Below are 144,179 nucleotides of genomic sequence, written 5' to 3' on the forward strand. Positions count from 1 at the left end.
GTTAGTCAGAAATATTTTGTCACCAATAAACATCGGGTTGCCTGTAATTATCTCTAAGTAGGTAGTTGGTAATCCAGAACAACTAGTACTTATGATCCTTACATAGTCTTATCACAAGATTTTTGTCCAAAAGTACCTATTAACCAATAAAGGTAAAAAATTTTGTTTAATTTTAATTCCAAAAATCTCTTCTCAACAAATACGATTGTAGGTTTTTCCATTTAGTAAGGGGGTCCAAGTTTAGTATTCTTAACAGTATAGTTCACTTACAACTTACTAGGTGCAGTTTATTATGAATTTTAGTATGATTATTTACAGACAAACATTTATGTTAAAGTGTTGATGACACAGTGGAATTAGTTAGTAGTACGCTTGGTGTTGGGAAATCTACGATGTACATAGTTATTGAATGGAAAACCAAAATTTCCAATAGAAAATCATTTAAAAAAACTCTTGCCATGGTTTGAAATGATATGGATTACTCTGAAAGGAGGAGTTGAAGAAACTTTTAAAAGAAATTGTTTTTTGCTGGAAAGTGCATTCCAAAAAGTCTATTTCAATACAAAGAAAGGATATTTTAGTATGGAGAAGAAAGTATCTAAACCAAATGAATGTGCTACTACATAAGCGTGTCCAGAAGTAAACAGTCGAAAACCTAGATTAACAACTTGATCAACCGTACAGTCTTGCGGGCGGATGTAATTTGGGCGCTAAAGGATTAATGTACTTTTTACAACATTTAAACTAGGCGCCAAGACCGAAGGACCATTGTAATCCTATGTGTATTTTGGGCGCTAACCGACTGAAGTACATGATTTATGAAATACAGTTATTTATTAAATCACCGACATTTATAATAAGATATATTTTTGTATTTTTTGATTTTCCTATAAGAGAAATGACCTATTATCACTTAAGGTCTGAAAAAATTTACCGTTAGAGGGGGCTACTTTGCACTTTTTTTAAATGAAAAATCTGCCCTTAATAAAGTTTCCTCACAACATTTTTGTAAAACTCTACAGAATAAAGTAAATTTTATATTTATTTACATTTTTATTTAGTACTTAATTACATATTACATATAAAATAAGAGATTTACATAACCTAACCTAACCTAACCTAACCTAATCTAATCTAATCTAATCTAACCTAACCTAACCTAACCTAACCTAACCTAATCTAATCTAATCTAATCTAACCTAACCTAACCTAACCGGTTTTTTTTTCGGGTTGGCTAGATGTCAATGCCGACCGACTAAAAACCCCTCCGCTTTGGGTCAGATGTTCGTTTCTTTCACCAGGAATCGGTCCGATATTGACCATACCTCTGCCGTTTCTTACCCATCCCTTATCCTGTCCTCTCTCTATTTTTCTTTCAGGATCTCAACTATATAGCTTTCAAAAGCCCTCCACTTCTCTTTGCTCTCAACGATATGTTCAATAACATTGTCAGGATCAGGAATTGGGCCATATCTTCTGGTGTATTCTTCTCTCATTTGATCCCACCTGCTGCAGTCCAAATAGGCGTGTGATGGGCTGTCAGGCACATTGCATGTCTCGCACAAGTCGGTATTCATCTTCCCGATACGGTGAGTATAAGTTCGAAAAGATCCATGTCCTGTCAGAAATTGTGTCATAAAATAGTTCGACGACCTGTGTGGACAGTCAACCCATGCGGCGAGGTTTTTTATTAGCTTTTTTGTCCATTATGATTTGTTCGTGTCTTTTTTCCATCGATCCGACCACTTTGAGATTGTTCTTCTCCTAGCCATGCGTCGATTTCCTGGCAATTTGCCGCCTATGGTGTATAAAAAACACGACTCACCAACCATCAGATCAATGGGGGGGTAACCCGCAATAACTTGTGCCGCGCTCGCCGAAACTGTGCGATACCCCGCAATCACCCGGAGAAGACCCTTTCGTTGGAGTGAGGTAAGTAGGTTCTTATATTTTTCAATTTTCAGGACATCACTCCATGCCGGGGATGCATATAGGACCACGCTGTGAAGGACCCCCGCGAGTAGTCGCCGTTTCATGTATCCAGGGCCTCCTATGTTTGGCATAATTCTGGCCAATGCGTTTATTTTTGCCGTACCTTTATCAATTATTTTCTTTATGTGCCCTGAAAATTCCGGCCCTCTTTTCAAGACTACACCAAGGTAAGTTACTTCCTTTTTCGCCGTAATTTCTTTATTTTGTAGCTTAAACTTGACATCTTTCTTAGCATTTCTAGGGCTTTTAATTACCAGGACTTCTGTCTTGTCTATGGCCAGTGTGAGGCCCTTTCGTGCCATCCATTTCCTGACCTTTTTTACGGCATCTTCCGTTTTTCTCACCATGTTCGCCGCGTCCTCGCCAGTTACCAGGAGCGCCAAATCGTCGGCGTATGCGACCGCCTTTACCCCCGTTTCGTGTTCGATCTCCAGTACCCCGTCATACATAACATTCCACAGGGTCGGCCCAAGGACCGATCCCTGTGGAACCCCCATAGTGCATTTTAGTTTCAGCCTGCCCGACACGATGTACCTTTCCCGAAAGTAAGCCTCCACACAATTTATCAAGTACACGCTAACACCTTTTTCCCTTAGGGCACTCACAATGTGGTTCCAGCTGGCGGTGTTAAAAGCATTCCGGACATCAAGAAGTATCAGGGCACACCATCTCTCGTTCGAGTTCTTCACGGAACAGATGACCTCCTTTATGGCAGTAACTGTCGATTTCTCTGGCTGGAAGCCATGTTGCTGCGGTGACAATTCGATCTCCTCGGAGATTCGATCAACTAACAGTCTCTCAAACAGTTTTGCCATGGTATTGATCAGACATATGGGTCGATATGACGTATCTAGTTCCGGATCTTTTCCTGGTTTGTATATTAAAGCGACTCGGGCTGTTTGCCATTTCACAGGGAATGTTTGCTCACTTAATAGACCGTTATACATTTTTAGAAACGCCTCCGGGATAGCATTGAAAAAAACCGTCATCGTCTCCACATCCAGATCATCAGGGCCCGGAGCTTTTTTTTCTTCATTCTTTTAATAGCTTCCTCCATTTCTTTCATGGTGAAAGGTCGGTCAACTTCTTGGACGGTCCCGGGTCCACTGTAGATTTCCCTACTTGTTGGGAAGAGTGTCTGCAGCACCTTCTTTTTTCGTCTGTAGGTAAGTTCGTAAGGAGGTCCTTCCACGCCGAAACGCTTAGCAACAATCCGGTACCCCTGACCCCAGATGTCTTCCTCTAGTTCTCCGATGACCTGTCTCCAACACTCTTTTTTAGCTTTAGAAATTAGTTTTTTTAATCTATTTGTTTTAGTTTTCAGGTCACGCACGAGTTCCAGGATTACATCTTCGTGAGGATTATTTAAAGCCCTCGCCCTTGTGGTTTTCCTTCGAGCTATATTTGCGCTTTTCCATGTCTCATCGATTTCTGGCGACCACCAATATGGCTGTTTTCGCTGTCTGCTTTCCAGGTCTTTCTGCAGTACTTCCCGGTACGTATTAGACATTTCTTCAAAAATATCCTCCCCAGTCATTTTCTCAAATTTAGTTTTTTTGTTTTCCAGCGTTTTTTTCAGTTTTATTTAATCAATATAGGTCCTAACCGGTTCCCTCGAGTGCATCTTTGCTCTGCTGTGCAGGTGGAAACTGATCTGCGCGTGATTGGTAAAAGGGTTGTCATAATTTGCTTTCCAATCTTTAACCTTTTTTATCATTGTAGGTGAACCCAGGGTAACATCAATGTGGCTTTTAGAGTTATCCCTTACGAAAGTGGGCGTGTTATCATTTGCTGAAGTCCAGTTCAACTGAGCAACGTATTCCTCGATATATTCCCCGCGGGCATCAGTAAAAGGTGATCCCCATATTGGGGATTTCGAATTAACATCCCCAATCAAAAGGGTCTTGCTTGGATGTTTGTTTATTTCGTTGAAGATTTCATCAACTGATTCCCGGAACTCGACCATCTTCTTGTTTGGTGATAGATACGCCGCAATGATATAGCAGTCCGGTAAGTTTATACAAATGAAATTGTCTTTCTTTTTAATGGACTCAATTTCCAGCTTTTTATTCAAGATCACCACCGCCACGGATTCGTTCGCGTTAGTTATCCAGCCACTACTTTTTGCGATTTTTTTGTTAGGCTCACTTACAATTACCAGATCTGAAGCGAGTTTATGTGAAGTTATCTTCATAGTGTCGTGCGCAGCTCGCGCACGTCCTAGGTTCACCTGGAGTATCTTTATCGTCCCAGTCATGTTGATCGACATATTTGGTAAGTATTAGTTTTAGATTATTTATTTACAAGAATTTAGTTATCAGTTTTAGATTGTTTATTTACTAGAACTTAGTTATTAGTTTTGGATTGTTTATTAACTAGGATTTAGTTATTAGTTTTAGTTTATTTATTTACTAGGTTTCAGTTGTTAGTTTTACTATTTGAATAAGTTAATTTATTTGAATGAGCTTCTTTTTTTCTCACCTCTGCCCTGTACTTTGAGCATGCTAATGTACTTGCTCTGTGTCCCTCTTTGTCGCAAAGTGGGCATCGAGGTTCCTCCTTACAGTCTTTCGCGATGTGGCCCTCTCGAGCACATTTTCGGCAGCAATTTCTACTATCGGGGCCAGAGCATCTTGTGGCAACGTGCCCAATATCCCAGCAGCGGTAACAGGTTGTGATTTCCACGCGTTCTCTAATATTACAACTTGCCAAGCCAACTTTCAAACTTCTGGTTTCGATTAATTTCTCCGCAGTCTTTGAGTCCGTGATCAGTGTAGCCGCCTGTATGCTCCCATAATTCATTGGTCTAAGATTTCTGATCTCTACAACCCCGCCGCCAAAACCTGCTCTTTCCATGGCCTCTGATATTTCGCTAATAGTAGTTATCGCGTCCATACCGATCATGTGTAGAGTTTTCTTTTTGTTTCCCGCGACCCTGATTTTGTTTCTTGCCATATTTTGTTTCAGAAAATCCATAATCGGGGCAGCGCGTCCGTTCCCGGCCAAAACCAGTTTCACCGCTCCTGTCCTGGTTTTTTCAGCGGATTTGATGTTGTTTATCATTTCGGTTCCATTAATGTTATCGCGAACTTCCCGCAAAGTTTCAGCAAACGTGCGTTCCCCCGTATCCACCAGCACCACTTCGTTTCTCGGCCGTTGTTGTTTTCCTTCTCCTCTAGCAAATTTTCCAGACACATGCCAGAAGACTGGCGTTGGGTGACTGTGGAAAATACACTCCATGATCTTTCTAGTCTTTTCTATATCTGGTCCGAATCATGCGAGGTGTAGGTCTCCTCTACCATTTTCTTTGTGCGATTTCGCTAGTTTCCTAGCGGTGTTGGCAATAGATTCCACATCACCGATTTTTGCGCCAGCGAAGAAGAAACATCTGTTCTCTCTGACAGTTTCTCTTCCGAGATTAACGGAACCCCCGCCTTCGAAATAGATGATTTGCTCTTCCTTAAGCCTACCCGCCTTGATGTAATTTTGGATTGTCTCTGACTTGCCCGCGATTTTACTAACCAATCTATTGTCTTTGTATTTGATGAAGTTGCCGACAATCGCAATATCGCCATCTCCCTTACAACTTGTTATAAACCTAACCTAACCTAACCTAACCTAACCTACTTAAAAATCTATCAACTTTACCTCTATTGGGTTATTTTATGACTTGACCTACCTGCACTTCTTAGCGCCGAAAATACATGTCGGATTATCTACCCTTCTTGGTCAGACAAGTAAAGAAGGATGGTTAGCGCCCAAATTACACCCGCCGAGTCTTGTATCTTGTAGACGGTCGGTTCACCATTTAGAATGATGATAACGGGAAGGAAATCTGATAGGGTTAAAATTATTTAATTACTACTATGGTACTGTTTACTTCAAACTTTACAATTCGAGGTTATTAGGTATCAATCTAGGTCGTAAGTCAAGAAGTAAAATATTGGAACGAATATTACAAACTTTCATATAGCACGTAACAAATTTTCATGGGATTATAGACACGTAGAGACAAATAAATTCTGTGATTTATGTGGTGGTGAAAAACTTGAAAAAAGTTGAGTTGATACTTATAAGAAATACCATATAGGTATTAACTGTGGAATTTTTATGAAAAAATATATAGTAATACAATGTACCTTCTCTCAATTGTATGCTGGAAATTTATGCTTCAATTTGTTAGAGAGTATTTATAAAAAAGGCTCAGCAGCACTGTTTTTCATTCCATTGGATATCCATATAATAAAAATAAATCACTGCGACGCAACGGCTGCCTACATACTGATATCTAATTTAAAAGTAATCTAAATAGTTGGCATCATCGAGATAGTTTCAGTCAATTAGGTTGACATGGTGGAAATTGTCCTTTATGCGTACAGTTAGAGGGGTTGGAGTATCATCCATTCATCTACCTCCACCCCTCTTGCTAAAAGCCTTTTGGATATTACATGTTAAAATGAGGGTAAGTAATTCGATTTGTCAACTAAACTACAACTACGAATAACTGGAATTTTTACGGGGTTAGTTCAGATTCTTATTTATCTCAGGCTAAATATTCTTAAAGTCTCCACCAGAGATAAAATAGCAGTGGAAAATACTCAATTTGAACATATCCTAGTAGAAACTGGAAGCTACAACCTCTTACAAATAAACAAAAAGGTTTCTTATTATCATTTATAACAATTAGTTATATAATTTTGAAAAACGAAAAAGGATAAATTGTGATGGAAGGTAAAGAACTCAAGGAAAGAGTTAAAATTTTGAGCAATTAATGGAAGGAGAAAAAATAACATGAGAATAAGAAAGGAAATAATACTAGTTAACCCAAAAGGACAAGAAATGAGATAACATATAATAGAGCAAGAGATTATAGGATCGATTCAAAAAATGAAGGCAGGAAGGTAATGAAAGAAGACAGAATCAAGAGAAATGTACCATCGTTTCATAAACCTTGTATCTATGACATACAGCAACGACATATGAAGAATCTTAAAAAATAGCGGAGTGAATAAAACAACGATAAACGGAATATAAAAATACCACGATTGCTATAAGAACAAGACCCGAAATGTCAACAACATTCAGGACAACATGTATACAAAAGGCCACTCCTCGTCCCTGTTCCTCTGCTCTTTTTAATGAAAGTATAAAAGAGGGAAAAATGAAGTATTGGAGACAGCCTATGCGTATGATTTGGTACTAGAACGAAAGAGCCATTATAAAAAAATCAGAAACGCTTTCAACATTGGGATAAAATTCTAGAATATCAATTTAAATTTTGTTACCTAAATTTGTGTTTTGTCTTGAATGTTATCACCCACCATATTTTTGATCCGGTACGTACACTGATATTGTAACTGCTTTCTTGGTTCTTATTAATTGGCATAATCAAATATCCTGTTATTTCAAATTGGAAATTAAGTGGATTACAAAATTGAGCATTAAACAAAATGAGTTACGAATTAAAAATAAAAAATTAATGGAATATCCTAATTTTTCGGAAGACTTTTTATGACTACTTTTCGAACGGATCCGGTAAATTACAGCTACGAAAGAGACATGCTTATTCGAGAATAAGACTGCAGAAGCAGAGGTTATTTTGTGTCGCATTATGGAACATTTAATTAACTTGAAAAGAGACATCAGAGATATATACAGAATTCATTGCATTCGGTGTGCACTGAGTATGTTATTTGATTAAACAATTGCTTTTATTGTAACTTGTTTTCTCATAGGCGGAGTGAATAGATTCTGTTTTATTAAATTAGATTAACTAAGTGCCAAACAGTATGATATCACTTGTTCTTATATGAAAATTTTGAGAATTTTTATGTTAATAGCAAAATTTGATTCATACGTCATTTTCAAAACTCCCTAACTAAAACTAATCATATGAACAGATCCATGGATTTCAGCTTCAACTTCTGGCAGAGATATTTATTTGAGAAAGGTCGCATTATAGATTCTATTCAAGTTTTTGAATTCAATTTTCGGGATCTCGAAGTGCACATGGTATTGGTCAGTCGCATTTGGGATTCAATTGTTTATCCTGAAAGATAGATATATCGGCATGGCCACAGGGGTATATGGAAATGGCAAGCCTGTTTAGATATTCTGAAATCAAATCTTATTGTTGCACCTGTGACCAACTTCTATTCGGCATTTCATACCAAATATTAACACTTTGGATAAAAAATGTACACTTGAAAATTCGTTATATTTTATATAGGGTGTTTGGTGAATCGATGTAAGCCATTTTCGAAAAAATATTATTAAAGAATCATATGGTGAATCATATGGTGACTACATACATGGGACTTTTTGTGTAATTATGTAATTATGGTGTGTAATGATATCTCAAAATAATATTACGCGCAACGTTAATGAAATACTAAATTGTCAAATGATATATGAGGTTTGTCAGGAAAATACGTATAAATTTGAATAATAACTTTTTAACATTTTTATTTATACAGATATCACAATACAGCCTCGTTTAAAGTAATTACTCTCCATGAGACAAGATGCATTTCTGCCGACGACGTTTCCACTGTTGATAACATTGCTGGAAGTCTTCAGTGGTGATGGTGTTCTGTTGCCGTGTAGTTTTTGCCTTGATGGCCTCCACAACTGCCAAGTGCTGCCCCCTAAGCGCCATTCTGCATTTCAGGAACAAAACGAAGTCACAAGTGGCTAAGCCGGGTGATCTGTCACGGTGATTAAGCTTCAGGTCAAAAACTCTGAGCAGTACATTATCGTGACGAAGAATCGACCTGCCCCCTTGTAGCAAATTTGGTAGGACTCGGGCCACACTATCACGTATCAATACTTCAACGTGAAAATTTCCGTTCACTCTTTGGCCAGAAGGGACAAATTCCTTCTGAGCAATGAATTTAGACTCAAAGAAAACGATCAACATTGTCTTCACATTAGACCTTGATTTTCGCGACTTTCTTGTCGTCAGTTCTCCTGCTAGCTTCCATTCCTTGCTTTGAAATTTGAGCTCCACATCGAATTCGTGAAATCAGGGCTCGGTTGAGAAATTTCCCTTTGTCCTGTGCTTTCAACCAATCCTCATAGCACTTAACCCTCTTTGCTTTCTGTTCTGTAGTCAAGAGCTTCCGTACGATTTTCGCACACAATTTTATGAACGATTGTTTTGGGGATTGTCAATATACAGTCTTTAAGAACACAAGTCCGAATTCGTTTATCATTTTCATTAGAACTCAATTTCTACTGGCATCTTGGGTGAAAGACTCTTTTCACTTCTTCTCTGCTTTCCTGGAGACTTTTTAACCACTTGCTCGCGGTTGGTTTCTCCAGAGAATTGTCTCCGTAAACTTGTTTCAAGTACTCAAAAATCTCACGGTCATTCTTGCCTAGCTTTGCAAGACACTTGATGTTGATGCGCTGTTCTTCAATCAGAGAGAGCACCATGCCGACTGCAGGTGAAAAAGAGTAACTTTCATCAAGCAGCCTACTTACATGCAGAGCGCTCTGACTCGAACTGAGCGTTGATGGAGTTGGCTACAGTAGCAGTGCAACCTGGCGGCACCTGCAACCTGTATAATAAAGTTATTTTTTAACCTTTATATGTATTTTCCTGGCAAACCTCGTATATGACGTGCTGAAATTCTAAAATTATATAAAAATTACTCAAGTATTCGTAATAATCCAAAATACTAACGCCTACATTGTGTGAAGATATTTCCTTCTAATTTAACTGTAATGAGGAAAAGAATCGGCATTCAAAAAAACAAATTATCTCTGGTAAGCAATTTAATTATCCTCTTAACATTGAGAGCAATTTTGTAAGGCACCTTATCTTCGAAATGGCTTTCATCCGCCATTTCGCGGTCTTCTTATTGTAGCACTTTTCTAATTTTTGGGATAAACCAGAAGTTGTCTTCAAACAAACGTTTCAGTACCATTCGTAAAATTCCTACAGAACGAGCTCTGATTGCTCACATAAAAAAAACAAAAGAGTTCTACTTTGATTTTCGACTCTAATTGAGAGGTCGTCTAGGAGCAAGGTGAGCAACTCATTTTCTATTGAGAGCTCTGAATTTTTGTGTCAGAATCATAGTCATAGACTATCTTGTAACTACAAGCTTGGTTCATTAGTCAATAGTTTTGGAAAGAAATTAGTACTCATTGCAATTCATCTGTTAAAATACTCTCCACTAAGCTTCAGAATAGTTTTTGCGTATTTTGCACTTTTTTGAGGTTGAAAGACGTCAAAGATCGAAGCTGCTACATTGACACTACAGACATGTTTCAAGATTTCCTAAACTTCTTTGGCACTTTTTTTAACTTATTGTATCCTTGTTCAAGATCCATGTTTCTCAACCGATTCTACCCTAAAGCGTCTGTAGTAGCAGACTGACACTTGAAATTGATGCAACGTATTCCGTGTTCCGTCTCTGAAAATGATATACTTGGTTATCGAAACGCGCTTTAGGCAGTGCTATTGTGAGCTTTGGTGAAGTAGTAGAACATACTCGGAAATCCAGTACGTCTCGGAATATTTCTTAGTAGCTAATAAGTGTCAGTTACTAATATAATAGCTAATAAAAACTGAAATAATACTAATAATATTAAAATTAGCATTTGATTCCTTTTATAGGCGGTTTCTACCACCCTTACAGCACCAGTAATAAAATGAAAATATGACATAAATTTCTGGAAAAATAAAATCTTTCCATGATTTCTGATAATAATAAATTTGCTAAAGTGGTTCAATATAAAGACATTCAGCGTGGGGAGTATTCGTTCAGGTAGGTTCAACGCGGGCTGCTTCTGTCGTAAATCCTCCCCAATATACTGGAATCCATCTATTTCTAGACCACATATGTATTTAGATTAAATCTCAAAATATTAACATCCATCTGTTCCTTGGATACCGACATAAAAATGCGGAGGGTTATACGTATTAAAAAAACCGTTCGATATTAATAATATAAAACTTTTCATCATTTGATAGATGTTCTCATGCATACTTGAATAGAACATCGCCAAAGTATATCGCTAATATCGTCTTTGATGGAATGTCATTCTGTTAGTTTCAATAACAAATCCTAGACCAGTGCAAATCTAATTTAGGATTTTGCAGCGATCATGTGCCAATTCATTATGTATTTCTATAGTATCGGATTCCTGACAGATTAATCATTATTTGTCTATTTTAACACAAATCGTAAACGAAAATGCGAATAAAACATTTAGCGTAAGCAAACTACGTTAAAATTTAAACTAAAACAAATTCATAAACTTTTCCAATGATCCAAGAATAATCTCAAACATGGTTAAATGCTTGTTGGAACATTGGGGCATTGTCGAGGATCTCGTGCTATTGATGACGCATTTGAAGATATCAGATCTAATGTGCAAATTAATGAATTTTCATATGTTATAAGTTGTGACAACCTTTCTACAAATGTGCCCCCGTTATTTAAAAATTAAAGTAGAGTGGCACAGTGTTAATTTGTTCGTTTTCATACTGGATAATTGCCGCATTTGATATTGAGGTGTCAAGGAAAGCAGTAAAAATCAATCTAGTACATGCACTCACCATTTATCGGACTCCCTTGGATCTTCTGAAGATACTATACATCGCCATTAAAAATGATTAGGTAAGATATATAAATGTTGTCGGATAGCGCCACACGAATTAACCGATATTCAAGCGGAAAGTCGAGTTGAGTTGTGTAAACAGCTCATTGTCCTGCTGAAAGATGATAGTTTTATCGAACGCATTGCTACTTGCGAGGGAAAATGGATTCATCTTAACAATTCGAACATAAAAAATCAGTGGTTGGACAAAGACAATCACCACAACCCGTCGCAAAGAGAGGTTGAATTGAGCGGAAAGTCTTTTTGTTTGTTTAGTGGAATTATGAAGGTTTAGTGTACTTCTAAATTATTCCAGATGGTCTAGCTATCAACACCAAGGTATATAGTGGACAGCTGATGTGAATGTCTCTTACTATACAATGATGTGCTATATACTGCGAAAGTTACGCGGAATAAGAACTTAGTGATATGAGCTTCTATCACATCCAGCATATAGTTCGCACCCTGCATCGTCAGAATATTATTTATAAGGATCCATTCCGAAAATCATGCATTGGAAAAAATTTTAATAGAAATGTGATGTTGGAACTGCAGTACTACAATTTGTTGCATTTAAGCCCAAAGAATAGTTTTAGCAAGAACTGCTAAACGTTGGATTAAAACTACATATTACGAACATTACGAACGAACGAAAATATGATGGTTATTAACAAAAAATCAAAGAAAAACCAATTTGATGTATAAGTAACATGGTAATAATTCACCCTTTCAAGATTTATAAGTTATCGACATAATCATTTAATTAGGTTTATTTAAAAATTCAATTATGCCGAGCTCCGAACATAAAAATGAAAAGTTTCTGTCCGAAGTACTAAAAAATGACTGTGAAGTTGAAAAGACCAGTGTCGATAGATTCTGAGAAAATGCACTCGGCGAAAAATTTAATTAGAAAAATATTCTCATGGAAACATAAAAATTGATTAATGGCCATAGTAATTGGATCACAAAGGCGCGAACCAAAAAAATATCCCAAGAATAAATGGCGAAATTTATTTCTCCTATGAAGTTTAAAAAGTTTGTAGTGACAGTTTCTAAAAGGGAGGACGCTTATTGGAATTAATGACTCCAAGAGTGTAAGTGCGAGAACCGCACTTCGTTTTGAAGGGAAGTTGTTTAATATCGACAAGGGTCTTAATTCAATATGAGAGCCCTTCACGTTATTAGTTACACACACAAAATGCTATTAATATGATGAACAGCTTATAACTTGATTATTTTTCTTGATATGATATGCGCGATTTAATGAATGTGTTAAAATTTTATAAACAAACCCTAATCTTCATATAATACGAATTATTTTGCAAATCTACTAGATTTAAAAGTTTTTTCCACTGTTTTTAATATGCCATAAACACTAACACCTAAAATATATTACTGGTTGTCTCACGTTAACAATTTAAAACTTCAAAATTCTATCGTTAAATATATCACCTTCTGTTTCTGAAGACGATAACGCACGAAAGACAATGTGATTGTGTTGGTGTAGTTGTAATAAACAGTTTGTTCAATATTAATATCACTAACAGATTCAGAAAAACGTTACATTTTTGCTCAACAGAAGAGAACAAGTTAAAATACAACAATGGAGAGTACCCAATAAAAAATAAGGAACGAAGAGAAGAATATAACCAATACATATTAGATTATGTAGAACAAAGAGACAAAAACATACAAGAACATAGTAGAAAGGAACAAAAAGGAATCACTGATCCCATGGTATTTTATTACCAATGAATTAATTGAGCCAATTATTGCAGAGGTCAAATTTTTAGATTCTTTCACAATACTGTAAAATTTTCTCATTTAGCTTGAGGTTCAAGAAGTCTCATTGTTTTAGTGAAAATTACGAGGATGTATTGATATCTAATTAGCCTTGACCAGTTCCATGCTTAAATAAAATATTGCGTTACTATAGCAACGAACAATAACTTGAGAAGAAGTGTCAGTGTAAAGTTTGACGTTAAAAAAGTAAACCAGAGTTACGCAAGGAATCAAAAGAAAAAAGATGTCCATCTAAATTGTGAAAATCGAAAAATTGGAGTATCAAGCAGATTTACGAAGATATGCTTAATACCCTTGGTGATCAATGTCCTTCGTATGCGACCGTGAAAAATTGGATTGCAAGCTGAAAAAGAGGAAAATTTTCCATTGAAGATGATGACCGATCGGGAAGGTCAGTTTCTGTGTCAGTGTCCGACAATATCGATGCAGTTCATGACATGATTTTATCAGACCGTCGAATTGGGCTAAACCGGATATCTGAAGCACTGAATATTTCATACGAACGCGTTCATCATATAGTTCACGTCAATTTGGACATGAGAAAAATTGCTGCAAAATGGATCCCCAAATGTTTGAATGTTGACCACAAGCGTGCAAGGGTAGAAGTATCGCGATCGATCTGTGCTCGATTTGAAAACGATGTAGACTTCTTAAACCGAATTGTTACTATGGATGGGACTTTGGTACATTTATACGATCCAGAAACAAAGCAACAATCGATGGAATTCACCAGATTTGTCTCCGTCCGACTATCATCTCTTTCCTTAACTGAAAAAATGTTTAAAAGGTCGTAAATTCTCTTCCAACGAGGAGGTAATAAAAGCTGGAGGTCTGGTTTGCAGGGTAAGAAGAAACATTTTTTTAAAGATCTAGAGACGTTGCAGGTTCGCTGTAATTGTAAATATTTTGACATTGAAATTTTGTTTGGTTATATAGTAGGCCAAGAATTTTTCGATATATCCTTGTATAATGCACTGCAGGGCAGTAGTTCTACCAAAAGCTAAATCTAAACCTTGATCTTCTTTAGAACACTTTATAGTAAACTTTGTACCTGCTTTGCTTATTGGTCGACTTTCAATTTGTGGCTCTTCACTTCAAAAAATATTAAATAGAGCAAGCGAATTTGAGTATAATTAAAAAAATACATGAATACGAAATAGAATTACTAAATCAGGAAATGGTTGAATGGGAAGCAATAAAAAAGAAATAGAGTGATACAGCTAGTACGGACACTAGGGCAATAACCAAAAGAAAACACACACACAAAATGAATGCGTAAATGGGCAATAAATGAGGAAGAAGATATGTGAGAATTATTTAGAAAAAAAAAAAAAAATGAAAAACAGTGGGATATCCAATTCCGAGAAATGGGAAGATAGGTATACACACTATTTTCTATAACTAATAAATAGTTGAAAGAAGCAATCCCAATATTAAGTATACTATGTTTTCAACATCTGACTACTGGATAAGATCCATGTGGGTCGAAACACAATCTAGATCACGCAAAATGTTCCTAGAATCTATTCTAGTGAGTAAAAGCTATTTTCCGTTAAATCAGACGTCTACAAACAACTTTTATTCTTAAAAGAAAATTCTCCGTGTCGTCTATACTGCGTTACAATACAGCTGCAAATTTCGCGTTTGCATTTATTAACATTCGTACCAATCGTTCTACAATGTTTTCATGTTTAACTCGGCTGTATCTTCAATTATTTGACTAGCCAGGTTTTCACAGTACGAGTTCGCTCTGACCGAGTACACTGTGACGATTATTCGGACGTGAATCGTATTGTGTAAAAACATAACCCGAGCGTACTCGAACGTCGGCAACGAATCCGTACTAGACCGTCTCCTGTTTTTCAAGTCCACTTGGACTGATAAGTAAAAACAAAATGTCGGTGAACAAAAGAGCGGAGGAAGTTTTATAGAATGTCAAATTAAAAGACTATGAAAACAAAGATGCGCGAAATGGAGCAAATCAACGCATTATACATAACTTCAACCTGGGGTGTACGATCCAAGATGTCACAAATAGAACTAATAACATCCGTAGCACATACATAAAAGATAAAACCAAAATTAAAAATTGAACCGGGAATGTATCTGGCTCTGATGATGTTTATGTACCATCATTGACGTGGTTTGAAATTGCAGACAGGTTTCTATCAGGAGTTATCAAGAACAGGAAAACCTTTCAGAGAAGTTTATCAAATTATAGAAAAAGAATAGTATTTTAATAAGTAGTTTCTATTATTCAAATATAAAAAAGAAGATAATGGGTAGGTATTTTAAAATATTTTGCTTCTTTGCCGACAAAGTAGTTTTCAAAGTTGCTTCTTTTTTGCTATGCCAACCGAGATGGATGATTACTACCCTGTTGCACGAGATCTGCAATTTAAATTGAAGAAGGTTCCTGTCTCCACGAATCAGGTCGGTCATCTGAATCTGTTGTTCCGACCGGTGCATAAAAGTGCAAGGCTGTTTACATGAGTCAGTGCTCAGCTTAGTCATCATTATGTAGTCACAAATATATTGGAGCTTGACATATTCTAAATTTCAACATCATTGTACCGAGGTATTTTTCACTATCTTTCTGGTCCGAGAAAGGCGGTAGTTGCAAATTGTTTCTTCAACTGTTAGTTGTAATCTTGGAGAATATGGTTTTATTAAATTTTGTTTTAATGAAAAAACTTCATCCCCTAAAATCACAGCATAAAAAAAGTTCTGGGTTCCATCTTCCAATTTCTGAATGACTAAATATTGGTTCATCGTTTAATCTACTCTGGCTGCCTACATCAATGTATGTTAAACAGTATTTAGCATCTACCAGTACTAACAGTAGTGTAGTAAAAAAGTCACCTCCATTGTCAGGTAGCTGTTGTATATCTAAAGTACCACAACAACCAGGAAAGTTCCAACGGTATTATATCCTCTTGAAATATTTATCAATTCGTCATCTGTATTTTGAATCTAAAAAAAAACAAGAGTGTGATATTAATTTACTTCAACTATTCATTTATTTATATATTTTACTATTATTATTTTTATATTTATTCTATATTTTACTATTATTTATATATATTTACTATTAATTTATTTTCTTGTTACAGGAAAATTCTACTGAATGCTATTCAGATTCATGCCCTTCACCAGACATACCAGTTCCATTTTCATCAGACATACCAATTACCTCTTCATCATACCAGACTGGTCTCAATTTATTGCGTCGTCAAGCAAAAAAATAATGAAAAAAACACTGTCTCAACATATCACTAAAACAATCGAGATACTTGAATCAATTAAAGATTGGGCATTAAATAGTCGAGAAAGAGAAGATGAGCTCTTTCATTTTTGAAGAAATATAGTCAACTATGGCAAATGCCCCTTCTAGATGTTCTCGATGTGGGATAAGACATATTAAATTTAATTAAAAATAATAGACACACCTTTCTCCGAACCGAGTAAGCTAGCTGTTTATCATCATATTTTATTTGCTACAGAAACAAACTTTAGGAGTTTAGAAGTTTTATTTAAACAAAAGTAATCATAATCATATAAAAATATTGAGAATTACTTAAATATTAAGAATTGAGAAAGATAAGAAAGCATACTTGATTGGTTAGAGAATTTTTTTTCGAAATACAACTATTAACTAAGAATGACTTTCATTGTACTCACCTGTACAAATTTTTTTAATGCATCATAAATAGTATCTAATACCGATGGTAAAAACAGGGATATAGAACATTTGAGCACTCTAAAGTGACTTTCTAAGTTGCTAAAACAGTCAGCTAAATATCTCAATGCTATTAGAAATTTATCGCTAGCCAGTATTGCTTCTCTCTTATGGTTATCAGTTTTCTATATTTTTGGAGCTACTTTTTCTAGTAAATACTCAAATTGTGCAACGTTTAAACTCAAGTGATTTGTGCAGATTTTTGGATCTTTCTCTTCTATTCAGTTGAAGCACCTTGTTGGTTACATCATAAAACCCATTGCCGGATCCAAATTTTTCCCTTCCGTAATTTTGAACTTCATCTAATAACATATCTGCCACAACCTCTATACCTCACAGCAGCTGATCATTCAACATCATTTCGTGCTAGGAGACGAATGTTACTTGGACCCCAGAGAACTCGCAATGTGAAAACTAATATACGAGTGTACTCCTATACGTCAATCTTATAAAACGGTGATTATAGACATAATAAACATTCATGTATGTGGTAGCGTGGTGTGTTTTCAACTTGCAGGTTAGAACAAGATGACGACACCATTGTAGGTACGCTTCAATATACAAGAGTATCTAAAGTTGTCCGTTTCTATACATAATAGGTTACAATATCGCATGATGGTAAATAATATTGTGGTATTTAAATGGGTCAAGGGTGGATCAAGCAAAGGTAACTTAAGCAGTAGTTTTTACGTAAATATAAGTGTCAATTTTACAGAACCAGGTTTCTACAATTGATATATTAGCAGAAATTTTACAAACATTTTGAGATAAGATTGGAAATCTTCTGTTTCATGTTTTCATTGTTTCGATCACAATCAATCTGATAAATTCGTTTCCCTACTACCCTTTTATGCTCTACTAAAAGTAATTGTATTATGAACCCCCGAAGATACTATGATATAACTGTGGACGACTGACGTTTAATCAGAGTCAACCACTTCAATCAAATCATGAAAGTATTAGATTGAAAGTCGAGGGCTTTTTTCTGTACTATCCTTATTAAGAGAGCTGAAAGTCGCAGTTATAACAGAAAATTTATGGTGAAAAGTTTGTTATATAATTAACAAATATATCTATCAAGCTATATTACAACGATAGTATTTTTGGATAATTCATTCTTTTACCAGATTTAAGCCATAAAATGGATAATTTATCCAATGATGTATGTACAATTCATTTATTGTCTAAATTAAATTGAAAAAAGTTTTTTTTTACTTCAATAAACCAAAACTATTATTTGATCAAATTACAAAAAAGACATTTTTTGTCCAAATTGATTTTGCAAATAATATTTTTCCGAAATTAAATTCGGAAATGCCATTTTGTGACTAAAATAGAACCAAGATAGCCTTATTATTTTTAATTGAACTAGAAAAGGTACTTTTGGCAAAATTGAAATAATAAAAACCCCTTTTTACCAAACTTAGAAAGAGTATTTTCATGACAAAACTATACTTTTAAATGATATTTTTGAACAAATAGGATAAGGAAAGATTATTTTTCGAATAACTTAAATAAAATAAGCTATTATTAGAATTAATAAAACCAAGATAAGCAACTCTTTAATAGAACTAAACATGGAAAGGTCATTTTTATGACAAAACTATACTCATAGTTAACATGTTTGTCCAACTAGAAGTACGAACTGTAATTTTTTGAGCAACATAAACCAAAAAAGCCGTTATTTGACATATAGAAACCAAGTAAAGCCAGTACATAAAAAAATTAAACTTGAAAATAGCATTTTTATGACAAAACTATACTCATGAATCACGTTTATAGATAAAGAGTGAAAAGGACAACATGGGGCATACTGCTCTTACTTGATACACTTTGAGAAAGAAATTGTAACTAGTTACTATTTACTAAGAAAAAGTACCCTAGAATGAAACTAACATGTAACATCCAGACAATGTTTTTTGAGTTTTCAGAAGGACATAAAGAAGTAACATATTTAAAAGATTGTATCATTTCATAGATCCCTACCAGTGTTCTGTTGACAATCTGCGATGAGTAGTGTGTAGAATATAATGAATTAAGTAAATGGCAAATCACTGTTCATCCAAATATTACAGATACTTATGTAGTATTTTATGTGCATACCGATCTGAGGTGTCTAGAAACAGAGTACTGCGGCTCTCCACAGTGAGATACTATCTTTGGTGCATAGAAAGGTCATAGTTCGGGCTTCTTCATGACTAAGGTGGTTGAGGGACTAAGTATCTTCCGCTTCAAGAGGTGATAATTATGAAGTGATAAAATTTTGGTTATGTGGAAACAGTACTGAGTACATCTTTGTATGATTATAGTTGTTTTTTCTATTCCGTGGTCTAATATGAAAACAGTAAATATATATTGTTATGTTGATAGTGATTGGAAAGAAAGCATTGTGAAACAGTAATATATAGTTGGAAACCAAAAAATCTCTTTTGAATGTAGGTATGTATTAGAATCGATTAGCTTTTTATCCTGAAACAGTTATTGGTTTCTGAGAGTAAAATCTACGATGTTTGAGAATTAAGGAATTAAGGTATAAATCAAGGGTGGAAAATTGCGACTAACTTTTAAGAAAGAACTTAATCGCCAAATTCAGAGCCAACTTAAAAGTGCTGGTATTAATTCCATCTAGTGACAAACTTATAAAATATGTAATACACTTGAACCAAACGCTTGTATAACCAGGGGTGAAAAATCAAATTACATAAATGAAACACATTGTGAACTTTTAATTTATAGCCTTTCAGAAAGTGGACCAATTGTATCGAATGTCCTGTTCGTTTCACATTTTATATTCTTCGCAAAGTTGAGCGAATAGGTTGGAATCAACTTAAAAATTTGTAGCTTCGAATGAAAGAGTTTTGTTACTCTACTAAAAATTAACGGTAACGGTCGAACAGAAATTGAAAACTTTGAATAATAGCCTCAGATGAAATAAACTCTTACCAAGTTAAATATTAGTATGAAACTTGCAAATTTCATCAATCGGCTACAATATTCCTGATAAATAAAATCCTTTAAATGCCACCCAACCACCATATACAGGGTGACTGGGTCAGAAAAGGTGAATATACTTACTGTTAATTACACCCAAATTTCATTGTTGATCAATGTATCGGGTGGGAATGTAAGAACGGCCATCGGCGATATAGTTCAGTCATTATAGGGGGTTAACCTTGGAAAATCAACATATCCAGTATATTACCACGTAAAAAATTGTATTCTGGAATCCTAAAATTATTCTCAAAATTCACATTAATTGGATGGTCGATATTTTTTTTATTTTTTGCAAATATCTCGTTTTTTATGGGTTTTCCACTATTTGTATTTAGTGTCAGTATTGTAGAAAATTCAATTCTCTATAACTTTTGTATTTAACATTTTTTTATACTTTGAACTGTTTTCCTGATAGACGGCGCAAAGCGCGCGGTCAGAAAACTATCTGAAGTCAACTAGTAGTCCTGATCAAAAACTCGTAATATTAAAGTTATCATTTATAGCTAAATATATAATTATCATTTTTCATCAACTCTTAGATTAAATTCAATCTTTTTTTCTAATAATTCTAATAGCAGCAGTTATAATTGGTGAAGATATAGATTTACTTGTGATTCTAATTGGGCGTACATTATTTCATAAACAAGATATTTTCTTTTAAAAAGTTGGCAAAGCAAATGTAGCAAATTGAGTGGCTATGGCACAACTTCTGCGCTCTTTAATTAAGAACATTTGAGAAACTGCTTAATTTGGATGAACTTGCTGCAGCATTTGAAGAAGAAAACTGTTCGGTTCAGAGATTATTTGAGAGTAGAAAGCAAACCTTATTGGCAGTTTATAATGCTCCGAAATTTGTGGATAGTATCGATCATCTCCGTTATGCACTATACGTCAAGTCAACAAGTCGAATAAACCTGTGTAATTATAAAATATTCCATCAACGAGTGGAGCAGCTCGCCAACATTTTAATCGCGTTTATCAATGAATTCAAACTTGGTTAGGGCATGATTTAGAGCCCCATTAATGGCGTTAGACAATGCGTAATGGAGCCTATCATGACTATTTGACGATCTGTACCAGATGAATTACTCAATACGATATTCTGTAGCTACAAAAGTGGCTGTGGCCCAAGATGTGGATGCTGGAAAGCGGGGTTACCGTTCTCTTTAGCTTGAGGCCAGTTTCATGAACAAGCTTGTCTCAATGTTGTACCATATCAGACCGATATTAATGATGATAGAACCTTTGACACAGAAATCATGAATGACTTGGCAACAAATGTCGTTGAAGACGGTAATGAAGAGGAACTTGAAATTCTGTAGGAGAGGGACGACGACGACGACTATGATGAAGAAGAAGAAAAATAAGATCAAGAAGAGAATTGAAATTAGAACTTTTTCTCGAATTTTTTATCAATTTTGACAATAATAAATCTACAAAATGACACGTTTACTGAAAATATTAATTGAAAATTTATTTCTTTTTTTTTTATTTATATAGAAAGTCATGAGTATATATTGGATTAGAATTAAAATACAATTTATGTATTATTCTCAACAATTTCTTAATTACATGGCCAGGTAAGTGTTATTCAATAAAATGGCACTTAATTAAAAATAGATAAGTAACCAAAAAAATCATGATAATTATTCATTTAGGAATAAATTATAACCTTGTTATTACAAGTTTTTTATCAGGACTACTGGTTGACCTCAGATAATTCTCTAGCTGCACTTTGCGCCCTCTATATCGATAACAGTTGGTATAAAAAGGTATAAAAAATAGTTTTAGGATACCAAAATAAAATTTTTTACGTGGTAATATACTGGGTATATCGATTTTCCCATATATTCACCAAATTTGGCCTAAAATGACTAGACTACATATCATAGAGAAAAAAAAAATATATTCCGGGACAGAAAAAAGACATAGACATGCGGTTTTTTTGCTATTGCTATGGTATATCAGTTTATTTTTGAAATACCTACTTAAATTATTATGCTTCTATTCAAATTTGTTGAATTTAATGAGAAATCCTATTATCTAAAATATATGAAACAATGCCCTCAAGCATACACGTTGCTTATTGAACTACTTGGACTCTACGAGCCCGGACGAAATTGTTTCGTTTTGAGTACTTTATATTTTCTATAAACATTTTAGAGACTTTTACAGGAGTTACAAGTTTTAACATATGTTATAATTACAAACCAAACAAAAACAAAAACCAAATGTAATCAGAAAAGCTTAAATATTAAACATACTTTTAAAATCATTCCAAATTTCTTGTAGTCTTTTTTTTAATTCCATGACAGTTCTAGCTGGATTTGCACGCAACTGCTTTTTCAGTTCATTGTATCAAAGTGTTTCTATTGGTGATAAATCTGGACTACTTGAAACCTATTCTAAAAGTGGAATATTGTTGTCTGAGAACCATTTTAAGGCCTTTTTTGACTTATGGGATGCTGCTCCATCTTGCTGAAAAATAAAGGCTTTCCCAACGGTTAAAGTTACTTCTTTTGTTGGCAACAATGATTCTTCTAAAATATCCAGATACTTTTCAGTATTGACAATTCCGTTTATGGAATGCAGCTTTCCCACTCCACTTGCAGATATCGAGCCCCACACCATCACAGATGCCGGAAATTGTATTTGCCGCTCCAAACAATCTGGATGAAAAGCTTCATTTTCGTCACCCACGCAAGCTTCAAAACGAGACTCATCACTCCAATGTATACAGCTTCACTGTTCAAAATTCCAATTTTTATGCTCTTTGACCCATTTAAGTCTATTTTTCATTTGAGTTAATAATGTCTTTTCCTTAACCTATGTAAAGAAAATTTAAATTTAGAAAAATATGCATTAAACTAAGGTGTTTCAAAATTCACCTTGTATGTCCGAAAGCCTAATTTTTGAGCCTCTATGTGACATGTGGATCTTAAAACCTGCCCACTGCATTACTCCAAAGTACACTTAGTTGACCATAGTTAGCAAGTCTGTTTTGTTGAATTATTCTTTTTAACGCTCGTTCATCTATCTGCCACTTAAAAAAACATTTTGTGAAAATATGACTTACACAGCCTACTTTATTATTTGTGTATTTTAGACCTAATGAAACTTTGAACACAATTTTAGAAACAATGAACCCTTGTATATGCATAAAAAATTATCATCAAAAAGACCTATCTATTTCCATCATATTAAGTATCATTAAAAATATTTGACAATATTCATCCAAAACCTATTTAGATGTAAAACTAAAAGTTTAAAACATTTTACTAACAGCTACTTTTTGGCATTTTAAAATAAAGTTTAATAATTTCGAATTTTTCTAAGTGGGCCAACTAAAATGGGACAGGGCTCGTATATATTATGTATTGTTGAACAAAAGCTCTTTTAAACAATATCAAATTTATAAAAATCGGCAAAGTAGAACCGGACTTACCCGCATTTTGTCATAACAAGTTTCCCACTCTCCCCCACCACTTATTTGGAAAGACAGACTAAACCTTGTGATGTTTTTCAATATTTTATTATCAAATACGCCCTCTAGTAGTGGTCTTAAAATTTTGAAAATAATTTCTACGTGTTTCTCGGGGTCACTTTTCACGTAATATTTTTTCATGAGATATGACAGATGGCCGTTCTTAATTGCCCACCCGGTACAACAGTGTGTATACTTGAAAGAAAATAGTGTATAAATCATTTAAGCCCAATTAAAATATAATTGTATCTCAAGCAAATATCAAATATTTCATCTTTCACTCTTATCTGCGGTTAATTCAATACAAATGAAATTCTGTATGTCTATCTAAAAAGAACTTTATTCACCACTTAGTAGAAATGCATATTATCCTGGAACGTCCTTAAAATAGGCACGATAACTAAATTCAACTTTAATTAAGATTAATGATATGCAGAATAGTCGTATCTTGAGACTAGAGGACGCTATTAACGCCTTCCTCCATTAACATCATTTACAGTTTTTACCTCGAATCTCATCAAATGCTGCCATTTGCACCACACAAAAACGTATTATATGAAGTTGTATCAAGTAGGCTGGAGACCGAATGGGATTTATATGTTACTCCTGACGAGCAGTTTGGATTTAGAATGGGTCGTCCTAATGAATACGTGCTGTAGATCGTATCAAGATTTATGAGAATAAGTCCTTCTTGTGAAATAATATTTAAATTAGTACAGGCCAGTAGCTTAAGCTATTTAAGTCCTTGAACCCATTTGTAACTATTAGATAGATAGTTGAAAATGTTGGTCTTTTATTTCAAGCGGTACAAGCGTATAAACTTACTGAGAAAATGAACATGGAAAAATTACCTGCCCCATGGTACCCACAAATGTTAACAAATGGACACAAGCAAGCTCAAAAATTGCAGTCGTCTTTTAACGCAGTATAGACATAAGACAAAGAAAATTTTCTTACAAGTTTAGTATCAGTGGATGAGTCATGTATCCATCATTTTAATTTAGGGATCAAAAGGTAGATTATGGACTGGTTCACCACCAGCTGAAGATCACACTAATTATGGTGGATTACCTGTAAAATAGAGCTACAATCACAGGTCTTCATTATGACAATCGGTGTAAGTTATATCACTATAACGCACCCAGTCACAAGTATGCCATCGCAACAGCTACAGTAGCTCATACAGGATTAGAATTAGTTGAGCATCTGCCATATTCTCCGGATTTGGCACCCAGAGATTATCGGCTGTTTCAAAACTTAAACAGTCTGAACCTTTGTTCTTTCCAGGCACATTAAAAACGCTAGATTATCAGTGGGAAGGATGTAATGAAAAATAAGAAAAATTTCTTTGCCAATTAGCAATATGGTTATAATATCATGAAGAAATTTCATTTCAAAGGTAGGTAATCCGCCAATGATATGGTAAAATACGGAGGTAAATCAACAAATCTGTTGTTAATAACACATGAAAAATTGATAATTCCAAATTTTTATTTTATAAAATGTTGAGTTGCTAGAATTGGTTATTGAATCTTGGTTACCTATTGTTGTTTGCTTATTCCATACAAGGATATTGTATTACTATGGACGCTAGTTTTGGGGTCGAGAATGGTGAAGAGGTAGCACAATAATCAAAGTTTGATAAATACTTACTATACAAAACAACCTACCTACAAAACAATATACACAAAAACAATAAGAAAACGTGAAAGTCGCGCGTACCGAATTCCTCGTTTCGCTGTTTTTAACTATTTCGATCCAATGTGTCTTGCCCAGGAGTGATGTAAGTAAGAAATAGGAGCACACAATAGATTTTTGGGTAACAGTTTATCTGATACTCTAATATCTACGTACACATCATACAAGGAATGGGAGGGGGTGTCATGAAAGAGAGTGGAAAGTATAAGGACGTAGTTATCTTGGTGTTTCTAAAACGTGCCATCAAGTATATCGCAAAATTAAGAAGGTTATAAAATAGAAGTAACTTGGAACTCCCAAAAGAATACAACTTGGAATTTCCGGGGTCAAATGATTATTGTTTTATTAAGGAAATTGTTAGTGGAAACGGTCGAACGATGAAAAATGTCATGAATGAATGTGTATCTGAGTAATGTATTTTTAAATACGAGGACACATTGTGTGGTCGCCTCATTACTTGATCCAAAACAGTCCATTTCATAAGTAAACACATAATCAGTGAAATGCAAGTGCAAGAATTAAAAAAAATGCAAGGCTGTACAGTAAGACAAGCATAATTAATAAAATAAAATAACAAGGGCCGAAATAGGTTTCTGGAATATGTTCAGAGGGCCCCGACGACTGCCCCATCCATTATGGAAAGAGTACATGGCTGACAAGAGGCTACTAAAGAGACATTGATCTGAGAGGCCTAAATGCTCGTGGCGATGAGATGGATCGAAATAGATGGCAGCAAGTCGTACTTACAGAACAAATCTACTTGTTTGTGAAACTACAAAGAAAGATAGATGGAGAAAGATTGGGATAATAGTCCAGTATTGTAGACAATGATTGCAAAAGAGTGCAACTAAGCTTTTTATTTTGAATAATATTTGATTGTCTGTTTCAGAAAAATTTTACTCTTTATATCGATTTGTTCATTTTTTTCCTTTAGCGTGAACGTCTGTTAGCTATAAATTTTCACGTAGCTTTCACCTTTGGCTATAAACTTGATTTTTATCGAACGACAGTACATCACGTCTTACGTCTGAAAAGACAAAAAAAATATATTGGTGCAAATGGTCACCACCGATTTTATCGTTGCCGGGTATTCAAACGATTGGAATAAGGGTATAGATAGATGACGGAGTTTTTCACTGGCGTTTCTTTGGGTAAAGATTAGGTGGAAGAAAAAAAATATGTAAAAATTGTGAAAACATTGGGAAGTGTAACTTTACACAAAACTTTTAATCAAAAAATTTTTTGATAAAGCAGTGGTTAGGTTAGGTTAGGTTAGGCTGGTGGTTGAACCTGAACGATTCTGAGTGTTATCAGCAACGAGAAGTCTAATTAGGCACCAATATATTCCATTCTTCTATTGAAGAAAGATATGAAAGATAACTTATTAATGGTTTCCACGCAGAGAAATAAATGAAAATGGAATTCAGTAAAAGAAAACGAGAAATAATCAGGACCTGTCTAAAGATAATAGAAACATGAAGCCTGCTCAATGAAAGACTGCTCAATCAAGGAGAGACATTACCAACAGTTCAATCAAGAAGTCAAAAAGATAAATTTGCAGACATTTGAAACTTCGAGAGAGAAGATGCTAGGCATCAGTATTTTTAGTATATTCCAAGGTCAGTTTAAAAATTGAAAATAGATTAAATTATTTCATTAATGAATAGGCAACACTAATACCGATACTGTAAAATAAGTAATTTATCTAAAAGGATAGATTATTAATTACAATTTGTAATGCCTCTAGAGTCAAATGTTTATTGTTTACTTGTTACTGATACTAATTAATTAATGTTGCTCTATTGAATACACTTACAAAATGGGATTAGGATTCGGAAGCGAATACTGGCATGGATCTTAGCAAAAGTCATGATTATTTAGCGTGGTATACTATTATTTGTTTGCTAGATCACCAACTCACACACGTTGCATGATACAAAGTAAGAGTATTTGGATAAACAAAATATCGAATTGAAGAATCATCATATCTCGATTTGTTATCCAATGATTTGTCACCAGTTAAAAAACGTTTGTTGCTTTGAAAACATGTTTCATACTCGTACCTACTATTTTCGATCTGCTCTATGGAAGGTTGGGGAGCCCTTAAATATTTGGATTTATGTTGAAAATTATTAACTATTATTAGAGTTTTATTTGAGAGAAGTTATGGAAATTCTCCAAGTTAGTGAAAGTGTCATTTCGTGTTTTCTCGTTGATAGAGCAACAGAGCAACTTAAAACGAGAAATAAATGTCCAAAAATAGACTATCCACGGTTACTACCTACTACTTGACGTGTTGGATAAAGGTCTGTATCATTCACATCACAACAGATTTGTTTATTGGCTGTCTCTTCGTCGAATACCCAGAAGTCGATGAGTAGTTTAGGTTTATCACAGCTGCTGTTTGGTTCCATTAGGTATACAGAACAATTTGTTTTTAATTTTTGTGTTACTATTGGAGAAACCTTTCTCGTTATATACGATAATGGTCGTAGTTCGGCCAAATAGTACAACTATGAGGCCGAACTACGGTATCTCGTAATAAGTACTGCTCCCTGTATCTTAAAACCTCAATCCCGTATAAAAACCTTAGAATTCCCATCAATCAAATTCAGAGAAATTCAAAGAAAATGAATTTTTATTTTGCAAAAGGGCACACAAATACTTTTAAAAAAATGTTGAAATAGAGTCTGACTTTATTTTTGTTGAGTAGATTATATAAACACTACCGGTGCCTAATAAATAGCAGCACATACAAAATAAGATGAAATTTTTCTATTTAGGAAGGGAAAATATTTTTTTATGATATTTTTTACTTTGACACGTCTATGATTTCGATTTTCAATGCCAATTTAATCTTCAAGATTCGATCTCCATGTGCTGCAATATATATTGAATAAGTATTTGAATATCAATTTCAGATGACAAAAATCGACTTTAGGTAACTGTTATTCGTTCGACTTGACATTTGAATAATTTTAAACAAAAATAGAAAAATAACTAGAGGTATTAAAAAACTTTGTAGGTAATAAGACTTGACAATTAACTTCTGATGCTCTATGCTGGATTCGAGAGCTGAATGTAGCCACGTGGTACGAATTCGACAAGAACACCATCTGAAATAAATGTAGCGTCAAATGTGAAGAGCTTTAATTGTCACAGCTAAATATGCTATAGCTTTTTACCGGGTATCATGAAAATAAAGCAGTTTAAATAATCGAATAAAAAATAATCGATACATGTAGTGAAAAAGATTATGTCTGCAGTTGTTGGCTCGTATTTCTAAAAGTGTAATAATGAATGAATTATTTATAATTGCATTGAAATTTATAAAATGGAATCATTATCTAAAGAGAGAAAGAGTTCAATTATTCAGGAGAATATATTGATACTTTGATTACCGAGACTTGACGTTTGACACTCTAAAAATTTGACGTCAGGAGTTGAGTGGCACTATTGCTTTATGTTTCCTAAATGTATCTGAGGTGATACCAGTTTTCGATCTTTTATTGGTCTTTTATAACCATAAGCTGTACAGAACAATAGAAAAAAAAATTGGAGATGCGAAAAGCCCTGTGTACTACTAAAGTAGGTATATGTGCTACTCTTAAAGACCGAAAACGGTCAGTGGCCGTTTAAAACGGCCACAACGAGTTCTGTACGCTTTGTGTTTGCCAGAACGCGTTGTGGCTGTTCTGATGTAGCCAGAACCCGAGTGAAATTATTTTAGATTTAGAAGACGTCAGCTCACGTAATATAATGCTGCTTATTAATAATCATTTGGTAATAATACAACACTCATTATTTGAATAGATGTTTGATGACAACGTTTTTATATATGTTTTATATCAATATAGTCAATAGTTAATATAACTAACCTAACCTAACCTAACCTAATCTAACTGCGTCAAACATAAAATTCAATGCAATTCAAAATGCTACAACAGTTCCTAATGCAAAAACAAATAGGTGGATATGCTGCGAAGATTGATTTTAGTTATATACTTTTTTACATTAAAACGACTGTTAATAATTTATATTAGGTGAAGGCCGGGCAAAGTGAATACTCCCCACTACTCCTAAATTATTAGTTTGTCATTCAACACGCCACTACTGTTATGTTCGGCCATCTTGATTGAGTACGCGGCAAACATCGAAGCGAGGGACCGCGTCGCGTCCCGTCCGCGGAACTAAGGTTTGTGTATTCGTAAATAAAAGATTGATTTTACGCGGTAAGTTCATTGATCATTTCTCCTGTATTACTAGTTCTTGATTTTTATGAATGTCTTTATTCAGTAGCATATCAAAGTAGGTTTTTATGGTATATTTAACAGAGAGTCAGAATTATTAGTTTTTGTTTGAAATGTGTTAACCTCAAAACTTACCTAGTCGGGCAAAGTAAATAGGGCAAAGTGGATATGGTATCCACTTTGCCCGGTATTTCTCATTGCTGACTTATTATCTAAAAATGTCTTTTATTTGTTTCAGATGGTAAATAAATATAAAAAAAACTAAGCAAGGGACGTGGGAGGAAAATGCTATGCAAACGGCTATTAATTTGTGCAAAGCTGGAGAATCAATAAAAAGCACAGCTAAAAAGTATGGTTTGGCTTATGCAACCTAGTATAGGCATGTAAAAACCGGCATCGCTGCTTCAAAACTTGGTAGATTCCGTCCTGTTTTCACTGAAGATCAGGAAATAGAGTTGGTGACATATCTCAAAGATATGGATTCTGTATTTTTTGGCTTGACTCGAGATGAATTTAAGCATTTAGCGTTCATCTACGCCAAGAAAAATAATTTGAACTACCCGAAAAACTGGGACAAGTACGAAAAAGCTGGAGATGATTGGTTATCGTGATTTTTGTCTCGTCACGATCAAATATCCCTCAGGACTGCAGAGGCAACATCGATTGCAAGGGCAAAAGGATTTAACAGACGTGAAGTTGGACGTTTTTATGAAAACCTTGAAGCTTTAACAGTAAAACATGATATTGATGCATCCAGATTATATAACATGGATGAAACTGGTATATCTACAACCACAAATAAGCCGCCTAAAGTGCTATCAACGAAAGGAAAAAAAAACAAGTGGGCATAATCGCCAGTGCAGAACGTGGTCAACTAACGACAGTCATAGGTTGTTGTAATGCAGCTGGTTCATTTCTCCCACCATTCTTAATTTTTGCCAGAAAAAAGATGCAACCTAGACTACTTGATGGTGCGCCTCCCGGCACTCAAGGAACCTGTACTCCAAATGGCTGGACTTCAGGTGAGGTGTTCTTTGATTGGATGCATTTTTTTGTGGAACATGTTCGACCTACCCCTGAGAAAAAAATACTTCTATTATTGGATAACCACGAGAGCCACAAGTATTACCCAGCTTTAGATTACGCCAGCAAGAACAATGTCATAATTTTATCCTTGGCCCCACACACAACTCATAAAATGCAGCCCATGAATGTAGCGGTCTACGACCCACTGAAAACTTACTTTGAAAGGGAGGTAAATTTCTTCCAAAAATCGCACCCAGGACGCATTATAAATCAATACGATGTAGCCAGACTGTTATCACCAGCTTTTCTAAAAAGTGCAGTAGCTCAAAATGCAGTTCATGGATTTGAAAGACCTGGTATTTGGTCAGTGAATAAATATGCTTTTGGTGACGATTACGAACCAGCCGCTGTGATTGCAGGCACGTCTAATATGAATATTGGCACAGAAAGTACAAACTCAATAGAAACGATCGATATTCCCAGACCTTTTGCAGACACTTCTTCATCTCCATCGCCTTCACTTCTTCAAGAACTGATTCCATCAAATTCAGTAGATCCTTTATCAGAAATATTTCCATCTCGAAACAGAACTGCCTCTTGTGAGTTTCAAGACTTTGTTGCGCTCATTGTTAACACGCCTGAAAAGATTCGTAGCGCCGGGTGTACACCTGAACCAGAACCTGGATGTTCGCGAATTGTCTCCGCTTTTGGGCCAGATATAGCTACTCAGAAAGGTGACGCAGTGCTACCGGAAACTGAAGTAAATTTCGACTAAATACTAGCCGTGACAACTCACCTGATCCGAAACCGGGATGCTCAGCCTCTAACTGCAGTCCCTTGATGTTAAGACCTATTCCAAATCCTGCCAAACCAATGACCACGCGTAAACGGAAATTACAAAAATCGGAAATATTAACCAGTACCCCGATCAAGGAAGATAAAAAGCAGAAATATGACAAAAATAAAGTTAAGAATATTACTAAAAGACTGAATGATAAGTCAAAAAATGTTCCTAAGAAGACTAATACAGAGAAGACAAAAGAACTGCTAAAAAGGTTAAGCAGCCAAAGAAAATGAAAGAATTTAAGGATATTTTATGTTTTTTTTGCGGTCAAATATATATTGAAGAAGACGGTAAACCAATTGAAAACTGGATTCAATGTGACATTTGTCAACAATGGTGTCACGAAGATTGTTCTGCTTTTGATGGCACTCAAGGGTATACCTGTGATAATTGCCAATCGTAATTTTCTAATTTTATGGTCAAGTTATGGTTTTTTTTCAGTTTATCAAAGTTATTTCAGAGATTGAATATGGGTATTCACTTTGCCCAAGTACTGTGTTCACTTTACCCGAGGTACCGGGCAAAGCGAATACTTCGTACTTTTTTAAATTTTAATTGCAGTTGATTATTGTTTAAATATTAATGTTAACTGGTGTACGTATTCGCAAGAGCAATAAATAAAGACTGATTTGTGATAATTATTTTGTTTTTGTATTGTATACCTTTTCTGCTATAACCTTAAATACCTTAAGGTATCCACTTTGCCCGACCTTCCCCTAACTATTAACTATATGGATATAAAACATATATAAAAACGTTGTCATTAAACATTTATTCAAATAATGAGTGTTTTGTTACCAAATGATTATTAATAAGCAGTATTATATTACTTCTTCTAAATATAAAATAATTTCATTCGGGTTCTGACTATATCAGATCAGTCACAACGCGTTCTGGCAAACACAAAGCGTACTGAACGCGTTGTGGCTGTTTTAAACGGCCATTGGCCGTTTTCGGTCTTTGATCGTGACATATGTACCTATTCGCTTAAAAAGGCTGGAAATTTTGTTTTAATATTATTCCAAGAACCTCTTCCCAATAAATTTCACTGAAAATACGATTTTAAATTCTTCCATTTAGTAAGGAGACCAAGTAAGTTGTGAATTTTTAACAGTTTAGATGCAGTTTGCAAGATGCACTGTGCAGTCTACTTTGAATTCTTGTGTTATTATGGAAAATTTGGAAAACGCCGAAAAATTGATCTTTTAATAGTTACTTAATTAAAAATCATTAATGTAGCAAGTTTTGAACAACACGTAAAGCTCCAGGAAAACCAAAATCTCTAACAGAAACATGGATCAATGAGAGACATAAACCAAATAAGTTTTGGTAAGAGAAAACTATTAAAAGTCCAAGATAGGTTTGTGTAAATAATTTATCTACTGGTTTAAATCCAGGGGCGCAGACTAATAACAGTACCTACACATCGGCAGTTCAAATGGTTTATTATTCGAATCTGCTCGAACCGATGACTACCATGAGAATATGAATGTTGATGACTTTTAAAAATGTCTTTCCAAAATGTTTGCCCGTCAGGTATTCTCGCAATACCAAGAGTTGAACGAAATCTATTGAGGAAAACTGTTGTACTATCTTCAACCTCTTATAAAAATGAGTTACAGGAACGAGAACTACTTAAGTAAATTGAATGGAGCCAAAGCCAAAGCTTGTCTGTGAATGATACAATGAGAACCTATAATCTTGGGATTTTTTTTCTTGGCCAACTCAATAAATCCTGATTGGTATTCTGTCATAGCTTGTGCCCTATCAGTGCAGATTCCAATAACTGTCTCCCATGGAAGGTTATTCGCCACTAAAAAATTGTCAAGTGCAGAAAATATATCAATTGCCTTGGTGGTTGTTTCCAGTGATTTTGCAAACAATATTTCCTCAATAAATTCTCACTAAAACAATAACTGGGCATGTTTTGAAATATCAGTCGTTTCATAACATTGCAATGAACAGAAAGGAGAGTACTTTAACTTTTGAACTACTTGAGATATCAAATCGACGGACATTCCATTAATTCGACATTTAATTGTATCTTTTGAAAATGGAATTTTTGATATCTTACGAAAGCTGTCTTCTCCGAGTAGGTAAATCACTACAAGCAGTAATGAAACAAGGTTTTAGGAGTGACTCACCGATGGCATGAGGCTTTTTATCTTTTGGCGCAACAATCTTGTAAGAAGCCTCAACAGCTTTATCATTGTTTAATCGATGGAGATTTTACAAGGGTATATAACGAAATAAGAACGTTATTTTTTTACTTACTTCGCCAAAATGTATGCTAAATGATAATTTAATGTATAACCAAGGGTTCTGTTTAGCGTTAATAAATAAATATAAAATATTTTTTTATTGTTAACATCAATTCCGACAAGCTCCATTCCACAGTTGACGAGTAGAACAATTGAACATTCTTGAACAATCAACAAATAGATAGAGGCCAAGGCCGCAGATTGGCTCACAAGAAAAATAAAATTATCGATAATGAAAATCTAAATAATAAACTTTCATGAATATAAATATATGAAATATGTAGTGGATGAAATTGCGTGAGAATTAGGCGTATCTAATTATTGCAACCCTCCCATTATGAGTTGAGCGCAATAGAACTTGTATGCGCTCAACTGAAAAATTAAAAAACAATCAACAATGTTGCTTCCAAATTAAATGACGTAACCTGCATAATACTACCCGTAAAAATTTTTTACAATAACCGCACGCCTATGACTCCTCGATTTTCTGTCCCTCAGACCCACAATGTTCTATGTTGAAAGTATGAATTAGTATTAGCAATTGTCGTATTTGTTTAAAAGTACCTACCTATTTACGTACCATTTCTCTAGTTTAGAGGACTCCCTGTATAATATTATCTGTGTAAAAAAGGGATATGTTAAAAATCGATGCACACCGAGAAAATTATTTTTAAGAAACTAACATCCTGTAAAATTAAAATATGATTTTGTTTTGATTCCCCCATACCTATGTGAATACATGAATAACTCCACGTTTTTTCGTGAACGGGAATAGACGAGACAAACCCAAGGTAAGCAGTTAACTAGTCAAAGCTTTCTTCCACTGACAACATGTTTATGTTAGTAAAATACCTCCTTACAGATTGAGTTCTATGTATATTGCGATAATACGTATTCGACTGGGGGTAGGGCGGTCTGACAACCAATAGCGGGCGTTGCCAGGGAAGTAGAATCTCACCAATAGCGCGCCTCTTTCTATCACAACGTCCCTCCTTCCCGCCAATGAAAAAAGCATTAATCTCTTTTAAAAATAGAGCAGATAGCAACCACGCAGCCAGGCGACACGCACCGAATCGCTAACTGCCATAGAGGCCCCTGTAATGAGCTTACCAGTAGCACATATTTAACATGTAGTTCAGTTTATAGACATCCCCACTAGCTATCACCTTATTTCTGGCCACCGCCCTCTAAACTCACCTCACTCAGCAAGTCTTTTCTACATACGAGTTCAGTTCATTGTCAACCTAATAGTGACCAATACACGGGAAGGACTATATTATAAATTGAAAAAGACTAGGCGCTCGCTATACGATAACAGTGTTTATGTGATGTGTAGTGAGGGCACGTGTAATTCGTGAAAAAATTTTCGTTCTGAGCCCTGAGACATTCCTCGGCGACGCGGCTTGATCGCGTCTTCAAGTTGCAACCACGGCGTCTCCAGTAGCAATGACGCAACACAGCGACGCGTCCAGCGACCGGTCTGAAGTATCAGTAACTCCACCACCACCAGTTTCCAAAATGCTTGAATTCGCCAGTCACCAGAATCTCAGTTTTCTCAACCTGGAGCACCGTAATATGTTAGCAGCTCCGTTGGCGGCCCTTCATTCTATGACAGAAATGAAAAATCATCAAACACATCTCAACTCCGAACATCTTCATGGCCAAGAAAAAAGTGATGCCGACGTCTTGCTAGAACGTACAAGTTTACACGTAGAACGGTCAGGCTTGACGTCGAGAAGTCCCTTAGGTGCCACAAGCAATAGCAACAGTTCTCAAGGGGCTAATCCTCATGGCATTGACCATATATTGTCAAGGCCTTCTCAAATTACAACTGGCCCCTTGCATTTCCCACATAATCTCGGTTTTACGCAGAATACACTAAGTATGGCCTCTAACAGCGCTCAGAGTGCTTCTAATTCTGGATTGCGTGGATTTAACATTGCCGCCGCTGCCTTTTTCCACCATCATGCCGCTAATTCTGTCAACAAACCTCCTGTAGAGCTGGCAAGAGGTGCTGGAGGCCTTTACTGGCCTGGTGGAATACAAGGTCTGAATCCTATGTCATGGAGGGATCGTCTTAGTAGCAGTAAGTAATTTTGAAAACTGTACAAAAATTCTAATTCTACTGTATGTTTGGGATATGTATCAGGACTATTCTTGGAACAATATTAAATGTATTAATATAATTCATAGTCCTTTATTTTATGTTATAAATTTAGTATGAATAAAGTCTGAATTATCTCAAATTTGTTTTAACGTTGAGCTGCAGGTCCGTAACAGCACAATGCAGTTTATTCGGAAGTTCCACGACCCGATAAAATGCACATAAATGTGTTTTACAGTTGTGCTAGACCGACCTTGAAGCTTTAACCGTTTAATTTCCTTACCATGGCATCTACATCATAGTAAAAAACTCACTTTTCATATTTTCTTAGTTTTCTGCGACTAAATTCAATGATTATGAACTATAATTTCAAATTTGTGCTACTTACGTTTACATTTCCTGTTTTCAGTAAAAAGCTTCCCAAACATGTAGAAATAAAACGAAATACAGAATTTTATATTTATGAAATAAACACTACAAAATGTTAAAACATTTTCAGTTATTTTTTCTCATCTATTTCTTCTTTAGACAACGAATTCTTTTTGATTTTGGTATTACAAACGCTTGATTAGTAGCTTCCATATACTGATTATTCTACTAGTAATTTTTTTTGCAGAATAAATTAACATTCAGTTGACCTTTTTATGACAATTTAAAATAAAAACATTTAGTCTGATAGATGTACTAGATTTCCTTCACGATAGCTCCCGATCAATTGTCAATGTTTGCTGTTTCATCAGCATGTTTGGTTGAAACCCATCAGGCTTGTCTTTCCACTTAAGTAGCTATTTCTCTTTTGTTTTCTTTTGTAATCATTTAATTTTCCTCTAGTTTTTTCTACTCATCATCTATGGGTAATCGTTTCATACTATTTTTTCTCAATATCTACAATAAATAAGTTAGATTTTATGAAAGTTTTATTGCTAACTAATAAAGCTCAAAAAATAAAGAGAAATTTTCGTATCAAATTCTAATAAGAAGTCTAAAAAATTACCAAAACCCTACTCAGGAGCAAAAGTTATATCGAGAAACTTTCACTTTGGTCCGGAGCTCACAAAAAATATGATTATTATGCACTTCTTATTTAAAATTGATTTTTTCATTATTTTCTCTGGAAATATGAAAAAAAATTGAAAAAAATTATTGGATATGGAGAATTTTATCAATTTTTTTTAGATGAGGTATGTATTTAGCGAGCTTTCATTCTAGAAGTAATTCACTATGATTATTAATATTATTATCTTCAGAACATGCATTTTTTCAAACAACTTGTTTCATTAATTAATTTAAGTGTTCTGTTCTGATTCTCCTGCAAGAACGAAAAGTATTTAATACAAAGAAGTTGACAAAATTTTAAAAAATGTCATAAAATGTAGAGCTGTTTTCGTTCGTCACAGTTTGTAGACTTGTAGACATCTAAGATTGTATTAAAACGCTAATAATAACCTCGTTATCATTTAAATGCAATTGAAGTGAAATGTTCATTAGCGGCTTTAAAATAAAGGGACATTCTTTCAACTAGTGCAAGCGAAACTAATAGACTCTGATTTAAAATAAAAAAGCGGCAGCATATCAAAATTAAAATTATTCATTAAACGCTATTCATAGCTAATTTAAATTTATTTTCAAAAGTTTACAGCTATTTCAGTAAAAGCAAATGTTAACATTTCTAGTTTTTTTGGCAAAATATATTGAAGTAAGCTATGAGATTCATGCCGTTATAAAACATACTAATTTATTATGGCTATTGATCATGTATAGAGCATCATTTCTAATTTCGGTTTTTTTTTTAAATTTTTGCTTATTTTGGCGAAGGTATAGCTGTGTTCCGGGTGTTCCCAAATTAATAATTTATCACAGAATGTTGGACGATCATCGTTAAATATGAAATCGCAAATAATGCTAATATTTGTTTTTTGCGAATCCCTGCATATAAAGTTAAATGCAGTCACTTTTGTACAAGACAATATATTAAATTCTTTTTGTTTGTATAATTCACAAAGTATTGATTCAATTTTGATTGAATTTGTTTAAATTTTTTCAAATATCAACTTGGCGGATCAAGTTGGATAGCTACTTGTCACATGTCAATAAAAATTTATTAGGTAGGTTTGTAAAACTGAACAAATATATTTTTTACGAATTCAAAAAACTCAATATAGCTGAACCAAGTGTTTTAATAAATTTGCTACGATTAGTGTATATTTGTTATATAATTATCTAGGTAAGAGGAAAATCGATTAAACAAAATGATTGATTTTCTTATTTCTAGGCCGCTTGACAATAGCTAGGAAATAACCCCATTCAAAAATTATCTCACGAAAAAAATTATAGGTGGAATGAAACAATACTCATGCTACCTAAAGCTACAAATCTTTAATAGATAGTGATGAAAGGAGTTTATCTCAACTTTTTACTCATTAGACCATTTTATATGATTTTCGTGGGGATTTATCTTGATTTTAGATCTCTTTCCATGGCAAAGCAGTTTAATTACAAATTACAAGTATTTGATGTTTCAATCTACCTCGGTCTTTATCGAAGTTTCCACATTTTAAGTTAATTATCAACTGGACCTATATTTCCAGGACATCAGAACCCATTCCAAATTAACTCTCAACCTATTTTAAAAATGAATTTTGTTCCTTAATGGTGTCCAAAAACCCCAGCGTCCAAAATAAAGTACGTGATTTGATATTTTTTTAGGCTCCAAAGGGACTTTCACTGATTCAGTAGAACAAAATCTATCTAATTGTTTCTGTGTGTAGGATGTGTAAGACATGATCCTTGATTATGTGTGAATTGGAGTGAATTGTGTTATGGGTATTAATAATAATGCGTGCATAGAGAGATGGTGACTAGCATGTTGATCATTTAACGTCCTCATAGGGTTTACCTATACGACCATAATTCCTATCGTAAACAGCAATATCTGCACGTTTCCCATAACACTCCACAGACCAAATTGTTGATTCTCATTGTTTACTCTGTCACATCGTACAAACAATACGAAGGTTGACTTAATATGTTTACTAGGCCCTGATAATAATCATTATATTGACACCTGAGAGAATTTTCTCCTCAGATGAGAATCAGATTAAATCTTTCGTTCAAATAAACACAATACCCGATCTAATTTGATTCTAATGTTTCCAATTGATTCGTTTTAGTTTTATACAGTATATTCCAAAAGGTAATTATGCTGCAACATGAGCAAAAATTATATATATATATATATATATATATATATATATATATATATATATTAATAGTAAGATGGTGGGCGGCCAAGATTTTAGTACAAAGGCCCGTCGTGCTCTACTCGAAATTACCTATGCCGAGCAAGCGCTTTGCTTAGAGCCTTTTGACGTCACTGGACAAGCTGAGAGGTGTTCCCTTGTGAGTGCTGAGCTCTCACAGATGACGTAGTCTGCAGTTTCTTCCTACTCCATGCACCAGCGGCATTTCGAATCGACCGTGAGGTCTATAATGTGGAGGTGGCGTCTTAGTTGACCGTATCCGATTAAAAGTCCAATAACCTGTCGACTTTCGAGCCTGCTTAAGTGGAGCGGTTGGTTGGTAAGAGAAGCAGTGCCTCAGCTTGCCTCATGCCAAGTTTCTATATCCATCTCTGCAGAGCCTGCCTTGTAAGCAGACCGTTGAGAGACGTAATAGTAACAGTTTTGGCTATTTCAAGAATGGGTTGTGGACCCATTAGTGGATTTGCGGATGTCAATCTGGCGGGTGAGCTCGCTTCTTCGTTGCCTTTGATGTTAGAGTAATCAGGCAACCGAACGAGCTGGATTTTATATCCAACATAGGACTTTCTTACACTCCAGTACAAGACTAGAGTACGCCAATTCGGCCCTTATGGCTTTATGAAGGCTCTGCTGTCTAAGCAGATTAAGATTACTGTGCTTCTATCACGTTGATCGAGTATCGCACTCTTGCCTTTGCTTTCTCAATACAAGGCCCCAGGTAATTGATGACATGTGAAAAATTGTCAATATTGCACTTAAATTCAGCTTTGTTTATAAACCTTTTTGCTTGTGGTTCGAATTTTAAAGATTGATATTTCTCCATTATGTGTTGGAAACCACGAAAAACTATCGTTTTCAGATAAAAAATTAATAATGAATAAGTAACATGTGCCGATATCTGTTTATTAACTCTTAAAGTAAACACGTTATTGAAACGAAACATGTTTATGGACTCTTAAACCTAAACAAATCAATGAATGGAATTGGATATTGTAGTTCGATTTCATTTCGCTTTCTTCAACAAAAGTTTAAATTTGTAACGTGTAAGAAACGAATAGTTGAAACTCAATAGGATTGCCAGTATCCGATTCAACAAACGTTGAGCGAAGCGAGGTTAACGACGAAAAGGAAGTATTCATCAACGATGCGAGCTCTAGCCTAATCTTTATGTTGTTATGTAGTAATAATAATGGGTTCGGTAAGAATTTCTACATTCCAGATTTTATTTTCTTCTTTGTGCGAATCTTCTGCGTACTTGCTAATTAAAAGCTATAATTGGTATTTCTTATAAATAATGGTTTTGGTAGAGGGATGACGTAAACGAATTCAAACCAATCTTTGAGCACCCTGAAGCACTTTCTATGTGGGTAATAATGAGACGTCTTCCTTTTTCTTTCTTCCTATTTATACGATTTTCTTATAAAACTTCGCGGTATTCATTCAAAAGAAATCCCAATTTCATACATCAAATAAAGATACTAGCCGAATATCCAATCTTCCATGAAACATTGTAAACGCCTTGTATATTATCTGTATCGTTTAAAAAATGCTGATTAGTATACGCAAATCCTGTCCAAACCTACCAAAATACCTTCCTACCCAAAAGAAAGATACATTGCAGGAAGACTTCTCTACATCATCTCATCCAATGAGATCGTCATCGTTGTCGTCAGTCTTCTTTGTAGCTCGCTCTCTTCAGTGGGTTTAGGAGCAGTATCTAGCTATCCTCTATTTTTCTCCATGAACATTCGTCTTTTTTTCTCTTAACGCTCCCGTAGGTGTGTTTTTCGCAGTCTCTTAGATAGATCCATTTACTACTTGAGGTTCTGCCAATTTTCATGTACTTACTAACAGATTTGCAGACACCCTAATAGGTGGACTCTTCTCGTTCTGTATTTTGCTTGTACTGCTGCCCTTGGATTCCTAACGTATGTTGAGATGGGTTGAAGCACTTGTAATTTCTTTTTTCTATTCATCCCTTGGTAAATCTTCTGGGCCCTGAGGTACCAAAGGTCATTTACTGTTTAGCTAAGAATAATGCTCTGGTGGGTTTGGAGCTTTTTGACAGTGTATACCTGCGATGTAGATGCATACAGAATGAAGGAGATAAGGATGGTATCGACTCACCCTATATACTAAGGTATCTCTCCCTATTAATTCCGTTATCGACTGTCGGGTAGTTTTCATAGCTGCTGTTGCCACATTTCGACACTATTAATTAGAAAATGCTTGTATGTAGACAACAAAATCCATCACTTAAGTTTCAAATGTTTAATAATGGTCGTAATATTACATCAAATATTTTTTGATACCACTTCGTAAGATGATTTAATTTGTGTATATTTGCTGTCGAATTTAATGAATAATATCAATCATTGTATATGTGTGAATATCATATTATTCAGAAATGATTACATTTCAGAATTATCCAAGCCACATTGTAATTGTCTCGTTGATATGCTGAACATATGTCAGTTTGATAATATCGTATTTAATTTCATTACAACATGCTCGTTCATTATGAAAAAGATATAACATTTGATAACGAAGAACACATTTACACCTTATAATTAGCTCCATGGCAAATATAGTGTTTAATATCAAAACCTACATGGATTTATCATGATAAAAAATATTGATAGAATTTATAGTTGGTTCAAGTCAATTATGGTATGTTTTATCTCTCCTTAAGGTTTAGAACATTGTGTTATGATAATAGATCAAATTTGAGTTTTAAACAACGTTACTTTCCTAAATCCATAGTATACTTCGACTCCTTATCCTTTCATCTCTAACTATGACAAGAACTTTGGCCATTGTCGGAAATTCCTGTCTAAAGAAGAACGCATGCACTTTCCTTCCAAGTCTTTCTTTTAAATGATTTTCTGTTTGAAATTTTGTTTTCCTGGAGCTTCTAGTGCTGTTCGAAACTCGTTACATTTCTCTTCTTTAATAACTGTGTAAATCGTAGTTTTACCAACAACAAGCGTACCACTAACTAATTCCTCTGTGTCATTAACATTTTTACTGTTTGTCTGTAAATTATTTGAAAGAATTAAATATTAATGTTTTTTCATTAACTGTTAAACGACGGATTTTTCGGCATTTTTCCATAATTATACTAGACTGCACATTGCACTTTGCAAGTTGCAACTACACGAAACTGTTAAGACTTGGACGTTTTTACTAAATGGTAAAACTTAAAATCGTTTTTTTTTCGGTTAAATATGTTGATAAGAGATTCATGAAATTGAAATAAAACAAAATTTCCAGCATTTAATGAGAAAAATCTTATGATAAGCTATCTAATTTTCAATAAATAAGGCTTTTGGCCTGCCCGAACCTTTTTATATTGCTCTGTACAGCTTATGGTTAAAAAGAACCGAAATTTTGTATTAGCGCAGGTACATTTATGAAAATTTTAGGATATATTCACATTATTCTGTAATAATATTTAAAATGACCTAATAAATAAAAGTTTGGCATTAAAAATAAAGTTTCATTACTCTCTCTTACATAAAAATAGACTATAGTATAGTATATAGTAAATTTTAATTTCAAATTATCCTTAAAAATTAACAACTGAAATTTTAAAGAGATTTTAACTATAGTGAGGCGTACGTGAAGCATATTATGTATGATATAAATACATTTACTTATATTGCATATTTTGAACAAGTTCATCAAAACTCATAAAACGGTAATTGAACACTGGCATGCTTTAAAATTTTAGTGCTTTTTGATGGCCACGTTGGTGTTACCTTTAAGGTTATTAATATGTAGACACAACATTTCGTGAACTTGACAAGTCGTTCGTACATAAATTATGGTTAGTCGTTTGAAAATATCTTGAGGCATTGTTATTAAAAATGAATCATTCAAGTAGAAGTGTCAGAAAAAAAATCCAAATTTTCTACATATTCCTCAGGATACATTCATGTTTACAGTTCTTCCTATATTCATGCGGTTTATTTGGTACACCACAGGAATAGCCATAACAGACGTAGGGTTGAATAGCAGGTAACATTGGACAAATAAGTACGAGGTGCGATCAAAAATACTACCAATTATTTATGCTGTATTTGTTTCAACTAGTGTGTGTCATACTACTATGACGGCAAGTCATATTTTACTTTTGACGTGAAACAGCGAATAATAAGACTAATTATTGTCAGAAAGGCGATGAAGTGAATTTAGAAGTGTATTTCAACAGACAAAAAAGTTCAACTCGAAAGTATTGATATGGTTGGCGATAGCTACTCGTGGTTGTAACCGCTAAGATATATGAAAAAGAGCCGACTGGATGCTGATTCAGTTGTATAAAATACGTGTAGTTATAGTGAAGTAACCATTGTTTCATACAAAAAAGTGCAAATAATTGAATTAAAACAAACAGTTTTTGAGTAGCATGTTATTTTGTACTTATTATCTAACCTCTTTGTTTCAACAAACTATAACGTTTCAGATACTGTATACTTCATTTTAAGAAACAAAACATACCAAAAGCATAAGTCGTTCAATTCTGTTAAGTTGAAGGATTTAATAAATTACTTAAAATATAAACTTCATTTATTCCCATTACTTATTTTACAAACAATGACGAAACTTATAGTGGTTTATTAGATTCGAATAGAAGTAGGTAGCATATGCGTTTCTTCATTAGTTAGTTGATTAGAAGATATCAATACTAATTCCCTTATCGCACAAAGAGGCACATATGTTTGTAACATTATTACATCATATATCGTACAGATGATTGCGGGCAGTTGACTTCAAGCGAGAACCTCTCCTACGGCCAATCAGGGAACGGCTTTAGAGCGCGGGTATGTAATGACCGGTGACGTATGTGTTATTTGTTTGGCGCCATCTGGCAGTAGCGATATTAACTTGGCAAATCAAACATGCCTGAGACATTAATTACCGAGATCTGATAGCTGACGTGCGAATCAAACTTTGTTATCAAACAAGTCATATTTTATTTCTATGATTTCTATACGTACAAAGTAAAAGAAATCAACACTACGTATTTCAAGTCTGTTCATACATAACGTTCTTTGATTTTAGTACAAATTAATACATACGTAATTATTATGAGAATGTGAAATGAATTGATTCGAGATTGCGATTTTTCTTGTCATACAATTTCGAGGCACCAGGCAAACAGCACGAAAGCCTAGAATTTAGTATTTTTCACTCTTACTCGGAGAGTAATAGTTTTTCGATAAATTGATAGTCACTATAGTTTATTCTTAAAACTTTGGAGTAATAAATCAAACAATTTATCAAGTTATCTTTTCATTGATTTGTCATTTCTTGTGATACTCAGTAGCGCAGTCATCTACAGTCCACAGATCAATCTGTGATGTGAAATTTGTAGAGATTATTGGCCAGCGTAATTGTTTTAGAGTATCTGAGAATACTGATAGATGTCTTTATGAATAAGTACGTATAGTAAATCGTTAAAAAAATTAAACAACCAAATAGATATTTAACAATTAGGAATCATATTAGTTGAAAAAACTATATACTTAGGATCTAGTGAAAAACACTGTTAGCAATTATGTTATAAATTACATACTATTTGCTATTCCATACTGGCAATATACCGGGTGGGCAACCAAGAACAGCCGTCGGGTATATCTTAGGAGCCTATTATATTGCAGCATTAGGGAAAAAATTAAATGGCCCCAGAAACACGTATAAATTATTATCAGAATTATTATAGGAAGGCGTATTTGAAAATATGAAGATATATAAGATAATTGAAATCTTTAACAAAGTCTGCGCATTTTTCATTTCACTACTTTTAGTCTATCTCTTCTAATAAGAGGTGGGGTAGCGTGGGAACCTTATTATGAAAAAATGTCTGTAAGTCCGGTTCTGCTGCCGATTTTCATATATATGTATATATATGGTGTATGGTGTAAATGTATGGTGCAAATGAAAGGAATAAATTTGTTATTTCGTAAACCGGCGACTTTAAGGAAAAATCCTGAAACCCTATTTTTATTTTAAAACGGGATACTTTTTTATTTTTGACGTCATCTATGCGAGCGTGATGCCGTCATCGCTAAAATTTTTAAATGGAAATGTGAGTGTTGACATTATTTGAAAGGTTTTTTAAATACCTATTCAGCCAAATCAATATGTACAGTAATTGAATTGCGTATTTGTTTAAAAAATTAATAAAATCTTATTATTACAATAAATATTTAATATATTTACTCATTAAATACAACAAAAACTAAATTAAGTGCTCAAATTGTTCACCTTCAGCTGAAATACAATGAGAAAGACGTGCCGCCAACTATTCTCGAACCTACTCTATAACTTTACTTTTTAAGTATCCCCATAAAAAGAAATCAAGAGGAATCAAATCAGGTGACCTAGGTGGCCATTCTATTGTTCCTCATCGACCTATCCACCGATTTGGAAATACGTTGTTCAAACAGTTGCGTACCAATACAGCATAGTGTCGAAGCGCACCATCTTGCTGCAACCATAAAACATTTCTGTTTGGAAATAGCCTGTTCAATTCAGGTAGCAAGAAGTTTTGAAGAAATTCTAAATATCGAGAACCTGTTTCTCCGAAAAAGTATGGCCCAATAATCCTATTATCTATTATTCCTGCCCAAACATTAACTTTATCTGGTTATTGAGTACGGTACTCTTGCATCCAGTGTGAATTTTCTGTAGCCCAGTACCGACGAAGTTTGACGATTGACATGACCGTTTAGTAGAAATATAGCTTCATCCGAGAAAAGAACCTTTTTTAAAAACATCGGATCTCTGTTATTTTGTTCCATCAAAATTTCACAAAACTCAATTCGTCTATCAAAATTATTTTCCATAAGCTCTTGTACCAAACTTACTTTGTAGGGATGCCACTTTTCCTTCTTCAGCTTTCTAAGAACTGTTGAATGGTCCATGTCATTATCTAATGCTACTTGCCGTGAACTGGTATGGGGATTATCTTGAAAGACTAACAGAACATCTAGTTGTTTGTTTTCTGATATTGGTTTTCTACTACTTTTAGGGAGGTCTTTGACATGACTCATTTCTCTGAATTTCTTCTCAATTTTGCTTATAGTGGATTTTGAAATTGGTTGTCGGTTGGTGTATTTATTAACAAAAATAACGTAGATACTTCTTTCTGTGTACGTGCTTATCTCCACAACCAATCATTATTAGAATTTCAATTCTTTGCGTTTCAGTCAGCTTCATGTTGATAGATAGAAAGACTTTTTGAATTCGTCTAATACAATAATACTATCAATCATTTGACAGAAAGTTAATTATGTCCAAGTGTTAATGTTGATGTTGATAAGTCAACTAGATTTTGAAAAAAGGTAAAAAGTTGATAGATAAGACATTTCATTTCCAGTAACGGCCTTTACAAAATTTATTTTTGTTTGTCAAAAAATACATCATACCAATACTTAATACATTTTATTAAGAAATCTGTTGAAATTTCATAAATAATATTTGTGACAATACGCAAATCAATTACTGTACATATTGATATGGCTGAATAGCTATTTAAAAGACCTTCCAAATAATGTACTACAACACCCACATTTCCATTTAAAAATTTTAGCGATAACGTCATCACGCTCGCATAGATGACATCAAAAATAAAAAGGTATCATTACGAATAGCCCGTTTTAAAATAAAAATCGACGGGTTTCAGGATTTTTCTTTAGAGTCGTCGGTTTACGAAATAACGAAATTATTCCTTTCATTTGTACCATACTGTATATATATATATATATATATATATATATATATATATATATATATATATATATATATATATACATATATATCCATAATATAAATGTGTAAATGAGGAAAATCTTTCTTCAAACGTCTATTAGGCTGGCTCGCCCAAAATTAAAATTTATTTTGGATGGATGATGACAACAAATAAATAAAACATGATTGACTGTTTAATCTATCATATAATTGTCCACCCTAAACATTCTCGATGAATGTAGGTATAAATTGGTATGTTCTATAAATACCGAATTGATTTAAGAAAGGAATTCCCTATACCAAAAATAGGAAGAATTACTACTCAATAAAACTGGAAATGAATGTTTTAATAGCTGCAGGTCTATAAAGGTATATTTAGGTAGATTGTAATAAAATCTTTGAAAAGATTGCAAATCGTATTTCGTTAAATCCATTCAGTGCGATTTAAATTTTTGTATCAAAAGGAAATAAATCAATCTAGATATAGCTTTTGAAGTGACATACTCATAAACATAACAAAAATAATATTACCTACCTACCTTCGAAAGCTAATGGCCTCGTTAAAGATGCCTTTGGGTTAACTAAACAATGAAAATAACTACTTCATTATTTTACAATTATTAATAGGTAAATTAGTTTAATAATTTTAATTATTTCGAGCTGAAGATTACCCTCACTTTCACAACGTTAGTAAATTTACCATCCTACATTCAGCCTCCAGCACTTACACAGTGCTGCCTATAAAAATCAATTTCCAATCGCTTTGGGGTTAATATGATAGCTCAGCATTAAGCATAAATGGAAAACTATATTTACAAATTTCAAATTCAACTTTGAAAGTACATTTTTATATTAACATGGCAATCAATTTCTAAGATTGATGTTTTTCACTCTAATATTTCTATTTCTTCTTGTTTTATAATTACGCAATAATATATATAGTTTGTTGCTTTTATAAAGTATAAGCGCACACCCCAACTTCTTTCCCCTCAAAATATTTTTCGTTTACGGGCTTTTTCTGTATAATGGAAAAATAAACAATGAAGTAGTAGAAATCTGTGAAAACACTAAATCCCAACTTTGATCACTGATGTCGAAAAATGCTTATATAAATATTGACAAAAAGTAACATCTACGTACAAACGAACTAATAAAGAAAACAGTGATGGATTTAGGCTTGTTACCGCCTAAGGCCCAGTTCGATGCGCCGCCCTTTTTGATAAAATGGATTTCATTCATTTTGATTCTTGATAAATTTACTTTGTTGAAGTCTATTTTTTAATTATTACTAATAAACATGAATATTTTTTTCAATATTATTTAGTTTGGAAATTTCTTTTTCTGTCTTTGGAATGACGATTATATCATCAGAAATAATTTCTTGGACTATTTGAGATTCAACAACCTGCAAGAGTATCAAGTATATATATATATTGGCCCATGTTTGCGCCTAATAGGTTTTTACTCTTTTTAGAGTGAAAAAGATCTTTCTTCTGAACGATTTGTGGCCAGACTCCGTGAATGCAATAGATGTAAATTATTTTTTCTCTTGAGTCGAGTAACTTATTTAACTGTATATTCCATAGAAAATTTTCTATAAGAACTAATCTGAAACAATTTTCATTTCGTTTTATGCCTGGGCCTCACGGGCCTTGGCGGAACTTCATCACTGAAAGAGAAACGACATTTTCCACAGCTGTATTCGTTACATAATAAAGAATTAGAAAATTGGAGAAATTTTTCTGATTATAAAATATCTGTCCAGTCCAACAGAATGATAGAAAAAAGTCTAATGGACAGAAAAGCTGGAAACGGAACAGGTGGCTGGAAATCTACATGTGAGATATCAGAAGGCCATCTGAGTCGTAAGAAATAATCTAAAGGTAGATTATTGCCATTATGCACATCGAAATGAAGTAGGCTTCTTCGTTACCGCATGAGTAGGTTCTCATATTCTGTACTCCAAGTCATGAGTTTCCTATCCTTATGCCCTGGCACAATGACTGAGTAGCTGAGAATCATATTTCAATACCTACATACCATACATTAGCTTGAACCATAATTATATAACCAGCATCAATTTTAAACCAGTTGTCTTACTCAACTTCACCATTTCGATGTGGTTGGTGTTATTGAGAAGTAGACTTGCAGTCGAAGACCAGCTTTTAGTGAAAAATAGTAATCCACTTATTAACATTATCTAATTATTCACAAACTGAATTTACTTCGTAATGCTCAAATATCTCTTAAGATGATTCGGATCTGCATACTTTTACTGATGTTCAGCTACAATGCTTGTTCAACCGTAGTTGATCATTTCCCCAGTTGCAACTACTAAACTTCTGAATCCTTCACGAATATTTGCTAATTTCCTATACATTTCTATTTGTTTAACAAAATGTTTTATTAACTCTCTCTATATTTTGTTAGAATATATTGGAGAATAATGATTATAGAGGGGAATTCTGGCCTTATTAAATTGACTGAATAAATATTCTATCGGGAGTTAAATGGTGTGTGTATAATTGGACGTCCCATTAGTCTACGTCGCCTTAATTAAATTTTAACGTTACGTCCTCACTTAAAAAACAATGTCAAACTGAAATACTGTTTCCCTGGAGTGTAATATACTGGGTTATGGTTGATTTCGTTCAGAGAAATTAATGATATTGGTGTATAAAATGAACATTAAGTTGAAAAATATACATAAATATAATTACAAGGTCGGGTCAATAAGTATTTGACTTCAACTGACAGGACAATACTGCTCCTGTGACAGAAACCTATCATTTAAGCAAACTGCGTCAGATTTCCGGATGATTAGGAGTGAATGGTAGTGAGCGGTATAAAGTAAAGTACTATTTTTCACTCAAAACAAGGTTAAGTTTGATGAATATTATTAAAAATTTGTACCATCAATTTTGATAGTATACATAAAAGTGGTTTACTCAATTTCGTTGTGGGTGTGCACACACCGAAGCTGCTGAAACTTCTCAACGCCTATTAGAGATATCTGATCTAGAAACAATTATCAAAATTTAGAATATAGCGTTAATTGATTGAATATGGAAAGTATAGGAGATTGTAGAAGTTAAATAAATCTGACACGGATTAGCGGCTTCAATTTTAAATGATTACCTGGCTATGAGATAAGGTGGATGTCACGTTTGTAAAATCAACCATAAACACAATCATGTGGGAGCTTCCTAGTAGTTTCTACGCCGTTTTGTAGCCGTATATAAGACGAATATCTGCCACAACATATCAGACACCAGGCTAAGTTTCTTAGCCGATAAAGTCATGTTTAAGCTTTTTTTGGCAATAACGACCACATTTGGTGAAGACAAAAGCTCTTTTGCAATGCAAGATTTGACACTCTACTCCCTGTATTCAAGTGACAATTTTTTGTTTATTGTTTTGAGACCAGCAAAGTGAAGAAACGTCAGACAAAGTGGCAATGATTGGATGGAAATGATTTTATATCATGTAATTATCGACATGCCCTAGCATATATATATATATATATATATATATATATATATATATATATATATATATATATATATATATATGAGATTGAGCTATTCATTTAGTAAAACGGCGTAGAAGTAACACCATTCTAGTCACCAATAAATCATGTTATTAGCTTTACTATACCGAATAAATGTATGATCCATTAGAGAATGCATAGAGGAGCAACGTAGGGGCCAGCCTTAAGTGGTTGATACAATTTTAGCGAATGACAGAAGCAGTAAAAGCACTAAAATTGGGGTACAGTAAGATGACATACTGTTAAATGCTGCTATGAACTAGAAATTTACTAACGGTCTGCAATTAGAGCATTTGGGTCTAGTACAGGATGATTTCGCTCGATTTTATGTATTATGAGCAAGAAATTTATTAGATCACAAACTCGTCATAACAAGTTTTATTGTTTAATTTATATAATTAATGTAAACTAATTAAAAATTGGAAACAGTGTATAAAATCAAAAAGAAAATATTAAGAAGACATTTATATCCAAATAAAAATATTTGGTGGAAAAATGGAACGGTTATATTTATTTGATGAGGAGGAAATATACTGTTATTATGGGTTATTCTTTTTATCCGTAACTTGGCCTTTGTACATATGACCACGTACCTAAAGAATGCTCTGAGACTGGTCCAAAGCATTCAAAAGTAAAAGGTTAAGACGTTTGTATCCAAATATGAATACAATTACGAATTACGAACCAATATGATCCCATTAGTAAGAATGACTTATGCTTATGTCACTTGAATCAATGGAAAAATAACCCTCGCACAAAAATGATTTTCCGGCTAACCTATTCTGCTTTGGATTAATAAATATACGTTGAGGGATCATCCTGTAGAGGTCATCATATCTTCCCTGTTTCCATAAAGCTAGAAATATTCTGGATGAGTGTTTATTATAGACATAAGGTACTGAATGTTCTTAGCTCGGTTTTGTTGTCATGTGATATTTCTCTTCGGTTTATTTACAAATTATTTCATAGCTTTGTCATTTTCGTGTTTCCCCTTTCTGTCGTTTATATTTCATCGTGTTAATTGCTTTGTTATACTATTATTAGCTCTTAACCTCTTTGTTTGTATACACTGAGAAAAATATTAAATATTGGGATTAATGATTGTTTTTCATATAAAATTGAAATATCATATATGAACTATCCTGACATGGAAATGGGTGATATGATTAATCCATTACTGTCATTTGATAATATGTAAATATATTTTGAGTCATGGAACTATTTAAAAACAGCGCTTAATGCACCTCTTGTTTTACACGTACAAATAAGTATGTACAGTGCAAATGACATTTTTCAAACACAAATAAATTGATGCCTGGTAAATTTTTCAAGTGCGCAGAGAGCATGTGTGTGCTTATTATATTTCAGAACCAAGAGTGGAATGATTAATAGCAGTTATTAAATGTGTTAAAATGAATAAAAATTGCAACATACATTATTCTTAAATGAATATCGTATTAGTAAACAGTTTACTAGCCATAAATAACTTTAATAGTATTTCGCTTGTGTACGTTTACGGTTAACTTCGAGCGATTAAAACATTTAAGAAGTACTCGCATGTATATATACGAGGAGCTTGAAACATTTTGCATCAACTTGATTCTGCGCAAATAAAGTTTAGATTGTTCAATTACAGTCACAATACATTTGTTTGTTCTATAATTAAATAATTATCCTGAGAAAACGAACTATGAAATTGCAACATAGGCTTAAAATACTTCTTTCCAGTATATATCATTATATCATGCATTTTAGTTCATGAAAATATTAGATTTTAATTTTTCCTAGAGGACAAGATTATGCGATTCGTAATTCGTATAGAAAAAATTAATAAGAAAAATTTGAGTCACGTCATATTTTTGTGAGAAATAAATTTATTGTTTTGGAAAATCTCAAGTAATAATGAAATTTTAGTTTTATGTTTTCTTAGACCGTTTCACATGTCTCTTATATTTGGAGTCCAGAATGTCTAACTAAGGACCAACAGTAGTGTGCAAGTATTGCCGGCTCCCATTTTCCTTGGTAGCGCTTTTAAATTGTGGCTATATCTTAATGAAAGCGTTCTCCATCTTCTTCACTTAAAGCGCCCCTATTTACCGGAAAAAAATTTAGGTGGGAATGTCAAAAGTCTATTTACAAAGACATATTACATCCCAATTTACAAAATGCCTTGATATTTTTTTGATAAATTCAGAATATTGAGGAAATCTGTAGTTATTAAAAAGTTTTCAGTAACTTTGACAAACACCATCCAAGCTCCTTCTTTTTCATTTAAGGTGGTAATCAATGTCGGATCTTCAATTAATTTTTTGACGTCGGGTCCAACAAATACATCTTACTTTATTTTAGCGTCATTCAAAGAATTCAATTTGTTTTATAAATTTTAACCCAGCTTCATCTTTGTCTATGTCTTTTACAGCATTTTTTATAAGCCTTAATTTGATGAGCAACAGTGGTAATATTAAACTTTCGGGACTAACTAAAGGTTCATTTTTGACATTTTTTTGCCCAGGAACGTAAATACTTCATAGCGGCCATGTTGCTCTTACATAATGTTAATTTCTGTGTCGGCTGGTCCACTTGCATAAAAAGCAACAGTATTTCGTGTAGCCAGTTTGTAGTCCTTGAACCAAAGCAACAACTTTCAAATCTACAGAGGTTAACCATTGGTGTTTGCAGTATTCTATTTTTTCTAGCACTAATTTTATAATGTCGAGTGTTTTTTTCAAATAAGATCCTTACCGATCTTATTTGTGATGGAAATTTATTTCCATTGTGGAGCAGTACAGCGCTTAGACTTGATTTTGAGGAATCAATGGTCTATGTCTGCATTCCTCTGACCCATGTTTATAATCCAGTTTTAACTTTTACACTAAGTTGTAATCTTTAGAAAAGAAATTAACTTATGAACTGTGATGTTTATGGTAGACGGCAACTTTAACTCCCGTCGTAAGCAGATTCCACTGTTTCAATCTTCAACTTAACACTTCAGCTTTTTCTTTGCGCAAATTTAAATCTCTAATGAGATCATTAACATTCAATAGATTCATCAAATTAAGGACTGACAGCAGCTGTGAGTTATGTTCCAATTTCTTCGTTTACATAATCGCTTGAACTTTCATCAACACTATAAATTGGAGAAGGTACAGGAACTTCTTCCGAATCAGGGATTCTTTTTGTTATAGAAGATATCTCCGTGTATTTTACCGTCTTGGAAAGCCTTTGATATTGGTCAAGAAAAAACAGTCACTCATGTGATTCGTAGATTCGCGCCATATCACTGGTTTACCAAAAGGCATTGTTGAATATTGTCCATTAAACCAACCGGTCCAATTTCGGTGACATGATTTACAGCTGATGTGTGGCACCCGATATTTATCCGGGATGCAAATATCCATTTGCGTGACATTTTACACAATTTAGCTGTTAACTAACTTCCAAAGATAACTTCGTGAAAATATTTGATGATAACTCTGAGCCACAGAATTTAACGAAAAAGCGACAATTTGGTAAAAAACAATAATGAAATGATTTTAGACGTGAATAACAAAAACTTATCTTTTTCTGTTAACTTTTGAGGCTCTACCAATAAAATGCACAACAGATCTGGTTCGAGGAACTTTGAGTGTTGCATTGTATAATAAGAGATAAAGTCGGCTAATTCAAACGAATGATCCCCACATTTATATCTTTGCTCTGATAAGATGAGGTCCGGTATCAGCGTGCATAAAAAAATTGACCCCAAACAGAAGCGTCATAGCTTCACGCGAGGATATGCACCAAATCTATCCAGCCATCAGATATGATACTTGCAGCTAGTACTTACGAAGTTTCAGGATTGTTCTCTATCCCACTAGACGTGCTCATATGGAGACCAGTATCTTAAGCTTCTCTTGAGTATGTATTTGTCTTTTCAAGGTAGCAACATATTTTGAATTTCCACGGCCTGTTTAACATCTTTTTCAAGTGTTGGTATTTATATGGTGAGATTTTCCCTGATGGAAATTTTTTTAGTGATTTTGTTGGTTGGTAATAAAAGATCTATTGATGGAATTGACATCCAGATAACGTTTCTATATGCGAGACACATCACTCTAAGAAACGCCATTTATATTGACTGCAAATTGCTTTCTTCAATAAACGCGATCAGGTTCGGATACAACTCGATTTGCATACTTCGAATGAAGAAATTCGAATGATCGGCTATCTAAAACTTGTTAAGATATGCCTTGAAATAGTATGTATATGTAGCCAAAAAATATTTCAGGATTTCTGTTTTTTTATCTTTTAAGAAGAAGGGAAACCTGTTACCGTAATAATCGAACGTTTGGTCTCTATCCAAACCCTATACGATTAATATTTCCTTTGGCTATGGACCATTGTCTTTACCGTTTGAGGCCGTGGAGAGTATTGTAATATTGAGCTTGCAGGATCTAGATGTCTTGGTGATAATGTACTACAAACTACTTCAACTTACTTTAGCGTTTGGCAAGGAACCTCACGTCAAAGTATAAATTGTACAATTAGCACCACCATCCACAGACATGGTTGATTTCAAAGTTGAAGTTGCTTGGAGCCACAAGCAGACATCGATCACCTTATATACATGAGTTTATGCAGCTACTGAGTCATCAAATCTATTATGAATTTCATTTTTCTTATAGTATAGTATAGTAGTTATGTGTTAATTAAATTGGTTATTGAGTTAAAGGTTATTGTATCACTCAAAAATCAGTGATGTGTGAATGTATATGATATGATCAAACCATATTGACGTTGGATCTAATTTGGATATAGTTTTGGTCTTGGTTGTATATTATATGTATGTATATGTATGAATTTTTCAAATAACAATAATTTCCGTTAGACATTTTGTCAGTACCTATTCGTATTCCATCAATATTCGCTTTGAGCAATAAAAACTTTCTAAATACAATAATAACGAATCGAAGGCTGGAAATAATGGCGTAGACTCCCAAATCTTCATCGATTTATATGATTTAGAAGGATGTGTTCACTATTCTCGCTCTAACAGAATATGGGAACATCATATCCGGTCAGGGGCTTGTTGCACGAATACGAGAATATCAGTTCGTTCGCCGAATCCAACCTCCTGTCTCCTCTCCTTCGCCTAGAAGATGTTGTATTATTGAATTTGTCCAGAGCTTATGTATCCCGCGAGACCCATCTCATGTTCCATCCTGCATTGTCAGCATATATAGATTATTATATAGACATCTGGTTTGTTCACTGTGGAATCTTACAGATATAAAAGTATCGACTGGTCTCAGGGGCGGAGAATATTATAACTTAAAATTTTTACAAAAGCACATTTTATAGTGCTAAAAATTATGATGTGTAATGAGAACAATAAGTCCAATGAATATGTGAATATTCAGTTAATCCTTAGTATATGATATATATTATGTGTCGAATGTGCAAGGCGCAAAAATATGTAGTTGTTCATGGAATAATATATATATATATATATATATATATATATATATATATCCAAAAGAATTCTCGAAACTTCTAGAAAATAAAGTAACAAAACAAATGAAAAAATAGATCTTCCTATATTCAAAAGAGACAATGTAAAGAAACTGCTTGCTATATAAAAACAAACATCAAACGGATTCCGCGGTTTATAAGAAGTATGTTAATGGTGCCGCGCACCTTCGCCGAATCTTAGAATTACAGTGCATCGTTTATAAATATCCAGAAGCTTTTCTGTAGCTGCGACCTGAGCTTGGAGCTGAGGTGGAGCTCTAATGCTATATATTTCCAGTCTTTTTCTATGGTATAGACTAATGATGGACCTTGAAGTGAAAAGAATTTAACTTTGATATCTTAGCCACATCATGATAGGTCCAGAATATGAGATTCTACATCTCATAATTCAGTGGAGAAGTGTAAGAAAAAGATCTAATGGAAGGATAAGAGTATCTTGGCTTAGATCCTACGAAAATGGTACCGAACACTTCAAGGAGAATTTATATTAACTGATGTATTGAATGAAAAATGTGTAAAAATTCTTGTCTAAAATACAATTGAAAGGGTCTCAGACTCTTTTGAATCTAATATGATATCCCAGTGACCATAATGCAGCTATATGAACCAAAATAAACCAGTAAAGTATTATATATACATAAAAATGAGGTTTATGTGTTAGGGATTTATACTAGCGCTTTAATTCAATAATTTTATTCAATATTGTACAATTTTACTGAACCATTGAAACAAGGAACCTTGAGCATATTGATAATAATTTTCAGACAATTCAATTTGAATTAGTTTGAGATTTGATAATCGTAATTACCCACTTTTAGACTTGTTAACGTTAGTTATGAAAGATATGAAAATTGTTGATCGCTTCACACGTAAGAGATAATAAAAACAAAATTTAGAGAACGATATTATCTGGAATCCGAAAAAGAGAACCGAAAAGGGCTGATATAAATAGAAGGATAAAAGCTAACAGATATAATTGCTGCCTGTAAGAGTGTGTTAGCATTTAGACAAATGAAATGGGGCGATACTAAAGTGGATAATCTCATGATCCTGTTATCTAGAGATATAATTATTCTAACAGGGTGTCTTGCTTAAAACAGCTTGCTTTCGAACGCGAAAGGCAGCTCCTACCCTTCCTTCCTTCCCGTTGCTAGGTTACCGCCTCCGGAAACCGCAGAAACACTGCTACAATGGTGATGCTTGTAGAACAAGATACGCACAACATGCGATACTGAAGATGAATTGAGATGATAACAATCTAACCGAACTTGAAGTTTTATATATTTGCATTTTTACCACTTTTTTATTAAATACATGTGTATACATGTGATGTTTCTTAGAAAAGTAGAAAAATTGAAGACTACGCTAACAGGGATTGTGTGAATGAAGCTTTCAATTTTTATTTTTGTTTGTTTTCAAAAATAAAATAATTTAATTAGGTAATGATAGTGAAACTGAAACTTACCTGAAGAGGCCAATACATAATTTAATGGTTTCTTTTGCATATTTAAAAAGTTTAGAGTGCACATTGTAAGAAATTATAGCAATGATTATTTCTTTTTATAATTATTTCCATTTATGCAAGACATTGCTGCTTGTTTTGCTTCAATGTAAAATATCTTATTAGTAATTGCTCCGTCGTTTTCTTGAGTTTCCAATATTTTTTGTCCAACCTGTTTCGTTTATTGTTTTCTGTTTTTCACCTATGCACTCATATTCCCACACATTGTGTCTTGTTCCTTTAACCCAGCGATTATCAGCGTGGATTTCGCGGAACCTGAACGTTCTGTACAAAAATTATAGTCAATTTTTATGCAGGAGATAATAATAAAACCTAATTTCTAATGCAACATTGAAATATTGTTACAGAATAACTTAATCTATATCTATAATATAGAACGTAAAGACACGGTTTTCTCTATCGCCACCAATCCCAATCAACTTCCTGTAGCAGTGGTCTCCAAGTCATAGTAAAAGAGTTTGGTCGCAATGGGTTGAAGTGGGTGGTTGTGGGTTGCGAAAATATGAAAACATATATTTCTATCCATTTCTAACGCATGAGGACTTCTGAAAAGATCTCAAAGTTTCTGGAGTGATAAAATGTGTTCAACTATTATAATCTATTTAGAATGTTCTAAAAATTTCTGAAATTATCTGGAAAGTTCTAAAATGAGTGTAATTTATTATGATCGTTTAGAAATATTCGAGAAAGTTCTAGAAACCTCTAGAATGATCTAGAAATTCTTAAAATTATCTAGAAAGTTCCAAAAGAAGTGAAGTTTATTATGATCGATTTAGAATGGTAGAGACAGTTCTAAAAACTTCTTGAATGATCTAGAAAATTTTAAATCAGTGCAATTTATTATAGATTGATATGGATGATTAATTATTTTATTCTATTAGATATACTCTATATACACCGCATGTTTAATCGCCGAATAAATCTCTCAATATTGAAAATAGAAATCTACAGTATTTATGTTAAAAAATGTATCCTTATATATTTTTTATACTATTGTACATGCGATGTATTTTTACCCGAGGAACGCCGGGTTTCGCTGTTAGTTATTTCCTAAAATTTGTATAGACGTGCCTGAGATACAAGTTTTTGGTCTCTTACAATCTCTTACAAAGATATATAGAACAATAGAAAAACGTTTGAACATGTCCGAAGCCATGTGTATTAAATATTACATAGCCGTATCAAAAGATTTTTTTCAATAAGTACCTATTTGTCAATAAAGGTTAGAAATTTTGTCCTATTTTAATTCTAAGAATCTCTTCTCAACTTCACCGAAAATAAGTTAGGAGGTTTTTCCATTAATAAAAGAGGTCCATGTTGTATATTCTTAACAGTTTAGTTTAGTTGCAATTTCCAAGATGAACTGTGCAGTCTATTGTAAATTCTAGTGTGATTATGGAAAATAAATTTTGACAAGATGGAACTGTTACAAGTCGGAGATAGGCTTTTTTGAATAATTTATCTAGTGGTTTAAATCCACATCAGAAAAGGGACGCACACTGGACATGAAAGCTGATGTCTTTGAAGTATATCTCGAACAAATGATGGATCTTCTTCTTTCGAACTCTATAATAGTAATGGATAATGGAAATTATCACTTCAGACCTGTAGGAATTACCCACAACCAAGTGGTTGAAAAAGATTTACAGAATTGGCTAAATTCAAAGAATATAAAGATTAAATGCCATTCCAGTTCTGTGATAAAAGTATTCATTGTGTTCAAATAAAAATATATATATATATAAAATTACAAAAAATTGTAGAATGGCGGTAGCTAGATCACCACCATATCACTACGAACTATGCTATGGGCACAGATAAAGGGAGAATTTTCAAGAAAATATAATTCTTTCAAAATGAGTGATGTCATAAACTTGTTTTTGTAGGCTGAAAATAATGTGAAGTCTGAAAACTGATTAAAAGAGAAATCGAGATACTTATTGTAAATGTTGATTGTGACAGTTCATCTTTCATTAAAAATCAACATATAATGCTAACCAAACTGGATTATGAAGCAGGGATAGATCTACAAAGTTCGGTATCATTATACATATTTGTACCTATACCTATGAATGAGCTTAGATTGGATTTAGGAGAAAACACGATGAAGTAGACAGAACCGTTCTTCACTTTGCATAAAAAAATATGGTTGAGAAATGGTTCACACCATACAATAAACCATTTCAGATCCAGATTGGATGCTATCCCAGATATAAGGATTAAATCTTTGAAATATAATTCAATTCTTCCCATCAAAACTTGATAGCTAAAATACTGTTTCCACTTTTGGAATATTCCTAATAAAAGCTTATGTTCTTCAATTCAACCATGGGTGATTGAAATAAGTGTACCAATTGAGAAGCTAAACCATTAATAATAATGCCTAATAGCTAAAAACGGTTCCTCAATTTTACAAAGATCACTGTACAGTCATCCACTTAAAAATCGGAGCTCAATACGTACAATGCAAAAAGTGCACAATCATTTGCCAATTGATATCTAATCAATAAGATCTTTTCCGCACTTCGCAAGAATTTGAGAGCATATTTACTGCAAACTGCTTTCTACGACTTAAATTCTAATAATAATATTTAATTTGGAGCATAGTACACATTGGTTTAATCTATTGATTTTTAATACAAATTATTACATATTTTATGGTTGCCGTATAGTTAGGTTTATTATCTGTATTTCACATGTATATTTTGAAAGGTAATTTCGTTATTCATTGTAATTTTCTTGTGTATACTTTATATTTAGATTTAACTTGATGTGTCTTTATTTAGTTATTTGTGTGTTTCTTACTTTTTTACAAGCTTTTGAAAACAAATTGTAAACAATTTCTTGACAATTAAGCATTTCTCTCCCTGTCTCTCTAGAGATACAGCGTCTAAAATTATATCTGGTAAAAATTTAGAATTCAGTTTATAACCAAAATGTGATTCTTGATATTATGTAATACATACTATTAAAAAAAACGTACCATACTAGGGACCATCTACGGTGAATTTAACAAGCCATTTGAATGTAGATACATGTAAAATAAAATAAATGCTTGTATTCAGCAAGCGATCTTATCTTTATCCAATTTTTATGAATTCTAAAATGGACGTGACTTATTTCTTGATTTGGGTATTGGGAGAGGAAGTTAGTATTAGAAGTAATGGCAATATATGCTATTATCTGTCTTTTTATAATAAAGAACCTTTGTAGGTATTATACCTTGAACAGGTAGTTTCCGTTAGAGTTGTGGTTTTTGGGGGATGTAGGATGGCGGTAAAGATTCTTTAGAAACGGAAAGGAATTACAATTGATAATAGGTGAATGTGGAATAGGACATGCTTTCAAGAATTAGTTATAGTAAATAAATCAAGTTTTCCGATATAGCAAAGAATGTAAATATACGACGTGTCTGAAAAATAACTAGCTTAAGCTTAAAACATATTAGAGGTAAGGATTCATACTCCTCTTTTTGAAGATGGAAATGTCTATTAACTTATTTTTTTATGGTGTAATGAATTAATTAACATTATATGCTCACTCTGACGAAAACCTATTTGTTTATATGAAGACAGGAAATATTGATTTAAGAAATTATTGAGGAAAATAATATTTTTCCTGTCGGTAATTATTTTTCTTTCATCACGCCCGTTCGCATTTGTAATCAACGGCTTAATTACTTTTCAACCAAAACAGTGCGTAATATCATTGGGTGAAGAAGCATACACTCTTATGGGGGATTTGGAGAATAATTTTGTTGTTTTCCACCCTTTTCAATCTTGCACGATTCCCTTTGTTATTAGGTTTTTGTTGAGTATTTTCGAATATTATGACGATATTTTGTACATCCTTTGTACGTATTATAATCGTTTATTTGACTGATTTTCTCAAATATATTATATCGTAGTTGGCCACTAGAATAACTTGCCATTAATTCAAAAATATAATAAATTTTAAAAATAAAGTATGACGTAAATTGTTCTCAACGATTTCAATTGATTGATATTCAGGTATCTTTTTCTATAGAATTAAGTAGAGATTTACATTTAATACCTTAAAAGAAAATTAAAATATTAAGAAGGTGGAAAAGGGTTGAAGATCTTATAATCGTTTATTGAAAAAATAATAAGATTATAATTATTATATTATAATTAATAAGATTAGAGGACTAATTTGGAGGAAGCTGGTACTCTAGTAGGTCGTCTAGCGGTTGAATTCTGTAACCGTGGACTAACAATGATCCTTATATGTTTTAGTGATGATGTAGCAATGATTTTTGTGGAATCAGTCGTGGCCTAGCGACTGCAGAGCTGCGTCAATAAGAAAAAAACGAAATACAGATGGAAGGAGTAGATGAAAAATATGGCTAGAGAGAAATTGATTTCATTCTATTCGTTCTGTTTTCCATTTTTTTAAAAGATAATAGAGAAAACATGAAAAGCAATGTGAAAAGTATAACAAAAAAACTTAGCAGGGAGTATTAAAAAATATCTCTGCAAATTTATTCCAATGATTTAATTATTGATGCATCTAGAAGTTGGCGGAGGAGAGAAAATAATTAAAAACTGCTACTCGAATAGAATCTAAATGAGGTAGGAAATCGACCAATTAATTTATTCTAAAAAGTGGCTTCACAAAATAATTTAATACGTACAATATTTAGTTGACGAAATAGGAAAAATATTTGACGAAAAAAGTCAATTGCCACCTTAAAAATGTTGCCTAAATTTTTCTCTTACTGATTTTTTTATGTCGACCTACTTTTCTAATATGTAAATGAGCTCATCTAAGTACTATTGAATTAATTCTATGATTAATTTGGTTTAATTCGTCTAATTTAATACATAATTCATGAGCTTTTAATCAAAATTGTTATTAACTTACCAATTTAATAACCAGAAATTACGAGGATTATAAACATTACTTTTATTATTTTTATGGTGTGATTTATTGATAGTAGATTGAAAATGTGAAACTGAAATTAGGAAAGAGCATAAAACACAGAGGGAGAATAATTTTATGGTTTCAATTAAAAGATATGCAAGCTAGATAGATAGCGAATTTTAAACGGGGGTTTAATACATAAACTGCTGATAGGGTGTCGGATTATACTGTAAATAATAACAATACTTATTTGAAAATTTATCGTTTTTCGAACTGAAGAGTATCTGATTCATCCAAACCACCATTTAAGCCGTTATCAATATTGAAAATATAAAACTTCATGTTATAAATATAATTTCCATCGGGTTTTTCAATATTCTCATCATATGTTACTCACACTATAGAAAATTTATTATATTATTTATTTTTTTCACTGAATTAAAAGGTCACCTTTTGTTTTGTTACTTTTAAATCGAAAAAAGTGCTTTTTGAGAATATGAATTTGACTGTGCAGATTGATATACCTACACTATTTATTTTCAAAGTAATTCATTTTTGAATATTCAACTAAGAATATAATATAAAGGCAAATGTGAATTAGAAATGGAGATATTTTCAAATGGTTTTGTCATAAATGAGCCAATAATGCGGTTTGTTATCGAGACTTTCCAATTTTAATTTCAATTAGCCAGGAGTCAAGTTGATGTGGCTTTAAACCATTTAAAAGAACTCCACACTCCAGTGAAAAGAACGAAAAAAATAGAGATATTGTTGATTCTTATGCTAAATACCCCCAGAACAGAATTTAAATGATTCTAGGTAAAATTTGTTTGGTCCTTCATGTATAGATAGAAATTCGACAGCTGTATAATACCTAAATATTATTAGAAATAAAGCTATTCCCATTGCAATAGATTCGAATCCTCCAAATAAAAATGTTTGGATCCAGTAGGATAGGGCAACTTCTCATTATGCTCTTAGAAGAAGTTTTTCCCTATAAATGAATTGAAAGAATACTGAGAGGCCAGCGAGTTCGCCAGATTTTACATCGTTGATTTTTGTCTCATGTACAAAGTATATGTATTATCCCAAACAAGCACTGCAGATTCCAAAGAAAGGATAACTACTAAAATATTTCACCCCAAATTTTAAATCAGGTTTAATGCGAGCTACATAGGATATTGTTTTATTTTCACAAACAAGAGACAAAATTTTGAGTACTAATTTTGATGTATTTTATATCTGCATAATACTTTATAATTATAAATATTACCCGTTGAACACAACAGTGATTCCACGTTGTAAATTCAACAATCTTTAGAAGGTATTCTTTTACTAAAAGATATATTAACTTTATTTTCAGGACTATAACTGAAGAACCATTTTCATGGAAGGTTTATTATTTTCCGTCTGTTCCCTCAACTATTGAAAAGGTTCTTCTAATAAAATTTACTACAAAAGATTGAAAGTTATAGTCTGAATAGATTCTCCTATTGTAGGTCTTTCACGAATGGAACTGATAACAGTGCCATTTTTCATTTCGGGTCGATTTAATTACACAGTAAGACTGAGGAGTATTGCCACTAGTTATAATTAATATAATTTGTGTCATGAATAATAAACATTATCATCAAATAAAAGATACTTTCAGGTGTATTTATGAATACATATAGTTTTACCAAACGTGGTTTCCTGTTAATTTTAGTCAATAGAAACAGAAAAGCAAACATTGTAATTAGAGAAAAATCATCAGAATTTCATGAATTCTGTTCATTATTTTCAATGCTTGTATTTCCATTTATTTCAAAATTGCTATATTGTGATTATGTCAGAAAAAAATATTTCCTAAACTAGTCCATTATAATAAAGTTGTTATCAAGAAATTGTTAATTCGTGGAAAATCGGCTTTATCCAGTTGATTTATGGGCTGGAACCCACATTGAAATGTCGCCAAAATTTTTTCTTATTGATTTCTTTTATGTCCTCAACCTGTGCCTACTTTTTCATTATACAGATGAGCTGATCTAAGTATGATTTCATTAATTTTATGATTAATTTGGTTTCATTCGTCTGGGCTGGAGCACAGATTATGGAGAAAGGTCGATATCCTCTCCAGGATATTTTCTCGAGCCCCTGGAAAAGAGCACAGTTGAACAATACGTGGAGTGAAGTTTCTTCCCACCTCTGCATTTTGCGTGATGGTCAACGTCTTAAGATGCTTTGACACATCTAGAGGCCAGTAATTAACCTGATAATATGCTTTGGCTAATTTCTTTCGAGTTAAATGACATTTTCTTCCAGTACCTTCAAATCCCTTCTAAATATGATTTTGGTATGTACTTTCGGTGAATTATATGTCCGGCAGAGGTCGGAATTGCATATTTCTCTACTTGAAAAATTGTTGGTACGGAGCTAAGGAGTTTCCTCCGTTCTCGGTCCGTTGCTACAAAAAGCTGCCTCTGTTTCCAGTTGTGTCTTGTACATTTAAAGTTTATAATAATTGTTTTCATCTGATTTTTGAATCGTTTTCAGGATTATTTTCTACATATATGACCATTGTACAATGTTACAATCTAAATATGGTGGTCATTGCAAATCGTAATGAGATACCGCTTATAAAAATAGTACAATAAGCCAAATTACAAGAATATTAATATGTAATATATGAATAGAAAGAGAGTCACATAATATTTTATAATATTTTATGTAATACTGATACCAATGGAATAATTTTAAATCAAGTTTTGATATAATCTCCATAGAATAATATCGATAATAAATAGTTGCTTTGAATCGTTCATATTAATTTCAATTTTTACTGTGGCAAAAGCGTCTGTATACAACCGTTAGGGTGAATACTACAAGGGCAACTGATGCTATCTCGTAACATAATCATAACAATATCGTGTTCTTTTAATATACAGATGACGCGTTGTATCAACGAGGAAACTTTCAGCTTTCTCTCCGTAAGGGTCCTTTTAATTTGATTCGTTTTGCTCCAAACATTAAGTTACTGACATTAGAAAAATGATCTGTTCAATGAATTGCTTAACGATCAGGAGTGCAACACAGTGATAATTAAATATTTAATAAACTATAATTATTGTTTTCATTATAAATTATAATAAACTTCAATAGATTTCACGATAAAACTGATTTTACTAACCTTCTCGATACTTTAAGTGATTTTAAGTGATCGTGGGATTTCTAAGGTCCACTTCAAGATTGTGACTTAATACTTTTGGCCCAAATCTGTTCATGGCCAGAATTTTACTAATCCCCACATTCAATCGACGGTTGGAATTGATTCTGAAAGGCTTTCCTCTGATCTGTTATGGCCTTCAGCAACATCAGAAATGGAATCAAAATGTTTCTTTTCATTTATTTCGTTTTTGAAAAGAGCTGGTCGCATAGTTCTGAATTTTGGTAGTAAGTCAAATTTGGAGGAACAGGAAGACTTGCGAATTGTACCGTGGTTGTCTTAATTAAAAAGAAAGCCGTTTGCCTATGCTCTATGTTTCTTTCTTTGCACATTGTCCTACAAACCCTCCGATACCTTTTTGTGGAATTCGTAGTTTACAGTTGCTTCCCTTGGAATAAACTTTGGTCTTACTATCTCCTCACAATAGAAAAAAAAAACAAAATTTCGACCACGATGTGCCACTTCAACTTTTGCGCTTTATAGAGCGAAGTAAATAACTGTGATCGGTAAATATTTAATAAACTGTAATTATTGTTTTAATTATGAATACTAAATCGATTTCATGATAAAACTAATTTTACCAAGCTTCTTGATACTTCCATGTAATATTTTCAGTGATCGTGTGACTCGGAATATTTGTGACGCCTATGCCCCACTTGAAAGTTATGACTCGATATTTTAGTTATAAACCTCGTACAACATGAAGATTTTTTAGAGCTTAGTATTATAGATTACTCATGAATTTATATCTAGAAAACGTTAAATGATTCAATTTAAGTGAGTATTCATTAGACATTCTAATTTATTTTGATTTAATTCAACCAACCGAAAATTGATGTTAATAACGGATTATCTCTGTTTTACATCAATCATAGTATAAGATGACATCATTTTAAAGCCAAAAGTTTCATGTTATACATCTTGAAATAAAAGAAAATTAATAGCATCTAAATCTTTAATAAAATATGTTTACCCAGAAGTGTGGAACGATATAAAATTTGATATTTGTTTCCATATAAAGCTATTGTTGGGTGCTTGTAAAACGAGTTCAATAGTTAACCAATAGAAAACACAAAGAAGGCAAGAACGCCTGCTGAATACGAAATAGCGTTCGGGAAACAGGAGAAAAATCATTTTCTGACAGAAATCTCTTCATCTCGCTTGCTCAGCACATGTTACAAGGCCTTACTAGCCACCGAGACATGTTGTTTCGGTGATTTTTCTACCACGTTAAAATTGCGGTGGGTTGATTATTAATTTGTGCGATTTTAATATGATCTAATATTTTTTTTTAGAAATAATGCAAATTTCATACAATAAGTAATTGCTAATTTGCTATGTTCAGGAAAATTTTGAAAGTGTTTCGGCACATTCCACACACATAATTTAAACTGAATTACATTATTATCAGAACTATTACATCACTCAATAAGTCGAATGAATCACATACAGATGGAGCTGCCATAGTCAAGTCCATATGACGTTTATGTAGTACTAACTTCATCAAAAGACTATGTGTAAAATTTCATGATATTTCGATTAGTCAGACATTTAAGAGAAGCTAATTTTATTAGTTTCAAAGCAATGGATTAAAAAAAATTTCGTGCCTTAATTTATCATTGTTTCTTAATAAAAAAATACTGTACAAGCTCAAAAGTGGACTCTGCTCCATCCATGGACAAAGAGCCATTTTTTATTGGTTTGCTGAATTTAAACGGGATCGTACAGACACCGATGATGGTGATGGTGATGGTGATGGTCGTCCAATTGAGTTACTTCAGAAAACATCAGAAAAGTCCATAAATTGTTGATGATTCAGAGCAGTGTTTGGCCATGTTTACACGTAATAAATAATATTTTTTGCGTCGATTTGTAACAATGGATGAAACATGAATCCATCACTCCACTCCGGAATCAAAACGATCATCATCTGAGTGGACTGCAGCCGGTGAACCACGTCAATCAGACAATCAATAGCGAATACTACATGGAGTTGTTGGATCGTTTGAATGGGAAAACCATGGAACAACGGCCTTATATTACGAAGAAAAAACCACTGTTTCATCAAGACAATGCACCGGTTCTCAACGATGGTTAAATTAACGAATTATATTATATAGGTAGATTATTCCAGTTTCTAATATCTTAGACCTTTTTTTAAAAACAAATTTGACATTTCGACCTGTTGCACTCTTAAAAAATATTATTTGACATTGACAACTTGCACCATTATATTGATTAATAGATCACCTACAACATTACTATTAATGGAACTATAAAAATTCAATTGATAGCTTTTTATTACTTTTGAGAAATAACAACTAAAAAAAGTTATTGCACAACAGGCGGAGATATCGCTGCTATAGGCAGAATGACGGACGAAACGCTAGTAACAGTGCTTTTTTTTCTGTAAAAAATGCGCTAAAAAAATGCGAGAACTGATAACCAGATAACCTGTCATTGTTTGGGCTTTAACGAATGTACCAATAGTCTTTGCATAAAATTTTGGAGTTTAAAAATAGGTTGAATTGATACAATATCAAAATAGCTCTGTAAACAAAGAATAGTTTATTGATATTATTTAGATAAATCACTTCTTATGTCAATTGCATTGAAATGCCTTATAAGTTTAAAATGAAAAAAGAAAAAAATTTGGTTGGACAAATTTCTAAGCTTTATATTCTTCTCATTTTAAAAAACCAACATATTTCACGAAGAATCATTTAAAGTGCTGCAACCGAATGTGAAGAAAACCAAGAATTTTAATCTAAGAATGAGAGTCCATAAGAAAATTATCGCGTGAATATCATACAAAGAGTAGCGAATCGTAGGAATTAGCAAAAAATGGTCAATAATAATATACTAAATATACTAAGACCAACTGATTAGCACGGATACCAAAATGATGTCGTCAACTAATGCGGATTTATTTTGCGAATGAGAGAGTCATATTGTTATGGACGATTGAAAATATAATTCACACGTGCCAATTTGGAAATGGTTTTTATACAGACAATATTCAAACCTTATATGAGTCGAATAAGGGGGGAAGCTGTAGATTTTTAAAGGCATATTAACAAATGTCACACTAATCTAGATTGTGTACGTAAACATCACGCTTGACACGATATAATGTTTGGTCGGACTGCCATTATGCAAGGTAACTCCAAATTGGCTACAGATCTTTTGTAATAAAACAAGATAACCACCCAAATTTACCGCAGGCTCGACCAATTGCAGATTTTTAGGCACTTAGTGTATTATAGACTGATAGAGGATAGCAAGCCGAAAATGAGAAGCAATTACGATGAAGAATTTTTGGAAAAATACGCGAAATAAATGTTCAATTCGTCCAAGACCTAATGAGAAATTTTTACAGAAAATTACGCCTAGTTAGGCAACACTGACCCCTCCATTTAAGTTATTAACTTTGTTAGTTATCAAGTCGTTTCATTAAAGATATTTTTAACAAAAATATATGGCTGAATAGTTAGTGCCAAAACGATTTGGTCGTACGTTATCTGCATATTTTTTCCTACCATAAAAAGTTTGTAATTAATTTTTTCCAGTGTAGTAGTTTAAAGAATTAAATAGTCCGATGACAGCAAGAACATTTTTTTAATCCGCATAGTAATAAAACAATCTGTACGGTAATGGCTCACAATTTATTTTACATCGCAACACGAGAATGCGTGGACTTTATATCCCTTTGCATCATTATTTTTATTGGCTGATACAATAAAGCCATCAAAAACCTTTAGATTTTGTACGGTAGTATAAATCTCTCTATTCATGCGTTACAACAAAATTACGATATTATAACAGCTAAACCATCATCAATTGAAGGTTCATAAAATATAATAATAAAAAGCTAACGATGTAAAGGCTACTAGACACAATTTTTAAAAGACGTGTTACGTTTTGTTTGCAATTAAAAAAAAACAAGCGCCTCGAAATGCATTCAATTTACCACATTTTGATGGAGTTTCTAATCTTGAACATTTCATATTTTTCATAATAAATCTCAAATTTCATATCTTTTAGATCAAATAGAAGTACGATTAGAAGTAAAAATGAAACATAAAATGTTTGGAGTACTGCTTATTGCAACAATGTAGTAAGCCTCACGTTCAATCCATTGCTAGAAGTATTTCTGGAAGACTTACATCTGACCTGTCACAGCTGATGTGGAAGAACATGAAGACTTTCAAAAGCCAAAAACTCGCGAAACACAAGCGAATTCTATTCTCGCGTGGTTGTCTTGACGAAAAAGAAAGCAACTGTCGTATTTCTATGTCTCTTCCTTCGCACATTGTCTTGCAAACGATTCAATAGCTCTTTATGTAAATAGTAGTTTATAGTTTTTACAGTGGGCTCCCTCGGAACTTTGGTCTTACTATCTCGGGTCTAGGGTAAAGTGAATTACTAGTTTTTCATTGAATATTTGAAATTTGGTCTCTAGGTCATAGCGATATACTTTCACGTAACAAATTAATTTCGTACGAAAAGCTCTTCATTTACATAAAAAATAGTAAACCGCCTTATCTACTTATTGCATATTTTTATGAACTTAACAAAACTTAATGTTAATGCATTGCTTAAGATCCATGTTTCACGATACACACTAGAAACAATTTCACTAAAGTGACTACAGCAGCATAACGAGTCAGCTTGTTTTAATTCATGATTATATGATACTTACAAGTTGAAATAAATTTGTAAATATGCTGCTGCAAAAATTAATTCTAAGTATTTTTTATCGCAGCTCATAGCTATGTTTATATTTTCTTCGTGATAATTTGTTTTGATTGTAGGTCTGTTTTCTTGGAAAATCAGTTTAATATATATAGATATATATATATATATATATATATATATATATATATATATATATATATATATATATATATAAACATACATATAAAAAACTCTAAGAAGTAAAAAACAGCGTTAAAAGAGAGATAAGTACGCAATTTTAAGAATAAATAACATTTGTTTGTTTTGTAAAATCTCTCTATGGCTTCTCATTAAAAAAAACAGATTTGAAAAATACAAATAATGATTTGTGGTTATAATTTCAATCTACATAACACATTCATTAACTTTTAAAAGAGTTAATTGTTCAAATAAACTTGATAATGTATAATAGTCACCATGAACAAGTTGAAACGTATAATTTATTGAATATTTGAAAGTTTCTGGTTGATATTACAGGTAGGTACTAATCATCGCTAGAAGAAATCGATATAATAAAGTAGCTATAATTACTGACTTTATGAGCTCCATCCATAGCATCCAATAAGTTTTTCCAAAAAATCCACTAGGTATTCTTGTTTAAAATTCAACTAAACCAAATCTACCAATCCAAAGCAAACGTATGAATTTTTTTGATCCCATTGCGCACCAGCATCCCAGAAAACAAGATATCCAAATAAACAGTTGATTACAATGAAACAGGGATAATCAGAATAAAAATTCAGTGCAAGTGACACGGTGAGTGGAACTGATCGCAGTCGATATTGAAATCTATAACTTGAAACATTCATTGTTAAACTGTTGAAAATATGAAAACGAAAGACTACTTAACAACTCTTTAAACAATATAATCTCCCTACTAATTTGTAACGTTGCAAATATAATTAGGTATCTAGAAAATACTCAATTGTATCACAAACTGTAATTTGACATGTTACTAATGACCTTTGCATTTGATGCGAAAATAAGTTTATAAAAAAAACAAGAAAATGTTCATTAAATTTGTTAACAAAAACGGAGCAGAAGCTCTTCAAATTATTATAGACAGTGTTGTTCCAATTGACTATAAAAAGAAACATCAACTACTCATATTTCAACATAATATCTTCTAAATACAAGATTCCTATGTCTATTTTCGTGCATGGGAGTGCACTCGTTTTATTTCTGCAATATTTATTGTTTCCCATTGTATTTCGAATTCCTGAAAACTTGTTCCAAACTTCTTGTTATATAGTCTTGAAAAATTTCAATTTTTGACGAGAAACTTATCATCCATATGCACATATTATATTATATACATCGATAGATATAGAAACCTGAAATGCGAAAATATTCAATGTTACTTTTGCATAATGTGGATAAATGAAATAAGTATATAAATTTCAAAATCTATAATAGTCTTATCATGTGCTATAAATCTTCACAAATTGGAAACTTAAAGAATAGTTTTAATTTATCATATTTTCTGGATACTAAAACTTTTCCATAGAGATTGATATTTTTTGGATAAGCTCCAAAGTAAACAAATAGGCTATAAAATATTTTTGGTGTTATTGGTTGATAGTTCCTTTTTTCGCATCCTATTTTGTGCTTTCTAAGTGTTTTGCAGTTAAATCGTTGACTGTCGAAAAGAGAAACTCGACCCCAACTGTATTTTCGATATATATTGTTTTAAGGCGAGCCTAAAACTTTGTGGTGTGAATTAAATTTCTCGTAAAAACTGTTGAGAATGAAATACTGACCACAGAAATTCTCCAATAACTCGATAGTGTTTTTGCTAATACTGATCCGACAGTTCTTTTCCCCTTCGCCATTGGCTTTTCGGAAAGTTTTCTTTTTAAACTTCACAATAACAGACATATCAGTCATTTTATGTTAGATGAAACTTTTGGCTTCTTAAATGGAATTAGTTAATTATTCAAAAGCAAAACATGTATACTAGTCATTCCAAAATAATCTAGCATCATAGGTTACGTTCAAAAAAGATGAAAAATTGTACAATTACATGGAATAATACAAGAATATCGGATAAAAAGATCCTAAAAATTATCTCACCGAATCCTCAGCAATGGAAAAAATAAGATTATTTTCAGGAGCAATGAAATTACGTATAGTTTTGGCACCTTCCCAAATCTTAACGTAACTCACTAAACCGTACAAGAGTACAGCACAAGAAAACACTCACTGATGACATCTCAATAATAACAGGTATTAGACAGGGTGACCGTATGAGTCCAATGCTTTTCAACCTTATCCTAACCTCATAAGTCAAAATTGCAGGAACAAGCTATACAATGGGAAGCAGTGAGTTCCAATTTGTATGCTACGCAGATGATGTTCTCGTAGCAGAAGACGAAAACAATCTACACCGAATGTTTTTCAGATTCACCCTAATGGCAAACTAGTTCGATATGAAGATATCTATCTCCAACACAAAGTCCATGAAAATAAGTAAAAACCCAGTACGCTGCAAATTACTGATAGACGATAAAATAATTTAACAAGTTATGAACTTCAACTATCTAGGAATTATAAGATCAAGCAACATCAAACATCTACGAGGGAACACGCCAACAAGGCCGCTAGAATCTCCGGTTTGCGTGATGTTATACGGTGCAACAAACTCATTTCCACATACAGATGAAACGAGAGTAAGTACAAGCAGAACAAAACAGCTAGTCCGAACAACAGAGAATAAAACCCTTAGATCACTAGCCTTCTAGGACAGAAAACGATGTTCCGACATTAAACAGGCCTGCGACCAGATAACAGATGTAGTCAGATAGGGACGGGGGAAAAGACGAGAGTGGAAAGCACATGACGATAGAATGGAGGAGGATTAGCTGGCATTCAAGGAGAAGTTAACCACCAGAAGATCAGCAGGTAGACCTCCAAAGAGATGGGCCAAATCATGAATATTGATATTCCTAGATCGAGTCCGGAGAAACTAGAGAATACAGAGCAAGCTCTTAAATAAGTGGAAGAAGACCTCTCCCAATCGATATTTGTATCTCTTCATAAGCATCTCTTTTTTATCTACGAAACAATCGATTGTTAACCAGAAACACAGTCACGGAATACATTTGTGAGAAGGAACGTACCTTGGGTGATGGTGATCACTACCTTTACTGATTCAAACTGAAGCGAGCGGCATAAAACTTCACGATTCACTCTTTGAACTACAATAAAAGTCTTGATCTCATGCAGTGAGGCTTTAAGAGAAAGTTACGGAATGTTTGAAAACTGGATGGAATCTTTTAAACTCATGTAAAATTGATGGTACTTCTCTGTATAAAGTAACATTTTTCCGTGCGAATGATTGATAGGTAATGAAATATAAAACTCTAAATCGCAGTAAATATGCCTAGATGGATATTCGTTCTGTCAAGGATTAGTTTTAAGCCTTATCTTTTTTGAAATGTAATAATCTGTTGAAAGTCTAAATGACAAGTTCATGGCAGATAATATACTGACAGAATTAAGAGTTCTTGATATAATAGAATTAAAAAACAGATTTAAAATTAAAGCCAACCAAGAAGATGAGAATATTAACATGGGTTAATGTATACTTGCGTGCATAGAAATCGGCTCACTGTAAACTTTTCACTTTAACTATACTTTTTTTTTTAATTATTCATCAGATAAAAAAAAGAAATGTGCTGTTTGGAAGACAATTTAATATTCTTTAATATGAGTATAAATCTATGAATCAGGAAGACATATCGTTTATATGTCTAGCAACCGGTAAACAAATGAAAAGTGTTTATATGATGATTGTAACGGAAATAACAAATTTGTCAAATAATAAAATTATTACCTTTGTAACAAAAATTCGTATATTATAGTTATTGCTTAAATCGGAAATGGACTTGTTCAGCGAGCTGTTGCTAGATAATTTAATATGACCCGCGCAGCGGTTCTAAGAGTGTGCCAGATGTCTTTAAAGTGCGACGGCAACTCGGTGAGGTGCGAGGAATGGACTGTCAGTGGACAGTAAGACGAAGACTGCAGGAAAATAACGTGACCCCTAAAACACCTGCGATTGATCCAAATCTTACTCCAGCTCATCGGCAAGCATACCTGCGTTTTGCACAGGATTTTCTGAATCGGACTTTGGAGCAATGCGGATCTGTTCTGTTCTCGGATGAGACCAGAATATGCATCCATGATAGCAACCAAAGAAGGAAAGTGTACCAAAGATCAACAGAGCGATTTGCAGATTGCTGCTTTGCAGAGCAGACTGCTTATGAAGGTGGTTCCTGTATGATCTGGGGTGCAATTTCTATAGGAGCACGAACAAACTCTGTGTTCATTCATAGGGGCGACCGTGTTCAAGGAACCTGGTACCTAATGCTGACTACATTGGAGACGATTTTACCTTTATGCGTGACAGTGAAAGGCTGCACACCGCCTGAAACGTGCAAGATTACATTGCAGAAGTTGGTTTTCGTGTTATGGAATGGCCAGCAGACAGTCCTGCCATAAATCTTATAGAACATTTATGAGATGAGCTGAAAATCACAATTCGAGCTACACATCCTACCCCAAACTCGATTCCAGAGCTTATTGTTGCAGTAGAAGAAGAGTGGTTTAATATCCCACAAGAAAGAATAGCTTGGTTTGCCTAATCGTATGAAAGATGTTATTAGGGTAAGAGGACGTCATAACCGTTATTAGGAAATTAAGTGTTAAGTTTCAAATTGTCAATAACCCTATTTATGTTAATAATAAAAAAGCTTAATGCATTTATTTTATTATGTTAAACATAGACAATCGTTTTCATTTATACTCACATTAAAACATATTAAATTGTCTTTCAAACAGCATATTTTTTTATCTGATTAATAATTTAGAAAAATATAGTTGAAGTCAAAAGTTCACAGTGGGCCGATACCTATGCACGCTAGTTATAAATGTGTTTTGAATTGTCGTCTAGCTACAACATAAGCATGTCAGTTCCGCTATCAGATTACGCCAAAGAGAACAACGAGGAGTGAGCTAATTTTTGTGGTTAGAAAGATGATGAAATCCACTGAAGAATTATAATAATACGGACTTTATCAAGTAATAGCTTTTATATGGATATAGAAATGTTTGAAAGTGATAGAACCAGCATCACACAAAAACGAAGAACTGGGCGACCTTTAACTTCGATCACTGACGACTAACATTCAGCAGGCTCATGAGAGTTCCAGCAGATAGGCGAGTTATTCTACAGTCGCATATTATTTAAACACTAGTCACAGCTCTGCCTATAAAATTATCTACATCGAGATGAAATTCGGTAAAGTGTATGCGCGATGGGTACCAGCAAACAAAACCAAACGTTTGTACATCTGCCAACGTGATTTCAATTCTATAAACCCGAATTAAATCGCCAGATTATGGAGTGAAAACACAACCAATCCCCAAAAATTAAAAATTATGCATATTGTTATCGTTCAAGAAAGTGGTACTAACCCTGTTTTACAGCGAAAAGGCCCTATACGGAACGTCTACTTGGATGAAGGTAAATAGTGCAGGATACAGTGATTTTTTTGGCGAATGCTCTGAAGGTAGAGGTCGGAAAAGAGTTACGTTACGTTACGTAAGTTAAAAAAGTTATAGAAAGAAAAATTAAGAAAATTTATAACTTGCCCCCGTAAAGTTACCTCGAAGGATACAGCTCAGTAGGAATAATGTTGATGCATTTTCGATTGATTTATTGTTGATATTTATATATCTTGATTTCTATCTAAATGAATCTAAATGTCGTAAATGTTTTTATCATAATAATGGCTAAAAAGTACACGTATTTGGGTATTTGGTCGTGAATACAATGGTTTTAGGTTACTTTTCACTCAAACAATGTGTACTTTTATTATACAATAAAAACTTTTAGTGGACGTAAATATTTACTTAGAATGTCCGTTATAATTATGGTTAATATTTTCCATGTTTATTAGTTAATTAAATTAGGAAACTACTTACACTATGTTTTCTTTTTATAGTGAATCAAGGTAACATGGGAGGTATAGGAGGTGATAAAGATACGAAAAAGAAACACACGAGGCCTACTTTTTCCGGTCAACAAATATTCGCGTTAGAAAAAACTTTTGAACAAACCAAATATCTTGCCGGCCCGGAAAGGGCGAAATTAGCGTATGCCTTAGGAATGACGGAATCACAAGTAAAGGTAAGTTGTAAATAACATTTTATGTCAAGTGAGCAAATGAATTATAACGGTTAAATCTGATTAGCAAATTCTACTTTGGTTGATATCAAATGTATAAAATTTGATCAATCTAAACCAGCTACTGATCTTCCTGTACTAAAAGTTTAATTCCAAGCTAAAAGTCTTATTTGTATATAAGTTGATTCTTCTTATTTGATTGGTGGGCAACTGTACAGTTCACCTCATGTGATGAAAGAGCTCTTTTGTCGTAATATTTTTCTTAATAGTGACTCTCTTCTGGTAACACTTGATGATGTAAAACAAACAATAAAAAATAGTGGCAGCCGAAATGGTCGAAATACGTGGTAGGGAATAAGAACTTAATAGACTTAGGAACGAAACGAAATCAAAAGGAGACAACGGACGTAATGAACACGTATAGAAAATGAAGAATAGAAATGTCCCCGGAAAATACTAAAATGGATACAACAAGAATGAGGGGTTGGAAAAGCGATTTGAATCAGAAAAAGAAGGCAAAGATTTGAATGGTGATACATAAACTAAAACAAATAGAGGCTGAAGTGGATAAACAGCATTATAAATATAGAATTATGGAATAGTTTACAGACAACATAAACGAACAGATGCATTATGCGTACATAAAATTTTTTTGAGATATTAAATGAATATATATATTTACATCGTTTATGATACAACTATATATTTATATAGAATTTTAAAAATTTATAACTTCCACTTAAAAAATAATTGTAATAATTATGATAATTTTCAATTATATTCTGAAAATTGATAAAACCAACAATGTCGCCACTCCAGCTAAAAATAACGAAATGGGTGAGTAAAACAAGAGATTACAGAGCCCTTCGATGTAAAAACCAATACATCACTCATATTTTTGCTAGGGATAACGAAATCAACTAAGCATTAATATCGCTTATGCTATATTTGTTCAATGGCATTAGGATTTAATTGTATACGTAAATATTGAATTATAAATTGAAATAAGTTGGTGATTACTGCGGTTCGTCCAAAATCCCAATATAGACCTATTATTTTTGTCAACATCCTGGCTTATATTCAAATCTCCGCGGCTAGAGATTCAATAAAAATGCAAATTTACTGAGTAACAAAAGGGGGCATTTACACTTGTCAAAAACGTTCTTCAAAGAGAATGAAGTTTCCAGAGGCTTTTGAGCGTCGCGGCGGCAGCGCACGACATCGTTTTCATTAATTCGATTTATATCCGGGAAACAGCCGTTGGTACAGGGTGCTCCAACTTAACGATTACGACGAAAAAAATAATTTTATAGATTTTCATGAAATAAATACTTTTTGATTTTTTATTTCTAATTTTCACCGCTATGCAAGTTAATAATTGATATCACAATATAACAGACTAACTAAACAAATCTGAAGATCGGTAAGTATGAGCATTTTGATTAGGCTTGATTAACCAGGCTTTTGTAAAATCGTAAAAACAGTTCATTCATTTAGGAACATTCAATTACTAGGAGAGTATAAAAAAGTGATTGTTGATTCAATTAAAGGTAATGGCGATTACAAAAAGGACCTTCAAGTAAAAAATATGCTGTGTCCAATTAAGTCTAACACATACGTGAATCTTTATTATTTTCAGTTTTATAAAAAAAAGTCATACTTTATAAAAAGTTCTGCAAGATACCAAAATTTACCAATAAACATTTAGTTACACTTAGGAAACACTGACGGCTAGTTAGAAATGAACACTCTGTTAAGTAACAAGTGAAAAGATGATGCTACATGCCATACCACATTAGCTTTGAGGGAATACCTTGAAACTATTGTTAAATGTCACAGTAATACAATATTATTTCTTATGGGGCTATCTTCTTTTCATAGTAGATGGATAAAATAGTTTAGCCCGATATAAACTGTACTGAACGTAATTATTTCATTGTTTTGATAAATAAATATTATTGACACTTCATTTCATGTTCTAAATGTGCTCAAGACTTCATACCGATGTTCCAAGTTTCTCGTCATGTTATGGAATAAGGGTTGTCCCAGATCCGCGAAAAAGACTCTAACGGTGTTTATTAATTCATCGATGGTTTATTGTGCCCTTTTAAAAATGGCAGTTGTAGTCATGTCTCAAATGTATGCGGCTGAAAATATGATATCTGAAGAATGTGAAGGATAAGGAAGGTCAGTAAATGGTGGAACGCATAGGTTTGGAATATGTTTATGAAAAAATTGACGAACTACGGCAGCAGTATGGCTAGTTGGCACGTTTTGCTGGCAAATTTGGTCTTGAAATGTCAAATTACCAGCACGACAGTATGACGTAGATTTGTATGTACCTCTATTGATACCATTCGCGATAAAGTACGGACCAACGATTCTGTGTCCTAAAACTGCACAGAGAACACTCACTTTTGCACTATGTAAAAAAATTCTTTAATCTCATTTGGTTTAGGAAATCCGAGAAATCTATTTGTGTAACGATTTACATGGCCCGACAAATGAAAATGTGCTCCGTCTCAAAACCATGCATTTTCCAAAAATTCAGGATTTTCTTACTGTAACGCAGGAATTCTGGCATAATATTCCACTTTACTGTGATAATTGTTGATGTACCCGATTCACATATGAAACTGCATCCAGCTCCTCCAGGATACTTTGTAAGGAAGTTTTTCTCGAGCTAAGATCCAACGCTATCCTTTTCGGGCTGTCTTTCGGATTTTCTAAAACTCGCTCAAAAACACGTCATGGTTATTGTTGTTAACTCTCCTCAGGCGCCCCGAACTTCCTTTCCGTTGATACATCACCCGCATTTCTGAACTTCTCAATAATTTTCAAAATTTCAGCATTACTTGGAGAAATTTTGTTTAACCATCGTGTGAATTGATCATACACGTATCGCTGACGTACACCATTACGTCGGCTGATTTCGTATGAGCAAAAATAATACACTACCAGAAATATCTTCTCCTCTGTACTTAACACTATTTTTAACAATTGGACCCTACTAATTAATTGTTCAAGGTTTTGTTGACAGGTCTACACTAGTAAACTTGGTAATGATAGTGCGCATATAGTGACATCTATGTTTCAGTTTCAGCACTGTTTATTTCGGGATTTACTGTATTGGATAACTAATGGTAGTTTTTGCATCTTCATATTTTTTATTCAATAATGTTTGTCAATATTCTTAAAATAAGAGCGCTCTACTCTTGAGTAATATTTTTTGAGAAACCGTAAATACGGCACAAAAAAATTAATAAAAATAATAGGTGTATCGCATGCTCCTTCTTCATGATTTCCAAATGATGGGGCCCTCTTGGACCTGGGGCCCGGGGCTATAGCTCCCCCAAGCCCCTAGCTTAATCCGGCCCTGGTTATGGCAATTCCAAGGTACTTGAATTTCATTCTCAGTTGTAAGTATTATTCGACATTCTAGCTCTAATTTGCATTTGATGAACTCTTTTGATGATTGTAAGGTCAAGCTGGTTTGTTATATTCGATGGATTTCCCAACCATTTGTCTGAGCAGGATTTTATTGATGTGAATCCTTGCTGCTAGTCTTCTAGTGTTGTGATTGACCTCATTTTTTGATGATAAGTTCCATTGTTGTATACAGCAGATTTATCCCTCTATAGCTAGAAGCATCTTGTTTATCTCCTTTTCTAAACATGAGTATAATTCTACTTGTTCGCAACCTGTCTGGTATTTTACAGTGTAGCAGTATTTTACAGGCAAGATTTGTAAGTTCTTGTGTGAGATGTTTGTAGTTTTAGTAGTTTGGTGGAAAAGACAATACGATTTCCAAAATTGCACAATTTGTTTCAGAAAAACATATTGTTTTGTGATGAAATTTGTAATAGATTTGAATATTTCAATTAGTTCATTGATTACGAGAAATATTAGTTGTTATAAAATGATATATAGCTGTTTGCTTATTTTGAAAACTTATATTTTTATATCATTATTTTTGATTATTTATCTTAGTAAAAATAGTACGATTGCCTGGTTTCCAGCTACTGAATTGTGCCACTGAATTACTCATAGGTGGGGGACTATGATCCGGTCTATTTTAACCCCCGTTATAGCTATACTTTAAGTTAATCGGATTTATTATTCGGAATTGTTGCTATCCGATCGTATCACGGATGTTGAGAGTGTCGGCACTAATCGCTTGGATGACAGTTTCCAATACGGACGACTTACCGCAACCGAATATTTAACATCCTATTTGTATTAGATTTATAATTGAAAAATTAGCATACTGTTTACACTGAGAAATTTTATACTAAATCTGATTTAATATCTGGTATTACGTATAAACATACAGGGTGTTTCTAAATTCATGCGACAAAATTCTAGCTCGTATGAAGTTAAGATGGGTCTTTCCTATTTACTCAGCCCAACCCTTTTCGAAATATAACCATTAAAAAGTGGTCACTAAAATTGAGTTTCTATTTTTAAATTCTGTAATGTTCGTGCACTCGACCCTATACGGGAGTGAAATTAGCAATCCTTACATTATTCCACATCGAAACTTCAAGATGAAGTTCTATGAAATAAAATTATAACTTAAAATATTTTCATACGAAAATATTTTTTATCCTTAATTTTTTTTAAAAAACCAATAACTGCAGAGAAAAAAAACAAAAACACTATAATTTATCACTTTTTCCATAAATTGAGATGAAAACAATAGATATCTTAAAACTTCATCTTAAGAAAAAGTTTTAATATGAAATGAAGTGAGGGTTGCTAATTTCACCCCCGTATAATGTAACAAGCATATTAAAAAAATACCCGGGGCTAGTCGTTTGCGAGTACACGCAAATTGTAGAATTTCAAGTTTCTAGCTTTACTGAAATTTTAGGAAAGGGGTGGTATGAGGAACTTCTGTTATAAGAACAATCACCTTCCGAATTTTGTCGCATGAATTTTCTTTGTTTTTAAAAAATGAATAATAGTTTTTTATCATTACGAACTGAATGAAGAAAGTACTAAGCAAGGGACAATGAAGCGATGTGAAGCACATAATAAAATAAAAATGTATTTACACTGACGAAATATAAAAAAAATCATAGAGGAATAGTTTGAGGATTTACTTAATGTAGAAAAAGGAGAACAATTTAAAATTCGTAGAAGAGAGACAATAAGAAGTAATGAAACAAAAAGAGAATATGTAAAGAAAAATTGTTTGACCACTGGCCGCCAAGATTTTTGTAACAGGGGCGAGACCTTTATTTTTAAAATGGAAATACCCGTCCAATAATAGATATTAATCATAATAATAAACATCAAAAAAGTATCAAAAATTACTATTCTATTGAGTTTCATAGTAAGTGGTTCTCTGTTCATAGTGCATAAAGTGATGAAGACGAAAATGTCGAGTCAATCTTACCGCAGTTTCAAAACCTCTCCTGACAAATTTTACTATATTTGTGGAGAATTTATGGTGAAATCGCAAGGCCATTTTCCGAAAATGCGAAAAAATCCCTTTTCCAATATTTTGATAATTTCATTGGAGACCAAGACAAGCAGTGGGACCCCCACGTGTCCTGTGTTAGTTGTAGCGTATCATTAGTGTAGTGGATGAGTGGGAAGAAAAAAAGCATTCCTTTTGCAATTCCATTGGTATGGAACCTACTCACCATTTTGACAACTGCTATTTTTGTCTAACAAAGACTGAAGGTTATTCTAAGAAAGGAAAGCACATGATCGAGTATCCAAATTTGCGGCCGCTATACGAAGATTTACCAGTACCGATTGCGCCTTTAGATCCGCACAATATTGTTTTAGAATATACTGGTATAATTTAGCACGTGATTTGGGGTTATCTGACATTTTTTCCCGAAAATTTGGGAGCTGTTAGTGATGAGCAGGGTGAAAGGTTCCACCAAGATATAAGAACAATGGAAATTCGGTATCAAGGATAGTGGGATTCGGCCATGATGGGTGATTACTGTTGGTTTTTAAAAGAGAAAGTGCAACCCTCATAAAAGGAAAAAGTAGAGCTAATTGATATTTAAGTTTTTATATAGATGTGACGCATGTTTATTAGATATAAACTTTAAATATTGTCAATATATACGATTTAGAAAACGTGAAATCATTTTTTTAATAAATATTAATTATATTACCTATATATACTCAATATACTTAAAGATGAATTATCAAGTATTATAATTAATTAATAAACAAAATAGATATCAAACAGCAAAATGTATAACAACTTTTCTTATTCAAGCAACTAAAAAATAAAGCATTATAAATTATTTTTCCGAGAGCTATAAATATCTATGTAAAAATCCGGAAAAGCCTTTCAAGAAAGAACCGCAATATTTATTTTATACGACATAAAGTAAAACTCTCGGTTTTCCTGTCTTTTATCTCATATCAATCAGATGTGGAAATCCTAATAGCCATCACGATATTTGTTATAAACAAGTGTCGCCCCCACTGTGCATTGCGTTGCCGCTTGCCGCCCTAATTCAATTTGTCAGAAGATTATACGGCATAGCCACACACCCTCTCTTAGACAATATATCATAGAGAGTACAGTTGCCCCCATGGTCTCATTGACGGTGAAGTTGGAACACAATCGGGCACTCATCTGCTACACTATACACTGGCGGAGCAGTTCTTGACTTTAAAAGTAATTTAATTACAAAATTTAACATGAGAGAAATGCAAGTTCGATTGTACATTATTTCTTTGCGATTTAATGATAGAATATCTTGAATAAAAGCATTTCTACACTTGATATTGAATGAATTCAGAAAAATCGAAGAAAATGAGGAAAATTCCAGAAAGTAGTGGAAAGGATAGTTTAAAAATTGAAGGGAAATATAGACGTTGTCTAAGAGATGAAAATCGAAAATAAATGCAGAATTATTAGAAAAATATTAGTAAAAATATGAAAAATTGAATTAAGTGCACTTCTACAACAAAAGTTGACACATATTAATGCTTTTGTTTGAAAAATGGTCTGTACAAACTCTGGTACGCAGCGACCACATCCAACGTCAAAATTCTAGAAAGATTCTAGTTTAAAGTTCTTTTTTGATATTGTAAACGCCACTTGGCATGTACCTGATAATAATATTACTCAAGACACCCAAATGAAATAGTGTAAAAGAAGAAATGTCCAATCTATCCCAGGAATACGCTGTAAACCTTAGCAACTATCCTAACTATTTGACAATGAGCCTACTGGTACCACATAATCAGCATTGGCTAAGTAAACATTACACATGTGACTCACCTAATAGATTTTAGAATTGTTGAATTTAAAAAGACTCATAAATTATTTAGTAATTAGTCTATTATAGACCCTAATATCCAACTCAATAATTTATGTAAAATTGTAAATAAGAAATAGTTACTGGACTATTTCCTATATGTTCTGTTGATTCCAACAAATAAAGTGGGAAATTAAAAAAAATACAGTCAACTAGTCGGACTATAAATATTTAATGAATTATTTAACCTACGCTCCTGATTTTACAGGACGGACATAAAGAGGCATTTACTATTTACTTACCCAATTAAATCGACAAATGCAGGATTAAAGGTTCATAGACAAGCTTGCTACCAATAGGCAAACCATCTTTGAGGAGGGGGAACTTAAGAGACAATATACACCGGATATAAAGGACAAATTTTAAAAATAATTAATGAAATAACAAAAAAAATACTAAAATGTAGGAGTACAATAAAGATAAACTTTGATTGCTTTACTCAATACATACGAGGGTTCCACTTAAATTTTTACAATCGAACAATAGGTAGCGTTAATGAACAGTTGCACTAATGTACTTGTGAACATTGATGTTTGTTATTGTGAAGCCAGTGGTAATTTAGAAATTTACCGAATAAGTGGTTGATAGAGAACGTTTAAAAGAAGCAAGTCTGTGCACAAATTAGAATCATTCGTGGAAGCTCTTCATGATTTTTCATGATTTTGAATATGTCCTTACTTAAAAACAATAAATAGAATCGCTTCATCTAACCTTTGGTGGTGAAGAATCATCAGAGAAAACTGTTTAAAATTAGTTTGCAGAATTTCGTCAGTGATGATGTCGAGAAACATCGATGGTGTGCGCAACATTATTAAAGAAGATAAGCATGAACTGAATAATTGAAGGAGTAAAAAATCGAAATAATGTCTCATTGCCCGTATTAAATAAAATACAAATATAATTTAAAAGGCAACCCTCGAACATCATTAAATGGAGGCAATCTTTTGCATCAATCATTCTTGCAATATTTGAGCTTGGAATAACCATATCATTGAATATTTTGAGTTATGAAATAAATTGTCCAAACGTCAAAGCTACCAAATGAGTCTATGACAAATCCACAAGGTCTCTTCATTCTCTTCCCTCGTAAACAGTACGGTCGAAAGTTATTAATTCTCTAGAGAGCGCTTTATTTAGCATTTTTATTTAATCTTAACGTAGTTTATTATCGTGAAAGAATCACCATTTTTTGAATTAAATCCTTCATCTCGAAAGAACAAAAAATCATTCTACGCTAGTAGTGCGGAGATATCCTCAGGGCGGAACATCCATATTTTACATGGATTTTATTAGAATATTTTGAGATAATATGAGTAGTCGAAGTTTTAACTGCAGATTTTTTTCTGTTTGACTAATAGCTAAAATGTGAGTTCGAACTGCAATATTGCAAAGAACGTTTTTCTTCTGAATGGCAGTTCGAAAATTCATTAGAAATTTTTCACTTTTGGTGACACATCTAGCTAATAGTTAGAATGTAAAACAGGAACAGATTATTGATTTAGAATTCAAAATCTACAATAATCATGGAAATACCCCCATGGAATAGAACAACCCAAGCCAACAAAATCAGAACTGAGTATATTCAAAACTGACTATCTTATCGCAAGACGGAGTTTTTTCCAAGGAATACTGATAACCGATCACGGATCACCATTTCCAATTATAATGAAATTTGCAATCGGTAACGTAATTTTATTTGATGAATTTGATACATTTGAAAACGGTAGTTGAATGAGGTAAGAATCCTAAATAATCGATATCGGAGATAAGTAAATAAAATATATTCAAAAATTATGTATGTTACACCACTGGTAGTTTATTTTGGAAACCCCGTGGAGCGTTTTTGGCGAAACGCTTCGTTAATCTAACGCATCCTTGGAGAATACAATAAAAAATAATCTGGACCGAATACTCCCCATGCTACAGTTTTACCACCAAGAAAATCATTGTAAACATCTACTTTTTACCGTCTCCATACCTTCATTACCTTGGATGCTTGAATTAAAAATTAATTTTATCTTTGTTACAAGTTTAATTAAATTAAAATATGAATGACTCTCGCAGCGGGTGTCAAATTTAAAGTTGAACTCTTTTAAAGATTATCTGAAACCCCAGCGACACAAAAAAATTATAATTAAAAATCTCCCGGGGGAATTAATTGCAGTATTCTATGACTAAACTGTAATTAGGATCTTCTCAAAATAACCACGCGGTTTATAGTGTTCACTTGAGTTAACTTCCTCTAAGCACAACTATTTAGAGTTGAGTTAATTAAAAATCAAATACGAGGGCTGCTTCTTAAATTTTTAGATATGACAAGACTGATGTAAATATGTCAAATTTGACATTGCCATCTTAAAGTTTAATATTTTTAATGGTGAACGTACTCGGAACGTGTTGTCATACGAGTGCTATTTGAGTTGTTCACAGATACTTGGAACATTCATATTGGTCAAAAAATGGGATTAAATCGCGTGCGAGTGTTTTCCATGACTTTCGACGTTGATTAAACCAACAGCAGTAGGCCGATCAAAACGCTTCGACTTTAACTTCCACAAAAACGTTTTTGAACAGTTAAAACATCGAAGTGATGGGTCATACGCCGTACAGTCCCATGTTTGGCACCCAATGATTTCTTCTTATTTTCACAAATTAAAAATAAATTGCGAAGTTAACGTTTTCCTATACCTGAAGAAGCGGTTGAGGCGTTCAAATAATATATTTTGGTGGTATCTCAAATGGAATGTAAAAAATGCTTCGACAATAGTATCAAAACATTTTAGAAAATGCTCGAGTAGAGCCCAAAGTCAAATGGTACTAAATCAGGTAGACGGGATAGAGAGGAAGACTTTTGGGGACGAAGTTGTCAGAAACTTCGATTTGTAGCATTTTCTAGACTTCTTCTGACGAACATTATTATACAAACGTGCTAATGCCCCAATCACTTCTTTGAACAAGTTTATCTACGTTTAGCATACGGAAGTTCGGCCCGGTTCACAAAAGTGACGAAATATTCAGTCTAGCAGCTGGGTGACCTCTTAACTAAATTAAAATTACACTTTATGAAATGATTTAGATTAGAACGTTTTTTGTTTGGGGTAGGCTATAGGTCTTAAATGGGATATTCCTATGAACAAAATTACTTAAATGACCAGTTTTATAAGAATTTAAGATACGACACAATAAGAAAACAAATTGTAGAAAACAGTTATGCGAGGAACAAGCAATATTTCATAAATACGCACGGCACTCATACCAAATTAAGATATGAAAAACAATGTTTACTCCCCGTATAAAATTTGGTAAACAGTTAACATACCGTCAGTCCACGTGGACACATCATCTCCACTGTTTACCAATGAAAACATCGATTCGTAAACATAAATGCATTTTTATTAGCCGAAGCTGTATGTACACAATTTCTTCGAAATATTCGTGCTGGACAGTCTGCGGTGAGCAGTGGCGTAGGTAGGTGAGATTTATTTAATTCATAAATTTCTTTAAATAAATAGAAATATGACCATGGGCGAATGAAGACAATGAAATTACACAGCGTAGTGAGAATAAAGACAGGTACGAATTTAATAATGAAGATTTAGATATACAAACACAGCAGGTTAAATATATTTGAATGTTAAAAAAAAAAAGAAAATAACCAGCAATCTAATAATGCAATCATAATAATAATTGCAGAATTAACTAGAGTAAATAAATTTTCCATTTATCGAGCAGTCACAATAGGGGTTGCTGTGGATCATTCACAGAACCGAAAAATATGTAACGAAAAAGTGAAATCAGTTGACAAAGCTACTCAAGATTTTATATGTAGGACAATTTATAGTTTATATAAGGAGAAAAGGGCTGCAACATTAGAAACAATACAGCAAAAGGTAGCAGATTATCCAGAATACAATTACAGCAGCTTAGAAACATTGCGCCAAGTTTTGTCAGCATGTGGTTTTAAACACAAAAAACTGAATAAAAACGAATAAACAATAAATGAATCGTCAAGGATAGTTCGATGGCGACAAGATTATTTGCAACAGATAAAAGACTACCAAAGTTCTAATAGACGAATGGGGTACAAAAAGGACTCAGTTCACATCTGGCACCCTGTTTAAACCAAACTCCTTTACAGGCAGGTAAATTTTACAAGTCTATTTACGTTTTATCATTTAATATTTAGTTGTAGTGAGTTAACGAGGTATAATAATGATTTTTTCCTAAGTTCCAAGTAGGACTACAATTAATTGCATCTGTCTCAATAACGGCGTATAATGCCGTCCAATTTATAATGATTCAATTGCCTTTTAACGAATACTTTCTCGCATAAGATATACATAGTTTTAAAAATATTTATAAAAATTATAAAATGAGGTATCTACGCCTATGTGAGATCAAAAAAATTGTCGGCAAGAGTTTTTATATAAGTTTTTATAATCTGCAATTGATATTGGAAGAACTATACTACATGCACTATAATGTGTAATCCTAATTATTCTTAATTTTATTTAAAGAGTAAGCTGACTTTAATCTAACGGTTGAGAACATGGGACGATAAGTTTACAAGTATTAACCGATGTGAAATAAAATTTCAAATTAGATTTAACAGTAATTACACGTCCAATCCAAAAGTTCGCTAGAATCAAGTCAGAAAACAAAGTTCACGTCAAATTCAACTTCAATATTGTCAGTTATTCACGATAGATTAATTATATCTTTGTCTCTTTTTACGATTACTACTGTGAATTTAAAAAAACTATCACGTATTTCTTGTAGTTGGTCTTGTGGAAAAGTTATTATGTTTATGTTTTATTTCTTTTGATAGAAGATAGTTTATAGAAAATGAGTTCGATAAATCATAGATTGAGTCACGTGATGGAAGACCTCCGCCGTTTCTACTTTATGTCTTTCTGTATTTGTCAATTTCTTATTCTCTTTCTTGGCTACTGTCATAACTTCAACTGGCCATCATGAGTCTTTAATTTGGTTGGTTTTTAAAGAATGCACTTTATGTTTATTTTATACTGTCAATAACTTGCCATTGTAATTTCACTGAAATAAAAAAAAAAACAGTTACACAATGTTAATCAGAAACTTTTTTAATTGATAATGTAAATGCTAAAAATTTTTGCATTTATTCATTCAAAAGAGTTTTTTGTGTTCCGAAGCATTGATTATGAAATATAACCAAAAAACAGTATCGATTAATTGAAAGAGCGACTGAAAGTGTAGCCAGCTATAATATATTGGAATGACGTGACAAGTGATATTTCCCGTTTAATGTGATCAAAATAATGGGCGGACATCGGCAAAATGGGATCGATGAGCGCGTCTATATCCAAAGGATTGCTGTATTATAAACACCGTTAAAATACATAGTCACATTCATATTTACAGTCTGTTCCAGCTTTGCTGTATTCATGTTATCATGAGATAGTATTATAAACCACCGAGTATTCCAGAATTAATAGCGCGACTCTAACGCTTTATAATATTCATTACATCAAACTAGAATTTTAAAAAAGTACTTTTGTTTCTTTAATTTGGGAAGTTGAGTTGATAGTGAAGACATTAACTCCAGCTCAAAAATCGCGTACGTATGATTCACATTCTTCCAACTTCGGAAAGAATCATGGCTGTAAAGTATCAATATAGAAAATATCAGTTACAGTTGTTTTATTACACTCATAAACTTAAAGCCAATATCATGATAGTGTATTGTTGCACGTGAGCCCCAAATCCTCTCATGTCCACTATTATCGATTCATCACTATCGATGACTTGATCCAGGAAAAATTCATCGTCGTGGAGCGATACTTCGTTAACATATAAATTATGATAAGTACGCTTTAGACTCTGAATTGAAAATTATCACTATTGTCCGAACCTTCTTTTCTTCGGCCTTTGCGTGAACTAATTCTTCTCTAACAAATTTTTGTCAAGTTCTTGATATATTTCATCCTTATAGATATCAAACATGCTCGGATCTTGATTAGAGATTAGAAATGTATAAAGAACATTCTTCCATTTTCGGAGCCTCTGTAATTTCATTCTACATCGCTTCCTCTTCATTTAATTTATCAAAAGTATTTTTCAGCAATGGTAAGACTGTTGGTCCAATAGTAAAGAACACAGAAAATTATTGAAACTAAGCTTGTTTTTGCCGCGAGTTTCACAACTAATCACTGGTATTTGCTTTTTTCTAATATTAATTAAGAATAGTATCTTGTGGGTAATGTGATAAATTCACTAGATAATTTAATTTTAGTTAAATCTGAATAATTTACTGATTAATATCTAAAATAAATTTTCCTGAAAAATGGGGTATCGATTTTCCAATGTTATATCTTATTACGTTGGGTAATTAATATTCAGTAACTAAGTTTTTTAGATTTAGGTAAAGAGCAATTTATCAGATAAATTGACATTTGGATACAATTTTAGGTTGAAAATTATTAGCACGAATAATTATTGAAGAGAGAATCACCGAGAATTGGTTCGATACAAACTCTGTGATAATGACAACGATGTAATGAAATTTATTATAGACCAGCAGTTATAGCTTCAACTAATAGTAACAAAAAATATATAGTATATACCTTTGGAAAGATTAAGGAGCAGTAAAAATATTCTACAAACGACAAACTTAGAGGAAGATGATGTTAATAAAAATTAAGTTCACTCTTTTTTTTATTCAATTTAGAACTTAAAGGAATCAATACATAGAGTTAAATTGGACATGAAAATTCCGATAATAAAAATACGTAAAGCGGCATGATATGGTGTTTACTGATATTCACTGAAAATGGTGCTCTAGTTTGATTTTATTGTTATTTTGATATTCACTTACTCCTGATGAAAAAATTATTGTTTTTGATATCGTTATGATGAAATAAATAAAAAAAGTGGGACAGTAGGGATAGAAAAAGTCAATATTAAGAAAAGTGTGGCGCAAACTTGAATTACACGCCAGACCATGAAAATGTTGAAAATGATCCTTTAGTTAACCGAGGTGACATTCTTTTACCACCGTTGCACATAAAGCTCGGTCTGATAAAAAATTTTGTAGCTATGCTTAAAGATTGCAGGGGGATTTGTATATCCGAAAGAGAAAAATATCAACTCAACGAAGCAAACATTGAAAAGGGAGTAAGCATTTGTAGATCGACCACTGCGCCAACTGATTTCAAGTTCCCAGTTATAAACATTTATTGCTAATTTTAAAACTATCTCAAGAAGATATCTCTCCTATTTCTTCACAGTATTTTTTACCGGTTGCCATAAGACTATTACTACATACAGCTCTTTTATCAGGTAAAGGTTTTAGGTATCCAGTGCTTGTACATTGAAGGAGACCTACCAGTAGCAACTTTTTTAGATTTGTCTCTCTTTGGTACATTTCAATTTTCTTTATTAATGACGTCGTCAAACAATGCTTTCTTGACTAATCCTTTTCTTTGATCAGGCTCGTCTCAACAATTTTAACATCTATGTCTTAGGACTTAGACTTATAATATATATAAATTATATAAATCTGTGGGGTGTAATATGCCCCTTAAAATATATATGATGTACTCTCGTCTGGATTTTTTTCCCGCAAATATGGGTGCCGTAAGAACCGGATAAGGCGAAAGTTTCCATCAGGACATTTCTTAATAGACAAGAACATTTATATAATATCTATGGGATTTGAGAGTGTCGTCGGATTGGCTGCCTATTCAATAGATTAGGTTATCTTCAATAGTATATGTTATAACAATCATTTGAAGTACTAAATATAATTGAAAGAATACTTATACGGCCAAGTTAAAAGTTGTACTTAGGTATTACAATAGGTTATTGCAATAACGATCTATATATTTAGAAAATTTCGAGCCGCCTATGGTTTCACACAAACCAGAACCAGCCATGTTTCACAGCACGTAATCATTAATAAAAGTTTATCAGAATGAGTTGAAGGCACAATGGAGTCTTTAATTTAATGTAGCAGTCGTAAACATCTCCTTGGGGAGGGGTATTAGGCGAAGGCGGAGCCTATTCTACAGACAATCAAGAAATGTTAGTCTATTAACCTCATAGAGAATGTGTTTGGCTGTAACTAACAATGAGTCAATTGAATTCTTCTCATTTTCTTACAAAAACTATAGAAATGTCATAAAGTTTTATTATAATTACAGGTTTATAGGAAAAAAGTTCATTGTTTACAATCAAAAAACAAAATAAATGTAATGGAAAAATATTTTCCTCGATAAATTTATCAAATCGAATTTCGACAGCTTTTTTATCCAAGAAGTACTTTTTTTGACTTTTCAGCTACTCCAAGGAAAATGTGTCAATGGACCTAACTATAAGATATAAAAAGGGTGGCAAAACAAATGCGGTGGGTGAATGATAGACGAATAAATAGTCTATAAACGTAATGGAGGGAAAAGTAGAGCTATTGGCATTTTAAGAGCTCTACATGCTCACATAAAATAAATATATGAAGTTTTATATTTTTCTTTCAACTTTTATTTCGATATTCTTCATCGTGCTCAATTTTTTCGTATCACTTTAGTAATTTTATCTATTATTATTTACTTATTACCTTGTTTCTTGAAGCTTACTATATGTAGGATCTTTCACTTTTACTACCATTTTTTTTGTTGCTTTTTCTAATTTAAGTTTAGAATTAGGTGTTCAAAATTGTGATAGAACATTATCTAATATTTTAGGGACATAAATTTGGTACTTCACTATCTTCAGAATCATCATGTATTATTTTTATAGTCTATTTTTATGTAGGAGAAAGTAATAAGACCTACATACTAATCTAAAACTTAGTATTGGCATTTTGAATATTACTACAAGATATTACCAGAATTTTTTATAAATGTACCTGAGCTAATACAAGTTTTCGGACTTTTATTGGTCTTTTATAACCACAGTACAGAACAATAGTAAAAGGTTTGAACTAAAGATTACATAGCGGTATCATAAGATGTATATTATTAATTAATATATTAAGTACCTATTCGCCAAAGAAAAATTGTTTTATTCAAATTATCTTTCGGACTTTTAGGTTTTTTCTTATAGTAGAGAGGTCCAAGTTTTGTATTCTTAACTGTTAAGACTTACAGTTTAGTGACAACTTACAAGGTGCAGTAGGCAATCTACGAGTATTGTAAATTCTACTGTGATTATGGAAAATTTTGAAAGGGCCGCGTAAAAGCCGAAAAATCGGTCCTTTAACAGTTAATTAAAATTGAAACATTATTATTTAATTGTTTTAAATCATTTACAGACAAACATTTATAGAAAAGTGTTGAGTACAAAGTGGAATTAGTAGAACTCATGGTGTTGGGAAAACTCCGATTTACAGAGTTAATAAAAAAGAGAAATAAATGTAGCGAAATTCAAAAAGCACGTAAAGCTTCACGAAAATCAAAGTTTCAAATAGAAAATAATTTGAGAGAAAGTATTCAAAGGGAAGTATATGCGTTTTTGTTTAGAAAAGAATTTCCGACAGTAGACTTATGTTCTTATCGAGGCTCTGGATTATACGGATTACCCTGAACTAAGCTAAGGAAACTTTAAGAAGAAATAGGTTTTTGCTGGAAAACGCATTTCAGAAAGTCTATTTCAATAGAAGGAAACGATATTGCATTATGTATTATGGAAGAGAAATTATCTAAGGACTATAAAAAAAATGAGAAACCAAAGAAGAAATATTTTATTCAGGTGAAATATGGATAAATGGGAGACATACACCAAATAAATTTTGTAAAGATGGAGGTTACAAGTCGAAAACAGGTATTTTCAAATAATTCGTCTACTTGTTTAAATTCGCCAAGAAAGAGGCGCAGACTGATAATAGTACACATCGGCAGTTCAAATGGTTTTGTTAAAGGTGGTATTAACTTTTGAATCTACTCGTTCCGATAACTAGCATGAGGACATGAATACTGATGTTTTTAAAGAATTTTTCGAACAAATGCTGCATCTTCTTTCCCAGAACTATAAAATACTATTGGATAATGGAAGCTATAAATCGATAGAAAAAATATTTACGGATTTATAGAATTGACTAAATTCAAAGATCTCGATTCTGTAAAAATAAAACTATATACTTTGTGTTGTCACCATAAAGAGAAATTAAAAAAATATGAAATTGTAAAAAATCGTGGAATGGTTAGATCTTTACCATACCATTGCGAATTAAACCTTATTGAACTGGTATGAGCACAGAAAAAATGAAAAATTTCATGAGAAAATCATTCTTCTAAAATGAATGATGTTAAATGGTTGTTTTTGCAGACTGTGATCAATGTGATTCCTGAAATCTGGGAAAAGAAAATTAATCTTACGATTAAAAAATAAGAGAAGATGTGTTGCACACTATTACTGATCAAATGATAAAGACACTCATCGTGAATATTGGTTGCAACAGTTCATCTCCTGATCCCGATTGTGATTTGATGTACCTCTACTTAAGTCTACTGGTGAGTTTTTATATTGAAATTATTCTTTATAAAAGTAAGGTTGCTCAGAAATCAAAGTTTAAACTCTTGTACATATACAACCAGTATGACACCTTGTGGAAAAATTTAAAATTTCAGGTTTCAGGTCAAATTATACACAGGTTAATTAGGTGAAAATATAATTGTATACTTGATATATCCATTATATTTATATAAATGTTATTTAACTATTTACTAAAAGTATTACGCCTTTGGATTACGAATGCTTCATCATTTGATTACTCCTTCGTTCATAAAAATATAGACTAGAATAAAAGCATCCTAATAAGGTTACTTTTTATACATTATATTCTAAATGACTACTACCATTTCTATTTTCATCAATCAAATAATCATATATATTTCAACAATTTCATCTTCAGTTTTACAGATTTTTTTACTTCTCTTATCATTTTATCATGCTTTGATCTACAATACAATAATACAACAATAAATTTCTATTTTATCTTAGATTAACTAAAATTTATCATTTTTAGTTATATTTCTTCCTTTAGCAAAATTTTGTTTTCGTCATTAATCTCGTTTGATCATTGCGTCAAGAAATGTACTCAAGGAAAATTGATATATACGGATACGTGTAAAGAGAGATAGGGTTGATAGAAATCGAAATAAACAAGAAATAAGTATGGGAAATGAATAGAAACAGTTACCATTGCGTTAGCATAAAGAAAATAGATATTTTTTATTTAGTTATAATTGGTACTGCACTTTAATTTTTCCAGAAAAACGTCAAGTAATCAAATAATTTAGTGAAAATCATTCACATTTTATCATTCAATAATCATTTAACAAGTATCAGAAACTGCTTTATTCTGAGCAACAAAGTTGATCTATTTATCATCGAGTATCAGCCGTGTCTCAGTAAATAGCCAAAAAAGTGGATTGGTGGTGGAAGGTTTACAGCGCGGTTTTGTCGACAGTGTTGAAAACAAATTGGAAAAGAGTGTCCCTTAATTTTGTCGGTTAGGGGAGAGCAGAGATTGGAAAGGCAGAGGCAGAGGGTCGAAAAGGGGCATTCCGCAGCATATACAGCTAATTACGCAGTCACTTAGCGTTAATCGATTCGGTCGCCTTACGTTAACGGTTAACGACACACTAATGACCTGGCATTTACATAGAGATCGGTGGAGAGGATGGAATGGGGATTTTGCTGAACTGCCTGCTATTGCAATGCCGTGTTATTCATACAGATTTTAACTGAAATTATTAAAGTGGAATTGCTTATTCTGTTCAGTTAGATTCGTCACAGTATTTTCTTTTAATAAAACGAAAACAATTTCAAACGCTCTCTATTTTAAATGAAAATTTATTAAAAATTTTAATGCATTTACAAAATCTGGATAATTTTTGAAAATTTAATATAATTACCCATTTGTAGGTACAATCAGAGCTAGAATAAATGATGTTGGTTTCCAATGTTCACTTTGTTTATTTAATAATCATAACATGGTTTTAACCCATATATATATATATATATATATATATATATATATATATATATATATATAATATTCTTGTTTTTCATTTCATAATTAAAATCCCGAGCTACCTGCATAATTTTCCGTCACGAGTTGTCTAATCTTCATGACAACCACGATCACGAGTTGGCACATTGTAACAGAAATTGAATTTTATGGCGGGTATTAAAATGATGAATTGGCGCACACCCACCTGTACTCGGTATTTCTCTTGAATCTCGGTTAATTAGTGTGGTAGGTAGTCCCATAATCGGTGAGTTATTAGGTTGTTTTTCTACTGCTTCCCTTGGTATCTCCAAACCCCACTTAGGTGGATGATCTGAGTGCAAACGATCCTCAAGTATCACATCTCTATTAAAACGAAAGCAATGATGTACCGTTGGCCCATTAGTTGTGTATTCCCCTTCATATTTATCGCACAGTTGATAATAATGAGTTACGACAAATTTGAATTGAGTCGTTCGAATTTTAACATAGGAAAACTGATATTACTTGTGAGACTCCCTCTGTATTTATGCACAAACTATAGAAAATTGTAGTTATTATCTCTATTTTACACTTAAATTTTTTGTGCAATCAGACTATTTTCTTATTATGAAAGTCTAACGAATTTTCTAACGTATCTTAGTTTGCTGTACCCGACAGTGCACTCAAAAGTCTAGTCACTGCAGCCCATCAGTTGTTTCATTGAGTCTCAGATTTTCATTCACCTGTGATATGGTCTATTTTTATGAGTGAAGGTGTAGTAAAAAGATGAAGCATTCATAATTTTGACAGGTCAAAACCTTTTCCTATGGCTTTGAAATCTTATGGCTATAAAAGACTAATGAAAACCCAAAAACTTGTATTATATAGTTCAGGTACATTTATTTTAGTTTTGGATAAGTTCGTAAGTTTTATCACTTTTTCGTATATAAAAATAGACTTTATTTAGCGGGCTCACGCACGTGTGAGTGAGGCTACCGCAAATCAACATCATTTCAACCTCTGTAGAGGAAAAGTTTTTTCTACCAGTGCCATTCCACGAACAAAACCATCATTTGAACTATCACATCAGAACAACGCACCTTATCAAAACTTAAGTAATCCCCATGGCTAAAATTCACGAAATGGACCTCGAATTGGTTGACCACCCACCGTATTCATCGGATGTGTCCCTCAGCGAGTTTTTTCTGTTTCCTAAACTCAAAGTTCTACTTGAAGGAAACAGATTGTCATCAGACAAAGACTGAGGATAAAGACAACGACTATTATCTGGAACGGTTAAAAGTGTGTAAGAATGATTATAAAGAAAAATGTCTTTTTCCTTTGTTAGATTGAAAATTTCTCATACAACTCGTATATAACATTGAGATTTTCATGACGGCTTTGTGCAATTCATCAAATTCTTGAATAGATTTTATTGTCGTTGTGGTCGTAGGGTTTATGTAAACTATATATTACACATCATGGCAAAAAACTGAAGTCATTCAATATTGTTCACATCTCCATATTGCTCACGAGCTTAGATGGAGATGTTTTGTAATAAAAAAGTGTCAGTAATATAAAAGAGATTGATAATAACAATTTTTAGCATTTATTATGTTCACTATATGTTATATGTTTCAATCAGTAACTATATTAAAAAATCAGTAACTCAAAAGCGATTTGTTGTCAAGCGTTGTCGAGAAGAAGAAGGCCCCATTCAACATGTCTCTTTACATATCATTTTGCAAACGTCCCAGTACCCCCTTGTATATTTCTTTCCTCGAAATTATCCTTGATAAAATTATATTATATCCCCAAAATCGACTGACACATAGATGATAATATAGACTGGCTGGCCTAAATGATCTCAAGCAACAAAATTTTATTCCCCCTATTTGTTTATAATACTCCGTATGTGAATAGATACAAAAAGAATTCACATACTCTAAGACGATCAACGACTTAAACCAAAATCGTTGTTATTCCAGACATTCTATTCTAGACATTCCTATGAAAAAGAATATGTTAACGATCCTACACGTACCGGTTTCTGATATTCGAAGTATAACGATTTGGTTAAATATGATAATTGCCCCGTGTATAAATGCGATGTGTCCGGCGCTGTTTCAAGCGCGTCCGTGGTGTTGGTAGCGGCGAAATGGCCCCAGACGGGGACTGAATTGGTATTGGGGCTTGGGGATTGGGACGCCATTGCTGTCTGTCGTGCCCTCGATCCATCATTCCTATGACACATATATAGAAATTTATTTTGCGGTATCGATGCATTGGCTACGAATGTCAGTGATGCGGGGTCCAGGGATAGGGTCTAGGGCCCAGGGTTTCTCGCGGCGAAGTGACGCTTTGATTTATTGCTGACGTTGCTAATCTACGTGACATATATATATGTTTTTATTGTTTGCGATCGTGGACCATTCTGTTTTAATAATTTCAGATAGCGTTCCGATGAATTTTACGAGCAACCCTAGCTGTTAGTATGTAAATCAAAATATACTTCAAAACCATCATGATATTCACTAACTCGATCTGCCAAAACCATTACAACTTTTCATTCAACAATACTTATTCAAATACAGTTAGTAATCGGTTTCAAGTTCATTAAATATTATATTTGAGTGAAGTATTACAAATGGATGAGCCTTTATGGAACTTATTAATCTGTTTTCCTATTTCCGTCCATTACGTAAAAAGAAACTCAATCCCAATATGGTAGCAATAAGGGGCGAGAATATAACAATATGCAAATGATGATGCACTGACTGCGCCATATGGGAATGGATTAAAACGGACCCTTCGGCCCTACTTGTTGGTTCACGAAAGAAGCTCGTTTGCCAATCAAATTGCGGCGTTATTAAAATTATCCTCCATACATTATGGGGCATCCGTTGAACTTGATGAGTTACAAATTTTGAGTCACCAAAATTTCTTCAAAATGTTAGTTTGTTATATAGGGTTTGTTATACAGTGTACAGATAGAAAACTGAAAAATATTTGAGGTTTGTTCAGTAAAAAATTTTCGTGACGCCATCCGTATTCAAGATAAAGGGCGATATATAAATTAAACACGTTTTTTACGCAACTACTGGCAACATTATTGAAATTTTATACGGATATGTTTTCCAATGAATTTGTTTTTATGTCTGACTCTAATAGAGGGCACTAGTTATACGGTTCGTACCAAGTAGTATTGTACATAACTTTTTCAATATTAGATTTCTCAAGCAATATTTCAAGTAAACATAAAGATCATTCAATTTTACACCAAAAAGGTACTCCTGATAAAACTCAATACTGTACCGTTTTCGGAATATTATGAAGTAATAATCGATGCTGGGATGAAGTAATGATAAATATATTTATACAGTTTCCCATGACAAACTTTGAGAAATTGCTATTATCGTGCAAAATTCGAAGTTAAATAATTATGGGTACTCAGCTGTTGGGGGCCTTAGTAGGTCTTAGTGAAACAAACAACAGTTTGTGACCCAGAACCGCAATGCATGATCATCAAATTGTTGTTTGTTTCATACTAAGGCCTCTAATAGCTCAGTACCCATACTTATTCAACTAGAAAAACAAGATCCTATACTGATTAGACTGGATTTTTGTCAAACTTTACAAGAAACGAAAGCCCTCAGTCCCAATTTTTTAAAAGTATCCGTTTTATCGATGGGGTCTCATTTAAGCGACAAAAAATTTCCAATTCATATAATGCTTACTAATTAATAATAAAAATAATAATCATAATTAATACCTTCATCAATACTTTATACCAGCATCGGTTATTACTTCATAATTTTGAAATCAAAATATTCCGAAAATGGTACAATGGTACAATCAAGTTTTATCAAGAGTACCTTTTTAGTGTAAAATTAAATGATGTTTAGGTTATATTAAATACTACTTGGTACAAACCGTGTAACTAGTGCCCTCTTAGAGTCAGGCATAAAAACAAATTCATTGGATGTATCAACCAAAACATATTCGTATAAAATTTCAATACAATGTTGCTAGTAGCTGCAGCAAAATCGTAAAAAATGTGTTTATTTTTTTTTCCTCACGCCCTTTATCTTGTATACGGATTGCGTTTCGAAAATCTTTTACTGAGTAAGACCCAAATACTTTTCAGTTTTCTATCCGAGAGACGGGATCACCTTTTTTTCAAACATCCTGTAGATATAACGATGCTTTAAAATGCTATTAAAAGAATATAGTCATGACCTAATAGATCTGATTCATAAATGACAAATATGTAGGTTATTTAAATGGGAAATACTGATTATTACTTCTTGGTATGTATTTATAATTGAGTAAAATATACATGCAATACTGGGCTGGAATATGCAACATCAATCATTCAGCCTTAGAGGTTTAAAAATAGAAAAAACGATTTAATTGTTTAAGACGTGAAAGGTTTGCCACTTGTCAATTTCATAGAAAAAGACTACTACTTGATTACCTTAAAGAGAACAGTTTGTTGATTTTTTTGATTGTTGCTGTTTTTTATTTGATCGTGGACAGCCATTTAAATTAATTGATTAGAGGATAACCACTTCTATGAAGTACCCTCCAGTTTCACATAATCGGATTATGGAAAACCATGCAAATCTGATGTTACCTTCCTTATGAAACATAAAAAATGCAATGCTGTGGCATTATTATTATTTTAGATAGATGACTTTGCACGCTTATATTTCATCTTATTCAAAATTCGAGGGAGGCAAAAAAAAGTATATTGTCGAAAGCTGATAGTTTGGTGAATAATAATATCCAGTCATCTTTTAATTGATGGTATTTCTCTGTTGTCCTCATATTTTGTTGCCGTTCGCGTTTGGTAAATATCGAGCTGAACAGCTACAGCGTTGCTTACGCCTGAATTAACTCCGAGACCCTATTTGCATGATTTATCGTCATAGAACGCCTTTAAATACCATGTAATTCGTAAATTTAACGTAAAATGGGTATGTTATACATAAATATTCGAAAACGTAGAACCCTTTACAAATATAAAACAAATATTACAGAAAATACGAATGTTTACATCGTTTCAAAAAGCAAAACGTTAACAATAATGTATTGTTGATGAATTTTTCAATATAACTTTTTTAATTCATCACAGGGTGATAATTTCACATAATCGTTGTACTTATGTGATTGCCAATAACGTGCATGACAAGCATTTTTCTTAAAAATTAAGCAAACAGAATAGTTTATTTCTTAGTGTTGATCCACTAAAAACAAAGCGTATACTTTATGTAGAATATACTAATTGTGCTTCTGAGCAACTTAAGAATGACAGCTGGAGAATCAATCGAACCCAGATGAATTCTACTAGAAATTGGTTCGTTTTAGATTATGGAAGAATTATAATTTTGAACTTTATCGCTCAAGATATAGTCAGAAAGAAATTTTCATATCATCGTATCAAGAACTGTCTAGTGGCAAACTTCCTTCTATTTGTAGACGTTTGCTGTACGCTTTATTGGTTGTAGGTGGACGTATCCTTGTGCTCTTTACTGATAGCTCCCCTTAAATTACAAACTCGATATAAGTTTATATCAGCATGTAGTCTTTTGTATGTAGACTACACAATCTTTGAAGTCGATAACACTGCTCACGAAATACACTCTGCTTGTTTTCTGACGTATTTTGTTTTTTGTTGAAAAGTATACAACACTGAAGTTAGATTATGCGATCTTATTTATTACGTGTCCACAATTCTTAAATTTGTTCCCAAACAAAAATTTTCTGAACAAACAAGAAGTATATGAAGTGAAGTTATTAACAAATCTTCTTGTAATCGGTGGTCCTGGTCTAATAAAAGAATAGATGTATCACTCTTCGCATAAAAAAATGTTGGTAGGGCAGGTACTGTGGAGGAGAGATCAGCTGCTTCACTAATGCCCACTATAACAGACAGCATTTCTTCGAATAAATCTACGGAATTAGAAATTAAGTCCACCAAACTGTCACCCACAGTCAAAACTTCATAGATCTGGCCCTTGGCGTACATACAAATACAGTTGAGCGAATATGAGGAGTCGCTAAGTCCAGTTTTTGGCGTCGATTCGGCAACCATTCCCAATTATTGGACATTTACTTGTGCGAATTTATTTGGCATCAACGGCTCTCTCGACCAGCTAACATATTTAAAGCAATACTTACTAAACTATTACGGCTTTCTGCCCACCTCAGTAATCATTTCTGTTTTTGTTTGTTTCTTTTGGAAAATTTATATAAGTATTATGTGATTAAAAAACTTTTATATTTCTAATTATCCAGCATCTACAATTGATCATACAAGCCTATATAGAAAAATAGATTTGTTGGCACATAACGGATTTGACACAATACACCTGAGCTTGGAAGACTCAAATTATAGAATTTTTCCCCATTTAAAGTTATATCTTTATAAATTATAACTCTTTACAGTTTCTAACAATTGTTAAACATTATAAATTTCGTGTGAATATATGTCACGTTCCCACAAAAAGTCTTGTATTTCATTTTTTTTACTAGAACCTGGTATCTTATTCTTTTGGTAACTATGGTAGAATACATTATTCGTCACAATGTAGCTAGTCGGTGATATATACGGCATTAATTTATTCTGAAACGAATCTTCGAAAACGAAAATCTCATCTAGGTAGATTATCGTTCGGTATTCGATCTAGCTATATTTATTTTCCACTTTGAGCTTTTGCGAGCGCTATGACTACCTTTTGTCCATTCTTCTGAATAAATATCCCAAATGACATAGAGTATGCTACAAAGTAGTAGTGGAACAATTAATGCCACCATCAGTTTCCTAGTTTAACGTTGGCACTTTTTGTTTTTACATTCCATAAATATTGCAGCAAATTAAGTCTACTTGAAAGAAATCACTTTGGTACACTATTGTCTTTTCGTATTTTTTGGAGCTATAGAATTATTCACAATTTTCCAAACTGTACTTTCAGGTATACTCGTTAGAGCTGAGGTCTGTTTTATTAAAGCGTACTTTTCGTAGCTTCGCCTTACTATCTTTAAGTAAACACTTTTGACTATAATTATTTGCCTCAACGAAAAAACATCTGCGTTATTTGGTAGACATTTTAAAAGACACTGTCCAACTTTATAATATATACTGTTTTATTGCTCTGAATGAACTGACAAAAAGGCGTAAGGACCATAGATAATTCGAACAGGTATAAGGTTAGTCTATTCTATTGCATCGCATATATTAACTGTTAGCTAGTCACTTTCTTAGATCATGAAAAATTCATCTTCAGGATGAATCATTGTTAAGTGCCCCGTATATTCAGTTTTCCAAATAAAAAAAAATGAAGACAATATTCAATTGGATCATCATATTACTTTTATATTACGTCAGCAGTGTTATCTATTTATTAGGTAGATATGTTTGCTTACGTGTATGTTTGTCAACATTATCTTTGGTCATAATGTTTGTTAACAACTCCTTCATTTATTTTATGTCATGATGTTACTGTTTAATTAGGTCATTAATGAATGTTAATTAAATTTGATACCATTAATGTTTTGCTCTTAGAAAGAGTATATGAATGATATTTACAAGATAATTGGATAATTATGAATTAAAACAAGAAATCTGAAAATCATCTCAGGAATAGAAATATCAGCTGAAAATTATTTATATTTAAATCTTTGTCAATTCCTTATGAAATAAAATATTCCTGAAATAATTATTGTACGTAATGGCATTCTTCTGTTATAGGTATGGTTCCAGAACCGAAGGACTAAATGGAGGAAAAAACACGCGGCGGAAATGGCAACCGCAAAGCGGAAACAGGAAGTGCTCGATAACCAAACAGATGAAAATAGCGACATATTATCAGATAATGAAGAAGAACATGTATCAAAACGGCAGAACTTACAATGAGAATTTTATAACTAATGTGAAGTTAAGACTTGTTTTGTAAATATAAATTAGTGATCTCAATGTTTTGTGACTCGTGCGGCGCGGACGTTATGCGCAATTTGTAAAAATGTTATATATAGCCAAACGATATGATTGTTTTAGTTCGTACAGCATTTGTATCTTCTGTGTAACTTAATTTGAAATAAAATACAGTTAAAGACAAATAGAAATAAAAGCCGCATTAAACGAAACTTACACGTATGTAAGTATATTTAATGACAATATACAGAAAGATATTTTTAATTTTTAATGATAACAGACGTCGCCCAAAAGCGCCAATATCATTGATAAATTCGATTGTGGAGTAAGACTTTTCTTTCAAATATAATTAACTAAACTAAGTGATACTTATATATCTATAGTATATAGATATAGTTTTACCAGTACAGTATACAGTTTAAATAACTAACCGACTTGTGAATGCCGATTTTTATAGTGATATGCAAAGTTTACTAAATACAAGATAACAATTATAATGTGAACTTTCTAATTTTGAAAAGTACATCTGACAAACTTGCTTTATTATTGACATTAGATATACTATACATAATCTGCCTAATGCGTATTTTTTTCGTAATTAAATAGATTTTGATAATATTAGTTTTTCTATAGATTTATTCTCCAATTAGCTGAAACAAAATTTTATTATCAATATCAATACGAGGGATGTTACTTAAGTTGTGAGACAAATAAAAACATATTCATAATTGGAAATTACTTCATTGTTTTTCAAAATATTTTCCATTAAGATCAATACACTTTTGCATTCGCTTGAACCATTTGTCGAAGCAAGTGATTTGAACGCATCAACCGCTTTTTAGGTGTAAATAACCTTGACCTTGCTATTTATTTTGAATCTGAGGGAATAAGAGCAAATTGGGTGCTAAACAAGGACTTTACGGCGGATGACCCATCATTTTGATGTTTTAACTTCAATTCGACGTTTTTGTTTGAATTGGTGTATGAGAGCTCGCACTGTTGTGATTTTTTCGATCGAAACGAATGCTGGTGTACCATTCAGAATTGATCATTCGACGTTGGATCCATGAATCGTCTCCGTCTCCATCACGATCTTATAGACGTCTTTTTAAGCACCGCGATCGAATTTTTCCTGCACTTCTTCGCACCAACCGACACCAGTTTTTTTGGACGATTGTCAAATTATTCAGTATCCAACGAGAACAAATCTTTTTAACAGACAAATGATCATGCAATGTTGAATGTATGCGAGAGGAAGAAATGCCCAAGTATGACGATATCAGTTTACGCACAACACCCATGTTTTCTGGCACAACAGCAGATTTTAGACGACCTTTACGAAATCCATCCCGTAGAGAAGTGCTACCACTATTGAAAACGAAATGTAATCTAAGTACGTTTAGAACCTTCGCACGCGATTTAATTCCATTTTTGACCAAGATGAATGTTTCAAATATGTAAAGAACTCGTAAGGCAACATGTTCTGAGTACGTTCACCATTAAAAATGTCCAACTTCATGATGGCAATGTCAGAGTTGCCATACCTCAAAATTTAAGTAGCAACTCTCATACAACGTAAGCGGTATGTGAATATATTGAAGTGGATTTAATGGAGAAGATACTAATGTTTTATAAAATGAAACAAACACATCTCAATATAACTTTATAAACTAATTTTGTTACTTAATTTATTAATTTTTAGTATTTATACAATTTTTGTATCCTTGGTTGGTAATTGCCAAAGAGTACGTAAACGGAGTAGTTGTGTCAAAATGTAATGATACATTTATTTTAATCTGTATGAATTATTTTCAAAAAATGTACAAAAATCCATACAATCGGTAAAATGAATCACCATGGATTTAGAGCTTCAGATTGTATATTTTAAGATAGACCAGCACTATGGTATCATTTTCAACAGCACTTGTTAATAAAATTCAAAAATCTGGAGCTATAAAAAAAGATAATATAATACATACACTCTTCAGTAGTCAATCTAAATTTTTTAGACTCATTATTTTTAAATTTGAATAAATATTTACTTGTATATGATAATAATTAATTTCATACGAATCACTTTCTTTTCCTAGCCGTGGCTTAGCAGAACTGCAAAAAATAAGAAAATTCAGGTAACTGAGAAGAATAACTTAGAAATGAATAAATATATATCTGGGTTAATACCGTAACATATATAGAAACTGAACTTTTGTAGTCGTTCTGTGTATAGTGCTCTTTTTTTCCAAATTCCGATTTTATTTGCCTATAGCAAATCGATCAACCTGATTTTGCCTAGATTTATCAACAGGAAATATTGATAAATACAAATTTTACACATTATATTCTGTGAATGTTGGAGTGTCCATCAATTATTGAAACCTAAATTGTTTTTTAATAATGGGTGGGATGAATTTACACACGAGGTGTATGTAACTTATGTAATTTCTTTAAACACTAACTATTCACTAACACTAACCGTAAACTATTCATTAATATTCATGCACACAATTCACATCTAATTCATATAATTCCATTGTTCAGTTAACTTTTATATTAACATGTCACTGTCCTGTATTCACTACACCATCAATTTCTATTACTATCCTCCTAGAACCTTCGATCTTGAGATCTTGAGATTCGTAAACAAACGAAAGCGCCCTCTTAGTAATTATCTCTATAAAAAAAGTGAAGCTGAAGGTGAACAAACCATCTGAAGAAAACAATGCCTGGCACACCCGCCAAACTTTGATAACATATCAGAACAGGGCCGGCTTCACGGGGCTTAACTATATAATAATAAAAATAACAGTTGAAGATTATCATTCTGTCTATGCCTTAAAAAAAAAGAATTATTGTTTTCTATGGCATATTGTGGCTGACACGTTCAAATGCTTTATTGAATATTACGCAATTTTCTTGTAATAATGAAATAGTAAAAATCGCTTTCCATTTCTGAGTTGTATGTTCGTATTCATAAAATAATGGAGAAGATAAATATAAGAATAACAGTAAATGGTTACGGTACAATTTCAACTACCTACATAATAACAGTAAAAACAGATTTGTTGTTGAGAAAACGTATTGCGTTCAATACCTCTGTCAACAAGATGGAGAATGATCTGATGCAGAATGGAATTTTGAAAATAACGATTAAAAAATCAAAGTTATGACTTTTAATGAAATAAACATTTAAAGACTTGCATAAGCAAATAAAATTGAATCACACATTGACTTCACAAGCTTGTATCATCTCTACAAATTCATTGGTTTAATTTGAATTATTCAATGTAACTACAATTATTATAAAAATTTGGAGACCCCTGTTTTTTGTTCAATTAGATTGCAAAGTATCTACAATTCACTGTTTTATAGATAAATATATTGTTTTATATTCTGTTCGTGTGAAAATTTTCTCTATTTTTTCAAATTACAGTAAGAAAAAAAGAAGAAGCATTGAATTTAATTGATGAATTGAGAAATTTATGGAACCTCTCTCGCTCAACTATTTTTCTTAATTTATTTTTTTTCAACCGGGTGATACTTTTTAGTTTCTATTCTGTATATTTCTGATTATTTAATAGTGAAAACTGCGTATTGTATTATTTAATATAAGCTAATATAATTAATAAAGATCCAATTGTGTTAATTTTACTCTATTTTTTCAAAAATTGGCCGCTCTGATAATCTAATTATTATTCTTACAAAATTGCAGTGATTCCCACTACTAATAAAAATGAGAAAACATTTATTCTAATATTGATTCGTTAGGAACAACAGGGTAATTTTTAGCATAAGACCTATTATGTATATTTCATTTAAACATTCTGAATAATTAAAAAATGAGTTTGCTTTTTCCCAACAAGACCTGAATTTTTGTAGTAGTTATCAGTCGATGCCCTTTTAATTATAAATACCTCCCGAGAAAGATAATTCACTTTTCTAATATGAAAAGTACAGTAAATGTCCGTTATCTAACGCCATGCTCAATAAATCGTTATTTTTATCGTAAATTACTTGAAAAAAAATTAACGTTTCGACCTATTTCGTTCTTTATCAAAATATAACTTGACATTGATAGTTATATTGATCAATAGATCACCTGCAACTTGAATATCAAGTATCAATTATCGTAAAAATAAAAAAAAGATGTTCAGCTATTTAAAATGAAAAAACCGCATTTAAAGAAATCATTTGTCCTGAAAAAATGATAAATAACATATCCAAGAAAAGGATAAAAAGATATTATATTCAATTGAGAAAGGAGATAACACATTATCGAAATATTTCACTAAACTTAAATCTAAAACACCCAAAAACAAAAGAAGTATTATTATATGTATATCAAGTACCTTTAAATTTTATGTGACGCTATTTACATAGTACAGAAAAGAATCATCAATACGATAAAAATAATATAAATTCATGTTGTAGATGATGTATTAATAATATAATTATGCAGCTTGTTAATGTCTAGTCATATTTTGATAAATGGCGATATAGGTCGAAACGTCAATTTTTTCCTGTTTTTTGAATTAATTTTCTATCAAAAGAGACAAAAAATGCAGACCATTCATTAAGACAAACATATAATCTAAGAAATAAACAGTTTCTATTTATCGAGTTCGATCGTACACGATCATAAAAAAATCGAAATTGCTAATCTTTTTATCGTGTCGTTCACTTCTTGCAAACAATGTTCAGTGAAGAATATAAAACCAGTTTTTCAATAATATAGGTTTTTTCTTTTCGTTATGATACAAATCTTTTATTAAGTTTTTTAGTATGACTTGTCGTTGGAATTCAATGAATTGTAAAATTATATTCCTTGGATTTTATTATACATTTAATTTCTAGATTCTAGAGAATTTTTAGATGCCACTCCTAATAATGTTATTACCACCCTCTATATTTCGACTCGACATCATGTTATACTTATTTTTCTTGTCTGATTTTAACTTAACTCTCTGTCTAAATGAGCCGCACACAAAACTCGATATCTCAATTAGTTTTACTACCTTAACAAAAATAGCAAATACTTGATCTTCGCTAACTCTCTCTAACATTTCGGAAAACGTCTGCCTGAAATCCGCGGAACACAGCTGTTTTTTTCCCTCGTCAAATATTTCATTTTTTGTGACCCTGTTTCATAAGTAGTCAATTTAAGATGACTCCCTAGAAAAAAATCTTCAACCCTTCCACCACCAGAAAATCGTACTATTTAGCCATTTAGCCAGATTGGCTACCTATGAAATAGGATATCAAAAAATGAAATATTTCACGACAAAAATAACCGCTGCGTACCGCGGATTTCAGGTTAAAAAGTAATGGATTAGATTTCTGTATGATGGTTCTGACGGATTTATTGAAATTTAAGTAGTTACATTTTTGTCAACTAAGAAAGTACCGATGATACTTTTTCCAAGAATACCAGCCACTCCATATAAATTCGAGGATTTTCATCTCTGCAGTAGCAACAATTTTGCTTGTTAAATGTTTTGGTTTCTTATTGCTTAACAAAATCAATTCTGCAGTCAAAATCTGACTTTCCGGACTGTTTTGTGACACTTTTCTAGTTGGCGTTACTCACTGCAAAGGTGTGAAAGTTGCCTGAAACATCCCTTTCTCTTGCTTCATGCTTTTTTTGTTAGAAAACTCCCACTATTCGCATTGAGCATTGTGTACGTTCTTTTTGCGCACCTTCAATATTTCCCACGCGTAATAATGATTTCAGTTCTTGTTGGAGCGTAGAAAAAGGGTTTTTTAGGTAAATTACTTACAGGAAATTACAGGAAAAAAATAAATAGAATGAATTACAGGAAATCTGATACATAAGGAACAATAAATCAATCGCAAGCTCAAAATTCATCTCTCTGATATATGGATGATTCTAAGATAGAGCAAGGAGCTGGATAAGATTTCTTGGATAGAATTCAAGCTTTCCATATTAAACACTATTATTCAGAAGGAGCTTCTAGCAATAAGTATATGTGCTTAGGAGTGTTTGAACAGAAACCTCGCTAAACAGCATATTTATATTTTTCAGATATCTAGTGGCCTTAAGGTCTATTACGTGCACGTCTGAGCTAGCGTGGCAGTGTAAGCAAACCTCAAAAGTACTAGCTAATAGAAACAAAATAACCCTAATGTTACCACCAGGCCATCAGGGTGTATCGGGTAAGGAGGAAGCAGAAGAAGCCTTGCGAAAAATGGGGTAACGACTCGATATTTTGGACCAGAGCTCTACTGTAGCCTCACGAGATGTCAAATAAACAACGAACTGAATGGATAGGTAGAAGATCAGAAAGAGTCTCACTGGATATGCCCCCTTCAGGCCGAAGACAATCCAGAATATTAATTACAATTTCTGAGGAACTGCTCGAGATGTCCATTAAACTGGTGGTTGCTCTTTTGTCCTGTCAAATATCACTTTGAGACAATTGATCTGACAGAGGACTACAATTGTAGAATTTGCAAGCAACCTATAAAGGTAGGGAATGTCCTGCTTATTTAAGCAAAAGGCTTGGGAACCCTATTAAGTAGTGCTAACATCTTGAAAAAGTAGCCTCCTTTAGGAAGAATTCTTTGTATTCGAGAGTTATAGTCACGCACAATATTTTTTTAGGTACAGGTGCAGATCGTCTCCAGTGTCAAAACGATTTCTCAAACAATCTAGAATCTAAAACTTGTTTTCACTTTTCACCAGATTTTTCCTAAAAAGACCAAGTAGTGTATGATATTACTCAAAAGGATTTTTGAGGATATATCAATCTCCACTAGATGGTTGATGTAATTTAGTTTTAAACTAGCTTATAAATTGTCCTTTTAAAAAGAATTTTTCATAGTGGTCGAGATATATGGAGTGATACGTTGCCAATTTGAATTATTGTGAAAGCACCTTTTCATTATTATAAAAATATTTTGTCAAATTTACGTGTTTAGAAGGTCATCAAATGATAAAAATGGTATTAAATATTTATTGGTGGAAATCACTACAATTTGATGTACAATTTTTAGTTAGTAAAAGGGCTGCAAATTAAGATTTGTGTAAAATAATGTGCAATCTTTATTATAATAGTCCGTGGCAGTTTTGCAGCTACTTATGAATATAAAAAAATGTATTTGTAATATTCAAATAAATATGTTCAAGTGATTTCGTACTATTCTTTACCTACCTTAATTCTTTATCCTGTAAAATAGAACAGGTAAGTATTGGAATTTTGTTTTTCTTAATTCTGAATCTGAAACATCGTTCTGTTCCTAAACCAAAGGTTATTTGAGACTATTGGAGTTCAAATGGTATTTTGATGATGATCTTCTCCTAAGCTTCGATACATAAAAATATAATGAAAACCATAATACTTTGGAATGTAGAAAATAATTCAAAACTGCCAAAAACCACTTTTTTGAAGATATCTCATATATGTATGGTTTAAAACCACTTATGCCGTATTTGCAATCAAATTCGATATATTTGCAATTAACAATTCAAATTTCTAGCTCAGTTTCCTTTGAAACCAAAAAACATATAGTACCTACTGTCAGCAGGTCCCATTTATTGATTTTGTTTTTGAAATTACATAATAGTGAATTTTTTGAAATATACAAATCATATTAATTGCTAAAACTTCATACTTATTTATTATACATACATTGTATATCACAAGTAATTTTGTTTGTTTATGATTTGATGTTAGATTATAAGAACCCCTCTGTAAATAAAAAACTAAAAGTATGCAAAAAACCTTCTTTTTGATAATGAGTTCAAAATCGGCCATAACTTTATTTCCAAATGGTTCCGAAGAAGAATAAGAATTTACTGATCTAATTGTATAGGATTCAATCCGTAAAAAAGAAGGTAAAGAGCATGCTCTATTCCAGCTTCATCGCCTCCCGGAGTCCGCAAAAATATTAGGTACGGTGGCAATAACGTGGTTAATAACGGACCCTATGCAGAAACGCACCATGGTCGAAAATCGAATATTTCAACACTTTTCAACTGTCATTAATCAGCTTGAAAGACCGAGCGTCGTGAGATATGGCGCAACGTCGTCAAGGCAACAGCCTGGCGCCTGGCTACCTATTTCTCCACCCCTCGATACAATTTAGATAAATCAGCAACGTATCTTACACGAAAAACTTGGGATTTACATATGTAAACAACATGACAGAGATGGCTTCTCACATTTTTATTTACAAATAAAGTTGTATCATAAACCTCGACGGGACATTTTATTTTGTCATCGTGCGTACAATGTTTATTAAATTATATTATAAATACACGTCTTGAGAAATATTCAAACGAATTCAAAGAAGGGGCTTTAATATAATCAATAAAGGTTGGAAATTTTGTTTTATTCTTATTTCAAGAATCATTTCCAGACCAATTTAATCGAAAATACGATTTTTTTTTAATAAGGGCCAATTTGTGTATTCTTGACAGTTTAGTCTAGTTACAACTTGCAAGGAGCAGTGTGAATTCTAGAGTGATTATAGAAAATTTGGAAGGGCCACATAAACGCCGAAAAAAAATATCTTCAACAGTGGAAGAAAAAATATTAATTGCTTCAAATCATTTATAGACAAATATTTATATTACGTGTTGATCACACAGTGGAAATAGTTAGTAGTATGCATGGTTTTGGGAAATCAACGATTTACAGTTATTAAAAATGAGAAATGTTTCGAGTTTCAAACAGCATGTAATGGAGCAGGAAAATCAAAACTGCAAACAAAAATCATTTGAAAGAAGGACTTCATGCGTTCTTCTTTGAAATAGACAGAAGACAATACTCTTGCCACGGTTCGAGATGATAAAAGGATTGCCTCGACATGAGTCGAGACACACTATGAAAACTATCAAAACATATATGTTTTCGGGGGAAAAAGCATTCCAGAAAGTCTATTTCAATAGAAAGATGTGATATTGTATGGAGGAGAAATTACCCAAATACTACAAAAGAAATGAGAAACCAGAAGAGAAATGTTAGATTCTATTCTGGGTGAGACTGATCCTTGTCAACAATTCAATATTGGGTAGCAGAGTTTAAACGAGGCCGTACGACCTGCGAAGACCAGCATCCCAGTGATCGACCAAATGAGGTGACGACTCCACAAATATTGAAGAAGATCCACAAAGTGGTACTGGATAATGGTCTACTGAAATTGCTCGAGCTGGCACACATAGTAGGAATTTAAAAAAGTGCGGTACATCGCATATTAACACAATGGAACAAAAACAGTGTTGTGAAGATGTTTCAATTGAATGTTTGGCAATGTTTCACAGAAATAAAGCCGAAATTTTGCACCGTTTCATAACCATGAATAAAACGTGGGTCCATCACTTCACACCAAAAACAAAACAAAAAACAATGGACTGAAAAGGGAGAACCGGCTTGAAATAAGGCAAGGCTCTGGTCTTGAAAAGAAAAAACCATCAGCGGCAAGTATTATGTGAACTTATTGCAACGTTTAAGCGGAGAAATCAAGCAAAAATGGCCGCAGAAAGTGTTGTTATATCAAGACAATGCACCAGTTCACAACTGTTCACACATCCAAAATTAAAACCCCTCGGATTATTTTCTGTTCCCAGACTTGAAAAAATGACCCGGTGGTCGAAGATTTTCCAACAATGAAGAGGTGATGTCAATAGTTAATAGCTATTTCGAGAAGCTTGACGATTCTTATTATAAAAAGGGTATCAAACTTATTGAACATTGCTGGGAAAAGTGTATGAATGCATATTTTTCGAAAATTTTTGTGTTTTCTGTATTGGGCCAGGTATTTCCTGGATCTTCCTCGAATATAAGAAGTATGGCACAATGTTCCATGAATAACTTTTAGAAACTTTTTTATTACAACTGTTTACTAAAAGAATTGAAACGCCTATATATTACGAAGGCCTTATTATTTTAATACTCTATGAGTCATGAAAATAGATTATAACTTGTGCCTATAGTTTCAGTATTTGAAAAGTATATCTCCCATCTTTGATCAATACGCTGTTCGAGAGGTCAAAAAACCGCTACCATATTGTCCAGATGTGGTTAGATCTGAGGTCGGCAACCTGCGAATCGTGAGCACATGCGGTTCTTTGGATGTGAAGCTGCGGCTCTGTAGTTGAATACGCAAATATTATTGATTTTATAAAAAAGAATATCAAAAAATCGTTCTGAATGTATTAACGAGGATTAGGCATCAATTCTATCTCTCGGAGTCTTTTTTTTTCGCCTCCTCCCCCAAGACACACATTAAGGATTGATTCGTACGTGCATCTGAAGAACTGTGATTTCAAAAACATACCAAAAAACTTGAGAAAGATCAAAGATTTGCTATTATCTGCTAAAACAATTCAAGATAGAATAGCTAAAATGTCTTCTAATGTGACATATTTGCAGTTGAAAGATACTCAACTTTCTACTGTCTTATCATTTGCTATCGACGAGTCATGCGACGTAAAATACATGACACAAGTTGCTCTTTTTATTAGATGTATATCTTCTTAAGAAGAAAAGAAAAACTAAGATTGCTACCGCTCTCGGGACAAAATAGAGAGGGAGACAGCGAATGTCGTGCAAAAATGCCTCGAAGACAAGAGTTTAGTTTAGTTTAAATAAAATCGTTTTAATAGCAACTGATTGAGCCAGAAGTATGACAAGGAAAAAATAAACGGACAACAAAATAAACCACGAAATTTCGAAGTTTCACTGGATAATACACAAACAAGCGCTTTGTTAAGGTTATATATTTGGTAATTATCACTTTGTCAAAAGGACCATACCATCACCAGTTCAAAGAATTGATAAACAAAGTGAAGACTCAGTATAATAATAAATAATAATAAAAATAAAGCAATCACCTTAAATTAAAGAGCGACAAATAGTTAAAAAAATCTTACTTTATGGTGGATAACATAGCGAAATTAAAACTTAAAACTTAATCTAAAATTGCCAAGAAAGGGATACTTAGCCTATGTTTTGGTAGAAGAATTTGTTTGTTCCAAAGAAAAATTAATTCTGTTTGCAGAAAATATTTAAAGTGGTAAATTACTTCATTTCCAATTTTCAAAGTAATATCGTAATGAAAGCAGTTCAACTGTTAACACCAATTATTTTAGCACACTTATAAAAAAAATTGAAGATGAATTTGCTGTCAGAACAAAACTACTCTAGCATTCATAGTAAATCCTCTCAACACAAATAGTAACGAAATCTACATTGAACCATTTAACATTGAAACGGGATCACTAGATGTGCAATTTATCGATTTAAAAAATAAAGGTTTGTGCAGTGGAAAATTTACAGATTAAATAGCAAGTTAGTTAAGTTGGAGGTCAAGAAATTTATGTAAGTAGCGCAACTAAAATGGACAGCTTTGAAAGAAAATCCCCCAGCTGATACCCCTATAATGGCCAGGGAAAGAATGGGAAGTTAGCATTTGGAGTACTGACTATCTTCGGATCGACATTTTCGTACGAGTGAGCGCTCTCTAGCATGAATATAATTAAAAGTAAAGTAAAAATCCATTCAACAAATGATAATTTAGATAATAGAGTCATGTTTGAAACTTAAAGCAACAAGTTTTGAGCAAAATTTCTAAAAACATGCAAAGCCAATGCTTCCATTGAATTTGTTTGCTCAATTGTTTGTTATTGAGGGTACAAGCTGGGGTTGTGAGTAAATGTTTTATTTTTTTTCACTTAAATGATTGATGATTATCAAATAATTCCATATAAATCTATTTTATTGTGAAAAACATTATAAATATATGAATGATTTTTCTTATGAAAAATCTTTAAAACTTTTGAAATTTTGTAAATTGTAATTTTTGGACCTCCTGATTCAAAAGGTTGCCAAACTCTGAGTTAGATGTCCGTGTAAAGCTTAATGCACCATTATTTTTTGATAAAAATTCAATTGGAGTGTTTTTGTGGGGTTATATGCACAATATTCATCTTATCATGTAAATTTTAGGGAGTAATACATATATATATATATATATATATATATATATATATATAATAAAATATGAGAATATCATAGAATTATTTTTTTGTATTCCCTAAAATTCGCATGTAACTGTAGTTGTGAAGATATTCTAACAAAATTTAATCAAAAATACACTTTTAGTTAAATAAGGACATTAATCTCCAGGAATGAGAACTATGAACTATGTTTATCAAGAAATCGGTAATAATCTTCAATAAATATCAAGTTAATGAAATTTGTTTATAATTAATTTTGTTCACTCATCTTACACAAACTAACATGCTAAACAATATATTATCCAGCATAAAAAAGTGTAAAGTCGATGTCTACTTCATATTTATCATAAAAGATGCCGAATTGAATGGAGAGAGGAAATGACTGTCAAAATATTCAATATAAATATTTCATTCTTAATCACTATACAGCCACTGAATTGATTCAGTAAAAAATTCATCATAAAGAAGCTGATGATTTCGGTAAATGTCAGACGAACTGAAAATTGAATAATTAAAAATAAGTACCAAATACACTGAATTATTAAAGAAACATTTTGATTTCTCAAAATATGTCAAATTTCAATTTCCCAAAAAAAAATTGTTTGGAAATGCATCGAAAAGACTTGAAAAAAATATTTCTTTTTATCTGGTAGTCTTTCCAGCGTTTTGATTATTTTTATCGTGTTAATTATTTGGTTCCATTATCATTCTAGTGTATTTGACAATTAACTGTATTTTATTTTAGAATATAACAAAATAAACCGTCTAAACTAACTGAACTGAACGCAACTTGGTATGTGGATGGAGGTACAGTGCTGGAATGTAAATGTAAAATATTTTATTATACTTAATTACTTTCCATTGTTTCAATAGAACTTTGCTTCCACTAGAATCTCTCTACACTTTTCTTATTTATTAGAATCGAAATCAATCAATATCAAAACCAAATAGGATTATTTGATTAGAGCACTTATGATTTTAAATGTAAATACAACCAAAATAGATCTTTTAAGATTAAATTCCTTCAAACTCAAATATTTTCGGCTGATTTTTAAAAATTCACTTACCAATAACTTAGTTTTATGAATTAAATAAAATGTTCTCAATAATTTTTATTTATTATAAAAATATGTTTGAATACGCTGACACTTTCTATACGTAACAATAATTCGACGTTTGTTATGCTCAATCTAGTTATTTTTCTTAGTTTTATTCATTATCTTTAACTTTGTTTTATTTTCTATAATATTTATCTCAACTTTTGATATATTTTTTTTTGAAAATGTATTTCTTGTCTAGAATCCATAGCTCATTAAATCTCAACCACTATACAGTTATCAGATCAGCTGTTGAGTTGAATGTATGTGTGTGTTTATCTTGTAATCTTCAATATTCATCATTATCAAGCTTGTTCTACTGTCATTAAATAGTGGTGAATTCCATCACAACCTCTCATTACTTATGTCAAGTTGAATATCAATGATTTCACCACTTCTACAATCGACAAACAACGATAAATAGCCACATAAACGTATTCTTTTAACTTCGATTATGTACGAGGGTTGCTAGGGTTGCTACTCATGTTTTGTTAGGTTAGTTTTGAGACATGGCAACACTGATAATAAAATTCGACATTTTTAATGGTGCACGTATTCAGAATGTTATCATACAAGTGCTATTTGAGTTGTTTACAGATACTTGAAACATTCATATTGATCAAAAAATGGAATTAACTTTCTCTTGCGATGATTTTGTATGATGTGGATTAACCGACAGCAATGTGTCGATCACTCCGACTTTTGGTTATGAAAAACTATCTCGAGCCACTGGGTTTCGCTGGTTTTCCGAAATTAACCATGGTCGCACTTCGCTACATAATTGATTTTGTGAATTTTGTCCAAAATTGGCTGTTGTGTCAAAAAACATCGATGCTGTTCATAAACTGATAGTTATGTGACATACCGTGAGATTGAGGTATACTTGAGCGTTCCACTCGCATACATTCAATATTGCATGATCATTAGTTTGTTAAAAAGATTTGTTCGCGTTGGATACCGCATAATTTGAAAATCGCTCAGAAAAAAGCCCGTGTCGATTGGTGCAAATAAATACTGAAAAAATTCAATCGCGGTCTTTCAAGACGAGCCAAATTCAATAAAAGTTGTTCACGTACGAAGCATTTTGAAGCAAATGGACGCCTGTTTTTTCTGAATAACTGGACATTAGAGCAACGTAGATTGGTCAATTCTGAATGGTACACCAGCATTTGTTTTGGATGGATAAGGAAAAAAAATGGGGAGTGAGAAACTCCAAACAAATTGATATGGGTATGCAGAAATGCAATGCAATATAACCTCAAATTCTAATATTTTTTAGCATTACTTGCAATCCTCTAAACTCTTTGAATAAATGAACATTTATGGAAGTCTTAATAATTTGTCAAAAAAAACCGGATCACATCATTATTCTTCTAAAATTCTATCTTTTATAACTTGGTGCTTCAACTATTGGATCCCTTTCATCTATTAATGCAAAGTCTCTAAATATTTTCTTCAATTCAGTATTCCATATTCTTGTTTCCGAAAATATAGTATCTCAATAATTTTTGATTACAAGGTTTTATATAATTTTTAATATATCTCTGTATATTGGTTGGCGACAAAGTAATTTCGGTTTTATAGTATAAAATAAAACAAAGAATAGTTTTGAATCAATTACATATTTTCCATTTTGCTCAATGATCTTTTGCCAACTTTCTTCAAGTTTCATGATTCCGCGCTCATAAAATTTCTGCTCCTTATTAGCAAAAAATTGAACCTCGTGCAATTGAAGGTTATCGTCCTTCGTAAAAGTTTGACCATTCAAAGAATTATGCAAACTTCGAAATAAATGGTAGTCAGACGGTACCAGATTAGGGCTGTATGGGGGATGTAGTATTACTTCCCACCCAAGCTCCAATAGTTTCCCACAAGTTGCCAAAGATGTATGAGTTCTTGCCTTATCATGGTGGAGCACTAAACCTTCCCCATTTGACAATTCTAGCTGGTTGTTTTTAATTGCTTCATCCAGTTTCATTAATTGTTGACAGTCAACATCAGAATTGATCATTTGATTCCTTGGAAGCAGCTCAAAAAACACAACACATGCTTTGTAATCCCACCAAACTTATAGCATGAGTTTTTTTGTTGTTTTTCAGCTTTCGATGTGCAGGTTCATCGAATTTGCTCCATAATCATTTTCGAACTATGTTAACCAGCTTCTTAACTAGCCCAAGACATTTTAAATGTTTTCCAATTATTTTGTGCTATACATGTAGCGTCTTCGCAACCTTTTGAACAGTTATATGACGATCCTCTTCAATTATGACTTTGATTTGGTCATCATCAACTTCAGTAGGCCGATCAGAACATTGCTCACATTTGAAAGAAAAAATCTCCAAAACGGAATTTTTCGTACTAATTCTGATACGTGCCCTCTGTTAAGTAATCAACACCGTACACTTCACATATTTCTTTGTGAGCCGCAGCAGCTTTCTCTCATTTACGGAAATAAAAAAGTAAAATATGCCGAAAATGTTCGTTTCAGCACTACATTTAAAATTAACGCACAGCTAATAGTTTTAATCATGCACTACTTGCTTCTAAAGTTATGTCAATGTGACCAGTATCAAGTGAGAAACGGCAAAGTACATAAGTTATTTAAAAAATAAAGCGAAGCTCTCTATCAGTAAAAAGCGTTAACAACGCGTAGTTAACAACTTTATAATATACATGTCTCTAATATATATATATAATAATATATATTGTCTTTCTACAAACACATAAACTTTGTAAGTATAGAATGAAAGGGATGTTTAAATTTTCCACTTTCGAAGGCAGCCGCGCAAAAACGAGGGTGTGAAATAATTACTGATAAGACATCTTATCAAGATGATGTGGTTGAAATAGTGGGGTGTCGCTGTTATCGCAAATTTAACATGGTGTAGACGACTAGGATATAACATGAAGTTTTAATGGGAAATAAGGCTTTTTAGATTTAAGATAAATCTTTGAAATGAACAGATCAGTTTCAATAGTCCTATCTTAGATTTACATAATTGCATACTACAAACAATGGTCAAAATGAAGCCCTAAGTTTCGAAATAAATAACGTGTGAAGAAATGTCATCTGTATATTCAGAAGGAGTAAAATGGAGAAAGTATGTAGAGAAATGTAATCAATGAAAAATAGAAATTAAAGAAAAATGTAGAAAAGATATAAATTAGATTAAAAAAAAGGAAAATAATTAATTATAACAAACTGTTCAGATAGTACAGTACGGGTTCGAATGTTTTATCGAGTTAAGAAAAATGTTCATATATTTAATTTATATGTTTTCATTCCTTTTGTGAATATGCTATTCTGATTTTCTCTGTAATTCTATGTTATCATCTATAACTACTCGGAATATTCTAATATGGTTACCGTTACTTTAAAGTACAAACAACTCATATTAGAGGGATGGAATGTTGTGCAATTATGATAGAACATCAATCAGGCACGAAATTTACAAAAAAACATGGATACGTCGTAAATATCTCCGGAAAAAGATAACGTTTAGACTGAAAATTTTGGAGACTCAATCATATCTCCTATATGGGTAAATGAAATTTTACAGGAAATAAATATTCGAAACTTCCACGAAGTATTACTACAGTTGTATGAATTCTTGTGAGATTTGGTTCCAGCAAAACTTAAGGTGCAAAATTATTGGGAAAATACTTACAGTTCACATAGCTTTGGAGGAGTTACAAAGATCATTCTCATTCTTTTAAATTATCATTTAGTCTCATTATTTATTAAAAAAAAGGAACAACAATCATTTTTTTAAGTTACTTATATTTCACAATAAATTTTCAAATTTAATGAATTATCGATTGAAAAATCTGTGTAGACTCGAGGTACACTCGCTCTGTTGTTTAGATTCTAAACGATTTCTATTCCCAATAAACATTTTCTGTAACTTATGGTGATTCCTAGTTATATAAAGACTATATAAAGGTAATGAAATTATATAAAAAGGTTTGTAAGATCACCTTTTAGTAACACAGTTATATTAGGGTTTTATAAAATTTTTGTAACTTGTGGGTATATAAAGAAGTGGTATAACTGTTTCCATCACCATTTAATAAAATATTTAGTAACTGTTACCAATGTGTTTATAACAAATTTATATAAGGTTTTCCGTTACCTAAATTATATAACTATATAGGCTCTGAGTTATATAATAGTGATTCTAAACACAATTAAAAAAATTGGGGATTATTAGTGTTTGTATATCCTATTAAAAAACTTTTGGTAACCAAGTTACAAGTTAGGGACAACCATTTCTTTTATATATATATATATATATATATATATATATATATATATATATATATATAAACTTATTACAGATGACAATTGACAAAAGGGTTGCCGGTGTCGATAGTCGAATAAGAATATATTATTAAGATACAAAGTTAATACTAACAGTACTAACACCAGTTGTTTGTGAGCAGTGAGCAGCAGCAGTGTAATTAACATTAATTTATTATTGTAAAATATAGCTATGTTACGAAATTGGAAAAAAATAAAGCACAGCTCTGCGTTTCGGCGGAAAGTGACAAAAAATTTTAAACGAATCGTAGATTGTGTACCGGTAACTGCTACTGTTAGACAGATAAATAATGAATTTTTTCCGCCACCAGATATCCTTCAAATTACAGAACAAAATGATAGCAGTCCAACGCCAACGACGGCAGAAAATGATCTTAGGCCCTTGAATGACTGCACTACCGCCGAATGCAGTCTTAATAAGTGGTTGACAGAACTTGCTGAGGATGATGATTTGTCTCCTCTCTCCGAGGAGGATTTAGAATGCACAAAAAATGAACAGTTAAGATATGATTTAAAAAAATGGGGTTGCGAATTTAACATAACACATCGGGCTTTGAAGGAAGTGATAAGAATAATTAATAATTGTTTACCAAACATTTTACTTTCTCAGATATTTCAATCAACTTAAGTATGGATGGTTTGCCAATTTACAAAAGTTCAAGGGACGAATTTTGGCCCATTTTATTCAACATTACTGAAATTCCTTTTTCTGATACAGGGCTGAGGCACCCAATCTGATTGGGGCTTCTAATTGGCGTCACATATTAATTTGGGAATAAGCCTTCTCTTTTGTACAGGAGGTCAGAAAAGAGTGTCATCCTTTTCCCAAGCTGCAGGCACAATTGTTAAAGATGGCAACTTGTGCCCCGGTTCTTTAGTTTGTACAATTTTAAAAGACATTTGAATGTCTTTTACAATATTTCAAACTTATTCTTAATACTCTTAATAGCAAACGTTTTATTTTTAGTTAAATTAAGATTATGTTTTATATCAAACATGTGTTAAACCATTGTCAAACTTGAAATGTTCTTTAAAACTCAGCTGCTCGCACGTCAATTATTGAAAACGCGATGCGCGGGTTGCCTAACTTTAAGTATATAACAACAATTTCAGTAACCTATGTTACTTTTAATTATATACGAGATCCTTGGAGGCTTTTAAGTTTTATTTTAACACTACTAACTAACTCTAAACACTACTATATAACCCACAAAGTTATTATCATTACTATCGGTTATACAAGATCACAACAAGTGATTTTTAGGTTTCCATTATTTGTAAAATTACTATACAATGATTTCGCCATGATTGTTTACTCAAATGAAAAGGGACGATTCATTATGTCTTCAAAAAACGAAAATTAAACTTATTTCAACAACATGGAATCCAAAATTAATATCACCCTGTTAAATAGTGGTTATACAAATATCTTTGGCCACATTATTTAGCGTCTATGTTAAAAATTAAATAAAAAATAATTTTTTTTATGAAATAAAATTATTTATTGTTGGATATTTGAAAGGCCCGTGCGTTTTTTCAAGACATCTTGTCCATGTTAGCAGTAAAAACCGTTTCCCGCATGAAATTTACTGCAATGCTAAAAACGCCTAATTAAGATAAATGTTATACGGATTTATAAGTAACGTGTATATATATATATATATATATATATATATATATATATATATATATATATAACAAAAAATAAAAATGTTTATTGGGTTCTTATCACTAGACTACCCTAAGATGGAAATGAGAATCCAATGGAACAGTGAATTTTCTTTAATGTTTCTACAATACTGAATAATATGTATATATATATATATATATATATATATATATATATATATATATATATGTATTTCTTGATTTTAGGTCTCCTCTGATAAAAAATGAATTTTAAAAAATATGTAAAAAATGCTTCGACCTATTTCGATTTCTTCAATACGGATCGAATTGAACTTCATAAACATATTGATTAAGGGGTGAAGAGGAAGAAGGGGAGAGGGAAATAATTCGCAGTAGTAATACTGTTCCGTTTTTATTTACTTACATTTTAGATAGATACTTAAATTAACAGAAGATAATCCCATGCGAAACATTTAGTTTTAGATTTTGGATTATTGAGTATTGAAAAGTTATATCACAGTTAAAATAGTCCTAAATGTAACTGAGCCAACATTGTATTTTTTTTTATTTTCATTTTTCTCTTCATAATAAACATTATTATCATATAATAAACTTTATTATTATCAAAATATATTGTTGTGTATAACGTTAAACTGTTTATTATATAAGAAATATTCCCCTAAATTATCAGCAATGCAGTTATCAAAATTTATTAGCTAACATTGAATGAACATAAATTCTAACTACATTTTTACTAGACTTGTATAGGGCACAATATATGAAAGGGCATTGGATATCAAAATTACTAGTAGCGTTCTATTATTCTTCATATTTGAAATAGACCCCATCGTTTAGCGTTTCAAAGAAGTCAATTTTTATAATTGATCGAGACTAGGGGAAGACTTTTTCTTGTAATATTACTGCAATAAGAAAATTTTTGTTGCTAAAAATTTTTTGTTATTACATCTATTTTTCTCTTTGCTTCGTTGTTTGTTTCATTGTGAGTGAATATTAAGACAAAATTGGGTAGAGGTACTTTCTATCCTTTTCAAATTAATAACACTTGAAATGAATGTATTTTGTTTCCCAATATTCTATTTTATTAAAAAAGCCTCACTATGGAAAAAATGAAACATATAAATTAGAAAGAATAATTATATATAAACAAAAGAAATAGATTTAATGTTTGACAATTTTGACAATTTGGTTCTCAATTTGAAGCCATTTTCAACAGAGGAATGGAAGTAGAGTGGTTTGGTTATTCATTCATTTGAAAGAATTATTCCGATTCGGTGGTCTCAATCTGCCCACTTCACGCAACGAATTTCTTAGACCTTTTGATATGCTTATGTTTCTAAATTTTCTTGAGTTTAGGTCTCTTCTGTTGTGAAATTAGTTTGTTTTAATAATTTTTGAAAGATAAAAATTGATGCTTCGACTTCTATTACTTACAGAATTTAACGGAAAAGTGAAAATTTGGTAATAAAAGAATTAAATTGATTTTAAACGTGAATGATAAAACCTGATATTTTACTGCTCATTTTTGAAGCGGTACCAACTAAATGCTTAACAGATTTGGTTCACATAACTATGAATGTTGCCTAGTAAAGTAAGTACCTACTCAGAGATAATTACAGGTAAGTACGGTCGAAAAGAAGTATCTCGGAACGAACTATACATTTAACTTGTTAACAGCGCATAGTTAGTATGGAATTTATTGAAAATGATCCCAAACGCAATATTGCCAAACACTCGATGGAAACATCTTCACGACGCTGTTTTTATTTCATTGTGAGCAAACGTGGCACCCATCTTGCGCACACCTTTCTCGTGTCCAAATTTTCAGTTTCTTCAATATTTCTAGAGTCGTCACCTCATTTGGTCCACCACTGCGTTGCTGGTTTTCGCAGGTCGTACGGCCTCGTTTAAACTCTGTTATCCAATATTGAATTGTTGATAACAAAGGATCAGTCTCGCCCAGAGTAGGATCTGGTTCAGCTTTTATATTGGTTTTGCTAAGGCCTTTCAAATAAACGTATCGTACCACAAAACGATGACCAATTCTTTTCATGTTTACAAATTTACATACATGGAAACATTGACTATTAATGGCTGCCAAACAAATACAAAACAACGTGACGTCTTAAAATTTATGCTGTATTGATTGTGTACTTTCTGATATAGTGCTATTTTTCCAGCAACTACCGCCATCTCTAGGACAGGCCAGATTATTTTAGCGAGAAAAAAAACTAATTCGGCTTACCCAATAACTGTTAACGACAGAAAATATTTGTATGAATATTAATATTACTGACATTAAAACGTTAAAAGATTCTAGGTCAGATCAGGTTCTTCTGGGACCATCCTCGTACCTAATATAGGATATTCTTTAGCGAAGGCCCGCCGAAACAAACATTAATTATTCGGTTGCCAACTTTCACTTATTCTTTCCGTGAATTTTATTTGAAAATTATTAAAATAAGACACTAGCATAATTACGAAAAATATTCACAGTTAATTTTTTTAATCACGGGAACTGTAAATTAAGCTTTTATTTTCATTATTATCACAGTGTCAAACAAATGGTGGAGTCAAAATTTTACAGAATGTACACCACACACTTAAACTCCTGTAATTAAGTGAATTGCTTTGGGAGAAATGGCTCCAAAAATGACCATTTATATAAACTGTATGTGCTAAGTGAATTTATATGGGTCATTTCTTTTGCGATGACTTTTAAAGGGATCCAATTTACAAACCATAGTCGTACGCATGGAGTAACTAGAATCTGACTGATGAATTTACAATAAATTTTTGTTTTTGTTTTCATAAAAATTCTATCTATCAAACAGAACTATAACAATCATATTTTTCCTTGGGTTTCATCTTCAATTGTAAGCAATATCTTTGTCATCATACGTTCAGCCTTTCAATTCAAAAATCAATGGTATCTTCTAACATTATCGTCCTGTTACTCGAAGATGCAAGTCAGTTGGGTACCTATAAACTGGTTAATATTCAATGTTATTTTACCTGATCTGGCCGTCCATCAATGTCTTTAAAAGGATTATAACACTCTAACGTACCACGAGAATTGCTATTTATATTTCGTGGCACTAATTAATATATACACTTCCAGTGTAAATTTTATATTGTTAAACATAATTTCCATTGCAACATTTTGTCATTTTAAGGTGAGTGTCAATCCCTGAACCAAATGCAGTATAGATCAATGAAAGATGCCCACTACACTATGAAATTCTGGTATAATGAATAGACGATGTTCACTCCAGGACGAAATCCGTGAAGGCTATCCAAAATCAGCCGTTGTACTTGAAAACCCGGCCGCTGGTGCTTGAGCAAGATCGTCATGTAATTTACCATCAGATTAAGGTATCCTTAACAAGATTTTATATGATAATTTGGTAGTGTTTTTGTTAGTTCCCACAAAAAAAGTCTCGCGTCGAATAGTGCATTGAGATTTGGTATAATTGCATTATAAGCCGCGGATAGCATTTACACAGAAAACTAATCATAAATTTACATATAACTGTGTCAAATCCAATAAAAATTGTTCGATGAAATTGCTTGCTTCGCGTTGAAGGACCATCCACATTACAGCCCTGATTTGTCACTAATGACTTGTTTTGCTTCTCACACATCAAAATCAAACTGCATGGTCAATGAATTTTAACTAGAGAAAAAGTAGTTTTTTCTTTCAAAATTTGGAGCTACCTGAATCAGAGTAGAAAAATTTATTGAAAATTAATTCAAACGCGTGAGATAGTACATTAATTTCAACGAACGATTTTTCATAAAAAGTAGTTTTGTTTATGGATACCCTTTTTTTAATTGTTGTATTGATAGATTGTTAGATTACAGATAGCAGAATTAGTCAAGTAACATTGTTTGACCAATTGGATATGGCACGGAACAAAATTATCCACCCCTTCAAGAAAATTGTCCGATACGGTATTGGAGCTTTGCAAAACGGTCCAATTAAATGTTCGTGTTGGTTTGGACCCTACGGAACATTCGGCAAAACTTTTATTTAAACAGATTCAGAACTCTAATGAACTTTAATTACACTAAGTTATCTCCAGTTGTTCTCTCATAAATCACATATATAATTAAATAGTTGGTCGCCAAGGCAAAACGTTAGAGTGTGTCACCCCAATTATATACTCATACAAACATAGACGGCACCATCTCCCATATTCAGAGGATCATAAGTACAAATTTAATTTTTTCAGAATCCTTATTTCTTGATTGCGTGAGAAAAAAGTGAGTTAACAACATCAATCTGTACTAAAAATAAAAATGTCTTGATCAATTCGGGGGAGATATAATCAAATATACTACTTTATTTTCTATTGGAAAGAAACCAAGTAACAAACTTTTGGCAATAGCTTGTCCCTAAGAATATATTAACGTCAACTATTTTTATATTGATAAAAATTTCTCATTGTTTGATGTGTTCTCTGTTATATTCGGTCAAATTAAAGGCATATGGATGCCATGGATATCTACGCATCTATTTTATGCGCTATTAACTATCGAAGGAATTGGAGGTGGGAATCTTCACTGAGCAAGGAGAAGAAAATAATTTTTTTGAGGTTTTACACATAAAACTGATGAACATTCCAAGGATCCATTCGTTATTCAAATATCATTCAGTAATGGTTTGCTAATATTATGTTTTGGATTGTTTTCAACTATTTTCCAAAGCAACAAACTTGGAAATAACATTATTTTCAGCAGAAATTGATCTGCTTGGGACCGATTTTCATTATAATGATACTATATCTGGATTAACACATTTAGCTTTTGAACATGTACCCCTTTTCATTGGTACTAGTCTTGGGATGTAATTGTGACATATCACCCTTCTCCCCTAAAATAATAATTAAGTTAAAAAACCGGTTTAGATATACAAAAGGGGTTGACTTTTATAATAAAATAAATATTTAAATTTGGTATTACTTAAAGCGACCCATCATTTTGTAGTGGTTCTAGGAGGGATGACTTATGGAAAGTTAACTGACTCTATAGGGTGCCGCGAAACTAATATAATGTGAATATTATACAGGGCTGCACGTATACTTTAATCGACGGGGTTGAAAATGGTATACTACGAGAGGTTATTGAATGTGTATTTTATGGGGTGTCAATATGTCCAATAAAACTACAAATATATAAATTACGCTGATTAAAAACCGAACTTTCAAGGGTACAATTAAGTACAATTAAGTAAAAAAATGAAAAAGTGGTATTTGTTAAAGGTAGAAATTTTTTTCGGTCTTTTTATTGACAAATAGTTTGTTAAAATGTAATTTAGCATTGGACTTGAGAAGAACGAAAATCTTAATCACGAAATAAATTTAGTTGAAAATTGGACAAACTACCTAATAAATGTACTACGAAAAAAATCAACTGAGAGTTGATTATTGGTACATTGCGTTCCTCTTCGAGAGAACATTGTGGGAAAAGCGCAGGCGAATACATCGGAATCAAATAAACGAATATATGTAAGCTTTTCGCTCAGCCCAAAAAGTAGGTCTCCATTATCTGTATTCCAATTTATGATTTGTCCTGCATAGGGCCCGAGCACAATGGCTGAATTGCTGAGCATCCAGCGCAATCAGAACTAAATTTCAATAAATTTAGTAGTACAATGGTTCGATGGATATATGGACTCCTAGCTTTCAGAAAACAGTTCAGATGCACCAAATGGAAAAAAAAGTTTAGTTGAATTCACCATCCCCAACAGACACATACAAGCGATTAAAGGAATTTACTTGTATGGATATATTTTTCCAAATTTTCTTCCAGTTCGATACAAATATCGAGGCCATAACATTTTGGTCCTTTATTGGAAAATAATTTTACTGAATTCTTTGTTTAATGAACATTCAGAAAGAAGTTCCACCACTCTTCAATTAACACGAAGCCGCATAGAGTGCGGTTCTTAATTATTAAATTACTGCTATACATATCTCACAAAGTTGAATCTGTTTTGAACTATGGTAGTTGTCTATTTCCGTTACCTACAAATATTTTAATTAATGTTTAAAGAAGTACACATAATAAAAAAAATGATAAACATTAGTCACTAAATTAAATTACAGGATTATGTTTGTTTAAAATAATAAATTTCTGAAGGAACTGAAAATATTATAACGTATTAACCAAATACAACATAACAATTTTGTCTTTCGTGTAATAAACTATGTAATTTACAATTTTTTTAATAGTTTTATAAAAGAAAATTAATGTACGAGGAACGCCTAATCTATAAAAAACATTTCTCATGTCAGTTCATTAATTTTAATCCTTATAATTTATAGTACATCATTTGTTCATCTTTAAACAATAAATTGTAAATAATAACCCGTGGAACATTAGAGAAGGGTCGGCAGAGGTAATTTTAATAATGAGACAGATTTGCAGGGTCACACAATAGACTAATATTTGTGTCACGTATGACTTAACGATGCAGAAAATAAGCTGGGGATGCATCAATCCATAAAGGTGTAAAGTTAATATTGTAAAAAGACCTTTTAGCAGCCGGCATCGCACCTGGGTAAGAATGTGTGTACCCCTACTTAGGATCTAAGTCAGACCAACAATACAGGTATGGATTCTAAATAATTATCAAAGGCAAAAAGGAAGATGTAGTGTATATAATGGAGACGAAAAAACTGAGAGGTATTTACAAATCAAATCACTTAATAACAAACACCGAAGAACACCTCATATTCATCTCGACTGAATCAGTATTTTAAAAAAATGAAATTTATGAGAGCTCAATTAAAAATATGGAAGGGTGATAGGAATAGTTGAAATTTGTCAGCTTTTACAGTATTATACAATTAGTAATTTTATCAGAAAATTGTTTACTCGTAAATGTTTCTCCAATTTATGGTTATTAAAAAAAACCATGACATTTTGAAATAATACGATATAAATTCTAATTAGGTTTGGAAGCTTTGATCAGTTAATATATGCAACGGTTTAATAAAGGTCTAATTTAAGTCTACACAAATCAGAGGTTGGTCTTCTCACTCTCTTCTTAAAAGTGTATTATTTGATAAACGCCAACTTGCTGTAAAGTTTAAACTACTCATTGTGCAATTCTGATTGGAGTCTAAAGGATGCCTTCAGATCTAAGTATTTGCTAATAAACTGATTCAATTTAACGTTTACTTCATATCATACTTAAAAACATATTCATATTTTTATATGATACAAAAACAAAGTAAGCTCTGAGTTCATATATGTACGATTTTGTAAGTTTAGAAGATTTAATAATTATTTTCATTAATAGAGTAGTGGGATTCCCTATCTCCTATAGTAATTATAAAATTATTAAAAATTTTTACAAATTTGATATTCATATTGAACGATGGTATAATATGAATAGATTATAGAATTTTCTGATAATCCGGTCCTGTGCTCTGACAAGTTGAATGGAATAATGGGTCCGACTTAGTACAGGAATTCATTGTGGCTCATAGAAAAGCGGCTAAAGTCACCTTTGGATGGATGGTTTTTACACCAACTTCCTGTTTTTGATGCAATTTGTCGTTCATGAATGAGTGTATTAACAATGACCTTTGAAAAGTGACTTTTACAGTCACATTAGATTTAATATGAGATTTCTATTGTGTTCTTTTCGGGGGCTATAGATACCTGGTACTGAAATAGATTATTTCGGGACGTTAGATCTATTTTGTTACACTTCAGAGTGTTATTAAAAGAGTACTGGTTTTCACAAAAACGTTTTTCTTTTGTTGGTATAATGATCTGTCTTTCCTATTTTTGATGTACTCGCTGAAAGTCCTGCTTGTCATTTAAAAAAACATTTACAATATATTTCAACAGCTTAATAAAAAATATGATAATGAAAATCTACTGTTACTATTTCTATTTCTACTATTACTAGCTTCAATAAAACAATGGGAAAAATGAATAGATAAATATTAACTTCAACAAAATCGAATTTATATTCTTGTTTTGATATATAAATATTGATATAAGAAGAAAATATGCGGGGTAATACACTGCCGAGCATAAAGATTAGGGTCACCCCAAAATTATTTGAGAAATTGGTCCAGGACGAGGTAGTACTACAATAGCTAGAGCTAGATATTCCGCTTTTTCGTTTCTAGTACTTTGAGAAACCGAACGATCACGGCAAGTTCCCTTCGAAAACATCTGCAAGTGAGAAATGTAAACATAAATGAGTGGAGACGACTTCATGTTATAGATTGTCTTCTCGAACTAGAGCTACTGAACCGCCGCTTTCCCATGAACACCGAATTGTCAGGCTAAATTTTGCTTAGACCAAAGCGGATTAGAGTCGCGTATTGTTTTCCGATGAATTTCGATTCTGGGCTCAGACGTGTAAGAGTGTGGCAACGATAAGGCGAGAGATGTGCTTAAGCGTGTATTCTGAGTATCTTGATGAGGTTCAAATAGGGCAATTTGTTTGGCCTGCTGGCAGTCCAAACTCCAATCCAACATATTTGAGATGAGATAGGGAGACGTTTACGGAGACATGTGCCAGCCCCTCGAAATTCTAGAGAGCTTCGCTACATACTGGTGCAGGGATGGGGCAGTCTTCCGCAGAATGTGATCCAAAATCGTTTCTAAAGCCTGCATCGTAATTTGCAAACTATAATCACTGCCAAAGGAGGCATTAAAATCCATTTCATTATGTTCAACTAAAGAGACTTCTTTTTTTATTCGAGCAATCAGTCAGCAATCACATGTTACAACCGAAAAAAAAACCGGGAAACATAAAAATTTAGGAAGTAAAGCAATTCATAGAATTAGGGATGAGTATTGTTACAATATGTTTAAATTAAGCTGTAGGAATACACATATGAAAACCGAAAATAGTTATCATACACCCTCTGTATATTAGTTATTTCCATTGTTTCTTAAAGCTTTAAAAACAATTTGGATCTCAAATGAATACTCTTTGTAGTTAATTTAGAGTTAAACTGTCTGACACTCGTTTCGATACCAAATTATCTTCCTCAGAGAACGAAGAGTGTATAGTATGAATTTAACCAACGGCAAAGCAACGGTTCTAAAAATTCCAATTTAGTTTTAAAAGTATCTAATCGATTCAGAGGGATTCCCAACCAATTGGAACAAATTTTAAGGAATATTTTCATGGAATAACGCTCAGTTTTGCATAACATATATGGAAAACTAGAGAAAACAAGACAAATAGTTAAAGTAAGAGGGTTTTTTATCTCTTTTGTACTGATAATGTGTTTTGAGATTAATATCTCACTGTATTCAACTCCCTATTGATACGATTAAACATATGCTTGTACCAGCTGTAGTTTTTTCCCATTTGGTTTTAATCTGTGATTATTTATTGTACGCCAATGATGGTGTCTCAAAAACCCCTCTAACTTAAGCACATTTTCCATTACTCCCTAAGCCCAATTCCTTAAATAAATATTTTTATAGAAAGAAATATTGATTCAATTTATCATGCAAATTGGCTGGAAGTCAAATCATTTGTATTTCTGTCGTCGAGTTATATGATTATTCTAGATTTAGAAGAAATGACAGCTCATCAGGAGCTTAGAGCTAAATAGCACTTAATAAGATGCAACCGTAATTTCATACTTAAATCGAATTTTAGATTTTTTGGATCATTCACACCTGGGTATCTCATTATTTTTTTATTTGCAAAAATTTGATGTAGGCTCTAACATTATTCACACAATTTCATCATGGTTTCGTAATTTTCTTTTTATACAATTTCATATTCGATTTCAGAGTTTAATTGATGCAGTTTTATATATGATTGAATTTAATAATTTATTGGATATACCAAAATCTATTCTCAATCTTCCAAAAGACTGATAACAAAGTACAGATATATAAGTATTGATATATGCCGAGGTTTGACACTCACATGCTTACATTCATTGCAATCTTAAATATTGCAATTACATTAAAACGATAATGACTGTAATTTCTTCATTACCTCTTTCAGTCATTTTCTCGAAAAGCAGATATGCAAAAAATTTTGTCAATAAACCAACTTTACCTACGGTACAGTACAGTACATATATACCGTATTGATTTAGCAAATAATAAGGAGGTATTTAGTTGCATCTATCAACCACATAATCTTTCTTTCAAATCTAGATCAATCTCTCGAAAACATCGATTTGCTCATTTCAACTATTCAATCTTTTGTTGATTAGTTTTCCATTGCCGAATGGAGTTACCGGATTCCCTCGTACATTTCAGTTATTTGGCTCCAGTTTGTCTGGCGTAAAATTTGAACGTATCTACCTGGGTACAGGTCTTTTTAATTGTTCTATTTTACTTCCAGTCATTCATTCTTTCTTGTGGGATCGGTCATTTCAAAATATAATATGGTAGTAATTCATAGGCTCGCTAAAAAGGATAAATAGCTGATCTAAAAGGATTAATCGAATTGAATATTTACTCTCGTTTAGGAAACTTTATATAATATAACAAATGTTTATAACAAACTTCTGCCATTAGAATAAGTCATTTCTATTGAAAACTGTAAAAATGTAAAAAATAATGAGTGATAATATTTCTCTCTAAACTGATTCAAATTATACTAGATTATATTTGAATCTTCCAAAAAATTACAGTCTTCCCTTTAGTTTATAATTGAAATGTTGAAAGTGTTATAGTATGTTTCTGGAATCTACTTTTCCAAGGTTCTTGAAAATTATAATAGAAAAAAAAATTAGTAAAGATTCCAAAACAGAAATGGTTGTATCTAATGTTGATATTTTTTTCCAACTTTAATTAATTTCAAATATATAAATAAATGAAACATATTTCTAAATACGTTTATAGTACTGGAATAAGTTTTCCAAAGTTTATGGGTCTCCACCCTTTATGAGTTCTCTGTAACTTTCGTCCATATCCCTGTCATGAAAATTATTCGATATCGTAGGCGTCCACTTCGTAAGGAGTTACCATAATATATTTTAAAATTATTTAGTTGGGTAATAATAGAAAACTCAGTGGCATGTTTCTATCCTGCCCGTATTTTGACAAATTCTAACTATAAACATTCAATTAATTTTCACTAGTTTTCATAGTGCAATAGTGCTCCCCAAATAGTTTTTGCATTTTCATATTTGGAAATAATCCCTGATTCTACAAATATAGAAAATAGCTGATGTTAATCTTAGATAATCAAGTTTCATGAACGAATCTATAACAAACATACAAGTATCTTTGATGAAACTTTCCTTTTTACCATAAATAACGGCTTAATAATTGAAACAGTTGATAACTGTTAATGCTCTTCAGCTAGGCGTAATTTTCTCAATAAGACTTGGACGAATTGACGTACAAAATCAACTAATTTGTTCAGGCAGTTGTTAATATACCTTTCAGAATGTACAGCTTCCCCACAAAAAAAAACGTGATTCGACAATGCATCCGAGAATCAAATTCATATCTATTACGAATATTTATGGCATAATAAACTTCATAATGTACCGAATTTCTATTTAAAACATTATATTGTTATCTGCACCCTTTTTAGAAACTAGTTGAAACGGCAGTGACTGAATTTATTAACTATATCCGGTGAATTGTAATGTTCTCGCACCTGCGATGAATAAGGCAGATCGTGCCTTTGGTTGGTTATTGTGATTAGATATTTTATAATCTCCTTTAAGACATCAATAATGTCTTTATGCCAGAATTTGGACTGTAGTTAATGATGGTGTTAATTCTGGTACCCCATACCATAAATTAAGCCTCAATAAAAATTAGCCAAACATAATTGTAGGCTTATAACTATTTTATACATCGTTTCTACATACAATAAGACTTTACTTTTTTTATATAAAAGATTTGGAGTCAATAAAAGCATAAACAGAACATTATAGTCCATTCGCTTAGCGTGCGAAGCAAATTAACTTTAGTGAAATCAATAGAAATAAGATTAATCTTTCTAAATTACAATATGAATTGATTTATTGTCCATATCAATTTCTTTCCGGGAAACAGAGTTTTTGATTAGATAGGTAGGAAAATGATTTAATTTCTTACTAAACAACTAGGAGCTAGAACAAGAGAAGTAAACAACGAGATTATCTCCGCATTAGTATCATGAGATGAAGCCAAAAGTCGCAAGGAGCTAAGACGGAATTGCACGGAGGCTGTTGAAGCTTTGTCCGCATTTTGTAATGGTGAAGCATCCAATCACCGCTGATTGAAAGATGTGGCCGTTTACTTCTGACAATGTCTAGCAATCTCAACTTAAATCTTCTAAACACTAATCTACTCATTTGAAACTAATTACTGGTGGTACTAGTTAGTAACTGGTAGAACCGTCTCTTATGTTCCATTGAATAACATTGCTAGTGACTCAACGACGACTAATAAATGATTCGCTAATTCGCTAATTACTAATAAGTAATTAGTTTCAAATGTGTCGTTCCGTGTGTAGAAGGCCTTAGAATTATTTAGTGGTCATATAACCTCTAGGAGCATATACATTTACACCTTCATAATCAAAGAAAATCTTTATTTGGCACCAACTTTGACGTGTTTTTTAGTCTCTTGCTAGTTTTATCAAGGTCGAAGCAAATTTGATACGAAGCCATTCGTGGATCAACACTGGTAGAAAAGGAAGGTGTATCCTGTAACTGCTGGAATTTCCGAAATAATTGTCAATATTCATACTGAACACTATTTATGGCTACTACTAAGCCAACACTCAATTACCTAGTTACCGTCTTCGGAGACTGAAGGTAAACTCTCCCAACCGGAGAGCTACTTTACAGGTTACATCTTTTATAGACTGCAGACTTAAAATAGCTTATAGTGCTGCTTGTGTAGTTCTTATTATGGCTCTGATTATTTCTAATGCTGCTATTTTCTGCACTTTCGTGATATATTTTTTTCTTTTTCAATAGATTTTCCTATACTAGCTAGCCGTAGATTATGATTGCCGTATACAATCAATATATTACCTTTGATTGTAGTCCTAATTTTTTACCACATGCTAATGAAAGTATTTGATGGAAAAGAGGATGGGATGAATTGATTAGTTCCTTGAATTTGAGGAATACCTCATATCTAGACGTATTTTAGGATCTTTTCGACCATAGGAGCCTCAACTTTTAATTAATCTGTTTTGAAATTGGGTATCATGGAATAACTTTTAAACATTTTAGTTTAAATTCTTGTAGGTGCATGCTTTATTTATTATCGTGGTAGTCGTAATTCCAGTTACATTAAAGACAATCCAGTGAATATACGATTGTTATAAATCTTTTTTCTCTCAAGACACTTTGAGATCGTCTAAAAAGCTTTTCTATTGTGTTATCAGGGACCGTTGTCCACTCGACCCCAATTTGTTAAACTTGCGGTTCGAATCTATACGGCCTATCGGCTCTTACGAACTACCTATCGTTTTTATTTCAATTGGTTTTTGTAGATAACTACTGGGAGAATCCACAGGCTGCTATAATCAGATACAGAAAATTGAATAAAGTTGATCCTGCAATGATGAATATGTAGAAATATTCATCATTTAAAAATATTAATCTGATTTCATAGAAAAACCATAATTTTCTATTAGTTTCATTCATTTGAGCAAATGTTACGCGTCCCTAACTTAAAAGCAATAAAAACTAAATTAATTTACAGAAATCATAACATAGAGGCAAAAGTAATACATTTCATGACATTGCCAGCATTTGCGCGTTGATTACTGAAGAAAGGACTCAAAATTATTGAAGTTAACTCAATTGATGCTCGCTTAGTGGAAACGTATTGATCCTACGCTAAATAGCTCTTCACCTTAGGTTTTTTTAAACTTTGTACTTTGCATATAATAAATATAATATTTAGTTATGCAACTGTAGCCCTTTCTGTGATTGATTTCAATCTGGTAATGGAATGTATTGAGCTAATTAATAATTAAAGATAAAAATTTTTAACATATTGTTGGAAATAATAGGAAGCTCTAGTGGCTGCTGTTCATAAATTAGTGGACTACGAATTATTAATGTGAAGTTCCATATATTCTATCAAGATAGCAAATAATGCAGACTTTTCAACAATTAGGCAAAATAATTCCAGTACATTACATTGATATATTTTTGAGCTATATGGTTGATTGGAAGCGGTACTGATTACCTAGTATTTGTCGAAGTAAGTGTTTCTCGTTAGCATCTGGAGATATTTCTTCTGAGAACTGGGCTAACCAATATTTTATTTTTTCCTTATTTGAAATCCTCTGTGGGAATAAATTCAAAATTTAGGGCGATACCCTTTGCAACTCAATATATATTTTCTAGGTCATTTAATACAAAATACATTTTTACACCTCAGGAGAGCTTTATTTAGATAATTCAGTTTTTACAGATATTCCTAAATGTCAAGTCTAAAATTACAATGTGTTGTATAATTTCATGAAATTATTATATAAAATCAAAATATATTTCAGGGGTTTACATCGTATGTCCCTTCTGGGTTTAAATCAAATAAATATTTGGAATTTCTACGAAATCAAATAATATCTCTTAACTTTAGGTTGAGATATGGCTCTAGTAAGACAACGAAATGTATAAAATGATTGGTAAAATATTTTTAAAATAATTTATTCACATTGTTCCTTCCCCGATCTTCAGATTTATCCTCAAATGATTATGGGTTATTTATAACGAAATTATTATCTGCATAACTTTTTTTCATTAATATACAGCACTTTTGCAATCTACTCGATAAGCAGAGTAATAAGTAGATTGTCTATATATGAGTCGGTACTTTCAGAGTATTTATTATGAGAGATCTTCTGGTCACATTCTCTTCAAACTTCTCTTTGCAAGTGGCTGGTTGAATAGATTATTTATTAATCCATTGTTGTGGTCATTCTACATAACTTTGAAAGAGCTGAAGAATTGAAAGACATGCTACGATCTCTCTATAATAGATTTGAATTATTTAAGTGAAATATTTCGTTTGACATCGTTTCCTATCTTTATTTTGATTTATTTATACGACTGAGAAGTTTATTTTCGAAGTTAGTTTTTCTCTACTTTTAATGGAAAAAAACAAATTTTTTTGTTCGAATCTTTTTACCTCAATGAATTGTTGAAAAATTCTCATTTCCGTTACTAGACTTACATTTACCCAATCTTGCTTTGATATTGATGAATTTGGATTTTAATAAGTAAAGTAGTCGAAGATTTAAGCTAGAATAAGAATAGTAAGAGGAATGGTTGAGTTTATACAATCTAAGGTAACAAACTATTAAAATTTAAAATTCAAACTTTTAGATTTAGAGTCAGTTGATAATGATTACATTGAAATCCCTATGTCCATAACATTTTTTCATTACCGTCTACTTATTGAAAATGTATCAAAAACTTTTGTCGTATCTAAAGAAGGGAGCCCTGAGGGGCATGCCCCTAGAGCTCCGAATAATGATATTGGCTCAAGAACGTCTAAATATGCAACTAAATCTTTTTTGTTTTTTAACAAGAAGAAAACAATCTTTTTTCGAGAAATTAAACATTCTACATCCACTAGATATTAATATGATTCATTCAAGATTCAATATAAACTAAAAACAAAAATATTTTTTATGTAATTCGAATATATGCCAAAAAATAAAGGCAGCTAAATTAAAGGGTGGTAGAACGATAATATAAAGGAAAAATAACTATTTTTGGAGTATGTTCACTACAGACATCACTAGAACAAATTCTCAGTTTTAGTGATGAAACAACCAGTTTGTTCAATTTGAACGTTATAATACTCACGAAAATTGATTCAGATTTAATGTCAGGGTATTTCTATAAATATTTTAGAAATATTTTCATAAATATTTGGAGGTTCTGAGCACAGAATTAAAATGCAAATTGGTTTTGGTAGACGAAGGGGGTGAAAAATTCCTATTCTAGTGTTCTACGATCTACAATTTTCTTAATTATCTAAACCATTTAAACAATATATAATAACATATAAAAATATTACTTCAGTATCAATACCTTATTAAAAAGTATGAAATTATTTTTTAGTAATTATCACGTTATTATCATAATTATTGATTGTGAAGATACCAAACATATGAAAAATTCTACAGAAATCTAAATCTGGATAGTTTTTAGGTATGACGTGAGCAAATTTGTATTTCGAAGGAAAGATCGTTAGATAATTAAATTCCCCTAAAATTTTGTCATGCACTAAGCTGGACTGATTTAATTCAAAAACGCCTAATTCCTAGAGGAAGATTCCGGGAATGTTGTGCAAATGGTTTATGCTAGCATATTACACGCAGTTACACATTTCTACATAACTACAAAGCTCTCAGAATAAAACCCTTTTTAATCCTATTCAGCCGCGATTTAACCCCTATATAGAAAATTAATTTATACATTCATCTAAAGCTACCACTCTGACTTCATATTATCTTACAGTGATTAAATTGGAATTACGTCGAACACAGTCATCATTAATATATTAAATCCAAAGTCGGGTATTCTGGTTCTAATCACAAATTTAGATATTTCCAACTCCTGTTTCAACATTTTGGGTTCTGAAGGTCTAATGGGTTATTATTGTGCGGCAACTTGACATTATATGAAATTAATATTTATTAATAAAATGGTAATGAGCATTTATGCTAAGTGACTATAATTTTTCCAAACAATGCATTCTATTTACGAGGCATATCCACAACGTAAGCTTCGTTTTATTTCTATCAGCGGCAGCAAGTTACGAGCATGCGTGGTAGTTACTCAGCGACGATGTATGCAATTTTCAGATTGCTGTTGCAGGCGTGATCTTTGTAGTGCTTCTTGATGATGTCAGCATTAACTAAAAACGCTGTCGCTTGTGAAATTAGATTTATGATTTGTTTTCTACAGGTACAAAATTTTAAACTAAGTGAAAGTTATCGGCAAATATGCAAGGCTTACGGATTATGAGTGATTTAATGATTAGAAGATAGGTCAGACAGTTCAATGGGGGACGCGATCAAGTGCACGATGAAGAACGATGTGGACGTTACATAAAACACGCTACAATGAAGACCGTGATGATTTTCTTTCTCAGATAATCGCGGGGGAAGAAATATGAGTATCCTACTGAGCCCCAGAAATTAAGCGGCATATAGTGGAATTAAGGCACATTGTTACGCCACGAGCATTCTCATAGAAAAATATATAATACAGGTACATTTTTGTTAACGACATTTTTTATCTCTCCTTGGATGACCAATATCTACTTTCTATTGGAAATTTTAAGTCACATTTCTTTTATAAGCTTCCTCATGTCCTAGTAGCATGCAATTAAATTAATCTTCACTGATATACCTGGTATATGTTTTATAAAAACCAACATATCCACGTCCTTTTACCTCCTACATTGTTTCATGGCACCCCCTTCTATTCCTTACTTTCACGAACCTAGGCCACACGTTTTGGATCCGATAGTTAAGGTCACTCTTAGACGGGGCAGTGTACATATATATGAATTGAAACGAAGTATGTGCAAACTATTTTATGGGCGTTTTTGTAGTGGGATTTTCGCAAAATTAAACACCAAAGTGTACTATTTCTAATATATTTTTCAGCTTTGAATAACTTATGTATTCATCATCAAGTACTGAAGTTATGGTCAAATTACAATGTAAAAATATCTACAAAGGCATAATAATAATAAAATAACTTACTTAATTGTGGAATTGGTAGGAGCACTTTCTGTAGTTTTACCCTTGCCACAATTCTCTATAATTGATGCCCAATTACGAGGCATGTAGTGTTGTTGATAGTTGGGAAGGTTTTTGCTATTTAGCTGTTCTGGAGCCGCTTAGATCTGAGAGCATCTCGTATTGTCCCATACTAAAATAGCAGCTAAAAACCGTAGTTTTATCGGCCGACCGGTAAATCTAAATAATTTAAAGAATGGTTCATTGTTCTTTGGAAGAAAGGAAGAAAGTGGATTTTGAATGTATTTAGTTAAAAAATGTCAAAGCAAAGCTAATATCAATGACATTAGGAAAAATTATAGCATATATATATATATATATATATATATATATATATAAATATGTGTGTGTGTGTGATATGACTTTTATGCCACTTGTATTTGGATATTTGAATTTTATGGAATAATATTTAAAATATTGGTGTAAGGTTAATCACGCACTCGCCATTTTTTTAAAAAAATTTGTATATCAAACTTTCACTTAACCTTTATATATTTCCTCATCCAGCTTATTCCCTCTCTCATTCCGACGATTTCCTTTCCGAAATAAACTTTAGCAACAATTATATATCTATCAAAAAATTTCAGCAACGACTTTCATTATTACTAAGTTCGAGTTGGTTGCAACCTATTTATAAAACAAGAAAAGTTCATCTACCATCTCTTTCAGTAATCAATTGATGGTACTTTTTTGACCGTTTACATCGGTTCAATTAGTATTTTTAGTACCATCCGGGGAATAAGTCTGAATAGATTATATTATTTCTCTAACGATTTTCTAAATCCACATGACAATAATCTCAGTTTCAATTTTTCCAACAGTGTAAGGTTATGGTCGTGTAAAAATTATTGCCACCACATAATTTCCAATTCATTAAACGTCTACATTTATTACCAAAACGAATGTAGACTGATTTTATATGTAATCGTATCAAACCAAAAAGGATACTACAATGTAAACAATATTTAAGAGCAAACATAAGCAATTCATTTCTCATCCAATTGGCAAATTTACTTTTCTTGCATGTCGAATATTTCATTTTACGAGTTCCACTGCTGCAGACTGTGACGTTGGAAAAACTATAAAAGCGAGAAGCTAGTTCTATATCTGATAATAAAAATATTGTCTTTGATACAATCGCTTTATTTGTCCTTCAACTCTGAGCTTTTTTGAAAAACATCATCGAGAATATTGGAGGTCCACTGTTGGCTTGCATATAAAACTAAACTAATACAAGTGCTTCCCCCTATCAAACACAAAATAAAATTATTTTTATTAGATACGGTGAAAATTACAAAAAAGTGTCATTTACTGATTTTTAGAATATACGTTTCTAGAACTTTTTTTACATTGACGTTACATCGGAAAACATTTAAGATTAGTTTACCCCGAAATTTAATTATCTAAGTATTTGTAACGTCACCTATCAAAATACAACAAAATTATGTTAACTGCGGTGAAAATCGTTAGGGTGACTCAACTCTATGCAGTAGATTTCTATTAAAGGGTCATAGAAAGTGATTTCGTATATTATAGCTTCAGCTACCACCCACTAGATGTCATAGCATTATTAAAAAATATTTTAGTTGATTAGTCTAATGGAAGATAGCACTGTTCGTATTTTAATATATTTATTGTAATGTTTTTTTGTATCAAACTTTATTTTATGGATAAATTACATGTTATTCTAAGAAAATTGCTTGAAATCATAATAAATAAAAGTAGTATTCATTTCACTATCGTACACACACAATTTAGAATGAAGTTTCTATACAGGACGTTCCTAATGAACTTAGCAAATAAATGTTAAATTTGTTTGAATCTCAAGTAAAAAATACTGTTTGATAATAATGAATAGGATATTGTGAGATGGCATTAAAGCGAATTTTGTTTGGAAATTGTTATATTGAAGAACTTTTCATTTTCTGATATCATCTGTTATAGTGCTGTATTCAATCTACGGCGAGTTAGTAAATAAAAATTTTTGTTGTTGTTAATATTATCATTATATAAAACCGTATTGTCAATTGTTGTACATCACAATGATAAACATGTAATGCAATAGTTTATTGACTCTAAAAAGTATTAATGATGCAGAATTACGTTAACTAAAGTTACACACTTAAGATTCTTGGAAATACTTTTAAATATGTTGACTGAGCCGTTTGCATTGCCAGATATGTTAATGTAATTAATAGCCACTTGAGGATGTTTAAAATAAGTGTAAAATGATTTTTGTTTTGAAATACTGGATGAAATTTATAGATACGTAGCGGAAATGATATCTATGACTTAATTCTTTGAAATTGTTTAATGAAGCAGCAGTAATTATATGATATAATTTTTGTGTTTGAAGATATTAAAATATAGTTATAGATAACAATATTTGACTCCTTTTTTTGATTGATAACACTTGTAAACAATCTCACTCAAACTTTGTGATGATGATTTTTATTCCTGTTGGTGTATCCTCATCAACAACATATAATAATTTTATTTCAATCACGTCCAGTTTTTATGTGACACATTCACATTTATTTCTCACCTCATATACGTCTTTTTTTGAATAACATGATGTTTACAATGTAACGAACTTATTAGAGGTATAGTTGACTGCAATAGTAATAGAATCGTTTAAATGAAAACATCCTAACACCGACAGTTTTTGTTCTTTGTGAAGAATTAACTTTTACAGCTCAGCGTTGAAATTTCACATCAATAATTATTCAGTACTTATTATACTATTTTGGAATTCTTTTGAGGAATCAGGATATATCCTAGATTCCACATAAATGTTGTATAACGTGTATGTGACTCCTATTAGGTTGGTCTAAACAATATGCATGCCATTTGCTAAACCAATGATTTGGACCGAACCGAAGGTTCATGTAAGTGATTATTACTGAAACAAAAGAACTACAATCGAGTTCAAATACACTAACCAGTATCCAAAATTGTTTTCGGCCAACAAAATCATCCTACGTAATAATAATTGTCTGTGCCAAAGCCTAAAATCGATCAGAAAGTCAGGATTCCACTCTGAAACTTGTTCTTAGTCAGCCCGATAAGGTATCTAAAGATAATGACTCAAGTTATGAACTTTAAATTCAAAATAACCGCACTTATCGACACAAAGTAATTTAAACGATTTAGTACGTGATTCGAATCGACATCGTCACAAATTCGAAAATTTGTGGTGATTTTAAAGTCATTGCACTTTTGCTTGGACTACAACTGGCTTACACAAAATTTAGCTGTTTAATTTAATATTCAAAGATAATGTTGTCCAAGCGTGAATCGCTCACTTATTAAAACTGATCCTTTAGTGAACCCTGATGACATTCTTTTACCACCGTTACACATAAAGCTCGACCTGTTAAAAAAATTGTAAAAGCAGTGGATTTGTATATATCTGAAAGAGAAATTCCCCAAACTCAACGAGGCAAAAATTAAAGAGGGAATATGTGTAGGTCCACTAATACGGCAACTGATAAAGGATAAGCGCTTTGAAGAAAAACTGAATGAACAGGAAACATTCTCCTGGAAATTTTTTGTAAACGTTGTCCAAGATTTTCTAGAAAACCAAAAATTGGAAAATTACAAAGATAAAGATAAATGAACATATAATATCCTACACAGCTTTGGGTACAAATACGTATGTTGGACTTTTATCTGTATTTGTTTCTGCCATATATGAATGCTGCGGAACGAATAGGGCGAGAGGTTATTCTTATTCTTATAGCCGTTTGATTATATAGATTCAGGAATTGATAG

General features: G+C 32.5%; 1 protein-coding gene across 1 annotated transcript; it reads left to right on the forward strand.

Moving 5' to 3' along the window:
• Positions 1 to 35,149: 35,149 nt before the first annotated feature.
• Positions 35,150 to 103,666, forward strand: LOC130451171 (homeobox protein Nkx-6.2). The gene is made up of 3 exons (XM_056790003.1): positions 35,150 to 35,789; positions 76,237 to 76,421; positions 103,441 to 103,666. The coding sequence occupies exons 1-3, from the start codon at positions 35,150 to 35,152 to the stop codon at positions 103,603 to 103,605; spliced, it is 990 nt and encodes a 329-aa protein (XP_056645981.1). The 3' UTR covers positions 103,606 to 103,666.
• The last annotated feature ends 40,513 nt before the right edge of the window (positions 103,667 to 144,179 follow it).

This window comes from Diorhabda sublineata, chromosome X, assembly GCF_026230105.1.
Source record: "Diorhabda sublineata isolate icDioSubl1.1 chromosome X, icDioSubl1.1, whole genome shotgun sequence".
NCBI lineage: Eukaryota > Metazoa > Arthropoda > Insecta > Coleoptera > Chrysomelidae > Diorhabda > Diorhabda sublineata.

Coding starts and splice junctions, on each gene's coding strand:
- LOC130451171 (XM_056790003.1), top strand. CDS start 35,150: ATGACGCAACACAGCGACGCGTCCAGCGACCGGTCTGAAGTATCAGTA. Junction 35,790..76,236: donor GAGGGATCGTCTTAGTAGCA/GTAAGTAATTTT, acceptor TTCTTTTTATAG/TGAATCAAGGTAACATGGGA. Junction 76,422..103,440: donor TGACGGAATCACAAGTAAAG/GTAAGTTGTAAA, acceptor CTTCTGTTATAG/GTATGGTTCCAGAACCGAAG.